The 124005-nt window shown below is 43.3% G+C and overlaps 2 protein-coding genes across 8 annotated transcripts; one reads left to right on the plus strand and one right to left on the minus strand.

The window, feature by feature from the left end:
* Positions 1-3153: 3153 nt before the first annotated feature.
* On the minus strand, positions 3154-74710 carry SUGP2 (SURP and G-patch domain containing 2). 5 transcript variants are annotated; one of them, XM_056518181.1, is made up of 11 exons: positions 74567-74710; positions 68362-68486; positions 59258-60532; positions 55542-55641; positions 53624-54096; positions 52745-52856; positions 49031-49371; positions 47851-47912; positions 43533-43669; positions 42823-42951; positions 3154-3286 (listed from the first exon to the last, which is right to left on the minus strand). In XM_056518181.1, exons 2-11 carry the CDS (start codon positions 68474-68476, stop codon positions 3169-3171), a joined length of 2862 nt encoding a protein of 953 aa, XP_056374156.1. In that variant the 5' UTR covers positions 68477-68486; positions 74567-74710; the 3' UTR covers positions 3154-3168. The 5 variants fall into 5 exon arrangements, with proteins under 5 accessions (XP_056374156.1, XP_056374157.1, XP_056374161.1 ...); XM_056518182.1 differs by lacking the exon at positions 74567-74710 and adding an exon at positions 74369-74524; XM_056518183.1 differs by lacking the exon at positions 3154-3286 and adding an exon at positions 34537-41685 and having other exon boundaries at positions 74567-74709.
* Positions 74711-74808: 98 nt separating this feature from the next.
* ARMC6 (armadillo repeat containing 6) lies at positions 74809-99618 on the plus strand. 3 transcript variants are annotated; one of them, XM_056518187.1, is made up of 8 exons: positions 74809-74951; positions 77696-77856; positions 80086-80168; positions 86475-87045; positions 88439-88584; positions 90574-90705; positions 91197-91334; positions 98927-99617. In XM_056518187.1, exons 2-8 carry the CDS (start codon positions 77736-77738, stop codon positions 99137-99139), a joined length of 1404 nt encoding a protein of 467 aa, XP_056374162.1. In that variant the 5' UTR covers positions 74809-74951; positions 77696-77735; the 3' UTR covers positions 99140-99617. The 3 variants fall into 3 exon arrangements, with proteins under 3 accessions (XP_056374162.1, XP_056374163.1, XP_056374164.1); XM_056518188.1 differs by having other exon boundaries at positions 74867-74999; positions 98927-99618; XM_056518189.1 differs by having other exon boundaries at positions 74925-74963; positions 98927-99618.
* The last annotated feature ends 24387 nt before the right edge of the window (positions 99619-124005 follow it).

Here is a 124005-nt window from a genome sequence, read left to right on the forward strand (position 1 = left end):
TTTCCGACCGCTGTGGCCCCCCAAGATCTTACAGATGGTGCCCTTGGCTTTTTACAAAATTGCGAGTTTCGACTACCGCATGATATGGTGGACGACACGCCCCCTCAATACATTTCTAGGGCAGAGGTGGACACTGCCGACTTGTGCGCTACGGCCCTAACAGAGATGTATTGAGGGGGCGTGTCTGCTCATGCAGTGGTCAGACACACCCTCTGGCCCCTGACTCCCGGGTCCCCGTATGGGTGATCGCGTGGGGCCCCACCACTCGAAACCCCCGCAAACTGAAAATTATACCCTATACTTAGAATTGGGATAAGTTTGCTTATCCTGGAGTACATCTAAGTGGGGTTTGACTAGAACGTATTGTTCTATCGTCCGCCTGTCTGTGTGCAAATGGATTAAGTGATTCTGCATTTGCGCCAATACGTCACTGTGTGTTTTGTCGCCACATCTCAACTTTGAGGATCACACAGAGATGTCGCAGATACAGTTGTGTGTGATGTCACATACTTTGCCACTTTTTTTTTTTGTTAAATTAAATTTCTTGTCCGTGTCGCCTGTAGAAACCAGTCGCTACATTTTTTTGTTAACCCACATACAAAGGTAGATTTAAATGTCTTTTGGTTTCGGGTGGATTTTGAGCATGGGCGGTGTTTAATAACGCCACAGTTGTTGTCTTCTGTGTGTTTTGGCAGTTGCTAAACCTCATCACAGACGTCATTAAGCACTGCCCATGCCAAAAGATGCCAAGAGAAGCAAAACAACGTTGCAAAATAGCATGACAAACATAGGATCAAACGTAAGGTAAGTATTATTGACAGCAATCTCACCTGCAATCCTTGCCTGAACTGTCAAGTTATTGTTGTTGACACTGAGCAAAAAATTATACAGGTTGGTTGTCATAAGCCAAAGTCAAATTTAATAAATGTCATCATGCTGTTCACACACTGGCCAAAATTCACACAGAATGAATAGCTGTCTATCAGAAGGTGCATTTCCATGTGGTCTCACCACTGCCATATGCTGGCAGCCACAGTGTCGGAAATGTCTGCCTGTAGAATCTCAAACATGATATTCAGGATGTGTTAACATAGCCTAAGGGTGGGTTTACACAGCAGAATTAAGGCAATTCATGTATCATGTAATTAGGGCTATAAATTACTTAAAGAAAATCTGTCACCAGTGTCACCTGCACTAACTTGTCGGTACTAACAGGTAGTGCAGGTGACACTGGTGACAGATTTCCTTTAAGAATTTAGACATTATTCATTTCAATGGCCTATCTGCAAGAGAAAATTTATCGGAATCTAACAATTTGGTTCAATGGGACTGTGGATTCCCATGGCAGTCAATTATCTGGCAATAATGTTATTGGCTCATAACCAAATTTTTTGGGCTAATTAAGTAATGTTAAGGCAGGCATTGTGTGCTATTTAGCCAAACCTTCCCTGAGCCAAAGTTGATGAGTTGCCCATAGCAAACAGTCAGACTGTTTTGATCATGGATTCCAAGGCCTCATAAAATGTGACTTAAAAGTATGATAGGTTGTTATGGACAACTGCTCCACTTTTCATCAGCATAGGCAATGATGAATCTCCCACAATGTGCATTCTTTGTTTATAATTTTTTTTTTTAAGTATGAGTGATCATAAATTTACCCCCATTTGGTTGGTCAATAGTAAAAATATGTATCTCTTTCCAGCTGAAGAAGAAAATGGTGAAAATGTCTTAAATTTTGCTTACCTGAAAATTTCAGAATGGGGTTAAGTTCGTCCCCCTGAACTTGCCAGAAGAGATAATCAGCTCATAATTTACTGATTAGTATAATTGATCAGCCCCTCCTACAGTGTATAAATACCCATGGACACACACACACACACACATCAGAGTAGTTTTATAGTATGCTTTATTAGGGTGGGGTCTCTGTGCTGCCTACGTACTCCAGGAATTGAAATTTTCAGGTAAGCAAAATTGAAGACATTCCTGGAAGTCCTACGGCAGCACAGAATGGGACGTAGGTAGCAGGAAAAAAAATAAAGGAAATAAAGGGAGGGCATTACTTCTTAAATGCTTCTTCTAGCACTGTTTTTCCTAGGGCTGAACTACTTGAAATGTCCAGATGGCAATGGTGAATGGAGGTAGCAGGTGTTGCCCATGTTGCTGCTCTGCATATTTCTTGCAGCAATATGTAAGAAGCTTCTGCCCATGAGGTTGAAGTTGCCCTTAGGAGGATCCAACCCCAGAAGCAAAAACTGATGGTATTTTTTATCCAGTTAGTGATGGCAGATTTTGCTGCTTTAGATCCTCTAGATTAGGCACTAAACTGAACAAATATGTGCTCCAAACACCTAAAGGATGCAGTCCTAGAAATATACTCCAACACTGATATTGTCACATCCACCTTGGAGACCTCTTCATCCTCTGCAAGTGCTGTTGCAAATTATTAATAGAATGGATCTTGGGAATTAAACCTGGCAAGGTACGGAGAACCAAGGCATCACCCAGATCTCGGAGATAAGGCTCACGACATGACAGTGCCTGGATTTCACTAACTCGGTGGGCTGAGGTGATTTCCACCAGATAACATGTTTTCCATGTGAGAAACTTCAAATCAATGGATTCTATAGGTTCAAAGGGATCGGTGGCTAGACATCTCAGCACCATAGAGAGATCCCATGATGGAAAAGGTCTGTGAACCTTAGGGCACAAGTTATTCACCCCCTTGAAGAATTTTTTCACCAGAGGATCTTTAGAAAATTTTCCTGCTAAAAAGTAATTTATGGCTGCAAACTGAACCTTTAAAGTTGATTGCTTAAGACCCTTGTCCAGACCTTGCTGAAGAAAATTCTAAATCACTGGAACTGTGATTTCCTGATTTGGAAACAAAGATTTAAACAACTTCCATACCCTTGAAGAGCACTTCTTCGTACCTGGTTTGCTAGAGCTTCCCAAGGTTACAATATCTTCTTCTGTAAGACCTTTTGCCTTCAGCCTCATTAGTTCACTTTCCACGCTGTCAGATTTAGGGATTGTAAATTCTGATAGTACATCTCTCTCTGAACCAGTAGATCCTTTCTTTTGGGAAGATGCCAGAACATGTTGTGAGACAGCTCCTTGATCATCGAGAACCAGGCTTTTCTCGGCCAGTATGGTTGAATAAGAACTGCCTTAGGATTTTCCTTCTTGATCTTCCATAGTGTTCTGTGGATCAAGGCTGGAGGAGGAAAGACATACACAAACCTCTACTTTCAGGATATCAAGAGGCCGTCTATGTAGTAAGGTTGATCTGAGTGGAACAGAGAACAAAATGTTAAAATTTTGGCATTTTGTCAATACATCCAGATCTGAGGTTCCAAACCTCCTCACCACTTGCTCGAAAATTTCCTGGTTCAGTTCCCATTCTCCAGGGTGTAGGGACCTACGGCTGAGGAGGTCCGCTTTCTTGTTGAGGGAGGTTGTCTGATCTTATTAGGACCTCTTTGTTGGATATGCAAGGGGAGAAGTGAAGAAGAGCTAGGTATACTGCCCTCAACTCCTATATATTTGAGGACAGAATCTTTTCTGATTGGGACCATTGACCCTGGACACAATGATGCCCAATGTATGCTCCCCATCGATGAGCTGATGCATCTGTTGTTATTATTGTCTGTTGGGCTGGAAGTAAAAATTTTATCCTTGAGAACCTGTTCGGTACTAGCCACCCATTGAAGATCCCGACAGAGACCTGCTGGAATCCATATGGATTTTTCCAATGTTGTCTGTGACCTGTTCCACAAGGATAGAACTTTTGTTTGAAGATTGTGTATATGAACTTTCACCCAATGGACACATCTATTGTAGATGTAAGACTGCCCAGGATCTTCATGGCTTGGCGAATAGTCACCTTTCTGTTTCCTTAACTATATTTCTCTTTCTGGAGAAATGGAGATCTTCTTGGATAAGGAATTTATCACAAAACCTAAAAACTGAATTTTTTGAGTTGGAGAAAGCTGGGATTTTTTTATGTAGAGAATGAACACATGAGCTTGGAGAAATTCTATTGTCTTGTACAAATGGAATGACAACATTTCCCTTGACACTGCCTTTATCCACCAATTGACTAAATACAGGACTATGACGATACCTTGAAGGTGAAGGGCTGCTGACAGGACCACCACCATCTTTGTGAAGACTCTTGGTGCGGAACTTATCCCAAACGGGAGACATGTGAACTGAAGGTGCCAAACTGAGTTTCCTACTTTGATGGCAAATCTTAGATACTTTCTGAAAAGATGGTGGATTGGCATGTGGAGATAGGCATCGGATAAATCTAGAGGGGCCATGAAATCTCCCTGGTCCATTACAGGAATTACTGATCTCCATCTTGAAGTGTTTCTTCTCTACAAATCTGTTCAGATAGGTCAGGTCTATCACTAATCTCCATTTCCCATTGGATTTTGGGACAGAGGAAATCCTGAAATAAATTCCTACAAAGTGCTAGAGGGAGGATATTGAGGACATTTAAATGGCAACTGATGACAACAGACAGGTAGGTAAGTGTTAACTCTAATTTGCAAGTACAGAAACCAACCCATTGATTTGTTGGCCAAGTTTTGGAGCGCCAGGTATTTCTCCTTCTTTGTGGCCGGGCTGAACATATAAAAAAAATAAAAGAAAAAACATTCCTGTGTTCCCCCGAAGCGCTGCTACAGGTGATCTGTCCTCCGGTCTCCTCTTTTGCCTTCATCCTGTGGACAGATTGTCACATGGCTCTCAGCCTATCACTGGCCACAGCGAAGTCCCGCCTCAGGTGATAGGGTGAGTGCCATGTGACGATCCATGCGCAAGAAGAAGCCCGAAGACGGGACAGGAGCACCGATCCCCTGTAGCAGTGCTCCGGGGGAATGCAGGAAGTTTACAGGCAAGTTTTTTTGCCTGTCCGGACACAACGGAGGATAAATAACCTGCACAAGAGTACTCCTTTAACATAGCCTAAGCATACTGTTATAAGCTCAGACTAAAGTAGCATGTGTGCATTTGTGTTGATTTATGCATTATTTTCAATGGAATATACTGACAAGTGCAAAGTCTTCCACAAATATGTGATCCATTTCTTCAAAAGCATGTGTGTTACCCAATCAATGGTCCTAAATGTTATTGTTATTAACTTTGTCACATGAAGTACAAAGGTAAATGGGTATTTTACTGGTCCCATCAACCACACTTGGTGTAATCTATTCAGCACTTGTAGGTCAAAAACAAATAATAATAATAATAATAATAATAATAATAAAGGGATAGTGCCTAAAACTTAGCTTTTAATATTATGGCTAAAAATATCACCAAAAACAAATGTGAGCCTTTTACCATTTACCACTACTCTCATTTTATATGGTAAAAGTCTCACTTTTGTTTTTGGTGATATTTTTAGCCATAATATTAAAAGCTAAAAAAAGTTTTAGGCACTATCCCTTTATTATTATTATTATTTGTTTTTAACTTTGTCACATCTAACTTTTTAAATATTAATTGTTTATTAAGCCATTATTCTTGTTGTAACACATGCAATTTGCAACCAACAACCATTAACACAAGTAAAAATAAATTTATATATGTTCCTAGGCCATCAATCTCAATAATATAAGGCCTCTATGAGTCACCCTAATTCTGGGGTCATCTACGGATGTGGAGTTTGCCAGTCCAACACACCCAACAAACAGTGTGGATGCCATCAACCCCACAATGGATCTTTATGCGGAACTACATTCAATTCAGTATAAACTGGATGTAATGCTAATGAAGCTAGATCTACTTATAAATAAGATCATGCCTAAGTGTATGTTTACATGAGCGGATCCGCAGCGCGTATTACGCTGCGGATCCGCAGCTGAAGGACCGCTGTATGCTGCCTTTACAGGTGCCTGCTTGGAGCGGCAATCTGCCTCTACGAGCAGACACACTGCGATGTGAGAGTCGCCACACGCATGCGCAGTATACTCGCACATCATGGCTTATCTCGGCCTAGCTCAGGGAGCAGGGGAAGCGGCCACGATGTGTGCGAGTACACCACGCATGCGCGGCAACTCGCACATCGCAGCAGTGTGTCTGCTTGTAGCGGCGTATTGTTTCTCCGAGCAGGCACAACTAAAGGCATCCTGCAGCGGCAGATCTGTAGCATAAAATATGCTGTGGATCCGCTCGTCTGAACGGATTCTTACAGTGTGTCATTATGTAAGGAAATTTCAGTGCTTTTTTGATTTAAGAAGATTTTTTCTCTAAGGTTGCAAGCCATTTACAGTGGGGATCAAAAGTTTGGGCACCCCAGGTAAAAATTTGTATTAATGTGCATAAAGAAGCCAAGGAAAGATGGAAAAATCTCCAAAAGGCATCAAATTACAGATTAGACATTCTTATAATATGTCAACAAAAGTTAGATTTTATTTCCATCATTTACACTTTCAAAATAACAGAAAACAAAAAAAATGGCGTCTGCAAAAGTTTGGGCACCCTGCCGAATTTATAGCATGCACTGCCCACTTTGCAAAGCTGAGACCTTCCAGTGTCATGGATTGTTCTCAATCATCATCTGGGAAGACCAGGTGATGTCAATCTCAATGTCCAGACTCATCTGACTTTGCCCCAACAATAAGCACCATGGGTTCTTCTAAACAGTTGTCTAGAAATCTGAAACTGAAAATAGTTGACGCTCACAAAGCTGGAGAAGGCTATAAGAAGATAGCAAAATGTTTTCAGATGTCAATATCCTCTGTTCGGAATGTAATTAAGAAATGGCAGTCATCAGGAACAGTGGAAGTTAAAGCAAGATCTGGAAGACCAAGAAAAATATCAGACAGAGCAGCTCGCAGGATTGTGAGAAAAACAATTCAAAACCCACGTTTGACTGCACAATCCTTCCAGAATGATCTGGCAGACACTGGAGTTGTGGTAGACTATTCCACTATAAAGAGATACTTGTACAAATATGGTCTTCATGAAAGAGTCATCAGAAGAAAACCTCTTCTACGTCCTCACCACAAAAATCAACATTTGAACTTTGCAAATGAACATATAGACAAGCCTGATGCATTTTGGAAACAAGTTCTGCGGACCGATGAAGTTAAAATTGAACTTTTTGGCCGGAAGGAGCAAAGGTACGTTTGGAGAAGAAGGGGAAAATAATTTTATGAAAAGAACCTCTGTCCAACTATTAAGCATGGGGTTGGAACAATCATGCTTTGGGGTTGTATTGCAGCCAGTGGTACAGGGAACATCTCACGAGTGGAAGGAAAAATTGATGAAATAAAATTTCAGCAAGTTTTGGATGCTAAATTGATGCCATCTGTGAAAAAGCTGAAGTTAAAGAAAGGATGGCTTCTACAAATGGATAATGATCCTAAAAACACCTCGAAATCCATGGGGGATTACATCAAGAGGTGTAAACTGAAAGTTTTGCCATGGCCTTTACAATCTCCTGACCTCAACATAATTGAAAATCTATGGATAGACCTTAAAAGAGCAGTGCGTGACAGACAGCCCAGAAATCTCAAAGAACTGGAAGACTTTTGTAAGGAAGAATGGGCAAAGATACCTCAGACAAGAATTGAAAGACTCTCTGCTGGCTACAAAAAGCGTTTACAAGCTGTGATACTTGCCAAAGGGGGCAGTACAAGATATTAACTCTGCAGGGTGCCCAAACTTTTGCAGACGCCATTTTTTTGTTTTCTGTTATTTTGAAAGTGTAAATGATGGAAATAAAATCTAACTTTTGTTGACATATTATAAGAATGTCTAATCTGTAATTTGATACCTTCTGGAGATTTTTCCATCTTTCCTTGGCTTCTTTATGCACATTAATACAAGTTTTTGTTCATACGTTCATGGCTTTCATACTGTTTGTACACTCATGACATCTATACTGGTTATACGCTTATGGCATTTATATTGTTTCATACGCTCACTGCATTTATACTGTTCGTACGCTCATGACATCTATACTGTTTATACATTCATGGCATTCATACTGTTCATACATTCATGGCATTTATACTGTTTATGTTGCTTGTGTCATTTATACTGGTAATACACCCTTAGTATTTATACTGTTTCTTACGCTCATGCCATCTATACTGTTCATACACTCTTGGTATTCATATGGTTCACACGCTCATGGCATTTATACTTTTCTTAAGCTCATGGCAGTTATAATATTCAAACGTTCATGGCATCCATACTGTTTATACGCTCATGGCAGTTCATATGCTGTGGCATCTATATTGTTCATACACTCATGACATCTATACTGTTTATACACTCATGGCATTTATACGGTTCATACAGTTATGGCATTTATACTAGTCATATGCTCATAGTATTTATACTTTTCTTACGCTCATGGCATCTATATTATTTATACATTCATGGCATTTATACTGCTCATACGCTCATAAGCCCTGATTTACTAACATGATCCCGACTCTTTTTATCGGGTTATGCGACACAATTCTGCAACACTTTGGCCCTGATTTACTTTGTAAACCCGACATGTTTTGTCGGGTTGTGCGCCAGAAATTCTGTCTGCACCAGAGTGCGCTAGAATTCTGTCTCATTGCGACAGAATTCTGTCTGTGCCAGAAATTAAAAACCCTACAAACTCTCATTTTAACTGAGAAAACCAGAAAAAAAGGGGCGTATTTGTCGGGAAAATGAGGCATGGTCACAGAAAAGGGGTGCGTTCCTGACATTTTCACAAAAACCCTACATATTTACTAAGGATTCCATAGGAAATGTGGTGGATTTGAGTTGAGAAAAACTCTACAGATCAGAGCATGTGTAAAAAGGGCAAAATGTAGGGAAAAATGCAAAGTATAGGGAAAGCTTAGTAAATGCTGGGGGAAAAAATTGTAGGCAATTAAAACCCACTAAGAAACCTACACTCCACTCTTACTAAATCAGGGCCTTTGTGCGACATATTTTACTGGTAAAAACCCGATGGTTTTCAAATTATTTTATTAAACCGACTAAAGGGGTATGGCTTGCATTATTTCCTGAAAACCCGACAGTTGTATTCAAAAACCCACTAGAAACATAGTGAATTACTGCCTTGAGGTGTGGGGAATGTTAAAAAGTGTGGGTTTTTTGAAAATCCTGTTACTTTGTCCCCTTATTAGCTTTTTATATTACATTTTTAATTTTTTATTTATTTTTTGGGAATGTCTCTTTTTTTAATCTTGACTTTCATTTCCTTTATTTTTTTATTTTTATATTTTTTCTTTTTTACTTTTTGCTAACCCATTAACGACCATGAACATTCACAAGCCCCAGCCCGGTCTACAGCTGTGCCTGATCGTACCTTCTCTGCAAAGTCACGCTCCATAGCAGTGCCGGCGGCCGGTCAGTGCAAGAGGATGTCGAAGACGTCGCTCATTAGGCCGCCGCAGTAGAGGGGCGCTATGCAGGTCGGGAGTGTGTCTCTGTATGTCTGTGTGTGTTAGGGGGTTGGGGGACTGTGACCTAATGTGGGGGAACTGCTACCTAATGTGGGGGTACTGCTACCTAATTTGGGGGAACTGCTACCTAATGTGGGGGAACTGTTACTGTGGGGGGAACTGCTACCTACTGTGGGGGAACTGATATTGTGGGGGAGCTGCTACCTAATGTGGAGGAACTGCTACCTGGTGTGGGTGAACTGCTAGCTAATGTGGGGGGACCGCTATTGTAGGGGAGCTGCTACCTATTGTGGGGAAACTAGCTATTGTGGGGGAGCTGCTACCTATTGTGGGGGAACTGTTATTGTAGGGGAGCTGCTACCTAATGTGGGGGAGCTGCTACCTAATGTGGGGGGAACTGCTACCTATTGTGGGGGACCTGCTACCTATTGTGGGGGAACTGCTACCTAATGTGGGGGTAACTGCTACCTATTGTGGGGGAACTGCTACCTATTGTGGGGGAACTGCTACCTATTGTGGGGGAACTGCTACCTAATGTGGGGGAACTGCTACCTAATGTGGGGGAGCTGATATTGTGGGGGGGCGGGGAACTGCTACCTACTGTGGGGGAACTGCTACCTACTGTGGGGGAACTCTGATGCCTTTAGCTACTGTGGAGGAGTTCTGATGCCTGTAGCTGCTGTGGGGGAACTCAGGTGCCTGCACATACTGTGGGGGAACTTGTGTGCCTGTAGCTACTGTGGGGGAACTCGGGTGCCTGTAGCTACTGTGGGGGATCTCCTTTGCCTGTACCTACTGTGGGGGAACTCAGGTGCCTGTAGCTACTGTGGGGGAACTCGAGTGCCTGTAGCTACTGTTGGGGAACTCCGGTGCCTGTAGCTACTGTTGGGGAACTCCGGTGCCTATAACTATTGTGGGTGAACTCCGGTGCTAGCCAGTGACAGCTATGTTGATTAGCATCCAACTTTACTAGGAAAAGATAAAACAGATAGAAAACGTATTTATAAAAATGCTGTGCTTTTTATCTATGAAACCATGGCACTAATTTTATAAAGATCTATTCTTATATTTATACATTTTATCCTGTTATGAACTCATCATTATGTCTTAGGAATACTGCAGGCAAGCTCCAAGCATCTTCCTCTGTGTAACATGTACAGCATGAAACCAAAGAGGAAAGGGTTACAGAGTAGAGTTGGCTGACTGCCCAGGCTCGCTCCCGAGAATCAGAGCAGATGAGTCATCACTGTGAGGGAGACAGACAGACACGCCCCCTCCAGCCTGCACAATGAAAAAGTAACTGAGCAACAGATAAATGCTTATATCTCTGGAAATAAAGATCCTAGAGACATAAAACATATGTACACGATCAGGATTAAGTACTGAGTAACATCATTTTTTATTTTTTTTTGGAACTATGATAGGTACGCTTTAAGGAAAATATCAATGTTATTTTCAGCTTTATTTTGTACCTCCCCCATTGAATAAGGGGGTTTCCTATTGAATGTTTTGCCCACAGATCTTAATCTGACCCTAGATGTAGAAAATTTGTTCCTTACCTGAAGTTTTCTTTTCCTGAAGTCCGTAGGCGGCACCAAATGGGTTAATGCTTTCCAGCTTGCCCGGAATGAGAGTAGTTGTTAGCAATGTAATCAAGACAAGTTAATAAAACACACCTGAGGTGCCCCCATATATATCACCAATAAGACACAACCCTCGTATCGTATGCAGCAATAACAATTTAATGGGTGGGTAAAGTTGTGCTGCCTACGGACTTCAGGAAAAGAAAATTTCAGGTAAGGAACACATTTTCTACTTCCTGTACGTCCTATGGCGGCACCAAATGGGATTTGCAAAGCAGTAAAAAATAACAAAGGGAGGGAATCAGCAACTCATGGCACCTTGGAGAACGCTCAAGCCAAAGGCTGACCCCTCGGAAGATGACACATCCAGTCTGTAGTGCTCGACAAAGGTGTTTGGTGAAGACCAGGTGGCCGCTCTGCAAATTTGATCCATGGGTACATGGTATCTTTCAGCCCATGAAGTGGCCGTTGATCTCGTTGAGTGGGTCCTCAGCAAGAGAGACGATTGTTTGCCTTCCAACTCATAACAGTATTTAATCGTATCTCTAATCCATCTTGCTAAAGATGATTTACTTGCCTTCTTCCCTCTGTTAGGCCCTTGAATGCCGACGTCCTGGAAATGTAAGTCATAAGAGCCCTCTTGACGTCCAGAAGGTGAAGTGCGTTATCTTTTTTAAGCACTGGAATAATAATTTCCTGGTTTAGATTAAGAACAGATGATACTTTGGGCAAAAACCCCGGCATGGTTCTCAGGATCACCGCATCAGGGACAATTCTCAGATATGGTTCCTTAGACGACAAGGCTTGGAGCTCACTTAGCCTTCTGGCGGAGGCGATGGCTACTAGAAATAGGCACTTAAAGGACAACCATTTCCAAGCTGCTTCATCTAATGGCTCAAATGGATGATTACACAAGCATTTTAGCACCATAGGCAGGTCCCAAGAGGGAATAGGATTGTGAAAGATAGGTCTGAGCTTATTAATGGCCCTGAAAAATCTGGAAATTAGGGCAGATCTTGAGAATGCTCCATTCAGATGTGAATTAATCGCAGTGAAATTGACTTTTAGGGTATTAGGTTTTAGTCCTTTTTTAAACCGTTCTTGGAGAAACTGAAGCATCGCTAAAATTTCTTCAAAAGAGCAATCGTTCCCTTGGCACCAGTCCAAAAATAACAACCATATCCTGGCATAAGTCTTCATGGTAGTAGGTTTTCTGGATGACAGAAGAGTGTTAATTACTTCTTGTGAAAGACCTTGATTTGTTAATGTTCTCCGTTCAAAATCCAGGCCATCAACTGGAGCCTGTGAAGGTCTGGATAAATCATTTCCCCTTGTGTGAGTAGATCCTTGCACTCCGGAAGTTTCCAATATTGTCCTTTTGATAATCTCAGAGCGATGGGGAATCAGGCCCTTCTGGGCCAGAAAGGAAGTATAGCTATCGCCTTCATCTGTTCGTCCCGGATTTTCTGAAGGACTTTTGGAATTAACGGCATTGGGGGATAAACATAAATGAAAGCCTTCCTCCAACAGATTGACAGACCGTCCACTGCCACTGGACCTCCTGTCTTCGACAGGGAACAAAACTCTTGAGTTTTCTTGTTGAGGTAAGTCGCCATCACATCCAGACTCGGAGAACCCCACATCTCTGCCAATCTGCTGAAGATTCTGGGGTTCAGCTCCCACTCCCCCGGGTTGATCACATTTCTGCTGAGCCAGTCCGCTTGAATGTTGTACACTCCTCTTATATGGACTGCCTTGATAGACAGGAGATTCACTTCTGCCCATTTCATGATGCGAGCGCATTCCATTTGCATATGCCGACTCAGTGTCCCTCCCTGCTTGTTTAGATAAAAAAACGAAGGGATGTTGTCTGACTGAATCATTACCGCCTTGTGCTGAATCAGGGTCTTGAAATGAATCAGGGCCTTCCTGATGGCAGTCAGCTCTTTCAGATTCGATGACATCATCAACTCTTGTGGCTCCCATGGACTCTGTGTCCATGCGTCTCCAACATGAGCACCCCAGCCGGAGCCTGAGGCATCCGTAGTGAGGACTATTTGATTCAGACTCAGGAGAGTGCTGCCCTGGAGAAGATGTTCCGGCTGAAGCCACCATCTGAGGTCAGACTTGAGGGATGTAGGGATGTTGATTACTGTATCCAGAGAGTTCTGAGACTTGTTCCAACGACTGAGAATGTGTTCTTGAAGTTGTCTGAAGTGCATTTTTGCCCAAGGGGCGGCTTCTATCGAAGATGTCATCGTCCCCAGCACCCTCATGGCTTCTCTCACTGAACAGGCCTTTGATAATATTAGGGCCTTGACTGCCTCTTGCAAATTCTGCACTTTCTGACGAGAGAGAAAAAGACGCATCTTCTGGGTGTCTATCGTGAAGCCTAGATATTGAATCACAGTGGATGGAACCAGAGATGATTTTTTCTGGTTGACCAGAAAGCAGCGGGATTGCAGAAAGTTGAGAGTGATGCTGAGGTGATGTGAGAGAAGGTCTTCTGATGACGCCTGAATTAACCAGTCGTCTAGGTACGGAGTGATGAAAATCCCTTGAAGACGAAGTGCTGCCGTGAGGACTACCACCACCTTTGTGAAGACCCGTGGGGCTGAAGTAATGGCAAATGGAAGGCAGGTGAACTGAAGGTGTTGGATGTGATGGTGATGAGAGATTGCTACCCTGAGGAATTTTCTGTGTGCTGGCAAAATAGGGATATACAAATACGCGTCTTGGAGATCGATGGAGGCCAAGAAATCTCCCTTCTGGATATTCAGGATAGCTGAGCGTATTGACTCCATCCTGAATTTCTTTTTCAGGAAGAACCTGTTTAGAAATGACAGATCCACCACCAGTCTCCAATCTCCTGAAGACTTTGGGACCACAAAAAGCAGAGAATAAAGGCCTGTGAATTTCTCTTCTGCAGGAACTTCCTCCAGTGCGTTTTTCTGAATGAATTGATGAATAAGATCCACCAATATTGGATTGGAACCCTTGTTCACCATGAACCTTTCTGGTGGAAAGGTCCTTAGTTCCAGAGTAAAAAATAGAGCAGGAAGTGCTCCCTAGTGTGATACCATAAGGTATACAGGTAACGCAGAATGTGAATGTGCGCTTACCAAGTAGGGTTGTACTACGTCCAAGTACAACCATGGATAAGAGTGCATAGAGTGTGAAGTTCCAGCAGCCGCTCCACCTTTCACAGATAACAGATCCAGACCAATTTCCTCCAAAATGGGCAGAGTCAGGAAGGCGTTTGAAACCGAGGTGAGGGTAAAACTTCTACTTTATTCCCATAATGCAAAGAGTTTCGCGGAGGTTCCGCTTCATTAGGCATGAGAACTAGAACATGGTGTGCAGTTTATATAGGGAAAATCCTTAACCCTTTCAACGGCGGAAAAGGATTAACCCCTTACAATCTACACTTAGACTGATATTATATCATTACAGAAATGGACACTAAAATCACATACTAAAATCAAACAAAAATATACATATTTCAATAAGACGATAGTTCATACAAAAAAGTATATATATATATATATATACACATATATATAAAAAAATATAAAAGAAATTTATATATGAAAAAGAATATATTATAGCTCTAATTTATACAAAAATATCATATGTATTTTTGTATAAGTTATATGTGTATGTATACATATATATGTATATATATTCTTTTTTGTATGAACTATCGTCTTATTGAAATATGTATATTTTTGTTTGATTTTAGTATGTGATTTTAGTGTCCATTTCTGTAATTAAATAATATCAGTCTAAGTGTAGATTGTAAGGGGTTAATCTTTTTCCGCCGTTGAAAGGGTTAAGGATTTTCCCTATATAAACTGCACACCATGTTCTAGTTCTCATGCCTGATGAAGCGGAACCTCCACGAAACGCGCTGCATTATGGGAATAAAGTAGAAGTTTTACCCTCACCTCGGTTTCAAGCGCCTTCCTGACTCTGCCCATTTTGGAGGAAATTGGTCTGGATCTGTTAGTTCCAGAGAGTAGCCCTTGGTGACTATATCCGTCACCCAAGCGTCTGATGACGTTTTTCTCCAAATTTCTGAAAAAAATCTCAATCTGCCTCCCACCGGCTCTCCCATGGTGCTCATGGCGTCATTGCTTATCTTTATTAAAGGATCTTCCCTTAGAAGCTCCGGCATCTGATTTCTTTTTGAAATCTGGCTTTTTGTTCCTCCGAAAGGAGTAGCTCCTCTTGGGGAAGGTTCTAGAATGGCCATAGAAAGGTCTCGCTGCTTTTTTCTTATTAAAAGGAAAATGGGCATCTTTTTCCTCATTAAATGATTTTAATATTTCCTTCAGCTGGGGATCGAAGATAGAGGACGTCTGAAAAGGTAAACCTACAAAGCTGACCTTTGAAGAAATATCCCCACCCCATTGCTTTATCCACATCGCACGCCTAGTGGCATTTGATAGAGCCAGGGTTCAAGATAAAAATTTTAAAACATCCAGGGGGGCATCGCAAAGAAATTCCGAAGCCAACTTCATGGTTTCTACCCCTTTCAAGAGGCGCTCTCTAGACACCCCATCTTCGATATCTTGTGACAGCTGGCTAAGCCAAATTCTTAAAGATCTGGCTACGGGAATAGATGCTTAGGCAATTTTAGCAGAAGAAGAAGCTGCTAGGTACACTTTTTTTGGCCAAACTGTCCGCTATTCGGTCCAATGGATCCGTAAGTCTGATGGACTCTTCTGATGGGAACAGCGATTTTTTTGCGAATCTGGCCGCCGTCAGGTCAAGCTTAGGAGGCTCCTGCCACTCCGCACAGATTTTAGGGTCCAATCTATAGGTGGATTTGAACCTAGCGCCTGCATCTGTCTTCTTTTCCGGCTTATTCCAATCTTTTTTGATCCATTCCGATAGTATTGGTTGGGAAGGAAACACTTTCGCTGGAACTGGAGGGAAATAATAAAGCTGATCCTTCTTCATCTTATGAGAAACATCTCCACCGACAGCAGTTTACGAAATTTTTCTTTAGGAAGAAGATATAAGTCTTCATCCAGCTCATCCATAATGACATCCAAAGAGGAGTTGTCAGAAGAAGAAGAATCTGATGAAGACAGAGGATATAGGAGAAGTGCGCTTAGCTGCCTTCTTCTTTTTGGCTGGTACTAGTGACTCCTTTAATTCCTTAAAGGTGTTGGTCATCTCACCTTTTAACCAATTAAGGAAGGCACTTGGCTGCATGTCCTTAGCATTCTGACAAGAGCCACATAAGCCCCACTCACAATCCTCTGGTAAGGGTTGCTGACATTCTGCACAGACATTGTGCTTAGTCTTTCTCTTTGCCTTGCCTCTATGAGAAGACATTCTGAGGGAAAAAAAATGTTTGTATGAAAAATAAAACACAAACATCATATCCAGATTGAAAGGAAGGAGGAAACCTCGACTTTCAATACCTTACAGGGCCGAGAGATCTGCTGCCTTGGCTGAGCGCAGCCAGACAGAGATCTGGCCCTGTTTAAATAGTCGCGCCATGCATGCCGCTTCCGGACACGCTCCCGGCGCATGCGGAATGGGCATAGAGGCGTCCGAGTCGCAGCGCCATCTTGGAGTCCCCAGAAACTAACCTGCTTTCCTAGCAGCGCTAGGAACGGAAGTCGCAGGCCCCGCTCACCGACCGGAACCACCTCCGTCTGATTCTCACCGAGTATGGCACCTGCCGGTTCCAAGATGAAGACCGGGACGCACCGGGGGAAGTTTTACCGCCGCCTTTTTCGGGGAGGCAGCGGAGGGAGCAGCTGAGGGACCGGCAGTAGCATCCGGTATACGGCTGACCCGACCTCCTAACTCAGGGAGCCCCGAGCATGAGGTACTTGTCCTGATCCTCTTACGAGCGAGAGAGAAAAAAATACGAGGGTTGTGTCTTATTGGTGATATATATGGGGGGCACCTCAGGAGTGTTTGATTAACTTGCCTTGATTACATTGCTAACAACTACTCTCATTCCAGGCAAGCTGGAAAGCATTAACCCATTTGGTGCCGCCTTAGGACGTACAGGAAGCATACATACTAATCACAGATATATCTATATATATTTTTTTAAACTTTTACCACTTTTTCCCTTCTCATTTCAGATTCATATATGTAGGACTTCTTTGGCTTCAGTGGACTACGTAGATGACCCATGTTTTTTTTGTTTTTAATATTAATAGAATGCTTAACGAGGGCTTGTGGGAGAGTTTTTTTTTAACATATTGTATTTTTTCTTTAAATTCACTTTACAGGCTTAGTAGTGGAAGCAGTCTTATACAAAGTCCACTACTAAGCCAAGGCTTAGCATTAGTCTCAAAAGCAGCTAGCGATAACCCCCAGTTATTCCCCCGGTACCCACCGCCACAGGGGTACTGGGAAGCCAGTACCAACAGTCCCAGAGCATCAAAAATGGCATTCCTGGTACCAGCCTGGCATTATTAAGGCTGGGGAGGGCCAGTAACAATGGTCCTCACCCACCCTGGTAACGTCCGGCTGTTACTGATTGGTTGGTATCTGGCTGAGAATAAAAATATGGGTAACCCCACACGTTTTTGTTGCATAAATAATAATAAAAAAAAAAACGTGTGTGGTTCCCCATTTAAATTCTCAGCCAGATACCAACCAAACAGTAAAAGCCTGACGTTACCAGGGTGGGCAACGCTGTTTCAAAACTTCAACTCCCATGATGAGAGTTGTAGTTTATCAACAGCTGGAGGCAGCTTGTTAAAATGCAACCCGGGGAAGCTGGCAGAATTGCGCCCCGCTCCCTGGCTGGCAGACTCACAGGAATATGAAACTACAGCACTGTAATTTCATATTTCCCACCTGAAGCAGTGGTTGGCCGAGACTGACTGGAATGTCAGTGCTGCGGCCGGGAAATATGTAATTACCGTGCCGTAATTTCATAGTCCAGTGAGCCACCCGCCCGCAAGCTGTCACAACACTACAACTCCCAGCATGTCCTCACTGTAAGGGCATGCTGCAAGTTATAGTCTTGTAACAGCTAGCGGGCGGGTGGTAGATGGTGGCTGAGGAGCGGAGCTTTTTACACAAAAAGTTGCAATTGAGTCTTTTTGTGCAACTTTTTAAAAAGTGCTGTCTAAGACTAGGATTTCACTGAGGTTTTTCATGCAAAAATGCTGATAAAAACACCCATTTTGCTGCACAGCATTTTTCTCTGTTTGGCGTTTTGCTTTTTTTTATCCTTTGTGCATTTTTCAGCTATTTTTGGCTCCTTGGCAGTTTTTCAAAAACGACCTCTTGTCGAGACTTTGGCTTATTTATGGGAAAATCTTGGAGTTTTCCTCCCAAAGAAGTCACTGGGAGTGAAAAAAACACCAAGAAAAATGCCATGTGGGTTTTAGTTTGGGCATTTTTATTGTTTTTTTGGGACTTTAGCGATCCAAAAAAGGGTTGGAGATACCTTTTCTTTTTATTAATATTTCATAGGATACCATTAATAAAAAATAAAAAAACGTACAGTAGTGGTTTAAAAAAATTGCATTTAATGAAATTTATATTTTTTATAACAAAATTTTTATCAATTTTTAAACAGGGATCAATTTATGTGGGCGGGCAGGGAACTAAAAATTTAGCCGACAATAATAAAAATGTAAGAAAGGGGCCATTTAAATGTAAAAATAATATATATATTTGTTTTTAATAAATTTTGTTAAACTTTTTATTAGTAATGTATTTTAATAATGTGTTTAACCCCTTAAATGGGCACTGTCATGAAAACAAAAAATTGATATGTTGTAGTACTTAAGCACTACAACATATCTCTAATATAGTTTAATTAAAAAAAGTGATTTTAAAACAGTTTAAAATCACTTTTAAATTCGGCCACTAGGGGTGGCTCTCCTAGTGGCCGAATGCATTCAGCAGAGACGTCACCACTGAATTTCGACTCGTTGAAGCCTGGCAACGAGTCGAAATTCAATCACTGCTGTGCTCGCTCCCGCCTGTCAATCAGACAGGCGGGAGCGAGCGCTTTGAAGGAAGAGGACGCGCGCAGGCTCGGGGACAAGGTAAAGTATTATGTTCACTGTATTATGTATACTGTTCACCTATACAGTATACCTCCAGTTTCCCCACTACAACTCCCAGCATGCCCTGGGAGTTGTAGTGGGGAAGCCTGGAGGGACACTGAATAGGTGAACTGAGGGAGAGTGGGTTGAGCGGAGCGGCAGGGGGGGGGGGTACTCTGGGTGAACTAAGGGGGAGGGGGAGTGATTTGAGCGGCGCGACGGGGCCGGTGGGGGGGGGGGGGTTGCGGGCTGCGCGGCGGGGAGTGGTATGTGCTCCGGTGTTCACCTATACAGGGTGCCTCCAGTTGTTTCCCCACTACAACTCCCAGCATGCCCTGACAGCCAATAGATGTCAGAGCAAGCTGGGAGTTGCAGTGGGGAAACAGCTGGAGGCACCCTGTATAGGTGAACTACGGGCGGAAGTGCCGGCCCCAGTAGGCATCAGTGACGTGGTGCCTGCTGGGGAAGTCTGCCTGGTAGTGAGCACGCTACCAGGCAGACAAAAAAGCATTTTTAATATGTAAAAAAGAAAATTAAAGGCAGGGAGGGGGTTAGGGATAGATAGTTTATAGGCAGGGACAGAAAAAAAAAGTGATGGTGGGAGCTACCCTTTAAGGACTCAGCGTTTTTCAGTTTTTGCACTTTCATTTTTTCCTCATCACCTTCTAAAAATCATAACGCTTTCAATTTCTCACCTAAAAATCCATATGATGGCTTATTTTTTGCGCCACCAATTCTACTTTGCAGTGACAGTCATTTTACCAAAAAATCCATCAAAAGGGGAAAAAAAAATCATTGTGCGACAAAATTGAAGAAAAAATTTCATTTTGTAAATTTTGGGGGCTTTTGTTTCTACGCAGTGCATTTTTTGGTCAAAATTACACCTTATCTTTATTCTGTAGGTCCATATGGTTAAAATGATACCCTACTTATATAGCTTTGATTTTGTCGCACTTCTGAAAGAAATCATAACTACATGCAGGAAAATTTGTCATCTTCTGACCGCTGTAACTTTTTTTATTTTTCCACGTACGGGCTGGTATGAGGGCTCATTTTTTGCGCCGTGTTCTGAAGTTTTTATCGGTACCATTTTTGTGTTGATCGGACTTTTTGATAGCTTTTTATTCATTTTGTTAGGATATAAAAAGTGACCAAATACCCTATTTTGGACTTTGGAATTTTTTTGCGCGTACGCCATTGACCGTGCGGTTTAATTAATGATATAATTTTATAGTTCGGACATTTACGCACGCAGCGATACCACATATGTTTATTTTTATTTAGTTTTTTTTTATGGGAAAAGGGGGGTGATTCAAACTTTCATTAGGGAAAGGGTTAAATGACCTTTGTTAACTTTTTTTTTGCAGTGCTATAGCTCCCATAGGGACCTATAGCACTGCACACACTGATCTCTTATGCTGATCCCTGCATAGCTTTGCACGGATCAGCGAGATAGGGGCTCGATTGCTCAAGCCTGTAGCTCAGGCAGCGGAGAGAGGTAAGGAGACCTCCGTCTGCGTCCCAGATGATCGCAACATCGCGATTTTATCGCCATGTCCTGATCAGCCCGACTGAGCTGTCGGGAAGCGTTTACTTTTGTTTTCAGATTTTTTTCGGGTCAACTTTGATCTGCGTCTGAAGCATTAGCAGCCGGGACCGACCCGTTGTGATGCGGGGTCACGGCGTAACCCCATTTATCCCACCGGGACCAGGCTCAGGGCGTACAGGTACGCCCTGAGTCCTTAAGAGGTTAATAAAGTGTGTTTTTTAAACTTAAAAAATAAATTTGGCCATTATTTAGGCTGGGGATGGGGAACCCTATGCGCTTTTTTTTTTTAATAAATAAATAAAAAAAACGCATAGGGTTCCCCATATTTTTTTCTCAGCCAGACACCAACCAAGCAGCCTGACGTTACCAGGGTGGGCAAGGACCATTGTTACTGGCCCTCCCCAGCCTAAATAACGCCAGCCTGTTACCGTCTAGGCCCAGGAGCGCCATTTTTGACGCTCCGGGCCTGTTAGTACCGGCTCTTCCCGGCAAACCTGTGGCGGTGTGTACTGGGGTAATAATTTGGGGTTAGCGCTAGCCCCGTCTTTGTAATGAATTCCATCAATAAGACGGCTTCCACTGCTAAGCCTGAAAATTCTATTTAAAAAAACACGACAGATTGGAAAAATGTTATTTTAAAACACTCCCACACAGCCCTCGTTAGCCATTTTATTAACAGATAAAAAAAAATCTAGTTCATCACTGTGATCCACCAAGTTCGTTGCAATCCTCTGCAGACATGGATCTGAAACGAGAAGAAAAAAGAAACACAAAAAATGGGTTAGGGCATTTTTGGCGCTGTCCACTGGGGAGAGAGCCCAAAATGCAATGTCTTCCCAAACAGAGAGCCTCCAATTGTTGCAAAACTACAACTCCCTTTTGGCCTTTGGCTGTCTGGGCATGCTGGGAGTTGTAGTTAAGCAACAGCTGGAGTCTCCCTGTCTGGTAAGACACTGGCAGAAGGGTCTGTTCACATTATCCAAAACACAATGGGAACAGAGCCTCATACTTACCACTCTGCCTCCCGTCTGTAGCTCCGCCCCTAATTATGTCATCATTAGGGGGTCTAGCTACATGGGCCAGGCAGGGACAGGGAGCGAGGGAGATAAGTGGACCTCCCCTTCTGTATACACTATATACAGCTATCTATAGATAACTGTACATCGTGTATACCGCCCTCCTGTATACTATATGGCCGGGGGGGAGGTGAGTAGTGATGTTGTACATCACTCCACATTCTCCTTACACTATGTGGACCGGGCGCTCAGCATCCGACCCATAGAGTGGTACCCTGAAGACAGTGAGAAAACTGCCAAAGGGGACAAATTTGGCTGTTTCCACACACAAGGGAAAGCGCTGGAAAAAACTGCCAAAACACAGGAAAAAGCTGTGGTAGTTGTACAGGCAGTTTTTCCTGACATTTTTGCTGGTGGGAAAAAACCTCAGTAGAATCCTAGCCTAATGGCATTATTGTAATCCAGGTCCGACTTGACTTTGGTTTGCAACTTTTTGAAGGGGGTATGCTACTTTTTTTTGCATACATGCGACATTCGCACATGATAAATACTCGACCACTGCAAAGTGAAAACTAAAAGTTGCCTAGGTAAGGGTGTTTGCTACTTTATGCGTACCCACAAGGCGCACATGCAATTTTTTGTGCATCTGGAGTAAGCAAAAAAAAATGCTCTAAACTCCTTGATAAATGTCCCCATAGACCTTATGCTATAATCCACAAAAAAAAGCACAAGGCTACCCAATAGACACTCAACCCAAAGTATTCAGGACAAAACAATCATGATCAGATCCGGGCCGCCTGCCGGTTCTCTGTCCCGACATTCATATGTATCGGTGTTTTTAAAACACTGATACAAATGAATAGCTGAGCACCACCGGAGCAAGGGAATGCTCTGCTCCATGTCTGGCCGTGCTTCTCCTGTGATGCAGGTGGTGCGATTAGCACCTGACTAGAAGAGGCCAGAGCAGTGGAGCAGCGCAGGACCTGGCACAAAGAGGCAGTGTTGGGACAGGTAAGTAAATATGTGGGGCTGGGCCATCGGTGCCATAAAAGTTAAAGTGAAAGGGAGGGGGAGATGAATGATGCAGGGGTCTTTGGGTGGGGAATATAAATGCTGCAGGGGTCTTGGGGTGGGGAAGATGAATGCTGCAGGGGTTGTGGGGTGGGGAAGATGAATGCTGCAGGGGTCTTGGTGTGGGGGGGGAAATGAATGCTGCAGGGGTCTTGGGTGGAAATGAATGCTGCAGGGGTCTTGGGTGGAAATGAATGCTGCAGGGGTCTTGGGGTGGGGGAGATGAATGCTGCAGTGGTATTGGGGTGGGGAGGAGATGAATGATGCAGGGGTCTTGGGGGGTGGGCGATGAATGATGCAGGGGTCTTGGGGGGGGGAGATGAATGATGCAGAGGTCTTGGGGGGGGAGAAGATGAATGATGCAGGGGTCTTGGGGGGGAGAAGATGAATGATGCGGATGGGGAGTGTTAAGGCAAAAGGGCACAGAGGGATCTGGGGGGGGAAGAAAATGTTTTAAAAACCTTAACATTGGTGTGCGGGCTCTGGTATATCCTTCATATAAGGATATACTGGTGAATGTCTCAATTTTAACATCAGTGTTGAGGGATAGCCAATGTCATTGTATACATCTACCACAGTAGCGCACCTAAATTCCGTTATTGTATTATTCTATATGTTACACATCCACACCATCTATATCCACACCATCTATCTGGTGTAGGATTCTATTGTGGCACTTGTAGTCAGCTGCAGGCATCCTCCATTGTATACATTTTTATGCTGGGGATCGCTCCTAGCAACGGACTACAAGGGCAGGATCTGCTCCCCCAGTATAATTGCACAACTGCATTTGGGGTTGAGCACCTCCAGCCATTTGAGACCCCGTTTTTTGTTGTTGGCGAAAAAAAATTGTAAAGATAAATGATGCAGGGGTCTTGGGGGCAGAGAAGTCTGCAGGAGGACTAAGGGGGCCCATCCACATTGAGGACATTCCTCCGGCAGAAATCTGCTTGCAGCAGTCCAATAGTTTTCAATGGTTTCCTGACGCTCTGTGCATACTGTGGAAACGCCAAAGTGGAATTCCCCCCCCAGCAGAATGGAATTACACCCAAAGAACGAACATGAGAGTCATTATACAATTGTGTATTCTCCTGACAATGCCCCATCAGAGCTGGATTCACTTGCAATTTCTGCAGGGATGATGGGTGATAATATACCCAAATCTGTGGCTCTCCAACTGGTAGAAAACTACAACTCCCATAATGCCTGAATCTTTGCATGCATGATGGAAGTTTTGCAACAGCTGGAGAGCCACCTAAACCGAGGTGATTTTAGAGTATGCAGCCCATTTTATTTTAATGGGTGTCTGACTGCTGCGACCCCCACTGAAAAATATAAAAGGGCTGCATAGTCTAATATCCCCGGGCCTATTTTTTGCTCCCAGTCTGGAAGTAAGGGTATTACAGGTATTTCACAACCTTTAACTCTACAGTGGTTTCACAACTACATCTCCCATCATACTCTTCTGCCTGCATAATGAGAGTTGTAGTTTTGCAACAGCTGGAGAGTTCACATGGGGGAGGGGTGGGGGGGGTCAGGCATAGTGGCATAGTTTATATGGGTGGGAGACATCATGGTACAGTTCATATGGGGGAGGAAGGCATTGTAGCACAGTTCATATAGGGGGCAGGCTTAAATGGCAGTACTATACTAAGAAACAGGGTGTATGGCAGTGTTATATCAGAGGCATGTGGTAGTATTATACCAGGGGCACAGTGTGTGACAGTATTATACCAGGGGCACAGTGTGTGACAATATTATACCAGGGGCAGTGTGTGGCACTTGGAGAACGATTAAGACTTAATAAATAATGGATTACAACAGGCAGCACCTATTTCTGGCATGCCACTGCGGCCACAAGCTGTGAACCAGGTTTTAGCATTTAGCTCGGACCTTCACCGAATGGCAGACCTGGATAAGCGGACCCCTACTAAAAGTAGTTGAGTACCACTGATCTAGAGCAACATGAGTATGATCAGAGTATGAGACAGTTGCAGTTGTTAGTAAGTTCCCCAAATATAGTGAAATACAAACTTTAAGGGTTTGGATAGTGGAGTGCTAAATGTTATTTTCTTTTCAGGAGTGACCTCTAATCACATTCCAATGGCCGTTTTATTCTAGCTAATGGACGTGTTTGCACACTTTAAAATGCAGATTATTTTACTGAATAAATAAAACTTCTGGCTCGGAGTGCATGCTTTTTTTTTTTTTTACACTTTGCAAGGGTTCCAATAATGGCATGTAACCTGGTAGACACGCATAGCATCACAATCTCCCGATTTGCTTCACATGAATTATTTCTTTTAGATTTTCTTCCTTTTTCTTACATCTATGCACCTGATTGAAACAGGAATTTCTTGTGCTTAACTCAATATTTTAGTGTAGCAATATGTAACCTGCCAACCACCAAGCAAATGATTCATTGTGGAACCAAAACATTGGCTGCGTATTTTTTTTAAATGTCTAATAAAGATATATCTAGGTCAGCATGGTTCAGTAGTTAGCACGGGTGCCTTGCAATACTGGGTTCCTTGATCCAAATCCAATCATAGGCAATATTTTCACCAAATTTGTATGTTCAATACACTATTCCCTCTTTAATTCCTGAAATAAATAACATGTATGCATTAATGCAAGTTCAGTAAAGTCTGGTTTGGATGGATTACCATGCTACCACACCGATGTAGAGAATTATTTCATGTGCTATGCCGGTTGAAGGGATGGTGGGTTTCAGTGTTTGGTTAATCTGTAATAGATACAATGGCCCTGATTTACAATTGTAAACCCGACATGCTTTGTCTGGTTGTGCGCCAGATGTGAAAAAAAGGGACCTGACTAACTCTCCATTTTACTGTGAAAACCCTGAAAGGGGGCATGGCTGCTGGGAAAAATGGGCATGGTTGCCAAAAAGGGGGCATGTCCCCGACATTTTCACAAAAAAACCCAACATATTTACTAAGGTTTCCACAGAAAATGTAGTGGATTTGAGCTGAGGAAAACCAGACAGATCAGAGCATGTGTAAAAAAAGCTAAATGTAGAGAAACCTTGGAAAATACAGTAGAAAAACTGAAGGGAATTAAAACCCACAAAGAAAACTACACTCCTCTCTTAGTAAATCAGAGCCAAGGTCACTGACACACAACCGGACTATCCTTATCCAATGGACTGCATAAAGCATAACTCAGATGATGCTCCGGCAGCAGGAGTTCAGTTTATCCCCTTAAGGACCAAACGTTTTTCCACTTTTGTTTTTTCCTCATCACCTTTTAAAAATCAATCCTTTCAATTTTGAACATAAAAATCCATATGATGGATTATTTTTTGTGCCACCAATTCTACTTTGTAATTAAATCAGTCATTTTACCAAAAAACAACTACAGCGAAACAAAAATTTTAAAATTAATACGTTTAAAATGGTCATCTTCTGACCCCTAGAACCTTTTTATTTTTCCGCAAACAGGGCGGTGTGAGGACGTATTTTTTGCGCCGGTATCAAGTTTTTATCTGTATTTTTTGATCTGACTTTTTGATCGCTTTTTATTCATTATTTTATGGTATAAAAAGTGACCAAAATGACACTATTTTGGACTATGGAATTTTTTTGTGTGTACGCCATTGACCGTGCGGTTTAATGAATGATATATTTTTATAGTTTGGACATTTACACATGGGGCGATACCACACACGTATTTTTATTTACACAGTTTTTTTTAAATGGGAAAAGGGGGGTGATTTAGACTTTTATTTGGGAAGGGGTTAAATCATCTTTATTAACTTTTTTTTGCAATGTTATAGCCCTCATAGGGGACTAAAACATGCAGTACATTGATTCAATACACTGATCATTGCATTGCATTGCATTGCAAGAGGTTAAGGTTAAAATAGGCTTGGTTAAGCTATGCATCTTTCCTGTTTATTCACATTGAACTAGGTACTCATCCACATGTCCTAGTTATACCAGTGGGAATACCATATATAATGACTGTATGAGACTGAGTACTAACACTTTGGCCCTCATTTACTAAGAAAATCGGGTTGTAAGTCTATCTTGCTTTCTTACCCGACTGCTTTTTTCCCCTGGTATTTATTATTATGTCGAATCCTGTTTGTCGCACGTGGGTTTTGTTGGTTTTGGTTTCCAACTCCTCTGAGCTGTCGGGAAAAAATCCACAACAATACAACAAATTCAGGTTGGAAACCTTAAACCTTTTCGGGTTTGGGAGAATCCACATCGGGTCCGTCGGGAAAAAATGTTGCATCGTGTCGCAGACTTGCGCACGATGTCTGCGACATGGCGCAGACAAAGATGCGACAAAAAAACCCGACAAAAGAGGTCGGGTTTAGAATAGTAAATGAGGGCCATTGTTTATTAAATAAGGGAAAAAGAAATATAAGTTGCTTAGTTGGTTCCAAAGGGTGAAGCACTCAGTCTGTAAAAATGTCAGATTACATTGCATATTTGCTGCAGTGTTTTACCTCTTATGAAGCATTTGCATACATACCTTGATATTTCCTTTGTGCCAGAAAACATCAGTTTTTTTTCTGGGATAGGGAAGTATTTTTAATACATTGACATAAGTGACATGTTATTTATTCTTTACATATTGAATGGGCTTATCCATGCACAAAACCACAACAGAATATATTGTCATCAAAGTAATGATATGTGAAGAAATCTACAGCTACCCTTAGAAATTCTGTCCCATGTTTCACTGCAATTTTTTTTTTTGTGTAGAAGAATACACCATGTGCTCATAACCCTAATGTAGAGAAGACAAAAAAAACCTCAATAGCACTACTTAATCGTGTGTAAAAGAAACAGAGTCCGGCACTGATTAAGTGGAGATAGGCTAGCACTCGAGCGCAGGTGTGGAGATAATACAGCCAAATGGGGGTGCTCAGTCCAAATAGCAGAGGATATTGTACAAACAGTCCATGTAGAAAATGAGACGACACTCACCCAGGTAGTTGCTGATGAATATTCTTTATTCCATATAGGAAATCAAGCGGGGATGTGCAGTGTCAGACAGGTATCACGGGAAGGACGCAGGAGTCCACAGGAGTTGCCATCACGCTGTGGACTCCTGCGTCCTTGCTGTGATACCTGCTTGACACTGCACCTCCCCGCTTGATTTCCTATATGGAATAAAGAATATTCATCAGCAACTACCTGGGTGAGTGCCGTCTCATTTTCTACATGGACTGTTAGTACTACTTAATAATAACTTAATTACTTAACTTTAATTTACTTTTCTTTAATCTGTTGCTGTTCTGCAATAAACATTATGAAAAAAACTATAGTTCAGTACTTTCTACACATTTCCCAGAAATATTTTTTTTGGACCCGTTTGTCTTATGCAACTGACAACAAAAAATGTGGTCTCAAACAGCTGGAGGTGCTCAACCCCCAAATGCAGTTGTGCATTTATACTGGGGGAGCAGATCCTGCCCTTGTAGTCTGTTGCTAGGGGCGATCCCCAGCATAAAAATGCATACAATGGAGGATGCCTGCAGCGGACAACAAGTGCCACAATAGAATCCTACACCAGATAGAGGGTGTGGATGTGTAACAATTAGAATATAATACAGGAATATGGGTGCACTACTGTGGTAGATGTATACAATGACATTGGCTATCTCTCAACACTGATGTTAAAATTGAGACATTCGCCAGTATATCCACATATGAAGGACACACCAGAGCCCGCACACCAAAGCCAAGGTTTCTCAAATGGCGCGGGACCTAACGCTAATCCTACCTGTGCGTGATAAGCAAAACAGGGGCCAGTGGGCAATTATGGCAGCATTTGGTCGACTCACAGCCTGCTCCCAGGTACCCTCCAGCGTGACTGAGCACACATAAAATGGGAGGGGGGAGGCAAGCTGCAAGCCCCACCTGAGTTGGCCAATATAGGTGCATGGCCTCACAGGTGCTACCCTAATGCTGCCTGGAAGATATTCAAGGCGCATTAACTATGGAGTTTACCCACCTCCAAGGGCAGGATCTGCTCCCCCAGTATTAATGCACAACCGCATTTGGGGTTGAGCACCTCCAGCCGTTTGAGACCACATTTTTTGTTGTTTGTTTAAATTTTATACTTGGAGGTGTGTAAACCCCATAGTTAATGCGCCTTGAATATCTTCAAGGCAGCATTAGGGTAGCACCTGTGAGGCCATGCACCTATATTAGCCAACTCAGGTGGGGCTTGCAGCTTGCCTCCCCCTCCCATTGTTTGTGTGCTCAGTCACGCTGGAGGATACCTGGGAGCAGGCTGTGAGTCGACCGAATGCTGCCGTAATTGCCCACTGGCCACTGTTTTGCTTATCACGCACAGGTAGGATGAGCATTAGGTCCCACGCCATTTTGAGAAACCTTGGCGTTGGTGTGCAGGCTCTGGTATGTCCTTCATATGAGGATATGAAGCAGCAAGAGGACCGTGAGGCAGATACCGGAGCAACGGGGGAACGTAGGAAATTTTGTTTATTTTTACAGCCCAGGCACAAGAATATGTAAAATTCATGCAATACAGATGTCCTTTAAAGGCTGCATTTTAAGCATTAATCTACTGCAGGAGGACAAGCCCATCCACATTTCCATCTTAAACCATGTATTACTTTGCCAGGTTTCATACCTAAAAAAAAAAATTTTTGAGGATTGTATGATTGATTGGCTATTTAACCGATATTTATTGAAACAGATGTGGACAAAATTGCAGGCACTCTTCCGTTTAAAAGAAAAACCCACAATACTCCCTAAAAAATAACTTAAAACTGACAAAAGTAATAAATAAAAATTTACTGAAAACTGATGAAAATCAGACATTTATTTTGAATTGTGGTTCAACAGAATTATTTTAAAAAACAAAATAATGAAACTGTCCCGGACAGAAATGATGGTATCCTTAGAACAGATAAATAATTTGACAATGGAGACATGTTTACAATAGGGACTAAGGGGGGATATTTAATCAAAACCGCTGTAATGAAAAAAAGTTGCCCATAGCAACCAATCAGATCGCTTCTTTCATTTTAGAGGCCCTGTTAAAAAGAAAGAAGCGCGCTGATTGGTTGCTATGGGCAACTTTTCCTCTAGAAAGGTTTTGACAAATCTCCCCCTAAGTTTACCAAGGTGCATCCCGCAAGTAGCAGCACAGGTGTCTTGTATTTTGTAATCAGTCAGTCGCCTATTTACAGGGTGAAAAGTAGTCGCTGTGCTGTTTGGTATCATGGTGTGTACCACATTTTACATGGACCACAGAAAGCCAAGGAGAGGGTCTCAGGAGGTTTAAAGGAAACTAGACAAGCATAGTAGGGTAAGGTAACAGCTATTACTGTAGCTGCACATATTAGAAATTTAAGGTCCACGAGAGTCTGTAGCCAACCTCCTTGGATGTGGCAACAAGTGAAATACTGATGACAAATCATGATGATGGATGATACGAAAGTAACCAAAAAGCTCAGAACAACTGAACTCTAAAAGGTCAAGGTACATCAGTGTCAGATCACACCATCCCTTGCTGTTTGAGCCAAAGTGGACTTAATGGAAGACTACCAAGGAGGACAACACTTCTATAATAAAGACTGTAATTTGCCAAAAAGCATATTGACAAACCACAAAGCTTCTGGCAGAATGTCCCTTGGACAGATAATCTAAGACTGGGGATTTTTTTGGCAAGCGACATCAGCTCTATGGTTGCAGATGAAAAAATGACACATACAAAGAAAAGAACACTGTACTTAGTCTCAAGCATGGGAGGCGGCTTTGCGCCATCCGGCACAGTATGTCTTGAACCTGAAAAGGGTACAATGATATCAAGACTATCAAGGGATTCTGGAGCAAAATGTGCTGCCCAGTGCCAGGAAGGTTATAGTTATGGGTCATCCAACAGGATAATGAACCAAAAGACAGATAAAAGCACAATAGCAGCTATTCTGAAGATGCCTTAAAATGAGGTTGGGTGTAAATACTACTAAACATCTGTGGAAGGAGCTGAAATATGCAGTTTGGAGAAGGCACCCTTCACACTCAAGACAGCAGCATAGTTTGCTTATGAGTAATAAGCCAAGATACCTAGAGACAAGTGCAGAAGTCAGAATATTCAATTTAGGTTACCATAAATTTTGTCCAGGAGAGCTTCATAATTTTCTTTATATATTTCTGTTGAACCGCAAGTCAATAGCAATGTCTGATTTTTAGCAGTTAATTTTCAGTAATTTTTTTTTTTTTTTTACTTTTGTCAGTTTTTATAACAGGAACCATTATGGATTGTTCTGTCTTTAATGGAAGGTTACCAACAACTTTGCCCATGACTGTTTCCCCTAGGGAAGAATACAGTAATGCTGAACAGTTTTATGAATGAGATATATTATATATATATATATATATATATATATATATATATATATATATATATATATATATATATATATATAAACATACATACATACATACACACACACATACATATAAACACATTTCTTAATGGTCTTAAAACAAATACTAGTAGGATTCTGTCATCCCAGAGTTAACTGCCTGCTAATTTGGATGCCTCTAAGTCACAGTTTACACTGATGTATGTTTAAGCTAATATTTAAAAATGAATAATTATTTTATAAATATATATAATTCCCCCTCCACTTTCTTGCACTGTTACCAAGGCAATACATATAGCCCTTTCCCATTAAGCTTGAAAGTTTAATTACATCCTTGCCTGGAGCATCAAACTCACCCCCAGTAAGGAGTATCCATCAACCTTTGATGTGGATGCCAAGGGGAAATAAATTTAAGAAGCCCACTGAAATAACATTGAATTTCAGATTCTGCAGTATGAAATGCTTCAGCTGGATGGAGTTGTCTTTAATTAAAGGAGTACTGTGGTGCAAAAAAAAAAAAAAAAAAAAAAAATGTATTCTCCTATCCAAAGGATAGGGGATAAGTGATCTCCACAATCTACTGCCCAGTGCCCAGCTATTCCCATGAACAGAGCGGTGATGAACCCCCACACAAAGCAGTTACAGACATGACTCCTTCATCCATCTGTAAGAAAGAGCCAGAGATACAGTGCTCCTGTATCTCTGGCTTTCCTTTAGAGATACATGGAGGGGGTAAGTTGACCACCACTTGGTGCAGGGGTTGCCAGTCTCCTTGCACAAAGCTGAGATCACTGTGCACAAGGAGAGCTGGGCACCGTGCAGGAGATCGTGGTGGGTCCCAGCTGTTGGACCCTGTGTTCAGACACTTATCTATCCTTTGGATAGGGGATACATTTTTAAACATTTAACATTCTATTGCGCACCAAGAATCACTTTACTACCTGTGCCACGTTAAGTGGCATACTTTTGGTTTCAGTAGTAGTGTCAGGCCCAAGGCCTGATTATTAAAATCCTATATGTGTATTATAAATTATAACTGCGTTTGATGGATCATTCAAGACATGGGTGAGAGATCATTCAGACTATTGGGGGTCTGGCTGTTTGTTTACATCTCCTTTGAAGTCAAAGGCTTTTTAGAAGTCATGCACTCTGATCCCATCATATAATCAAACAGATAAGGGGCCAGGAAGAGGAGACCCCCTGGTGGGATCAGAGGGGAGGGGGGAATGGAGTCTCCCTCCAAAAAGGCAGATATATAATATTTGTGATCGGGGCTCCATACGTGTACTAGTGACAGGAAAGATTGCCTACATACCTATACAAGATGTTACCCTAGCATAGCGGTCTGAGTTGTGCCATAACCGCGCAATGAGGGCACGCCTATAGAGGGCATGCACTATAGTGAAGGAATAAGATAAGGGCGGGTTGGGAGGGTTCCACAAACGACACGTGCTCCGCCCCTGTAGGAGAGGGGGAAGTTAAATACACACGCCCTCACCTGTTCCCAATAAGCCCCACCTGGAATTGCAGGGAGCGATAATTACTTCCGCCCCTCGCACAAATACAGCCCATCAGGCTTTATACTTAATGCTAGACTCCGGGTGTTCAAGGCTGTGCCACAAGCTGACAAGACCATCCTAAGAACAGCACTCTCATGGACTCTCACTGACAAGGACGGCTATATCATCATGCTGTAAGAACTTCATCTTTTGTTTTCTGAACTCACCTTGCTAAACTCATATTTTTGTACCTGTATGTCATTTGTTTCTGTGTGTGTGTATATATGTGTATATATATATATATATATATATATATATATATAGCACTGTGATACCTTTTATCAGATTAAATGTTTAATCAGCTCTGGTCTTTGAAATATATGAGCTCACCTTTCTGAAGGCAGCTCTGGTGGAAACACATTTATCTAAGGGTTAATTTGGTGACTTGCTGGGACTAGTAGTGGATACCCAAAGGTCTGGCAGCTTTAACCCTTGCACCATCACACTCTGTCTTGGCTGGACCGATAGGGAGTGATCGTGACAACTGGTGGCAGCGTCGGGATATATTTAGAGATTTTTAGTACTTGCTGGATTTTACCTGTAAGGAAATCTTAGCACTAAAAAGAAATTGCATACATATTCTTGTGTGTAAATTCCAAAGACAGAGCTCAGTGCTGGTTTAAAAGACATACAAAAAGAGTGCAAGACAGTTCTGTCCTCCCGATCTCCTGTTTTACCTCCTCTGTCTCATCTCGGAAATATGGAGGCATAGCGCAAGCAGTCCAAGCCTGCACTGGAGCTAATGTGCCAAGAAAAGGACATCCCTACTGCAGAAAAGAACAAGGAACAACTTATTGCTGATCTTGTGGAGTATGATGCCCATGCAGAAGAGCTGAGTGACATGAGAAAGTCCTACAGCTGGAACTGCCATCCAAGTACTGATATCTCCTGGGGAATACAACATTACTCCCCCATCAGGACACACTCTCTAATGTCTTGGCTGGACCGATAGGGTGTGATCGTGACAAGTAGCATATGAGAGAAATGAGTATGGTCAACCAATAGTGCTGCACCAACACAGATTTCTCCTACAGACACTAGTGTGAATATGTGTGTCAGTTAGGCCACAATTGTTACTAAGCAAGCTTGAGATTTTCCAGGTATGCAGTATATCTTGGTTGCCTTTTGATAAGACTATGATGCCCACTGCCTAGCAGTTGAGGGAACTGTTTACCTTATCTTTATAAAACTATGTAATGTGTTACTGAGTTTACAGTATTCTCAGTTTTGCTTATTCAAATTTTTATAATACTGTACTGATGCAGTGAGCAATCACTTTCTCTGTAGATTTCTTGGTTACGGTCTAAAGAACAGAGAAAAATCCAAAAAGCATGTGTTTTGCACACAGGAAAAGAACCCTTCACAAACCCAAAATACATGTTTTTCTCAATCACTGCATATACATGAACGTTCAGCACGGTGGAATGTTCATATATAAGCTGCTGCCATCATGTGACAGGGGAGAACTGGTAGCCTGCCATACATTTTAGGGTGTTGGCTGAACCTGCAGAAGTCAGGTGTTTTTGCAAACTTTTGTCTATGGGAACCTTTAGTGTACACAAAAGAAAAGGGGGGGATATTTATCAAAACCTGTCCAGAGGAAAAGTTGCCCATAGCAACCAATCAGATCGCTTCTTTCATCTTTCACAGGCCTTTTCAAAAATGAAAGAAGCAATCTGATTGGTTGCTATGGGCAACTCAGCAACTTTTCCTCTGGATAGGTTTTGATAAATCTCCCCCAAGGTCTTTGTGTAAGCCACACAGTTGGTCACTTAGAAACAAAATGTCTGACCCAAGAGCAGAGACTGGACCTTAATTTTAGTTCAGGACAATTTATAAATATACTTTAAAATGACAGGGATAACTGCCACTCAAAATTGGTATGACAATGACCAAGCTGATTAAAATCACCTGTTTTAAACTAATTTTATTAAGCTTCAACACAGGAAGGAGAGCATGTCTGATATAAAATCACATAAGTTATACATGCCACATCAATGGTCATTACCAAGAAAGTGTACAGGTTACAAAAGTAATACAGAGAAAACAAACATTGTGAGAAAAAAAAAAAATAATCAGTTTTCACAATACTAGAGAGTAAAGAGAAATTAGGTATAAGGGGTAATGCTGGGAAGTAGGACCCGATCTAGAATGCTACAGACTGTAAATGTATTGTCTTTAGCTACAAAATAAAGTTCTGTTTGTGATAAAACGATGGTCAGGTTAGAGTACAGGGGCCTCCTAAGTGTGTTTCAATCCTGCCTTTTGATGTGAAATGACACACTGCCCCAACTGCTAGGAGCCATCACATAGGATAGTCAGACACCCATAGTAGTGATAATATACTAACAGCACACTGATATGTGCAGGACATCAATATTCAAATGAAAGAAATACTTTAGGCATGTTCTCTGGCACACAGTATATTTAAGAACACAAGAGGGAATATTCTAGGACAGCCTTGGCTATATGAGCAGGAGTCAACTACTTCCTAGTAAGACAAAGAAATAGCTGGTACTACTATAGTATTGATCACTGGTGACATCCTGCAGCCACTTTCCATGGAGCTGCTGGTGGTGCTCTGCCACAAAAGCAATAGTCTTAGCAATCCAAAAATATGTAGAAAAAAAAAACAAAATGGTGGCACGAACTTCAATAATATCCAATAATGTTTATTCATGGAGTTGTGGGAAGAGAGATCACCAGGTGCGTCCCACTGGCATGAAGCAACGATGTTTCACAATGGCTTCTTCCTGCTCCCTCACTTCCTAGTGAGAACCTTCTCATTGTTTGAAGAGTCAAAGTGTATATATACAGCTTGCTCCATATTAATGTCTATGCATTTAGAATGCGATGTCTTACACACTCTTGTCAGTGTAGTGTGTGCATGTCTCTGAATACTTTCATCCATATAGCAAAAATGTGCAATTGTTCAATATATTGTATGGGTTTAAGTCAATGTTTCTTGTAGGAATGTTCTTGTACTTTGTAGAACTCTAAACATTGTACTTTATATAACTGTTGAATTACTGTGGCTCGGTACAATCTTTGATATAGGTTTGGAATTTAGCGCAGCATTGGGAGAAACTGGTCATATGAGAGCTAATTCCGCCAGCAAACATGTTTGGTCAGACACGCAAAACATAATAGGTGGATATTCTTACCAGAATCTTTATTACCTTCAGGGGGTGTGACAAAAAGGAATTAGTTGTCTAGCACAGCCGCTAGTTTAGAAGGGTGTGGAACATAATATTGTAACACTGTCCATAACTTCAGCCTCAGACTGCTCAGTACGATTATTAGATTTGCAAGTTGATACTAAACAAACATGAGACCCTGAAATCCTGATATTTCTACATGAAGTGTGGCTGATGCCCTTAAAAGAAGCAACCCCAAAAAGGTGCATGTTCTTACAACCCAACCTATTTACTATTGCATCCACAGAAAATTCTGTGAATAGATGTCTGGAAATCTCCACAAAGAAAAAGCTGGTAAAAAAACAGTGGTAAATAGAGTGAAATTCTGAAAGTCAAACATTTTACACTAATAAAACTCCAACATTGTTAGAAAATCACAGCTAATAAGTTAATATTGAACAAGGTGTCAGGTTTTTTGTGAGACCGGCAGACCAACAATTTAACTTTCCAATGTGTACAATCAGGAAAAATAAGGTATAAGACTTCTAGTAAGTCTGGTCTTTACATATTATTCCTACAGCAGCACACAGAGGGTTAAAACATTTATTTTCCCTACCAGACAGAATAGCATATTTAAGCAATAACACAAATCTAATTGGAGCCCAATGGGGGCATATTAACATCGAGACCAGAAAAAAAAAAAAAGTTTAAAAAAAAAATCATTTGTTCTACGGACTTGGATCTTGGCACCTTAGATAAGCCGGTCACTGCTTGTAAATCTTTGTGCCAAGGGTGCCCTTGTACCATTTCAGAGGTTTACAAAGCTGTGACCAATTTGGTGTTGGTATGTTGTTGAGGATGACCTGGACTGGGCTTGAGACTTCCAGGTCTTCTTTTGGCTTAGTCACTTCCATCCTGGCTGGTGTGTTAAGTTGTGTCCTGCTTATGTCACAAGGGAAAAGAACCAACCCCAAGAGTCATCCTCCTACAGCTTCTGGCAGCATAGTATTTTCAGGAACTGGGGCAGTGATGGCCTAATAAGCCCTCTCTGTCAAAACAACTTCTCTGCTGGATTTAGGTATGCAGGGAGGCTGATGCCTCTTAATGCATAGTTATGCAAGTCCTCTATGCATGGAATGGATAACAAGTCTGCATCAGGTAAAAGGAGACATAGGCAGTGCAGATGTACACAACCTATACCAGACGAGGAATTCCGAGACGAGAATGCACCACCTCTGCAGAAAAGGGTGGAGTATAAAAATAGCAATTTACCTAATGAGACCAACCTATTCACATGGCAGGATTCCAGCAATCCGAAGCCATCAGCTTGACATCACATTGCAAGCAGTTTTGATGGATTTTCTTATCCAAAGTGTGTTTTTTATTTTTATTTTTTTTTGTTTTTTTAAGTGAAATATCATGAGGCAAAAACTTTACCCATAATCACAATTGATGTATTTTATGAAGATTTGAAGTCTTTAGGATGTGGTTCCTCCGATTTTTTTTTTTTACTGCATTTTAGATGTGGAAGCTGCAATTTTCCAAAATCCTTTGGAAACATTTTTACAGCAACTTGAATATTTTCTGTAGAATAGCACCTTTGCAGCGATTTTGAGAAAATCACAGCAGAAAAGGGAAACGCACACAAAGAAATGTAATGTGTGAACAAAGACTCAATAGAGGTGTATATCTATGATCTATCCTGACCCCCATACAGATAGCAGCAGTATACAGATTGGGGATGGGTCTGAAAGCTAGCAGGAATAATTGAATAGGTGATGTAATCTTGCAGTTTACAGGAAGTCAGCTGACAGGACAGACCACTTCCTCTGACACGTTTAGCAGGGAGATATTCTGTGAATCAAACTGGTGATCAAATACCCCAGTTAGAGTAATGAAACTGAACTAAATGGAAACTAATAGCGTTGTGCTAATAGTGATGGCGAGTGCATGACATGGGCAAAACAAAAACCTGGAGCACTTTAAGTGTGTAAGAGGGAGAAGATAGAGGGTAGTGAAGACACTGCAGCCACTAGGGGCACGAGTATACCCATTAGATATACCCCAACACAGGCTTGTATTCACAAGTTTAATATCAGAGGTTGGCATGCACACAATAGATGTTCATTCTGTACACAGATTGACTACACCATAAACAAGGGGGCTCAACATGTTCATTGAACAGTGGAAAATAAGTTACTGCCAGGCACTTTTGTGAAAAAGCATAAGTTTTTTTCACCTGCTGTTCCTGCTCCTTATTACTATACTTCCATTATTCTTTCACACCAATTTCCCAACTTTGTTTCCTTTAGGTTGATCTCTCTCTATTTTTTTTTTTTTAGGGGTTTGGTCTCAAGGGGATGGCCTTTCTTATTTTTTTACTAGTCTTATAAGGCTGCTTCAAACTGCAAGACAGGACAATGGAGTTCACAGCTTAAATGGTGACAAAAAAAGAAAAAAAACACATGAAAACACAATTTGTAGGTGAAGCAGTCAGCACAGTCAAACTACAACTACCATCCACCATTGAAGTAACATCCAGCACAGGTGGAATCCACTTTGATCGCTGCAGTGCCCAAATCCCCAGGAGGATAACAAATGGTATGAGTCCGTACACAGATGATATGGAGGAACTCAGACAGATCTGTAAAGCAGTGACTTCTTTATTTTCCGTGCATAAACAGTTGCAGGGAACCCAGACGGACACAGAAAAAAAAAAAATACAGTTACAGGCGTTCAATGCCTGACTCAGCGCTTATTCAGACCACACCTACTCTGACATGTAATGGCACAGGAACTATTTACCAGTCCATCCATGTCAGAGCATGGGTGTTGACAAATAAGTGCGGGGAAGAGGGGGGGGAATAAACACTAAGACCAAACTTGTGGGACTACTTTACGCTAAATGTATACAATTTAAATCCATCATTAGATCTTCAGGCATTGTCTGCAAAAGCCACTTGTTTTCTTGGTGCAGGAAAGCCTTACATCAATCCATGCAATCGCTCCCACCCACTCATTCTATACCTAGAAAAAAATAAAACCATTTTGTAATAGAAAATGATCCCCACCATGCACCTCAAGGGTTTTTTTTTCATAAATTTTTTTTTCCTCAAAAAGGATCAATTTGCTTGCGGCAGCAGCAAGCATCATTGCACCCTCACAGGGGTTTTATAAACCCTTTTAAAACATTAATATCAATACCTACCACAAATTTCTCTTAAAACTGGTAGTGTTCCAGTTTCAAACTGTGGAATAAAATCCAGAAACTGGAGTTCATAGCAGCCTGAATTCTGTATGTAAAGTGAAAGGTGCAAGCTGTCATAAAACAGCATATCTGCTGAGGAGCTTTATTAGGAGACACCTGTCTTTTCACAATGGTAGCTTCCCTGTATATAAATAACATGTATGACCCTGGAATGCCGTATGTAAAATCAAGCAAGTTGTATGTGGATTCCATAAAAGAATGGAAAAAAAAAGGAAAAATGTAGTCTGTGGCGCTAGACTAGTAAGAAAGGATTCCAAAAAAGGCCAACGTTTTAGGGTGTCCTTAACAGTGTCAAAAGTATATAGAAAATGGTGCAATCAAGGGAAGAATGAAAGACATCCAACAAAAGGGTGTCCTGTGGAGTATGAGTCGAGGAGTCGGAGTTGGACGAAATTTTGGGTACTCTGAGCCGGCAAACAATGCACCGACTCCTACTAAATTTAGATTGGAATAAAAAAATAAAATAAAAGTAAGTTTAAATGTGCCAATTCACAAAAAGTTATAATTAATGACTTCGACTGTAAGAATAAAGACCAATGCATGCAGTGCCTCACGTAACCGCAAAACGAACACGTTAAGTGACCGTGAAGAAGCTTTTCATGTGCTTCACTATATGGCACGCAACGCACAATTAGGAGCAGCAATACTGCTGATACACGGAACCCATGGGTAACCTAGCCTCTCACTGATAAGGGATTAAGTAAATGTTTTTTGCAGCACTAGAGACATTTTTATAAGTGAAGGGAATGGAGGGTCAATAGTTCAAGACTGAAGCTGTAAACAATTGGAAAAACTGCTGCAATTCAGCTAAGGCTATAAAAACTTGTAAACTCCGATTGTTAGCTTAAACTTTAAACATGAATATGGGATTCTACTAGGGAATTCATGTTTTATAATAAATGCCCCTTCCTGGATCCTCCCACTGCCCTATCTTCAGCAGCAGATCAGCACACAAAGATAACCTATTAATACAGATGAGTCGGACTGGGGGAGACTGAGTCGGAAGTACAAAAAACTGCGGAGTCGGAACATGTATCTACCGACTCCACAGCCTTGCGAATAAAGGAATCAAAGAAGGGTTTCAAACCATTCTGAAAAACAGGCGTTGGGCACTGCAGCAGAATACAACAAATACTCAAACTAAGGCGTTCTAGAAGCTTGTCATGGGCTTTATAAGCAGATCAATTCAGAACAAAAAGGTACGATGCCAGTGAGTAAAAATGAATTGCATAAGCAGTGAAAAAACATTGCCTGTTAAGAAGAATCCAAATTTCTGTTGCACCGTGCTGATGGGAGGGTCAGAATGAGGTGCAACAGCAAAAGTCGATTAACACTTCCTGTCAGGTGTCAACAGTGTAGGCTGATGGGGTATGTTTTCTTGACACCTAAAACCTGTGACTAGATGTCTGGACAGTAGGGTTCATCTAAGCATTGTAGCCAGACTGTACCAACATGGAAGCTGTTTAACCTATGGCAGAAGGACACTTACAGCATGCAAATTGTCACAAGGCTTGTAAAGTTATGGATTGGTTCCAGGAACATACCAAATTTTTCTTGCTTCCCTGGCCTTGACAGAGTATTATTCTATAAAGAATATATCTGGGAGAAGGTAGAACAGGCTTGTTCAGAGAATATCAGTACCTTCATCAAGTTTGCATCAACTGCAAGAAGCCTCCCTGAGCCAATATTACTTCAGAATGACTAACGCCTAGTGGAATCGATAGCTAAGCATATTGCTGGGGTTCTGAAGGGCAAAGGAGGACCAATGCATAACCCAGATGGGTGTCTTATAAAGCAGCCAGTGCATAAAAGAATACAAATGATGTGCAAGAATTCTTTTAAATGCGCTAGGATGCCACACGCCACACTTTAAACGGGATAGTTAACACAGGCTGTGTTTTAAAATGATAGCTGGAAACCGCTTTAACAAACATGTTCACACTTATAAATGTATAACTAACATGCACCTTCTATAGGGGGAAATTCCAGAAATTCCCTTTAAAGACAGACTGAAAACATCATAAATTAACCATGAAGGGGTATTCCATTTGAACATAAATGTCTGAGAGATGTGGGTCAAGGCTGCAGCAACTAGAAGTAGTCAGGAAGTCCAAAAAAAAAAAAATAAAATAAAATAAAAAACTGGGTACTATGCTGGTTTTGTAACTCCTAAGTTAAGGAAACTGTGGAGCTCATTTGGCTGTTTTAACAAACCGGCTGGAGGGCCCTAGATCTTTAGAAAGTAGTGGGTCTCATAGGTGGGACCCCATCTCTCAGACATCTGTTGTATACTATTCTATAAGTGCCCCTATATTAGGAAAACCCCTTTAAAACACACTTTAAAAACAACATTAATAAAATTATAACAGCTAATGAGTAACATCCAAAACCCTTATTAATAGTTAACATACAACATTTTGTTTCTTAAAAGGTTTATTAAAAATCACAACTTGCATTAGACTGGCAGAACTTTCAGTGGGCGAAACGTATATACCTGCACATTCATTGGAAAAAAAAAAAAAACAACACAAAACAACTTGTAGGAAGATCAAGAAGATCAAGAAGATGCTCTTTCTAGTCTGAAAACTATGAGGGTCCTACTTCAGACCCTAAATATACAGGAAAGTGTGACTTCCTAGATTTCAGTAGTCTTGAGCCATCCTGTGAAATGGGGAAAAAAAGGAAAAAAAAAAAAAAAAAAAAGACAGGCTGAATATTTGAAAACTTAATGAAATTCAACGAGTACATAAAGTAGTCCAACCAGGCCTGCAAGAGCTGTCTTACCATTCAAAAGGCAAATGACAACATAATGCAAGGCATAGCGGTTAACATAGAACTATCTGGTTACAATAAAAACCTTGCCACCACACACTGGGATTTTGGCCAGGTCAATACGACAAAGCTCTTGCAACAGCAAGAAACCGATTAAACTGTAATAAACCACACAAACTGCTAGTTTGTAAATAATTTTGATGGTAAAAATAACAAATGGGAAAAAGCAGTTTCCTTAAGAATAAGGAATCTTTTTTAGGGGTTTTGCTCAGCTTGCAAATGCTTCATAATAAAGAGGCATGAACATGTGAGTCATTAAATTAAATATGTAGTTTTCTGAAACAGAATTTCAACTTATGGCAAATCACTGCCAAGGTTCAAAAAAGTTTACATTGTTGGTGACCAAAGCAAAGCCAAAAGTGCGATTTACAACCAACACCTCCAAGCTCCAAAGAGCCAGAAATCAATCACTTTCTAACACAAGATCCGCAAAATTGTCCTTTGTGTAAGAGCTTCTAGAAATGTGTAGTAACAAAAACTAAATATTAAATCTAAAAGGTAGAAGTAAGGGCTGCACGAAGGCAAACCCAACTGTGCATAGCAGTCGAGAAATTCACAGCTCACAACTTGGCACTGTACAAATGGGCCATTGCCAGTACTAGGCCAAAAAGGCAATGGAAGGATGAAAATGGCAAAAAGCAATATTTCTCAAAATGTTTTTTAAGCAAAAGTATTAAATTGTTATTTTACCATGTCATCCAGTACCACTATCACAAAGCATTCAGAATATAGGCATCTGCCTCATTATTTGGAAAAAGGGGGGGGTGGGTGGGGGGGGCACACAAAATGTGGCACCAAGTGATTGTGTTCTCAAAGGTACACTATTTAAACATGAAAGTTTTTTTTTTTTTTTTTTTTTTAAAGCACATCCCAAACAAGTGTTTTTGTTTAAAGGAAAGGACCATTAACACAGCATGGGGAAAATAAATATACTTAACTATTGGAGTGTTTTGCATGCTTACCTACTTCTTATTTGGAACTTTTTTCTTTGTATTGTACATTTGAATCATTCTTTGACGAAACGCATCAAAGTTTGCAGAATTGCCAGCCTTCTTTTCCTCAGCACCCAGGCCCTCTCCACCAGAGATTGTGCCCCTAAAAAAAGTGGCAAAAGTCGATCCTCATTTAAAAAACATAAAAATGTAACAGCCAGTGAAAGGCTATTTTAACTTTGATAGTAAATAACACAAAATAATTTCCTTTGTAAAGCTGTAGCTTAAGAAATATCAGTTAAATGCAAGTACAGCGCTAAAGATGAAATTCAAGCTAGATAACTACCTGTCAGTGAATTGTAAACAGGGCTTGGATGACTCCCACTATTGGCAAACTGTACACTGGGAGTCCTGGAAATGTCCTCAGATCATAAATCATCATTTGAAAACAATGATGTACGAGCAAGGTGTTGGAGACCCCCACAGTCTAATATGATGGGAAGCCTACATTTACACTACTTAGCAAGCTTAGTAGTATATTTTGTCCTACCATTTTTTACATATCACAGACCAAAGAAGCTGCGAGTCGCCATCCTAAAGTTTCCAAGTATGTTTATGCAGGATCCCAGCAGTATAACAGGCCTCTTGGTGAAGCCATGGCTGTGGGTAGACTACATGATGTGGAATTATCCTAAAAAAATTGTACAGTATAAAATTGTGCAGTAGAGTCGCTATGCAACATACACGTTAATGGGATTTTTGATTCCTGATCCTTGGGAGCCAAGTCCTTCACCTTCTTGCCAGCCCATCTTACTCAACATCTGGAAGCCCACATTCTGTTGGGTAAGCTTTTTATTGGCAAACTCTAAATCCACTGGTTTCTTAAGAGAAAAAAAAAAAGGAAGAAAATAATTAGAATGCATACAGATTGTACAATAGACCACTGAGCACTTTGCTACCACCAGTCAACTGTAGTTGGAGAAAAACACTATCTGGAATCCATCAGTTCAGCAGGTGGGTCTTCATAATTGTTGGCTACATCTGTTCTTATGGTACACATCTGGCTAAGTAGTGCTGTTTTAATACAGATAGTTTGCCAGATAGAGTTGGCTCACAGCCCATAAAGGTATATGTAAATATTACACAAATAAAGCACGATGTGTGGACAAGTCATTCAGTGCACAATAAACATTCATTATCACGGTTTATATTTCTTCAACATGGTTGTAAACATTTAACCCCTAAATGACATTGTGCATAAATGTACCCCCTTGCCATTTGGGACTTATAATTAGAAGTATAGACTGCATACAGTGAGGCAAAAAGTATTTAGCCAGCCACCAATTGTGCAAATTCTATCACTTAAAAAGATGAGAGGCTTGTAATTTTCATCATAGGTATACCTCAACTATGAGAGACATAATGGGGGGAAAAAAAAATCCATAAAATCACATTGTCTGATTTTTTAAAGAATTTGCAAATTATGTATTTGGTCACCTACAAACAAGCAAGATTTCGGGCTCTCACAGTTCTGTAACTTCTTTAAGAGTCTTCTGTCCTCCACTTGTTTCCTGTATTAATGGCAACTGTTTGAGGGTGTGGACAGGTATCTTTTATACTGATAAGTTCAAACAGTCACACTCCAAACTCCACTATGGCCAAGACCAAATAGCTGTCAAAGGACAACAGAAACAAAATTGTAGACCTGCCCCAGGCTGGGAAACTGAATCTGCAATAGGCAAGCAGCTTGGTGTGAAGAAATCAACTGTGGGAGCAATTAGAAAATGGAAGACATACAAGACCACTGATAATCTCCCTCGATCTGGGGCTCCACGTAAGATCGCACCCCGTGGTGTCAAAATGTTCACGGTGAGCAAAAATCCCAGAACCACACAGGGGGACCTAGTGAATGACCTGTAGGGAGCTGGGTACAAAGTAAAAAAAGGCTACCATCATAAACACACTACGCCGCCAGGGACTAAAATCATGCAGTGCCAGACGTGTCCCTTGCTTAAGCCAGTACATGTCCAGGCCCGTCTGAAGTTTGCTAGAGAGAATTTGGATGATCCAGAAGAGGATTGGGAGAATGTCATATGGACAGATGAAACCAAAGTAGAACTTTTTGGTAAAGACTCAATTCGTCATGTTTGGCGGAGAAAGAATGCAGAGTTGCATCCAAAGAACACCATACCCACTGTGAAGCATGGGTGTGGAAACATCATGCTATGAGGCTGTTTTATTACTAATGGACCAGGTCGACTGATCCGTGTAAAAGAAAGAATGAATGGGGCCAGGTATCGTGAGATTTTGAGTGAAAACCTCCTTCCATCAGCAAGAGCATTGAAGATGAAACGTGGCTGAGTCTTTCAGCATGACAATGATCCCAAACACACCACCCGGGTAACGAAGGAGTAGATTCGTAAGAAGCATTTCAAGGTCCTGGAGTGGCCTAGCCAGTCTCCAGATCTCAACTCCATAGAAATCCTTTGGAGGGAGTTGAAAGTCCGTGTTGCCCAGCGACAGCCCCAAAACATCACTGCTCTAGATGAGATCTGTATGGAGGAATAGGGATGTAAGAAAAAAAATCGATTTGCGCGATTATCGCGATTGTTTGTTCGGCGATACTGAATCGATTTTAAAATTCTGAGAATCGATTTTTTTTATAAATTATTATAATTAACATTTACTGTATTTCACTCACTGAGTCATAGTCCTATTTGTCTGTCTTATTTTTTTTATAACACTTAAACTCCTGACCACTAGTTGGCAGTGTACCTGTTATCAGCTCTGTCCCACTCGCAGGCTGCTACCGCGAGACTACAGACTCAGAACAAAACAGGAAGGAGAACGTACGCACTCATAGGACAACTCTCGCGGGACCTTGTTCTTTCTCAGCTAGAATAAGTTTTCCCAAGCTTTTAATAGGGAATATCGCGATATATCGCCAACATGACAGTATCGCGATATATTGCGATATATCGAATCGCCACCCTGGTATCGCGATTCGAATCGAATCGCCAAATTATTGGCGATTCACACCCCTATGGAGGCATGGGCCAAAATACCAGCAACAGTGTGTGAAAACCTTGTGAAGACTAATAGAAAATGTTTGAGCTCTGTCATTGCCAACAAAAAGGCATATAAGAGATGAACTTTTGTTATTGACCAAATAATTATTTTCCACCATAATTTGCAAATAAATTCTTTAAAAATCAGACTGATTTTATGGATTTTTTTTCCTCATTATGTCTCTCATAGTTGAGGTATACCTATGATCAAAATAACCGGCCTCATCGTTTTTAAGTGGGAGAACTTGACCAATTGGTGGCTGACTAAATACTTTTTTTGCTTCACTGTATGTACGCCCTGGAGCATTAAAATGACTATGAAGCAAGCGCAGGTGCTGCACTTGCTTCATAGCGGTGAGCATGAGCTACTAACTGTAGCCACACACCGCTAATGACTGTCAGCACTGATCCAGCCGCTGTCCATCATTACCCCTTTAGAGGTTGTGAGCAAAGCCGATCATGGTGTCTAAAGAAAGTTAGATACACTGTTAGCTCAGTTGGCTCATCAGTATAAAATGGTGATGGACAGCACCAATACCTGCCTCCTAGCGCTAGTTTGCTAAGCCAATAATGCAGCCTGGAGTAGTCACGCTGTGTCAGTGGAGCACTAAGTAATAAGCATAGCATTATACAGTGAATGCAATCTAAAGATTGTACGTAGAATATACTGGTGGCAGGTTACTTGTGCACCCTATCACTAACACTATCCACATTCAGGATAGCAGCTTTTTACACATATCAGTGCCCTTCCACATTAATTATAGAAGTTCCCTATGGGGACTTAAAGTGTGTAAATATATATGATGAATATATATCTCTATCTATATCTATATCTCTCTATTGGATGTAGAGTAGCACCTCCAAAAGCAATAAATGATGAGTAGGTAGGGTGCAAGCGGGTCGCTTGGGCCCCGGTCCGGGGTCCAATTAGATACAAAACAAGCCGTGTACGTCCTTGCTCTACCTTCTTTCTCCCATGCAGACCTGCGTCATCCGGGAGGGATAGATAAGATGACGTGGCTCCTTTCTCCTGTGCATACCTGCATCCTCTGCCCTGCCTCCGCTCCACCCAGCTCTAACTTCGGAAACCTTCGGAGAGCAGAGGGGAGGAGCGGTCGCAAGTCTGCACGGGTCTCAAGTTTCCACCTCACACCGGACTTCCGCTATGCTACCCGGAAGACTGAAGGAGGAATCTGTTTGTAGCACCGCTGCGCCACACAGTATTCAGCGCGGAAGAAACCATACTAACCACTGGACCGCCAGGGCTGACTGTGTCCCTCCCCCCTTAAGGTAATGAGAGGAAGGAGGGGGGGGGGGAGAAATAACTTAAAAATAAATGAGAATTTCTTAATGCATTAAAAATAAATCTGCAGCACCCCTAATCCCACACACAAAGCCACCCCCCCCCCCACACACACAGCGCAACCCCCCCCCCCCGACCAATCAAAAAGTCCCATCAAAACAAAAAATGGTACAGATAAGAACAGATCACAGTGCAAAAAACAAGCCCTAAAACAGCCCTTAAAAAAAAATAAATAAATAAAAAAAAAAGGATAAATTATAACAATCATAAAATATATCATGAGAGTATATATATATATATATATATATATATCTATATCTATCTATCTATCTATATATTTACATGATATATTTTATGATTGTTATAATTTTTTATTGTTCTAATATAATTTTTTTTAAATATAATAAAATATAATAATATAATATATTTTAATTATATAATTTTATTATTTTTATTATACAATATCCCCCCCCCCCCCCAAAATAGTTGCAGAGTTGTGTTTTTAAATTCCCCAGATGAATAATTTTTTGGTATAATCATGTCTCTGAAGATGGAAAAAAAAAAAAAGTAACACATTTATGGTTCTTATAATGGCTGAGACAGAAAAAAATAAAAAAAATTTAAAAAAAAAATTAAAAATGGGCTGCGTTCTTCACAAGTTAAAGAATAGATTTTGCTTTCAAAAGCTTACCTTTCTTTTGTTGTAACCACGTCCCCGTGGGCGTTCATAATCAATACGTACTGGATCATGAACTATTTGAAAAAAAAATTACATTTTTTTTATAAATGTTAAAATCAATTACTTCAATGTAGTTAGTACAGCATGTATTTCAATAACCCAGCATATAGAAGCATAATCTGGAATTTTTAACGTTCATGAGCAGAAAACTGTATAACACCCACAGCACTGTATGAAAAAAAAAAAAATTCCAAAAAAACTATTTTGCCTTAAATGGGTATTCCAGTTTTCCAAATTTTTGGTAGTTCATCACATAATGGCAAGGCATGTCATACTGTATATTTAAGTTATGTGAGGTGCCCTTTTAAAGAAGGAGTAGGCAATAGCCAGCAGGAGATGAAAGTCATGTGTCCTCCATCCTAAATTTGGGCTGGCCAAGTTGCAACGGCAACCCCTTGCAAGCCAGGCACCTTGGGGTTTTGGAGAGCATGTCATAAGGCTGTACCTGCTTTAGGTAAAGATGGAGGGTACTTGCCAGTCTCTGTTTGGAAGAGAGTACTGTCAGAAAATGTAGTTTTAGGCCGATGCGCAGCCAGAAAATCATAAAAAATGAGCACCAAGTCTATACTACGGACACACTGGGGACAGGATAAAAGCAAGTACTAGCTAAGCGGTGTAGTACCTTTTTTTCTTTCCTTTTTGGGTCAGATAACCCCTTTAAAATGGTACCTATTAAATGTAATATATGATAGAAAATGTTTAAATTAGTGTTAAATTAACCCCTAAGTGTTTGCCCACCACAGGTCCTCCACCTGGTCCTGCTAGCAGCAGTCTGGCAGAGACAAAATGTTCAGAGCAGCATAGCAGAGTAAAAGGAAGAAAGGTGTCCCCCAGCAGGGCTTCAGATGAAGTCAAACCTGCTAGATAATGCCCCTTCCCAGACAATGGAGCTGACAGACTGAGGAGAATATACAGCACAATATCAAGGGAGAAAACTAAAAATAAATAAAAAAGGGCGGGTTTTGGTTTATTACGATGGTGGGGGCTTGGGGGAGTGAACTGTGGTGTTCAACTGATGCTTAACTGACACTTGGTGTGTCACTTAAGCCTGAACGGGTAGGAGGAGGGTGCAGGCAGCATGACTAATCAACTCACTTAAACAAGAGTTTATAGGAAAAGAAAACATTCTTACCAGTGTGCTCCTTCACAAGACACACTCTTTTGGGTGGGAGCATGCCAACCTTGAGATTAGCTACTCTCTTTCGAGCTATCGGTGGCCTAGCTGGAGTAGGCATTTGGCTAAATGCAGCTACAGGAGTTGCCTCGATGCTTGGAGCTTCCGCAGCTTCACATTCTGCATCAACTTCCACATCAGAGTCATTTTGTAATTCATCGCCGGTCCTTATGTTTTCTAAATCAGAGTCCTCTAGCCCAATTTCCTCATCAGAAGTTGCCTCTTCTTCAGCTGCCTTAAACTCCTCGACTTTACTCTTATAGAATTTGTATGCAGGGCTTTCTTTGTCACATAAAAACCTTAAGAGTCAGAAGGGAACATAATTTTATTTTTATTTTTTTATACACAATACAAATATATACACACAAATACAATATATTTAATTCATATAACACAAACCAACTTGACCTCTGTATTTAAGTATGAAAGTGTGCACAACTAAATCCCAGAGATGGCACCCTCATTAGACACTTGTAACATATCCATGCCAAAAATATCTGAAATAGGCATATCCATTAACAAAACTATCAGTCTAAAATAAAGCCTTCAATGTATCAGTTGTTGTCAAATAAAGTCTTGGTGGTCAGTAAGGATTTTCTCCTTGGAGATAAGGCGCGAGTGTAAAAAAAAAAAAAAGGGGGGTGGTGTTCTGGAATGCAAACGTCAGGTGATGAGGCTCTTAAAGCTGACAAATCAGTTAGGCGCCAACTACACTGCTCAAAAAAATAATGGGAACACTAAGATAACACATCCTAGATCTGAATGAATGAACTAATGGTATGAAATACTTTCGCCTTTACATAGTTGAATGTGCTGACAACAAAATGATACAAAAATGATCAAGGGAAATCAAATTTATCAACCCATGGAGGTCTGGATATGGAGTCACACTCAAAATCAAAGTGGAAAACCACACTACAGGCTGATCCAACTTTAATGTACTGTCCTCAAAACAAGCCAAAATGAGGCTCAGTTGTGTGTGTGCGCGTGTGTGTGTCCTCCACGTGCCTGTATGACCTCCCTACAACGCCTGGGCATGATCCTGATGAGGTGGCATATGGTCTCCTGAGGAATGTCCTCCCAGATCTGGACTATAGCATCCACCAACTCCTGAAAAGTCTGGTGTGCAACGTGGCGTTTGTGGACGGAGCGAGACATGATGTCCCAGATGTGCTCAATCGGATTCAGGTCTGGGGAACGGGCGGACCAGTCCATAGCATCAATGCCTTCCTTTTGCAGGAACTGCTGAAACACTCCAGCCACATGAGGTCTAGCATTGTCTTGCATAAGGAGGAACCCAGGGCCAACCACATCAGCATATGGTCTCACAAGGGGTCTGAGGATGTCATCTTGGTACCTAATGGCAGTGAGGCTACCTCTGGCAAGCACATTGAGAGGTGTGCGGCCCCCCAAAGAAATACCACCCCACACCATTACTGGCCCACCGCCAAACCGGTCATGCTGGAGGATGTTGCAGGCAGCAGAACATTCTTCACAGCGTCCCCAGACTGTCACATCTGCTCAGTGTGAACCTGCTTTTATCTGTGAAGAGCACAGGGCGCCAGTGGCGAATTTGCCAATCTTGGTATTCTCTGGAAAATGCCAAATGTCCTGCACGGTGTTGGGCTGTAAGCACAACCCCCCCACCTGTGGACTTCAGGCCCTCATACCACCCCCACATGGAGTCCATTTCTGACCATTTGAGTGGACACATGCACATTTGTGGCCTGCTGGAGGTCATTTTTCAGGGCTCTGGCAGTGCTCCTCTTTGCACAAAGGCAGAGATAGCGGTCCTGATGCTGGGTTGTTGCCCTCCTACAGCCTCCTCCACATCTCCTGATGTACTGGCCTGTCTCCTGGTAGTGCTTCCATGCTCTGGACACTAAGCTGACAGAGAGCAAACCACCTTGCCACAGCTCACATTGATGTGCCATCCTGGATGAGCTGCACTACCTGAGCCACTTGTGTGGGTTGTAGACTCCGTCTCATGCTACCTCTAGAGTGAAAGCATCACCAGCACTCAAGTGACCAAAACATCAGCCAGGAAGCATAGAAACTGAGAAGTGGTTTGTGGTCACCATCTACAGAACCACTCCTTTATTGGGGGTGTCCTGCTAATTGCCTATAATTTCCACAACCCGGGCTGTGGAGTTGGTAGATAAATGTTCCGACTCCGCAGTTTTATGTACTTCTGACGCCTCTGTATTAATATGCGAATGTATTTTATAAATTCCTTGAAGGAAAGAAAGGAAACATACCTTTCATTACCACAGGACTACTGGCTGGGAAGCCAACCGTCTACTGTATTGAACAGTTTGTGTGCTGAACTGCTGCTGAAGATAGGGCAGTGGGAGGATCTAGGAAGGGGCATTATAAAACATGATTTCCCTAGTAGAATCCCATAGTCATGTTAAAAGTTTAAAGGGGTACTCCGCCCCAAGACATCTAATCCTCTATCCAAAGGATAGGGGATAAGATGTCAGATCGCCGGGGTCCCGCTGCTCTGTGCGTAATGACGGGTGATACAGGGGACGGAGCAGCGCAACGTCATGGCTCCGCCCCTCATGCCATCACTGCCCACCCCCTTTATGCAAGTCTATGGCAGGGGGAGTGACGACCACCACGCCCCCTCCCATAGACTTTTATTGAGGGGGCGGAGCCGTGACATAACGATACTCCGGCCCCCTGTATTGCCCGTCATTATGCGCAGAGCGAACTCGCTCTGTGCAGTAATTATAGCGTGGTGCCGTAGCGGCGATCCCCAGCAGTGGGACCCCGGCGATCTGACATCTTATCCCCTATCCTTTGTATAGGGGATAAGATGTCTAGGGGCGGAGCACCCCTTTAAGCTAACAATCGAGTCTACAAGTTTTTATAGCCTAAGCTGAATAGCAGCAGTTTTTCCAATGGTTTACAGCTTCAGTCTTGAACTATTGACCCTCCATTCCCTTCACTTCTACAAGTGTCTATCTAGTCCTGCAAAAAACACATTTACTTAATCCCTTATCAGTGAGAGGCTAGGTTACCCATGGGTTCCCTGTAACAGCAGAACACAACACTATGGAAAGTATAAGTATTGCCACTCCTAATTGTGTGTTGCGTGCCATATAGTTAAGCACATGAAAAGCATGCTTCTTCACGGTCACTTAACGCGTTCATTTTGCGGTTACATGAGGCACTGCATGCATTGGTCTTTATTCCTAAAAGTAGAGAAGTCATTAATTATAACATTTTGTGAACTGGGACATTTAAACTTGCTTTTTTTATTCCAATCTAAATTTAGTAGGAGTCTGAGTCGGTCAATTGTTTGCCGACTCCAGGTACCCAAAATTTTGTCCGACTCCACAGCCCTGTGGACAACAGCATGTGAAATTGACTGTCAGTCAGTGTTGCTTCCTGAGTGGACAGTGTGATTTCACAGAAGTGTGATTGACTTGGAGTTACACTGCGCAAAAAAAAATTAAAGGAAGCACTTAAACACCACAATGTATTTCCATATGGCCATTTTAAAAAGGTCATAACATTACCATTACCACCCCCACCCCCCCCGAACAAGTTCATATGGCATACTGAAGAGGTTTTTATAAAGCTCTAGTGTGATTACTTCCTAGTTAAACCATAAAAATATTACACATGACATTTAGAAAGGGTATACATTTCCGCTACTCTTACCAAAACTCTGGGTTATTGACACTGTTCTCCATGCTGAATTGCTCTATTTCTGGTCCCATCTGAGCAACAAACTGAGCCAACTTTATAGCAGTATCCTGGGTCTTTTCATCAACTATAGGGAAAAAAAAATGAAGAAAATGGTTATATCCCCACTGAACAGCAATAAAGATAGCTTAATACCTTTAAACAGCTCACAAATTTATGTGATCTGACCCTAGTCTGAAGATCCCACAGAAAAGTTGTGATAAGTCACTTTTTCAAATTTCTCAGCTCCCACTGAAGTAGATTTGAGTGGGGGTTTGACAGTAACACTGCATCCTTTTTAATGCTGAAATTGGTACAGATTGAGTCACAGACAGCATTTTTTTTTTTGCCCATGTGAACAAGGCAGGGATAACATTTGGATGCCATAGGCAGATAATAGAAATGGTGGTGGGCCCCCTACATAGGCTATCAGCTTCAGAGGCTCACTAATACATCATTAGAACATATAAAGATCTATGTTCTGTCCCTTAAACTTTCCCCTGCCCGGAAAAAGTGACTGGGGAATAAGAGAGGGGAGGGGGATAAGTGGCACAAGTCGGGAAATTAGACTGCCCCTTTAATAGCCACACAGTTACATGCAGAAGGAGACATTTGATCAGCAGGATTAGAATCAGTGTATTATTGTATTATCAGGGAAAGTAAACCGCCTGGTAAAAGCAATCGCATGGCAGATGTTTTGCTTCTGTATGCTATTCCCTATTGAATCCATAAATGTATTATTTGCTGGAGGGCCATTTTAAGACAACGCAACAAGCTAGGATAACCCTCTTAACAGGTCACCTACAATATAGCCTTAAAAGCAGACAAAAAAATGTGAAAGAATTTGCTACAAACCATCTACAGCCATTGGGTCTATTGCTTTTATCTCTGGAACTTTCTCTTTCTCATCAATTGTAGTATCAGTCTTAGAGCATTCATCTGGAGTTTTCGGAGTCTCGACATCTACTTCACAAGCAGAATTGTCTGCTATGATTTCTTTTGTTTGTTTAACTTCTAGCTCTTGTTCTTCAGTTTTGATTATCTCTTCCACCTTAACAGAAGGAGACGCCTTTGTCCTGCGGCTCTTAAGTTTGGTCTGCTTCCTTTTTTTTGAGAAGGCCAAGGTCCTGCGGAGCCTTTTCTTCAAGGCTTGTACCTTCCTTGCATATAGCATTGCCCTCACCGACTCACAGGCCAACTCTTCTGGAGTGCGTTTACATTTTTTTGTCTGTGTGCTTTGTACCTGAATATGACCTTTGGAATTCTGAAATTCTGCAAATTTTTGACGATAATATGTATACTCATTGCTATTTTCATCAAACAAGAACCTGAAAAAAGAATACAAAACAAGTTACGGAAGTCCAGCCACCTTATAGGCTATGAGCATGCTGGGCTAGATATTTCTATGATCGGTGAAAAATTGGTGGCAGTAAAAGCTCAAACAATTGATATCTAAACTCTCTTTTACCATATATACTCTAGTATAAGCCGACCCGAATATAAGCCAAGGCCCCCAATTTTCCCCCAAAAGCCCAGGAAAAGTTATTAACTCGACTATAAGCCTAGGGTGGGAAATACATCATCCCCCCCCATGTAATCATCCAGACCCCCATCGTCATCATCCCCCCATCAGTGGTCTTAAACCTGCGGACCTCCAGATGTTGCAAAACTTAGGGTGAGCTGGTCCGGGCCATCTATGCTGCAGGGACCGTCCGGTGGGGATGGTTAGTCGTTGCGGGCTGTCCATTTTCACCGGGGGGGGGGCTCCTCTCCGCGCTTCAGCCCCGGAGTAGAGACGTTGCCTTGACCACGACGCACCGGGACGTTCATGTGCAACATCCCCGTGCGTCGTTGTCAAGGCAAGGTCACACCTGGCCTGAAGCGCGGAGAAGAGGCCCCCCCCTGGTGAAAATGGACAGCCCGCAACGACTAACCATCCCCACCGGACGGTCCCTGAAGCATAGATGGCCCGGACCAGCTCACCCCAACTTCCCGCCAAGGGGAGGAGAGTACAAAAAAAAAAAAGGGGTGGTGGGGGGGCTGGATGATTAGGAAGGCCGCAGTGGTCTTCAACCTTCGGACCTCCAGAGGTTTCAAAACTACAACCCCCAGCATGCCTGGACAGCCAATGGCTGTCCGGGCTTGCTGGGAGTTGTAGTTTTGCAACCTCTGGAGGTCCGAAGGTTGAAGACGACTGATGAAGGGATTGACAGGCGGAGAGTTTACTCGTGCATTAGCCGGGGGGCGTTTTCAGCACGAAAAATCGTGCTTAGAAACACGGCTTATACTCTAGTATATAGTATATATATATATACACATATACACACACACACTTCAGAAAAAGAACCCTGTCCCCTTTCCTTACAAATCTTAAAATTGATGCATGTTACTTTGAAGCTGTTTATTGTACAATAAAAACATTTTTTATCTTTATTCTCTGGGTCAAAATGATTACAGTGGCATCAGACTTTGTTTTACTACTTCATGTTTTTTATTTTTCTAATCCCTTCAACTTTATTTTTTTAACTTTTTGGTCTATTGTAGGAGGGCTCCTTTTTTTGCAATGTGAGCCATAGTTTTTACTGGTACCACTTTGGTCTTTCTGGTTGCTTTATGTTCAGTTCTTATATATGATGTGAAAAATTAGCAATTCTGCTACTTGTTCTCTTTCCCCCCTCCTGAAATTTTGACACATTTGTCAAATTTTACATTGAGGTTAAAATGTTGTCAGCACTAACACCATTCATACTACAAATTTGTAAAAAGGTCTTACCAAAATTCAGATTTTTCTTTATCAGCCTTGTTTTCTTTTTTTGCATTTTCTAGAAGCTGATCAATAGCGGCAACAACTTTTGGATCAATGACTTTTTTCTCTGTAATGTAAAAGACACTTTGAATATTAGTCCTATACAATGGGATTTGGCCAGCAACAGTATTACATGTATGGTAAAATGGATCCTTGTTTGCTACTATTTGTTTCTGACAGAGCCGAAGTAAAGCTTACTGTAAATGGACCATAGGAAGCACTGTGGTATAGTAGGGATAATATATACACTAACTGGGGCCTAGGGTCTCAATAGTCACTTTGCAGTAAAGTGGTATCCCAGCACCTATGGCTGTCCTGTGGGCTGCGGATCTCCTCGGGCATGCCTGCTACTTCTGTGTTTGTGTTGTATTGTTTACTATTAGAGATTAGCGAATTTACAGTAAATTTGATTCGTCACGAACTTCTCGGCATTTGAGGACTTATCCTGCATAAATTAGTTCAGCTTTCAGGTGCTCCGGTGGGCTGGAAAAGGTAAAAGGTGGATACAGTCCTAGGAAAGAGTCTCCTAGGACTGTATCCACCTTTTCCAGCCCACGGGAGCAGCTGAAAGCTGAACTAATTTATGCAGGATAAGCCATCAACTGCCGAGCCGAGAAGTTCATGAGGAATCGAATTTACTGTAAATTCGCTCATCTCTATTTACTATGTTCATGCACTTTATCATATTCACTTTTGATATATTATAGATTAATGTATGCAGAATAACTTTACAATGGCATGTTATTAAAAATTATGCTTCTTTCTATTTAATTTTCCACTTTGAAGAAATGACCACTAGGGGTCTCCCTACCAGTCCTGGCAGCAAGCATTTCAGACTCATGCTGGAGTCCTAAACACTACGAGCTGCCAGTCTGCTTTGTTCACAAAAGGAGAACACTCAGAGCTGCCAGCCTGCTTTGTTCACAGCCTGTTTGGCTGTGAACAAAGCAGGCTGGCAGCTCTGAGTGTTTAGGACTCCAGCATGAGTCAGAAATGCTTGCTGACAGGACTGATCGGGAAAAATACAATAGAAAGAAGCATATTTTTCATTAACATGCTATTGGAAAGTTATTCAACATTCCTTAATCTAAAATATATCAAAAGTTTATTTGATGAGAGGTACCCTTTAAGAGAGAGATGCAGTAGTAACCAGATGACCCCTGCTACCCAATGGAAACCCTCAAATTGTCCTGTATATAGCGAGTTGCCCAAGTTAAGGTGGAGACAGTGTCCTGAGCAGAGCTCCATGGGGGAGATTTATCAAAACCTGTGCAGAGGAAAAGTTGCCCAGTTGCCCATAGCAACCAATCAGATCGCTCCTATCATTTTTAACAAGGCCTCTGCAGAATGAAAGGAGCGATCTGATTGGTTGCTATGGGCAACTCAGCAACTTTTCCTCTGGACAGGTTTTGATAAATCTCCCCCCATGTAAGCTGCGGTTTGGAAAAAGAGGTGGAAATGTGCGAGGTGGATCCAGAGGGAAGCCCATAGAAAATATCTTCTCAAGTCAGCCCCGCCATTCTCCAAGTGTTCCCCTGTACAGGAGTTTGAGAGTCATACCCTGGCGGTGATCGTAATTGGACCTTGTCAGAACTCTAGTCAGTATGGTATATCATCTCAAGTCTTAATACTTCAAGTAGGTGAAAAGCACCACAAGTCCCAGCAAGGCAATAAGGCTCCCAAGGGTTAAACTGCATCCCTTCTACTTTGCTCCGAACTGCATGTTGTACCATTTACACCTGCCTCCTTAGACCGTGCATAGGCTAAGGGTACGTTCACAGTGCGGAATTCAGCGAGTAGAATTCCGCACAGTGAACTTTACCATCAGTGTGAATGGGTCTTCCGCAAGACCCATTAACACTGCAGCATTTCAGCGATGTTGAAATTGTTCATGAGCATGTTCTTTGTGCAGAATCCTGCGAGTACTGCATAGCCGTCAATGGTGGCGGCGCAGTGCCCATCAGTCCTACCGCTGAAGTACCATTGGCGGCGGCCGTCTGACAATTTCTTCTCAGAGATTTTGCAGTGTGAACGTACCCGAATGGCGCCCTGATGTCACAAATCGACAAGTACATCTTGCACCCCTGTGTCACCACAGTAGTGTGCCAATAAGCCTAGTTCTTATTCTGCATAAGGCTTTGACCACAGGTTTATATGCCTTTTAAGAGACCTAGTATTTAACTTTTTTTTTTAAGTTATAAACGTATTTAAAAGTCAGTTAACAGGATTTTGCAGTTATGCCTTGCAGCAGTGGGGGGGGGGGGGGGGGGGGATTATTCATTTGTTGCAGATGTGCACCAGCGTTAAAAGGAAAACGGTCATCCCGTTCACCCACACTAAACTCAATACACCAGGTTACATGTGGGTGAACGGGAGACCAATGCAGGCTCTCTGACTAATCTACATACCTTCAGTCCAGCACCCGATCCCTCTGAAGATCAGCTTCTATCTGCACATTGGAAGCGGGCCCATCGCCTGGAATTGAATATTCATGGTCGCTGATCACATGAGCGCTCAGTAGGCACAAGCGCTTATGTGACCAGTGACCATGAATATTCATTTCCAGCCGGCAGGTCCACCTCCTGCACGCAATTCAGAGAAGACAGAAGGGGATATTCAGAGGGACCAGGCGCCGGACTGTAGATTTGTTCACCCGCACTATAAACGCGGTGTATTGGGTTGTGTGTGGGTGAACGTTTTCCCTGAAGCTCACCCTATGCAACCTGAGGAGCCGGGAGATACATTCCCTAGAGTCCCTCACTTAACTCCTTGCCGCTTTTCCTTTCGGTTTGGGAGTCTTGGGATCGGTTTTCGGATAGACAACCCCCCTTAGCCCTTTTACTCCCTCCTGATACCCATGTCCCTCCTCCCGCCCAGTTTCCCAAACCCCACCCTCTTCCTCATGATATCCTGCTATTCTTTCCTCCTCCACCCTCCTATTCCTTTTGTCTTCCTTGTAGTGTCTTGTTCTTGTTGGTCCTCTCTAGGTCATGTTTTGCTCTTTTCTGTTTTGGATGTCCTGTTCTTGGGCCTTCATTGGTACTTCACTGGTGCCTTGGTTATATTGTAAGAGCCGACTGACCACTGGATACTGTGTATATGGTACTTTTGGAACTATTGCTCGGTCATTTTACCTTGCTCTTAGCCATCTTTTGTAACTTTGTGTTTCCCATTGACTGGTTCTATATTGTCATTGACTGTTCTATATCTATATTGTTTGTGACATTTCTTTATGTGAAAACTTAAAAAAAAAATTAAAGTTAAAAAATAAATAAAGAATGTGGTAACCCACACAGGGGTCGGCCATTGTTTTTTTCACAGCCTCCCATGTTTGCCTTTCTTGCTATATACACACACACATTCTGATACAGTTCTAGTTTGATCTTCCCGATTAACTTTGATGCCTTCCTCCCTTATTTACATTATAATCTTAACCTTATTTAAACTCCTCCCCACAGGCTGCTACCTCTAGGGCTGGGTTGACATGTAGTAATTTGGTCAATACCTTTAACAAAACAAAGTTTTGGCTAAAAAAAAAAAAAAAAAGATTAAGAAAAAAAGACTGATCAAATACTGTGTGTCAACCCAGCCTAACATGAAGGTGAACATTAGTTACAACAGAAACAATTAAAATGACAATTTACAGTTTACTTCTAGAGTTGTAGTAATAAATAGCAACTAACCTTGACTCTCAGGAGCCGGAGCAGGCTTTACTTCTTTTTTCTTTGCAACATAAATATTTTCAGGTACTTTGAGTTTGGATTTTAAGGTAAATTTATTGCCTTTGACTTTAAGCCATTCTCTCAAGTGTGAGATGAACTCATTTCCAAACAGAAAATGGTTTTTGTAATTTGGAGACTCTGAAGGCTTCAGATTTAAGCGAGGGAGACCCAGTACATCAAGAATATTATTCTGTCTAGAATTGGAAATCAATGCAAATGTTTGACCTATTAGAACCAAAGATTTCTGGCACAATGACACCGTACCCCTCAGGGCATCAAATAGCTCTCTAGGGTCTGTAAGGAAAGAATTCATTAGCTCGAACATGTTAGAGGAACGCACCAAAGGTATTGCACATTCTAGCAAATACTGCTGGACAATCATCATCTCCTTGTCAAATGGTTTGATCAGTTTAAAAAAATCATCCTTGATGGTGACAGTTTTTGTTCTGATCAACAAATCCAACAGATCGTTGTCAATCTTGGGGCTCTTCAGTGGAATGGGAAAGGAAGCTCTTACATTTGAAAAGCACTGTGTTCTGTGCTGAGGTGTCATTAATATTTTGAAAGAATCCCATATCATGTCAAGTGTGTCAGTATCGGTGCTTACTTCGAGCAGAGCCTTCTGTTGTCTCAGAAGATCCAAATCATCCCTAGAATTGAATTTGGCCCATTTTATAAGGCGTGTTCCTAATTTAATGGCTAAATCACTGGGCTTATTTCCTGAAGCAGGTGAAGCCTTAGTAACGGCTACACCTGCTTTATTACCTCTCCGCTTTATGGGCACTTGTCCCATAGGTCCTTGAGACTTGAAAATATTCACTGGACCCAATGAGTTCTGAGGATGGAAATCCCGGAACATTTCTGAGCGGCCCACTGCAAGATCTGCTTCATGATGAGGCCGATCAAGTTCCCAGTTTCTACGATTAAGGTTCAAGTCTCTAGCAAACAATTCTTCACGTCTTAAGTCTTCAAGTTCACTGAATCGGCGATCTGCAGCATTCAGTTCCTCTCGGAACATCCTCTCCTTTACCATGGGGTCAGCAGAACCCCATCTGTCCAAAAGAGTATCCAAGTTTCTTCCACCAGGTTCTCTGTCTAATTCACGACGGTAAGGCTGGCCTCTCATTTCCATATCCCAGCTTCTGTCTAGAGAACCGCTATCACGCATTGAATACCTTTGTTTATCTCTGTAAACAGATTCATTGTCATTTATTGATCTTCTTGTTGAAGATGAACCTATTTAAAGAAAAAAAAAAAAAAAAATTTATTTTTAAATTACAATATAAAAAAAAAAACGTGTCATTCTAGGAATGAACAACAGTTACATTTATAATAAAGCAAAAAGTAATGATTAGAGATGAGCGAACTTACAGTAAACTCGATTCGTCACGAACTTCTCGGCTCGGCAGTTGATGACTTTTCCTGCATAAATTAGATCAGCTTTCAGGTGCTCCGGTGGGCTGGAAAGGGTGGATACAGTCCTAGGAAAGAGTCTCCTAGGACTGTATCCAACTTTTCCAGCCCACGGGAGCACCTGAAAGCTGAACTAATTTATGCAGGAAAAGTCATCAACTGCCGAGCCGAGAAGTTCGTGACGAATCGAGTTTACTGTAAGTTCGCTCATCTCTAGTGATGATGATGACTACATTGAGAGCACACAACATGAATACACTACAAAAGCTTACCTGACACTCATAAGCATAGTACCTATATACTAGTAGGGGTGTGAATCGCCAAGAATTTGGCGATTCGATTCGAACCGCGATACCAGTGTGGCGATTCGATATATCGCGATATATCGCGATACCGTCTAGGTGACGATACATCGCGATATATCGCCCACCTGGGAGCATTCATAGATCCCAATAGACGCCGCTGTCAGCTTTGACAGCGGCGATCTAGTACTCCGGTGCTCACTTTTCTCATGTTATCCCGTCCGGGCTGCAAAATAAAATAAAACGCACTTTCTCTTACCTGCCAACGAGCCCGCGGAGCTCCGGTACAGGTGTTCGGTCCCCGGGCTGTATTCTTCTTACTTCCTGTTAGTCCGGCACGTCACATGGAGCTTCAGCCTATCACCAGCGGAGGCGGGACATCGCTGCGGCTGGTGATAGGCTGAAGCTCCATGTGACGTGCCGGACTAACAGGAAGTAAGAAGAATACAGCCCGGGGACCGAACACCTGTACCGGAGCTCCGGGGGCTCGTTGGCAGGTAAGATAAAGTGCGTTTTATTAAAAATTCCACATCCCTAAAAGAATCGATTCAAAAATATTTTGAATCGATTCTGTATCGGCAAATGAAAAATCGCGATTATCGCGAGAATCGATTTTTTCTTACATCCCTATATACTAGGGCTGCACAATATGGGGAAAATGTGCGATTGCGATTTTGGGCCTAAATATTGCAATATAATAAAAAAAATAAAAAAATAAAAAATGAAATCCCCCCATTTCACATCTCTCCCTTGTCACATTTACCCCCCTTCTGTCACATTCCCCCCTCCCCTCCTGTCACTTTCTTTTATTCTTGTACTGCAGAAATACACTAGGTTTCCCGGGCGGATTTCAAATCTTCTGAGGGACCTGGGAAACCTAGTGGATTACTGCAGAACAAGACCTCTCCCCATAAGCCAATCACTGACTTGACAAGTGACACCACTGCGGCCAGTGATTGGCTGAAAAGGGAAAGGTCCTACTGTACTAAGAGGAAACTCCGGAGCGCATGGAGACAAATCTGCAGGGACTGGGACAAGGTGAGCAGAAGTTTTTTTTTTCCTCCCTGTGCCCTTAGCTCAGTGTTTTTCTAGCAGGGTGCCTCCAGCTGTTGTGTAACTACTAATCCCAGCATGCCCGGACAGCCTTTGCCGGTCCAGGCATGCTAAGAGTTGTAGTTTTGCAACAACTGGAGGCCCCCTGGTAGGAAAACACTGACTTAGTATTTAAATTAGTTTTTACCTGCTCTGGCCGGCCCTCGCTACGGGAGCCAGCCCGAGCAGATAATCGCATGTTTTCCCGGGGGGGGCGTATCGCCATATCGCAAAAAGCAAAAATCGCCAAAAAAGCAGCCGACTGGAGGTCGGCTCATAGACATGCATTAACTACGGTTCCCCTATACGGCTGAGTGCGGGGGCTGCGATTAAGCCCCGCCCCCCTCCTCCCAGCCGTATACGGGAACCATAGTTACAAATCATAGCGTGAACCCAGCCTAACCTGGGTTGCCAGCGAGACAACTGACAAACCATACACTACCAGGCAACAGAAGAGTTGTAGACAGACAACCACAGGACAAACATCGGACAGGCGCTGACTTGATAGGAAAAACATTTGGAGATAGAGAGGAGTATAATTAGAAGCGATCTCACGGACAGCACAATCATGGAGCACGAGGAGTAGTCACAGAAAAAGTGCATTGAGTAAGGGGAGAAGAGCACCAAGCACCCCAGACAGATAGAAATATACCAGGACATTTCCTGTTCTTATATACCATATGAGAAAAGGGGATTACAGCATTAACCATTGGGCCCTCCATTGGGATAGAGTAGGTTGGCATGGGTCCATCCACTTAAGAGCAACTGCCTTCCTGGCCAAGAACAAAGTTTCACGCAAGAAGGTGCGAGCGTAGTGCATCCACACCTCCTCATTCAGCACCCGAAGAGGCACACCAGAGGATCCGTTGGGGGAGAGGGTTGCACAAGAGCGGCCAGGGTTTGAAGGATGTCTCGCCAAAAGGCTGCAACCTGAGGGCACGCCCACATGAGATGCCAGAAATCAGCTCTAACAGCACCACATTGGTGGCATGCATCCAAGTCAGAGCGACCCATTGTACATGTGGTGGGAGCGATTTAGCTATAGTGGATAATATTCAATTGAATCAATTTATTGTTGGCAGCCGGGGATACCAGCATTTGAAGAAAAAATGCCCCAGTGAGGTTAGGAAGATACGACTGCCAATACTGTATGGCCGACTATAGCGAACATGAATGAGATGCGTTTAGAGGATGGACACCCTACCCCTAGGACCCTGCGATTTCAGAATCCCAATCAGAGGGAAGGGTGAGGTAGGTGGGCTTCCCACCAGGAATTGAACATTCAGAGCTTGGCAGAGCTGTAGATACTTGAAGAAGCAGTGTCTGGGCAATGCATAACTAGACTGCAGCTGGTCAAAGGAACGTAACACATCACGGTATACCGTATACACTCGAGTATAAGCAGAGTTTTTCAGCACGATTTTTCGTGCTGAAAACGCCCCCCTTGGCTTATACTCGAGCGAACTCTCCACCTGTCAATCCCTTCATCAGTGGTCTTCAACCTGCGGACCTCCAGATGTTGCAAAACTACAACCCCCAGCAAGCCCGGACCGCCATCGGCTGTCCGGGCATGCTGGGTGTTGTAGTTTTGAAACCTCTGGAGGTCCGCAGGTTGAAGACCACTGCAGCCTTCGTCATCATCCAGCCCCCCCCCCCCTTTTGTACTCACCTCCCCTCGGCGGGAAGTTAGGGTGAGCTGGTCCGGGCCATCTCTGCTGCAGGAAACGTCCAGTGGGGATGGTTAGTTGTTGCGGGCTGTCCATTTTCACCCGGGGGGGGGGGGGGGACCCTCTTCTCCGCGCTTCGGCCCCGGAGTAGTGACGTTGCCTTGACAACGACACACAGGGACATTCATGCGCAAGGTCCCTGTGCGTCATGGTCAAGGCAACGTCACTACTCCGGGGCCGAAGCGCGAAGAAGAGGGCCCCCCTCCCCGGTGAAAATGTACAGCCCGCAATAACTAACCATCCCCACTGGACGTTCCCTGCAGCAGAGATGGCCCGGACCAGCTCACCCTAACTTCCCACCGAGGGGAGGTGAGCACAAAACAAAAAGGGGCTGGATGATGACGAAGGCCGCAGTGGTCTTCAACCTGCGGACCTCCAGAGGTTTCAAAACTACAACCAGATGGCTCTCCGGGCATGCTGGGAGTTGTAGTTTTGCAACATCTGGAGGTCCGCAGGTTGAAGACCACTGATGAAGGGATTGACGGGGTGATGATGACGGGGGTCTGGATGATTACATGGGGGGGAGAATTATGCATTTCCCACCCTAGGCTTATAGTCGAGTCGATAACTGGTTTTATTTTTTATTTTATTTTTTTATTTATTTTATTTTTTTCCCTTCTCCTGGGTTTTTGGGGTAAAATTAGGGGCATCGGCTTATATTCGGGCGGCTTATACTAGAGTATATACGGTAATTGTTCTAGGCTACACACCCCCAGGTTCTGCCAAAATCCTGGACCGAGAGTGCCATCAATATGTGTGAAACTCTGGTTGTGCTACAGCGGAGTATCTGAGGGTATATCAGTATAGCCATGAATCACCTTAGCAGCGCGCCACACCTTAATGGACAATTTGTGGAGGGGCAACAAATCGCGGCCACCCAGGGCAGGGCTCTCCAGAAGAAGTCTTGGAGTCAGGCACGGGACAAACCTGTCGAGTGTCTGCTCCGCCTCTGGCATTACCTCATCTGCAACCCAGGAGCGGAGGTATCTCAATTGGCCTTCCAAATAATGTCCAGTTTAGGACATTGAAACGTGGTAAGTCTAATTTTAGGCCTATTAGGACTCCAGATAAAGGGGGATAAAAGGGAATGGATATTAATAAAGAAGGACTTCGGTACCGGGGCCGAGGCATACTCAAGGGAATATAAACACTTGGGAAGAATAATGAGTTTAATAAGGTTAATACGGCCAGTAACCGATAATGGTAGGGTTGCCCAGATTTTAAATTTAGACTTTACATATGGGACTAGGGAGAGAACATTCGTGTGGAGATCCTGTAGATGATCCCTATTGATATATACCCCCAGATACTTAAATTCAGTGACCACCGAAAGACCACACATAATCGAGGGCCAGTTTTTGTGTAGAAGTGGCATTACTGCCGACTTGGTCCAATTAATAGGACTGAAACATAGCCAAAACGATCCATTAAGGAAACAACATGTCGAAAGGGTTGGAAAGAAACAACACCATGTCATCCGCATACAAGCCTATGCGCTCTTCCCTGCCTCACAGACATACCACCGAAATCAGGGTCCTGACGAATACGGAGGGCAAGGGGCTCCACCGCCACCAGAAGCGGGGACAGGGTGCACCCCTGCCGCGTACCTCAGCCCAGGTTGAACGGGAGAGAACAGACCCCGTTCACAAGAAGCAATTTTCACAAAATCGGAATTTTTCAGGGACCAGTTCAGTTTTGAAGTGGATTTGAAGGGCCTTCATATTAGAAATACCCCACAAATGACCCCATTATAAAAACTGCACCCCTCAAAGTATTCAAAATGACATTCAGAAAGTTTGTTAACCATTTAGGTGTTTCACAGGCATAGCAGCAAAGTGAAGGAATTCAAAATCTTCATTTTTACACTCGCATGTTCTTGTAGACCCAGTTTTTGAATTTTTACAAGGGGTAAAAGGTGAAAAAGCCCCCCAAATTTTTTTTAATCTAATTTCTCTCGAGTAAGGAAATGTGTATGTGAAGTGTTCGGCGAGGGCTGTAGAGGGCTCAGAAGGGAAGGAACAACAACTGGATTTTGGAGAGTGAATATTGCTGAAATGGTTTTTGGGGTTTTTTAGGAAGCCCCTTCTGTGCCAGAAAAGCAGCAAAAATAAAAAAAAATGTAATAAAAAATAAAACACATTGCATACTATTTTGGAAACTACAGCCCTCAAAGCACGTAACAAGGTCCAGTGAGCCATAACACCTCACAGGTGTTTGAAGACTGTTAACCCCTTAACGACCACGGACGTAAATGTACGTCCTGGCTTGGCGGTACTTCGCACACCAGGACGAACATTTACATCCTGTGTATGACCGCGAGCATCGGAGCAATGCTCGTGTCATACAAGGCAGGTTCCGGCTGCTTTGAGCAGCCGGGGACATGCCGGTAATGGCGGACATCCGCGATCGCGTGGATGTCCGCCATTAACCCCTCAGATGCCGTGATCAGTACAGATCTTGGCAATGCACATGTTAAAATAGATGATCGGATCTCCCGCGGCGACCCGATCATCTGTAATAGCAGACGGAGGTCCCCTCACTTGCCTCCGTCTGTCTCCCAGTGTCTCCTGCTCTGGTCTGAGATCAAGCAGACCAGAGCAGGAGATAGCCGATAATACTGATCAGTGCCATGTCCTATGCATAGCACTGAACAGTATTAGCAATAAAATGATTGCTATAAATAGTCCCCTATGGGAAAAAAAAAAAAGTTATGGATTTTAGAAGGCGGAGGAGGAACGCAAAAATAAAACTGGCCTGGTCCTTAAAGGAGTAATCCAGTGGTGAGCAACTTATCCCCTATCCTAAGGATAGGGGATAAGTTGCAGATCACAGGGGGGGGGTCCGACCGCTGGGGCCCCCTGCGATCTCCTGTACGGTAGTCCAGTGGTGAAAAACGTATCCCCTATCCTAAGGATAGAAGATAAGTTTGAGATCGCGGGGGGTCCGACCGCTGGGGCCCCCTGCGATCTCTCTGTACAGGGGCCAGGCTCTCCGGCCAGATAGCGGGTGTTGACCTCCGCACGAAGCGGCGGCCGACACGCCCCCTCAATACAACTCTATGGCAGAGCCGAAGCGCTGCCTTCGGCAATCTCCGGCTCTACCATTGATATGTATTGAGGGGGCGTGCCGGCCGCCGCTTCGTGTGGGGGTCGACACCCGCTATCTGGCCGCAGAGCCTGGCCCCTGTACAGAGAGATCACAGGGGGCCCCAGCGGTCGGACCCCCCGCTATCTCAAACTTATCTTCTATCCTTAGGATAGGGGATACGTTTTTCACCACTGGACTACCCCTTCAAGGGGTTAAAGTCAGACGTGTAAATTAGAGATGAGTGAACTTACAGTAAATTCAATTCGTCACGAACTTCTCGGCTCCGCAGTTGATGACTTTTCCTGCATAAATTAGTTCAGCTTTCCGGTGGGCTGGAAAAGGTGGATACAGTCCTAGGAGACTCTTTCCTAGGAATGTATCCACCTTTTCCAGCCCACCGGAGCACCGGAAGGCTGAACTAATTTCTTCTTCATCTCTTCTGAGTATGGAAATACGCCATGTTAGGACGTAAAATGCTCTGCGGGCGAACTACAATGCTCAGAAGAGAAGGAGTCACATTTGGCTGAAATGGTTTTTGGGGGGCATGTCGCATTTAGAAAGCCCCTATGGTGCCAGAACAGCAAAAAAGAAAAAATATTGTGGAAGCTACACCCCTCACGGAACGTAACAAGGGGTAGAGTGAGCCTTAACACCTCATAGGTGTATGACAATTTTTTTGTTAAAGTCGGATGTGTGAATGAAAAAAACACTCACTAAAATGCAGATTTTTCCTCCAATTTTACATTTATACAAGGGGTAATAGGAGAAAAAGCCCCCAAAATTTGTAACCTCATTTCTTTGGAGTATGGAAATACCCCATGTGTGGACGTCAAGTGCTCTGTTGGCGCACTACCATGCTCAGAAGAGAAGGAGCGCCATTGAGCTTTTGTAAAGAGAATTTGTTTGGAATGGAAGTCGGGGGGCCATATGCGTTTACAAAGCCCAAAAAACAGAAAAACGCTTGGTCCTTAAGGTTAAGAGTGGCCAAAAAATGAACACAAGGTAACTAAAGGATTTGTCTCGCTACATTAAAATGTATTGTATTTTGTTTCCCTGGTTTAAAAAGTGGTTGTCCTGACTTGAAGGGAACCAGTCATCAGATTTTATCATCTAGAATGCACAGCAATACTTTATGTTAAAATCATCTTCCTCTCCATCCCAGGGTGACGTTCCTGCAAGCAGGGATAGTGAGGCTAAATAGTTTAAAATTGTCCCCCGTCAGCCCCGTACATAATTCCTTGGACTGGGAGCTATACTCACTTGGTCCCACTACTTGGGCTGTAATGACGTCCACTTAGAGTGATTGACAGCCCCAGCAAGCCTGTCTCATCGCTCTGCTCCGTCTGCTTAGGGAGCATAGCAAAGAGGGCAGAACAAACATGCTCTCTAGAGGGTGCCAAGCACTAAAGATGCCAGTCCATAATCTGTAGTTTAAACTACTCACCTTCCAACTCCCGTAAGGTATCTGACATGGCTTGGTCCATGCTTAGCCGATATCTTTTCATTTTCTCTTGTACTAGTGCATCAAAGGTTTCACGGGTCATCCTTTGGCCTGCCATGATTTCAAACCTGTAAAAGGAAAAAAAAAATAAAAAATAAGTTACCAGCTTTAAAATATAGCTGGATTATTCATGCAAAACAAAATTTAAAAAAGTATTTTATATTACGAAAAATTAGAGTTACTGATGTTAGAAACGACTTTTTTTTTTCCATTTAATACTATAACCCAAAACTAAGCATTTTCCTAATATATTTTTGGTCTTTTTGGTCCTAACAACAAGATATTTTGGAACGGGGAGGGGGGGGGGGGTATGGTTATTATAGAGTGAGGAGGGAAAAAATTACCGTATTTATCGGGGTATACCACGCACCGGCCTATAACATGCACCCTCATTTTACTAAGGATATTTGGGCAAAAAAAGTTTTTTACCCAAATATCCTTGGTAAAATGAGGGTGCGTGTGTGCATGCGTATACCCCTAGAAGCACTGCCGGCTTCTCTCCCCCTGCCTTTCCTGGGGTCTGGAGCCCTGCTGCCGCCGCTTCTCTCCCGCTAGCTATCGGCGCCGCTGCCCGTTCTCTCCCCCTGACTATCGGTGCCGGCGCTGATAGCCAGGGGGAGAGAAGCGGCGCCGGCAATGGGGCAGCAGCGCCGATAGACAGGGGGAGAGAAGGGGCACCCATTGCCGGCGCCGCTGCCCCCCCCCCCCCCCCATCCCCGGTTGCATAATGACCTGCTTCAGGCCTCCGGTGTGTGTCCCATGCGTCGTTGCTATGCACTGCACGGCGCAATGACGAGTGACGTCATTGCACCGCGCATAGCAACGACGAAGGGGACGCACACCGGAGGCCTGAAGCAGCGAGGACCTGACCCCGGCAACAGGTAATTATGCAACCGGGGATGGGGGATGCAACGGGGCCGGCAATGGGTGCCGCTGCCCCTTCTCTCCCCCTGTCTATCGGCGCTGCTGCCCCATTGCCGGCGCCGCTTCTCTCCCCCTGGCTATCGTCGCTGGCAATGGGGCCGGCACCGATATTCAGGGGGAGAGAACGGGCAGCGGCACCGATAGCCAGCGGGAGAGAAGGGCCGGCAGCAGGGCTCTAGACCCCAGGACAGGCAGGGGCAGAGAAGCTGGCAGCGCTTGCGGTCTCTGCACCTGCAAAGCCGCTGCAGTTCATTGATTTTAAGCGCCCGCTTTAAATCATTGAACTGCAGCGGCTTATCGGCGTATAACACGCAGGTAGACTTTAGGCTAAAAATTTCAGCCTAAAAAGTGCGTGTTATACGCCGATAAATACGGTAAGTGCAGAAACTAATAAAGACCTTATTTACAGGCTATTTTGGTTGAAATTATTTTGTGTACTTGGACAAGTGGATTTTCATGAGGGACAAGTAGATTGGGCTCTATTTTAGTCCCTTGGACAAATAGTGTTTTTTTTCCCCACACCCCTGTCATGATCCTGAAGAAACATCCCCAGCCTACAGCAGAAGTGCAAAAAGAGTGAGCACAGTAAGACACAGATCAAAAGGTATTTTAGGGCACATCACTATGTTGACTTGAGCATTAAAAAAATAAAAAATAAAAATATTCTTACTAGTGACAGTAACACTAAATGGTCACTCATTAAAAACATTTTTTGCAATTGCACTAAAAAAAAAAAAAATTTTTTTTTCTAATGTACTTTGTTTAAAAAAAGCTGCCACGAGGTGTCTCCCTACTTGCCCAGCACACAGAAGTCCAAAACCAGGAAATGCAGTCTGGAGTTCTGAGGGGTGTGCGCGCAGCCTTATCCAATCATAGCTCATCTCACACTGAACTGCCCTGGGCTGTGTGTAGCAGAGTGAGGGAGGAAGTTCTCCCCTGTATGGCTTCAGATGATGTCACACCTGCTTGGTAATGACCCTTCCCAGTCTGTGAATCTGACTAAGACTGAGCAGAAAATACAGAACAATATCAAGATAGAAAACTAACAAATTATAAAAATAAAAGGCAGGGGGTGGTTTATCATGATGGGGCAGTGAACTGGGAGGATTATAAAATTTAACATGATAGGTACTCTTTAAAGGAGAACTGCGGCGCAAACCTTTTAACTTTTCCTATGTTAATTATATAGAAGTGCTGTGGGAGCCACATAATACTATATATCTGGCCCCCACAGCACTTCTATATAATATGCCCCTGCAGGGCTATGTATGAATAGTATTCTTTCAGCAGCATCGCGGCGGCTGGTGCGATGCTTTTCGCAGATAGCGCTGCATCAATGACATATGTGCCAGCAGGGGGGGGGGGGGTCACATACATGCGCTGGTGGGGGTATATATTGATAATTGCGCTGGCGAGGGGTATATAATTATAAATGCGCCTGCGGGGGTTACATACACATATACACACACACACACAGCACTTTTAATATACATTTCCATTTAAAAAAAAACCGCAGGGAGCCCCGATTGGCTCCTCAGTACCGGCCATTCAGAGCTCCCCGCGGGGAATTAAAAAATTTAAGTTAAATACATCGGTGATCGCTTAGTTGCAGACCATGCCGCCTGCTCCCCTGCTTAATAACTTCTGATCGGGTCTCAGAAGTGAGACCCGATGCGATCAATCCCTCAGCCCCTGTACTACAACCCCCATCATGGACCAGAGTCTGATCCATGATTCGGATAGTAGTATAACAGGGGTGTGGAAATTTTATAAAAAACTACTTGTCCACGGGACTAAAATGGAGCAAAATTTACTTGTCCCTCATGACGATCCACTTGTCCGGGCCAATTTTCGCTTTTACGCTCTCATTTTTCCTCCTCGCCCTATAATAGCCATAAATACCTACTATAATGATGCCTTTTAATTTTTCAATAACATTCTCTGAACCAAAAAAAAATAATTTATATATATATATATATATATATATATATATTTGAGGAAGTGAAATTGAAATAGTAAAAGATAATTTTGCAGATTTGGTGTTTTTTCTTTTCTACGCCATTTACCTTGTGGTCAGATAACATGTTAGTTTTAAACTTTAGGCGCCTGATTACAGCGATATCAGATTTGTATCATTTACGTCATGTTTTACTAATTCTGAACGTTTTCTAATTTTTTTTTAATTGACATTTTTTAACCCCTGTAGCTTTATTTTTTTTCCGCATACCAGGCTGTATGAGGGCTCATGTTTTGCGCCATAATCTGTTTTTTGTATCGGTACCATTTTGGCATTGATCTGACTTTTTAATCGCTTTTTAACTTTTTTTTATGGGATATTATAAAAATAGCAATTTTTTTTTTTTTTTTTTTTTTTTTTTTTTTTTTTTTTTTTTTTTTTTTTTTTTTTTTTTACACATTTACCGTACGGGATACATAATGTTATATTTTAATAGGTTGTACAATTACGCACGAAGCGATACCAAATATGTTTATTTTTATTATGTTTACATATAGGAAAAGGGGTTGATTTGAACTTAACATGGAAGGGGTTAATGCAGCGGTCTTCAAACTGTGGGCCTCCAGATGTTGCAAAACTACAACTCCCAGCATGCCCGGACAGCCAACGGCTGTCCTGGCATGCTGGGAATTGTAGTTTTGTAACATCTGGAGGGGCACAGTTTGAAGACCACTAGGTTAATGTGTCTCAAACTTTTATTAAAAACTTTTTTATTTAATTTTTTACACTTTATTAGACTTATGAGGAATCATTAGATTCCTCAGACAGAGGAATAGATTCTATTGAACTCTATTAATCTGTGTGCTCTGTGATCCATTGATAGAGCCTGGTCCAGCCAGGATCTATCAATGACAGAGCGGGACAGCAGGGAACAGAGGTAAGTCCTCCGGCTACCTCTATAGTGGATCTCCCCCCGCGATCGCGCTGCAGGGGGGGGCGATCCACCCCACTAGCCCACCAGGGAGCATTCACATCTCCCTTTAGACGCCGCTGTCAGCTTTGACAGCGGCGATCTAAAGGGTTAATAAATAGCCAGCCGCATGCTGGCTATTAGCGGTGGCCCCCGGCTACTGAGAACAGCCGGGGGCTGCAGAGTATGGAGCGGGCAGGAATCCCGAGCCCGCTCCATACATGCTGCAGAGCGCCGCATGCATCTCCCCGTGCAGAGGTGCCTCCTCCCCCCAGCTCTCCGAAGCTACAGCTGGGGGGAGTGAAGGCAGAGGACGCAGATCTGCACGGGGAGCAAGAAGCCACGCCCCCTCATATCCCCCCGCACGTCTGCAGAGCAGGAGAGAGAAGACAAATACACAGCTTCTCATCTCCCCTGCTCTGCTTCCGAGGATACAGTTTTTTATTGTCGGAGGCGGCAGAGTATGGAGCGGGCAGGAGTCGGGAGCCCGCTCCATACAGACTGCAGATCGCCACCGCACTTGTCAGGTCGGGCCCTGCTTCCCCGAAGCCGGGCTAAGGGCCGGACAAATTCACCTGCCCGGCGCCCAAAACTGCTAGTCCCGGGCGTCGGGCGATAGGAATTCCACATCCCTGCGCTAGCCATGTATAATGCCCCCCGATGCACTTACATATGTCCCCCCAGCGAGCGCATACATAAATCCCTTGCAGCGCTATCTGTGAACAGTATACTATCAGCAGCACATCATGCTGCTGGCCGGCAAAGGCAGCGCAATGCTGCCCGCTTCCCGGCCAGAAGATGTGCTGCTGATAGCATGCTATTCACAGATAGTGAGGGACATGTGTATAGAAGCGCTGCAGGGGGACAGATTATAGTGATATATAACTGTCCCCCTGCAGTGCTTCTATACACATATGTCCCTCACAGCGCTGTGAATCTGTGAATAGCATGCTATCAGCAGCACATCTTCTGGCCAGGAAACTGGCGGCATTGCGCTGCCTTTGCCGGCCAGCAGCATGATGTGCTGCTGATAGTATACTGTTCACAGATAGCGCTGCAAGGGATTTATGTAAGCGCAGCGGGGGGCATTATACATAGCTAGCGCAGCGGGGGGGTTTATACATATTCCGCTATATGTCTGGCCCCCCACTGCACTAGCTATGTATATTGCCCACTGCTGTGCTACCTATAGATCTTGCCCTCCTGCAATGCATCAGGGCAGCCGGGGAACGCAGCCCAGTGCAACATTACAATCCTGTAATAATGACCTTAAAAACCCAACAGGAGCCCTGAATGGCCCCTCTGTGCTGGCCATTCAGGGCTCCAGGCAGGGTATTAAAAAATGAAAGTAACACACACACACGATCTACATCGCAGGGTTGCGGTGCGCGGACCATGCCGCCCACACCCCGGGTTAATAACTTTTGATCGCATGGGGTCTCAGACATGAGACCCAGTGCGATCAATCCCTCAGCCCCTATACTACTACCCCCAACATAGAACAGACTGTTCCCTGATGGGGGTAGTAGTACAAGCACTAATCTTGCCTCCCCAGACTCCTGCAACCTGGAAACTACTACTCCCATCAAGGAAACAAGTCTGTTCCATGATGGGAGTAGTAGTAGGCCCACAGCACAGCAAGCGTTTGCTGATTTCACTCCTGAGCATGCTCATTAGTAATAACGGTTGAAAAATGGATATTAAAAACTGGATGCAAACGGATGACATTATATGATCATCCGTTTGCCATAGACTTTAACGTTACATTTTTTAATATCCGTTTCCATGCCGTTATTTTAACAGGAGAAAAAATACAGCATGCTACTTTTTTCCCCGTCAAAAAATACGGAACAGGAAGGAAACGGGTGCAAACGGGTGAAAAAGGATTGTAAAAAAAAAATCCCATTGTCATCAATGGGATCCGTTTACAGCCCTTTACAAAATTATCAAACGGGTTGCATAACGGGCATTTTTAGACGGGAGAAGGCGGCTGTGTGAACGAGCCCTAATCCGTTTACAAGCAGCAACAACGGAACCCAAACGGGAAAAAAAAATAAAAATAAAATAAACAACAAGGACAGACGACCGTGTGAACGCACCCCTATACTGAATCTATAACACGATGCTTGGCAGATTCATTTTCCAATCCACAACGCGGTCATTTTCATATTGCAATCAACCGTCAGTGAACGCTAAATCCTGACCGTGTGAACAAGGCTCTAGTGTTCGCACAAATAAGAGCCCCACTTGTTACTGTACACAACAACAATCAGCAGCATACGCCACACAATACTTACAAGGCCCGGGCGCCAAGCTTTACCAGCTAACACCACGCCGATATCCACTCACAACGCCACTTCCGCCCAGGAGGTCGCACGTATTACACGGCGCTGACGTGATGACGTCAGCACGCTGAGGGAGAGCCATGTTGATTAAGGGCAAAATGTTCAAAACCTGAAAAAAAATAGTTCATAGTAAAATAAAAACACGTGCATTTTGGGTAGCATGTACATGGCATATTGTTTGAGGTCAAAATTAATCATTTTAAAGCTCTACTCTAGAACGGGTCCGCTTGTCACCACCACGGCGATTACGTCACTTCCGCCCAGGGTTGCTATTATGCTCAGACCCTGGAAACTGCCCAAGGAACCTCCTGTCTCGTAGAGTGCCCTCACGTTTGCGGTAATTGTATAGGTCCGGCGCAAGTCGTCATATAGGGATCAGCCATAGGTGAATGACAGAGAGGCATCAGCCTTAAGATGCTGTATGGTCATGGATGTCAGTGATGCTATTTGATATGTCTCTCAGTGTTTTATAAACAGTGTGCCTCCAGTTGTTGCAAAACTACAACTCCCAGCATGCCCGGACAGCCTTTGGCTGTCCGGGCATGCTGGGAGTTGTAGTTTTGCAACAGCTGGAGGCACACCGTTTGGGAAAACACTGCAGTAGGGATTATAGGGGTAGGAAGATCTATACAGCCTCTCCCAAGCCTGACATGGTAGATACGGGTGGGTTCACGTCAAGCTTTGTCCCCTCGGTTTTCTATAAATTTTTTTTTTTTTAGTCAAAACCGTATTCCTCAAAACCGGACCAAACTGTAACTGCGAGCTTAAAAAAGAACCCATAGACGTTTAACCGTATATGGTTTGCTAATTTTGTGTCCGGTTGCATACAGTTTTTAACAATTACATCAAATCCGGTTTTAAGATTTTTTTATTTTAAATAAAGTTTTAGTTGTCCATTGGGTGTGACTTTAGAATTGCAATGTGCATGTGCAAAGTTATAAACCGTATATGGAAAACCGTATTGAACCATAGACACATGCGGTTCACTACGGTTCTCATTGACTTCCATGGTTACAATACAGTTTTTCACCCAGACCATAAACCGTGGTAGGATACTGTTTTGAGTACGGAGAAAAAAAAAGAACAAAAAAAAAAAAAAATGTATTGCAAACAAACCGAATGCAATCCGATGGATCAGGTTGCATATGGTTTCCATTGCGTTGTCTATGGATATGGTTTACAAACCGTGATGTGAACCCACCCACAGGGATTCTATTGCACAGCAATACTTGGCTTGGCTGTCATTTTACAATGTATGTCATTGTATACATGTGGCTTGTTAGCTATTGGTTGCTCACATCACAACTTGCCAATATGTTAAAGGTATACATTAGAGATGAGCGAACCTACAGTAAATTCGATTCGTCACGAACTTCTCGGCTCGGCAGTTGATGACTTATACTGCATAAATTAGTTCAGCTTTCAGGTGCTTCCGTGGGCTGGAAAAGATGGATACAGTCCTAGGAGACTCTTTCCTAGGACTGTATCCACCTTTTCCAGCCCACCCGGAGCACCGGAAAGCTGAACTCATTTATGCAGGATAAGTCATCAACTGCCGAGCCGAGAAGTTCGTGACGAATCGAATTTACTGTAAGTTCGCTCATCTCTAGTATACATTGTCATCCTGTCAAAAATATATACTGACATATACTGTAGCGTACTGTCAGCAGGTCTATTGATCATACTAAAAGGGTAAAAAAAAACAAAAAACGCCTACCTTATTCCCGGCCAGTATATTGCTGCGCAGCACGGATGTGATGTCACACGCCCGCTCAGCCAGTCCACCCCTGTAGCCACTGATTGGCTGAGCAGGCCTGTGACATCATTTCCCTGAACGCAGAAGTGCTGGACTGGAGTTTCAGGATACAGGTGGTAGTGGGCAGCAAGGAAGGTAAGTATGTGTTTTTGTTTGTTTTGTTTTTAAATTTACCACCTTCATGGATTAATTATAAAATAAACTGGCTGGTCAACCAGGCCCTAGATTGACCAGTTTTCAACTGTACAGTGTTATCTGTAGGACTCCAAAGCGCAGTCTCCTAGGCTTTTGTACATTCAGAAATCGAAGTGTAATAGTCACAAAGAAATGACATTCAGTCCCTTGAATTGAATGGGCCAGGCACAGGTACACCATGATCTGTTGGTCGACAACCCGTTCTGCTGGTATGCCACATAATACTCTAATTGTAGAGCACTTTTCCAGTTTTGTGGGATTTTTTATTGATGGCTTATCCTGAGGATAGTCCTACACTATATCACCATGGGGGTTTGGTACTAGAGGACTGCTATGAGATTGGGGTCTCGCAGGACCCGATACAAACATGCGGGATTGGGCGGTTTTTAGTCTTGAGTGGACAGTCACAGAACATTCAGCGCGTCCTGCGCAGTCCTGCAAACCTCTGAAATGCCACAGGGGACTGATGAAATAGCACAAAGGAGAACTATCTCTAAAAGCTGTGACAAAACCTGAGGCTTCTGGTTCTGTTCACAGTGTTTACTTTCAGTGTCACAACTGTGCAGAACAGATGATTGGTGGGGTACTGGCTGTCAGCACTCTGTCAATGAGCTATTGAAAACCTATCCTGTGAATAGGCCATCAGTGGACTCTCCCTTTAAACTTACAAGCGTATCATTTCCAGGTTTGCTTTTTGATTATTAGCACCAGATTTGTGGTGTGTCAGTCCTGTGGAGCAGACCCTGTCACTTAAAAATTTGAAATTCTGGGTTGTCATTGTACTTAATTCATTGAGAACATGGGTATATGTCATCTGGACATGGTGATTTGTGGATTTAAATCCTGTGGCGCTGCACTTCTTCCTGGGTGAGATAGGTGATATTTTATGTCGATCTTTTTTGATTGGGGGGGGGGGGGTGTGTTGGTCTGGGTGCTATGTGGGATAATAATATAACTCAATCAAGAATTATGAATTATTAACCCCCAACAATCCTTAAATCGAGCAGGCAGAAGTGATTAGCTTACCACTGTGCCCATTTGTATCTGTTATCAATTGGATCTAATGTTGGAAGGAAATGAAATGAGTATCATCGATCATCATGAGTAACATAATCTTTTCCTTCTTTCAGATAAAAGAGTAAAGCATTTAGAAAAAAAAATAATCCTAAAATGGCCTGCAAATGGATAACACAGGAAACCTTTGATGCTGTTGTTCAAGAAAATATTGCCGAGTTTGATATGGAACCTGAAGAAGCTTTAAATGATGCCATTCAACAGTTTGAGTCGCAAGGTACTTATCTGACATCAGGGTTGTGGAAATAAAAAAATATATAATAATAATTGTCCAAGGGACTAAAACGGAGCATAATATACTTGTCCCTCACGACCATCCACTTGTCCTGGTACATAAAATTATTTCAACCAAAAGAGTATGTAAATAGGTCTTTATTAATAGAAACTTAATAGGCAGACCAGTATGTCACCCCATTAGGTGTATAGGGCCCCTGATAAGTAAGTCCGCCCCATTAAGTAGGTATGTCCCTTTATCAGATAGGTAGGTAGGCGGGTAGGGCTCCTCTAGTAAGTAAATACCCCAGATAGATATGTCCCCCCCCCCCCCCCATTTGGTAGGAAGGGTGGGCTCCCCCAGTAGGCAGACAGGAACCCAGAAAGATATGCCCCCCATTAGGTAGAGCTCCCTCATATGTACACAGGCCCCCAGATAGATATGACCCCTATCAGGTAGGGCTCCCCAGTAGGTTGACAGGCCCCAGATAGATATGATTCCCATCACTGATGGGGGTCATATCTATTTTGGGGCATGTCTACCTACTGGGGAGCCCTACTTGATGATTGGGTAGGGCTTCCCAGTAGGTAGAAAGGCCTCCAGATAGATATGACCCCCGGCTGGTAGAGCTCCCATTTAAACAATTATACCTGAGTTTCATCCAAGGTACCTTCAGCAGTTGCAAAACTACAACTCCCAGCCAGAAATTCCGCCATGTGAACATAGACTTTGTTTGTACTTTGTATTAAAGTAGCAATGCCACCCCAATGTGCTACCATAATATTGGCTCTGTATGTGCCAAATCTTTAAAGTGTGCCTGTCATCAGAAAATAACTTTTGACATGTCATTGAGATATGTAAAAGTTTTGATTCGTCAGGGTCTGGGTATTCAGACAGCTCTCGTTCAGACCCCCGCCCCCCCCCCCCCCCCCCCCAACACACACACAAACAAACTCTGATCATCAGAATGAGATGGGAGAATGGCTTATTGCATCTTTTCCTCTCTTGCTGCACAAGATGGGCTCTTTAGGCTTGCTTATGGAGTCTGTATTGTGCAGGGAAGAACATGACGTGTTGGCTTCTAGTATTGTGTCATATTCTTTAAAGGAGAACTGCAGCGCACAATAGTACCTTTCAGATACTTTAAAACTTTATAATATATAAATTTCCAATATACTTGCTTTACATTGCTTGCAGCGTTTGTCTGGATTACATTATGCAGGGGTTGCCGAAAGCTCAGTAGTACTCCATAATAGTGTGACTGCCGATCCCATAGAGCTGCATTAAGCAGCCATCTTTAGGCTCGGAATGTCATTATGCAACGGGATGTTTTTCTCCCTTCCGTCCTCTTTAGAGCACCCGCCCCCCCCCCCCAAAAAAAAATATATATATGAGTGGCAACCTTACCAGAAAGTCTGACATAACTAGTGGCTCTAAAGCTGTGGCAAAACTACTCCGCCCCCGTGTGACGTCACACCCCGCCCCTGCAATGCAAGTCTATGGGAGGGGGCATGACGGCAATGCAAGTCTATGGGAGGGGGCATGACGGCAATGCAAGTCTATGGGAGAGCGCATGACGGCCATCATGCCCCCTCCAATAGACTTGCATTGCGGGGCATGACGTCACACGGGGGCGGAGTTGTGACGTCACGATACTCCGGCCCCGTAGTTGTGACCTGGCAGCGCTGCGTGCAGCTCCCAGAGGTGAGTGCTGCATGCGAGATAGCGTCAGGACCCCCGCAATCAGACATCTTATCCCCTATCCTTTGGATAGGGGATAAGATGTCTTAGGGCCAGAGTACCCCTTTAATGTCAATGCATGAATAAATCTTGTGTCTTCTATGATTTAAGTAAATCATTTAATTATAAAATTCAGACCTCTTTAAAGTAGGACAAGTACTAGTTGCCCTATTAGAATTACTACACCTGCTAAAAGGACCTTGTGTTTATATATATATATATATATATATATATATAAATATATATATATATATATATATATATATATATATATATATATATATATATATATATAAATCTATGCAGCTTTTTACTTATGTGGTATGATACCACTGGATTCCTCTTCGCCAGGCAGCTAAGAAGGACATGCTGCCTACTCACTCCCCCCCCCCTTTTAATAGTTATTATTTTTCTACATGTCTAATATAATAAGAATATGAAAAGCGTTATAAAGATACTTATTTGAACTACCACTTCTCTCGGCTTTATTAGGAGTTGACTTGACAAACATAATCAAGGCTGTGGGGAAACACAGTGAAGAAGGTGAGGCTGCTCCAAGCCATGATATCCTGCGGGTATGTATTGTTATAGGAACGTGGAGAGGAGCACAGTACTGCTATTTATTTTGCAGAGTAAGAGTATAGAAAGGCTTATATCGATATGACCAATATTGGGGGTAACTTAGTTAAAGGGGCACTCCGGAGGAAATTTTTTTTTTTTTGAATCAGCTGGTGCCAGAAAGTTTATACAGATTTGTAAATTACTTCTATTTAAAAATTCTAAGCCTCCAGTGCTTATCAGCTACTGTATGTTACATAGGAAGTTGTGTAGTTCTTTGCAGTCTAACCACAGTGCTCTTTGCTGCCACCTATGCCTGTGTCAGGAACTGTCTAGAGGAGGAGAGGTTTTCTTTGGGCATCTGCTCATGCTCTGGAAAGTTCTTGACACAGACAGAGGTGGCAGCACAGCACACAACTTCCTCTGGAGCATACAGCTGATAAGTACTATTTCCTCCAGAGTCATCCAGACATGTCAAAAGTTTGGATTGAGAGTTGTAACCCAGTGAAGTGCCAGCCACTCTGTCCAACTAATTCATTGCAGACTAGTTTCCTTTAATGGGAACCAATGCTGCCTTAAAGGGTGACAAAAATTATCGGCCAGATTTTCTGCTGATAATTTCGGTGGGCGAAGTTTAATTCCTAGAGGACGCAGGGCGTACAGGTACACTTGGGACTTAGCGCACTAGGACGTACCTGTACGCCCAGAGTCACACCCTGGCTATGATGCGAGTGATTATTGCGCTGATGTCTGCCATTAACCCCTCAGAGGCTGTGATCAATTTTGATCACAGCATCTGCAAAGGTTCTGATGGCTGATCTGATCACCTGCGGCTGGGCCACGGGGATCAGATCAGCTAAGATGGCAGCCGGAGGTCTCCTTACCTGCCTCCTGCTGCCATCATATGTTTTTTTTCTCTGGTCTGCTATGAAGGAGACCAGAGAAGTAGATCACAGATAACAATGATCAGTGCAAAATAATAAAAAAGTTTAAAAAAATAAATGAAATACCCTTCCTAATTTTAACTCCTTGTGGGCAAAGCCCATTTTGACCCTAAGGACGAGAGCATTTTTTGCAAATCTGACCACTGTCACGTTACTCTCTTAAGGATGCCATACGCCCTGCACCCGGTCCCGGTCTATAACGCGGGGTCGAGGGTCGGTCCCGGCGGCAAAGAAAGACGGGACCCTGGACTAATAGCGTGAGGCACCGATCATTGTGCCGCGCGCTATTAATCCTATATCAACTTTGCGCGTCTAAAGTTGAAAAAATTGCATCCTGGAAGCTCAGTCAAGCTGATCGGGAACACTGTGGTGAAACCGCGGTGTCCCGATCACCTAAGACACCGAAGGAAGGTCCCCTAACTGCTTCCTTGGCATCCGATCGACGATTGACTTCTCTGTGCCTGAGATCCAGGCAGAAGAAGTCAAGCCCCAATAACACTGATCATCCGCATGTGTTAGGAATCAATGTAATGCATGTTATAGCCCCTAGAGGGAGCTATAACATAGCAAAAAAGTTACTAATGATGAATTAACCCCTTCCCTAATAAAAGTAAGAATCACCCCCCTTTTCCCATTTCCCCCCCCCCCCCCCCAAAAACTGTGTAGATAAAAATAAACATATGGGGTATCGCCGCGTGCGGAAATGTCCGAACTATACAAATATATAATTAATTATACCGCACGTTAAATGGCGGACATACAAAAAAAAATCCAAAGGCCAAAATAGCGTGTTTTGGTCACTTTTTATAGCATAAAAAAATTTATAAGGAGCAATCAAAAAGTCCAATCAAAATGGTACAGATAAAAACTTCAGAGCACGGCACAAAAAATGAGCCCTCATACTATCCTGTACGTGGAAAAATAAAAAATTTATAAGGGTGAGAAATTACTATTTTAAATGTATTCATTTTCGGGCATGTAGTTATGATTTTTTCCAGAAGTACGACAAAATCAAACCTATATAAGTTGGGTATCATTTTAATCGTATGGACCTACAGAATAAAGATAAGGTGTCATTTTTACCAAAAAATGCACTGCGTAGAAACCAAAGCCCCAAAAGGGGTTAAGCATTAATAACTCTGGGATGCTTTTACTTATAAATTTGATTCCAAAAATATTTTTTTTCATATTCTACCTTCCAAAATGTCAGGAAAATTTTTACAAATTTAGCATTTTTCTAACTTTGAAGCTCTCTGCTTGTAAGGAAATTCGACATGCCAAATAAATTATATATTGATTCAAATATACAGTTTGTCTACTTTATGTAAGCATCAGGTTGACCCGTTTTTACTTTTTGAAGACATTAGAGGGCTTCAAAGTATGAACACGAAAATTTCAAAATCTGAATTTTTCAGGGACCAGTTAAGTTTTGAAGTGAATTTAAGGGTCTTTATGTTAGAAATCTCCAGTAATGGACCCCATTACGAAAATTGCACTCCTCAAAGTAGCCCTTTTTTTTTTACAAGGGGTAAAAGGTTAAAAAGCCCCCCAAAGTTTGTAGCCCAATTTCTCTCGAGTAAGGAAATACCTCATATGTAGATGTAAAGTTTTCTTTGGGTGCACTAGAGGGCTCAGAAGGGAAGGAGCGACAATGGGCTTTTGGAGAGCAAATTTTGCTGAAATGGTTTTAGAAATCCCCCATAATGCCAGAACATTATGCCATAATGCCAGAAAATAATGACACATTATTTGGGAAACTACACCCTTCAAGGAATGTAACAAGGGGTACAGTGAGATGTTTACACTAAAAAGTGTTACCCCAAAATTTTCATTTTCACAAGGGGTAATAGTTGAAAAAGACCCCCAAAATTTGTATGGAAATACCTCATATGTGGATGTAAAGTGCTCTGCAGGCGCACTGCTCAGAAGGGAAGGAGCAACATTGAACTTTTGGAGAGAGAATTTGGTTGGAATAGAAGTCGGGGGCCATGCGTGATTACAAAGCCCCCATGGTGCCAGAACAGAGGATCCCCCCCCACACACACACACACACACACGACCACATTTCAGAAACTACACCCCTCATGGAATGTAATAAGGGGTGCAGTGAGCATTTACACCCCACTGGCATTCGACAGATCTTTGGAACAATGGGCTGGGCAAATAAAAAATTTTATTTTTTATTTTCACCTCCCACAGTTCAAAAAATCTGTCAGACACCTGTGGGGTGTAAATGCTCACTGCACATCTTATTACATTCCGAGTGGGGTGTAGTTTCTAAAATGGGGTCACATGTGGGGGGTCCACTGTTCTGACAGCATGGGGGCTTTGTAAACACACATGGCCTTCAATTCCAGACACATTCTCTCTCCAAAAGCCCAATGGCACTCCTCTTCTGAGCAAAAATCTAATTTTTCATTTTCATGTCCCATTTTAAACGAAGCTCACTGTACCCCTTGTTACGTTCCTTGAGGGCTGTAGTTTGCAAAATTGGGTCACATGTGGGCATTTCTTTTTTTGTGATTATTTCAAAACCGTTGCAACTATCAGTCGCCCCTGTGCAAATCACCAATTTAGGCCTCAAATGTACATGGTGCACTCTCACTCCTGAGCCCTGTTGTGCGCCCGCAGAGCACTTTACATCCACATATGGGGTATTTCCGTATTCAGGAGAAATAGCGTTACAAATTTTGGGGGTCTTTTTCTCCTTTTACCTCTTGTGAAAATGAAAAGAATGGGGCAACACCAGCATGTTAGTGTAAAATTTTTAATTTTTTTACACTAACATGCTGGGGTAGCCCCCAACTTTTTATAAGGGTTAAAAGGAGAAGAACCCCCCCCCCCCCCCCCCCAAAAAAAAATTTGTAACACAATTTTTCTCAGGTACGGAAATACCCCATACTTAAAATACGACAGGGCTCAGGAGTGAGAGAGCGCCATGCGCAATTGAGGCCTAAATAAGGGGTTTGCATAGGGGCGGACCCGGATGCAAGCATGGCACTTGCCTCCGCCACACTCCGGCAGTGTTTCCCAAACAGGGTGTCTCCAGCTGTTGCAAAACTCCCAGCATGCCTGGACAGTCAATGGCTGTCTGGCAATACCAGGAGTTATTGTTTTGCAACAGCTGGAGGCTCAGTTTTGGAAACAGTGCCGTACGAAACGTTTTTCATTTTTATTGGGTGGTGGTGGGCGGGTAACAGTGTAAGGGTGTGTGCATATGTAGTGTGTTACTCTATATTTTGTGTCAGTGTAGTGTTTTAGGGTACATTCACATGGGCGCAAACCTCCAGCTGTTGCAAAACTGCAACTCTCAGCATGCACTGACAGACCGTGCATGCTGGGAGTTGTAGTTTTGTAACAGCTGGAGGCACACAGGTTGGGAAACACAGTGTTAGGTAACAGAACCTAAATTTGTGTTTTCCAACCACTGTGCCTCCAGCTGTTCCAAAACTATAAATCCCAGCGTGTACTGACAGCCAAAGGGCATGCTGGGAATTGTAGTTATGCAACAGCCTGAGGCGCACAGATACAACTCCCAGCATGCCCAGACAGTAGTTTGCTGTCCGGGCATGCTGGGAGTTGTAGTTTTGCAAGATCTGAAGGGCCACAGTTTTGAGACCACTGCACAGTGGTCTTCAAACTGTGCTTCTCCAGGGGCAAAACCACAGACAGACATTCAAGATCGCCGCTGCCTGCCTCCAGCCACAGCTGCCGGATCACCATCGCTCTTTCCCCCTCTGTCCGTGCTTCCATGGGTGAGCATAGCGGGGAAATTAACTTTAACCCCTCCCCCACAATCTGCCATTGGTCAGTCAGTCCTGACCGACCAATGGCAGTGGATAGGAGGAGGTGGCACCCCTGCCACCTCACTCCTATCCTTCAGAGTGATCGGGGCTGTATCTGACAGCACCGATCATCCCTATTTTTCGGGCAATCGAGTCACCAGAGACCTGATTACCCTGGAAAAAACGATTTGCCGGTCTCAGGACCCCCCTAGGGATGTGCTGGCATGGCTGCAGAGAGATATCAGCAGTCATCCCGTTCCCAGCGAGTGGCGGTAATCGGAAATACGGAGGGCGTACAGGTACGTGCTCCATCCTTAAGTACCTGTACACCCTCTGTCCCCAACAGGTTAAAAAAAATTAAATAAAGCAACATATTTGGTATCACTGGCTGCGGAAATGTCCGATCTATAAAAACATTATCTTAATGATCCAGTGCGGTGAATGGTGTAAGCATAAAAAAACACCAAGGTCCAAAAATATTGATTTTTAATCACATCATATATCAGAAATTTTTTTATTAATTAAAAGAAGATAAAAAAAAACTACAGATCTTGGCACAAAAATGAGCCCTGATATAGCCCTGTATACGGAAAAATAAAATAGTTATAGGAGTCAGAAGAGGACAATTTTGAAAAAAATACTAATTTTGTTCAATAAAGTTTGACTTCCTATAAAAGTAGAGCAATATTAGAAAAATAAATTGGGTATCATTTTATTCGCATTGACCTATAAAATAAAAACAACCTAATATGTTAACCATAAAGTTCACTGCACAAAAAACCCCAAAATAGCTAAATTGCTGTTTTCTCTTCAATCTTCCTCAACAAATAATACTTTTTTTTTTTTTTTGCCATACATTTTATGGTCATTTCAAAGAACAATTGGTCACGCAAAAAGCAAGCCCTCGTATGGGCATGTAGGGAGAAAAATAAAAAAAAGTTATGGCTCTTAGAAGACGAGTCCGGCAGAAGAAGTGCAGTTGGCGCCAAGTACCAGCAGGATCACCATATCTCTTCCAGTATCGGCCCATTTTTCCCACATTGGCCCATAGTTTATAAGAGGGCCAGGGCCGATTTAGTGTACAGGGTGTGATGTTTATTTTATTATTAGCATTGAGGTTTTTCAGTTTACTTAAAATTCACAGATTTATTTAACTAAAAAATTCTGATAATACAATTTTACAAAAACTATATTAAGAAAAGTGGGTGGAGCAATGTGGTTTCTGTTTTCGGTTTTGGCCCCAAATTTCTCTTTCGGTGCTTCCCTAATATTGACAGCCGGGAGAATGGCACCTCCGTACAGGCATTCAGGTGCCAAATTTAAAATGTAACATTTAGGAAAATTGCTGTACGATCTATACACAAACACGGACAGATCTATCAGTCAGGGCTGGTGGGGCCACTGGGGACCGTTCCAATTTCCAGCTGGGGTTATAGCTATGATTCATCTGCTATGCTGCAGTGTTTCGGAGCGACTTATACACTACTGTAATAATGAAGCCTGTCCCTGTTTTATCTTTAGGTTTTGAGTACAGTTTGGAATGAATGTGCATGTAATATTATGGTTTTTCACCCAGCCTATTTCTTAATTCTAGACTTTGGAGTCCTTGAGGAAGGCCGTGGAGACGTCTTCTGTAAGCAGTGTCTCTGAGCTTCTCGTAAAGTTTGGGGATCAGTGTAAGCAGGGCATGGCACATCGGTATCTTGCCGGACAGAAGTTTGCCTACCCTGTGGTATTGGAAGCCTGGAAACTATGTGAGCGTGACAGAGAAACTCTTTTGAATGCCCTTTATGCTATGTCTTCTCTCACTGATGGGCAGCCTGACTTGCTGGAGGGTGTGGGACAAGAACTGTTAACTCATGCTTTTCAGAATTACTCAAAAGATGCTGAAGTGATTTTACTTGCCATCCGTCTTACTCGCCACGTATGCTTAAAGCATGAACAGAATCGTCAAGCCTTTGTTAAGGCAGGAATCTTGCGCTATCTTACTCAAGCCATATCTAACCATGGTACAGATCCAGATGTAGTACGGGAGGCCTGCTCTGCCTTGAGGATCATGACCTTTGATGATGACATCAGAGTTCCTTTTGGACATGCTCATGACCATGCCAAGATGATTGTAATGGAGAATGCTGGCTTAAAACTGTTGATAGAGGCTGCAAAAGGTATTCATTTATATCAAATATAAAACTTATTATTTATTTTTAATACAAAAAACAACAAACCCAATTTTCTTTACTAACAGTAATTTATGTTCCTGTTGGTAAATTTTTTCAGAGAAATTTCTTAATGCTTAAGATTAGTTAAAAGGATCACATCATAACTAACCAGATTTGAGACTCAAAAGCCTTGGAAAAGTAGGTGACAATCCATCCCCATGGGTGCTGGAACGAGAATACATTTTTGCAACTTGATAGAGGAGAAAATATCTACTGTTTTCTTTCTTGATTTTCCTCTATGGGTCAGGACTGGAGGCCTAAAGAGTACCTGTAGTTTTGTTCAGCGGGAGTCTGAGTGTTCAAGGAGAACAAGCCGGGAGAAGTCTGTGCTGCCATGCACTCCTCTCCCTGCGTTGTCACGTGATCGAACAGTATCATAGACTTATATTGCGAGTTTGTCCCGATCATGTGACACAGAGCTAGGAAAAAACTTACTGTGCACCCAGCCACCTGATAAACAGAGAAATGCAGCCTCTTCATTTTAATGATCATTGTGGGGCTACAGAGATCTGACCACACCCATTCATAAAGCAATAGTATGTGGGAGATTTAGCAAACCTTGTGCAGAGCAACACTGTTGCATTTGCCATAGTAAACAATCAGATTGTAGCTTTCATTCTTAACCCTTTAAGGACCAGGCCAATTTTTGCACTTTCGTTTTTGTTTTTTTTTCCTCCTCCCCTTCCCTACCTCTTTTCCCTCTGTCATATGAGGCAGGGAAGTTAGAAGAGCCAGCTCCTGTCTTCATTGCCCAAAGTAGCATATTAGCAACAGATGCTCTAGTCATCGACAGGACCACAGCTCGGGGTGAGTAATACATAATTTTACTTTTTTACCTGCACTATAATCCACTGCACTGTGTATGGGGTTTAGTGCTTGTGAATGGCTGTCATTTGGCAATCTGGTGTACTCATCCTTTCGTTTGATGACCTCAGGTATTAGGCTGCCCTCATACACCTTAGATTGATCTCCATATTGATCTCTCTATTTATTCTATCTAATGCATGACCAGCTTTAAATTATTACTGTAAAGCTGATGTCCCACCCGTTATTCAGATCAAGCATGGAGAAACACAGGTCTACACTGAGCAGTCGGATTGTTGAGGCATCCACATAAGGCCAAGTTCTGTACATAAGTGTTATTAATTAGAAATGGATTTATGCACGGAAGTTTCTGGGCAACGTATTGTTGCCTTGGCAACCCGACTGTCCAGCGTAGTCCTGTCTCTGTCTACATCCAGTCTGAAGAATGGGCAGGAGATCCCCTTTAAAGATAAGAACTTTAATTGAACACATGTTGATGGTGATGATCTCAAGAAAATGTGATTTTGTCTTTTAGGATTCACAGATAACAGTGTAGTCTTAAGTGAATTGTGTTCTACTATTGGTCGACTGTGTGTACGTAATGAGTTCTGCCAAGATGTTGTGGACCTGGGTGGGCTGAACTTTATGCTGGCCCTGCTAGCTGATTGCATCGATCATCAGGTAATAAACAGTCTGTTACTACTTTTATTGCCGAGATTTCTAAACTGGAGGACTAAATTGGAGTGTTTAAAGGGAAAGTGACAGCAGGATTACCCAAGCTAACCTGAATTTAGACATAGTGTGGGTGACCCTTTTTCTAACGCTTCTTACCAGGTGAAAATCTGTGCAGCTGTTCAGGAGATATTCATCTTGTTGTTAGTATAATCACTTTTTCTTATGTGCAATGGAAGTGTGCTGCTGTATGTGTAATGCTTTCTTACGCCCGCTCTGTCCGACGACCCTGTAAAAGAATTACAAACAGTCACCCGCACTATTAACCTGTTAATTCAGGTTAGTGTGGGTGATCCTGCAGTCAGTTTCCCTTTAATCCCTTAACGACCACGAGCGAATATTTACGCTCTTGGCCGGCTCCCGGTATGTGAAGCGCACTCAGGAGCTGAGCGCACTTCGTACCGTCTGGGACCCGGTTTCTATCAGCAGCCAGTATTTAGATGCTGTGATCAAAGTTGATTGTGGCGTCTAAACCGGGAGAAAATACTGCCGGTTAGCTCAGAGGAGCTGTTCGGGACCACCGTGGTGAAATCACTGTGTCCCAAACAGCTGAGAACCCAGGGGGAGGTGCCTTACCATTCTCCACGTTGTCCGATCGGTCATTTGATTGCTCCAGGCTGGAGCAATCGAGCACAAATAACACTGATTAAAGCTATGCTATGGCATAGCATTGTTCAGTGTATACAATCAAAGGATTGCATGTAATTGTCCCCTATGGTGTGTAAAAAAAAATTTTAAAAAGTGAATTAATGTGATTTAACCCTTTCCTGAATAAAAGTTTTAATCACATATGTGGTATCGCCGCGTGCATAAATGTCTGAACTATAAAAATATAATGTTAATTAAACTGCACGGTCAATGGTGTACACATAAAAAAAAAAATCCAAAGTCTAAAATTGCGTATTTTTGGTCACTTTGTATACCCTAATAAAATGTATAAAAAGCGATCAAAAAGCCCCATCAAAACAAAAATGGTACAGATAAAAACTTCAGATCACGGTGCAAAAAATAAGCTCTCATACATCCCTGTATATGGAAAAAAACAAAAGTTATAGGGTTCAGAAGGTTACAATTTTAAACAGACAAATTTAGGTGCATGTAGTTATCATTTTTTTAAAGTGGTAAGATAAAAAAAAAATTTATAAGTTGGGTATCATTGTAACCGTATGGACGTACAGAATAAATATATGGTGTCATTTTTACCGAAAAGGGCACTGCGTAGAATCGAAAGCCCCCAAAAGTTATAAAATAGCAGGGTTTTTTTTTCCAATTTTGGCCCACAAATAATTTTTTTCTGATTTCGCCATACATTTTTTAGTGAAATGATAGATGTCATTACAAAGTAAAATTGGTGGTGCAAAAATCAAGCCCTCATATGAGTCTGTAGGAGCAAAATTGAAAGCGTTCTGAAGGTGAGGTGGAAAATATCAAAGTGCAAAAATTAGAAACTCTGGTCCTTAAGGGGTTAAGGGTAGGGTTACACTGAGCGCACCCACAGCATATTTCACTCTGCGGATGTGCTGGCGGCAATCACAAGAACGAGCTCCCTGCTGGAGCTGGGTAGTACTGTGTGTCCGTTCGTAGTGGCAGATTTCTTGCTGTACATGTGCTACAAGCAGGCACTGTGTATACAGTGGGAAATCCGCCAGTACGAGCGGACACATAGAGCTACCCAACCGTAGCAGGGATTTTGTGACTGGCGTCTGCACATCTGCAGCGTGAAATTTGCTGTTGGTGTGCTCCGTGTGACCCTACCCTTAAATGGTCAATTACTTTTCTACAAAGCAGTCACGAGGTGGCTTTATTCATAAGTGCTCTTTTCTGCAGACTCCATAACTACTTTTTTTTGTTCTTCTTGGCATTCTGCTTTATATTGCCTGATCTGGTGTCAAAGGAAATAAATGTCATCTCTTTTTTTTTTTTTTTTTTTTTTTTTAGGAGCTTGTAAAACAGGTACTTAGCGCCATTAAAGCTACTGCGGGGAATGATGACGTGAAGGATGCCATTGTGAACTCAGGGGGGACGGATCTGATTATCCTTGCAATGACACGACACTTCTCCAATGCCCAGGTATCTATTTTTTACTCTAATAAAACATACATAATGCTTTCTTACGCATCCTTGGATAAATATATATCAATTTATTCTCATTTTCCAACCTAAACACTTTTCTGATACTCCATGAATGCAGCACTGAAATTAACTGAAATTATACGGGTTCATAAATGAATAAGTTAATTCATGTGTATAATATTGGTTTGAGGAATGTGGTTTAACCCTGTTTTAGATTATGGGTCACCCACCCTGCTAAGTAGCTGATTATAGATGGTGGGGCAGCGGAACCCCCACCATTCTGCTAAGTAGCACCCATGTCATGCTTTATTTACCCTGAGCATTGCCAATAGCCACACTAGAAATTACTGTCGATGGAAGGGGGTCCCAGTGGGTTAGTGATAGCATTAACTAAATGTGCCCTAATCGTGCATGAGAGAGATGTTGTCAAAAAGTGAGGAAAACAATGAATAAGTACTGAAAATATGAACTGTGTTCTCTGTCTTCAGATCTGTGATCAGGCCTGTGCTGCCCTTGCTATGTTAGCCCTGCGTAAACCAGAGAACTGTAAAGTCATTATGGAAGGAGGCGGGGCCCTGGCTGCTCTTCAAGCAATGAAAATTCATCCTAAGAATTGTATTGTAAAGGTAATAAGTAACCTATAATGCAAAAATAAATCTATGCACAGATACAATAGAGCAAAAAAAGTATTTAGTCAGCCACCAATTGTGCAAGTTCTCAAACAAGATGAGAGGCCTGTAATTTTCATAATAGGTATACCTCAACTATGAGAGACATAATGAGAAAAAAAAATCCATATAATCACTTTCTGTTTTTTAAAGAATTTATTATCAAATTGTGGTGGAAAACAAGTATTTAATCAATAACAAAAGTTCATCTTAATACTTTGTTATATACCCTTTGTTTGTCAATGACAGAGGTCAAACGTTTTCTGTAAGTGTTCACAAGGTTTTCACACACAATGTTGCTTGTACTTTGGCCCATTCCTCCATGCAGATCTCCTCTAGAGCAGTGATGTTTTGGGGCTGTCGCTGGGCAACACAGACTTTCAACTACTTCCAGAGGTTTTCTATAGGGTTGAGATCTGGAGACTGGCTAGGCCACTCCAGGACCTTGAAATTCTGCAGTGTGTTTGGGGTCATTGTCATTCTGAAAGACCCAGCCACGTTTCAACTTCAACGCTCTTGCTGATGGAAGGAGGTTTTCACTCAAAATCTCACGATACATGGCCCCATTCATTCTTTCCTTTACACGCGTCAGTCGTCCTGGTCCCTTAGTAATAAAACAGCCTCATAGCATGATGTTTCCACCCCCATATGGTGTTCTTTGGATGCAACTCAGCATTCTTTCTCCGCCAAAGACATAAATATAGATTTGAGTCCCTAGCAGCATAGTGTGTTACTAATGGTAGCCTTTGTTACTTTGGTCCCAGCTCTCTGCAGGTCATTCACTAGGTCCCCCCCTGTGTGGTTCTGGGATTTTTGCTCACTGTTCTTGTGATAATTTTGATACCACGGGGTGAGATCTTGCATGGAGCCCCAGATCGAGGGAGATTATCAGTGGTCTTGTATGTCTTCCATTTTCTAATAATTGCTCCCACAGTTGACTTCTTCACACAAAGCTGCTTGCCTATTGAAGATTCAGTCTTCCCAGCCTGGTGCAGGTCTACAATTTTGTTTCTGGTGTCCTTCTACAGCTCTTTGGTCTTGGCCCTAGTGGAGTTTGGAGTGTGACTGTTTTAGGTTGTGGACAGGTGTCTTTTATACTGATAACAAGTTCAAACAGGTGCCATTAATACAGGTAATAAGTGGAGGACAGAGGAGACTCTCAAAGAAGAAGATACAGGTCTGGGAGAGCCAGAAATCTTGCTTGTTTGTAGGTGACCAAATACTTATTTTCCACCATAATTTGCAAATAAGTTCTTTAAAAATCAGACAATGTGATTTTATGGATTTTTTTTTCTCATTATGCCTCTCATAGTTGAGGTATATCTATGAAGAAAATGACAGGCCTCTCTCATCAAGTTGGAGAACGTGCACAATTGGTGGCTGACTAAATACTTTTTTTTGCCCCACTGTATTGTCACTAAGGGCTTTTTCACATCACAATTGTGCCTGTCTGTTTAACTTATACGTAGGCACTCTGTAAAAATAGAATGCACACTTATACGTGCAGGGACCAAGGGTGTACCTGTGGGAATTTCGGGACCGAACCAGGATGCTTGCTGAAGTAATTCAGCAGGCACCACGTGCAAACCCCTGGGGCCAAAGGCTGTCTGGGCATGCTGGGAGTTCTAGTTTTGCAACATCTGGAGGGCCACAGTTTGGAGACCACTGTGCAGTGGTGTCCAAACTGTAGCCCTTCCAGATGTTGCAAAACTACAACTCCCAGCATGCTCAGACAGTCTGAGCATGCTTGGAGTTGAAGTTTTGCAACATCTGGGGGGCTAGAGTTTGGACACTACTACACAGTGGTCTCCAAACTGTTCTCCTCCAGTTGTTGCATAACTACAACTCCCAACATGTCCTTCAGTGGTCTGGGCATGCTGGGAGTTGTAGTTTTGTAAAACAATGAGTTAAGTAACTCTGTTTTTTGCAACCAGTGTGCCTCCAGCTGTTGCATAACTACAACCCCCAGCATGCACGGACAGCCAAAGAGCATGCTGGTAGTTGTAGTTCTGCAACAGCTCGAGGCTTGCCCCCTCATGTGAATGTACAGGGTACATTCACACGGGCGGGTTTACAGCAAGTTTTTCGCTGCAAGTTTGAGATGCGGAAAATTTTCCGCTGCAGCTCAAACTCCCAGCGGGAAACTTGCTGTAAACCCTCGCCCATGTGAATGTACCCAAAAAACACTACACCTACACAAAATAAAGGTTACAACACTACTTATACCCATTCTCCCCCCCCCCCCCCCCCCCCCAAATAAGAAAAAACATGTCTCGTACGACAACTCCCAGTATTGCCGGACAGGCATGCTGGGAGTTTTGCAACAGCTGGAGGCACTCTGTTTGGGAAACACTGCCGTAGGGTAATTATGGTATCGGAGGCAAGTCTAATTCTTGCATCCGGGTCCATCCCTATGCAAATCCCTTATTTAGGCCTCAAATGCGCTTGACGTTCTCTCACTTCAGAGCCCTGTCGTATTTCAAGGCAACAGTTTAGGGTCCCATATGGAGTATTTCTGTACTCGGGAGAAATTGCCTAACAAATTTTGGGGGGCTTTTTCTCCTTATACCCCTTATGAAAAGGTAAAGTTGGGGTCTACACCAGCATGTTGTTGTAAAAAAATAATTTTTTTACGCTAACATGCTGGTGTTGCCCCATACTTTTCATTTTCACAAGAGGTAAAAGCAAATAACCCATATGTGGATGTAAAATGCTCTGCGTGCGCACAACAAGGAACAAGGCTCAGGAGTGAGAGCGCCATGTACATTTGAGGTGATTTGCACAGGGATGGCTGATCGTTACAGCGGTTCTGACATAAACACAAAAAGAAAAAACACCCACATGTCCCATTTTGGAAACGAATAAACCTAACCCCGAGGCCGAAGCCCGGGGTGAAGAACCCCTTATTGCTCAACCCTTAAAAAATAACCTTTATTGGTATATATTAAAAACTCCCCAGTGTGGAATTAAAATAACCCCTGACAGGTATATGCAGGGTTAATGAGGGAAAATTCCCTTCCGGTATTCAGTGCGGTGCTGCAGACACTCCCACTGTACTGTCAGAGGGTTGTTTAAAACTCAACAGTATGCCCACCCCTACATGTTTCGCCGCATTGCGGCGTTTTCAAGAGGTATATGTGGCTACTATAGTTCTATAGTAGCCACATATACCTCTTGACAACGCCGCGATGCGGCGAAACATGTAGGGGTGGGCATACTGTTGAGTTTTAAACAACCCTCTGACAGTACAGTGGGAGTGTCTGCAGCACCGCACTGAATACCAGAAGGGAATTTTCCCTCATTAACCCTGCATATACCTGTCAGGGGTTATTTTAATTCCACACTGGGGAGTTTTTAATATATACCAATAAAGGTTATTTTTTAAGGTTTGAGCAATAAGGGGTTCTTCACCCCGGGCTTCGGCCTCGGGGTTAGGTTTATTTGTCTATTGACCCCCAACCAACCTGGGTAATTTTTTTCAGGTTTAGGTTATTTTGGAAACTAGACCCCTCACGGAATGTAACAAACGGTATAGTGAGCATGAACCCCCACAGGTGTTGGACGTTAAAGTTGGACATGAAAATGAAATCATTTTTTTTTCACTAAAATGCTGGTGTTATCCCAAATTTTTCATTTTCACAAGGGGTAATAGGAAAAGCGGTTCTGACATCAACACAAAAAGAAAAAACACCCACATGTCCCATTTTGGAAACTAGACCCCTCACGGAATGTAACAAGGGGTATAGTGAGCCTGAACACCCCACAGGTATTGGACGTTAAAGTTGGACATGAAAATGAAAAAAAAAAAATTTCACTAAAATGCTGGTGTTATCCCAAATTTTTCATTTTCACAAGGGGTAATAGGAAAAAAGCCCCCTAAAATTTGTAACCCCATTTCTTCTGAGTATATATAAATACCCCATGTGTGGACGTAAAATGCTCTGCAGGCGAACTACAATGCTCAGAAGAGAAGGAGCGCCATTGAGCTTTTGGAGAGAGAATTTGTTTGGAATGGAAGTCAGGGGGCCCCCTGGGGTGCCAGAACAGTGGACCCCCCCCACATGTGACCTCATTTTGGAAACTACACCCCTCACGGAATGTAAGGGGTGTAGGGGTACAGGGAGCATTTACACCCCTCTGATTTTTTGAGCAGTCATCCATAAAAATGAAAATTTTTATTTTTCATTTGCACTGCCCAGTGTTCCAAAGATCTGCTCACTGCACCCCTTATTACATTCCGTGAGGGGTGTAATGTCCAAAATGGGGTCACATGTGGTGTGGGGGGTCCACTGTTCTGGCACCATGGGGGCTTTGTAAACGCACATGGCCCCCCGACTTCCATTCCAAACAAATTCTCTCTCCAAAAGCCCAATGGCACTCCTTCTCTTCTGAGCATTGTAGTTCGCCCGCAGAGCACTTTACATCGACATATGGGGTATTTCCATACTGATGGGTGCAGTTTTTTATAATGGGGTCATTTATGGGGTATTTCTAATATATGAAGACCCCTCAAATCCACTTCAAAACTGAACTGGTCCCTGAAAAATTCAGATTTAGAACATTTTGTGAAAAATTGGAAAATTGCTTCTGAACTTTGAAGCCTCTGATGTCTTCCAAAAGTAAAAACCATCTTTATGATGCAAATATAAAGTAGACATATATATGCGAATCAATATATAATTTATTTGGGATGTTCATTCATTACAAGCAGAGAGCTTCAAAGTGAGAAAAATGAAAATTTTTTACATTTTTCATGAAATTTTGGAAATTGGAAAGTATTAACGAAAACTTACCATTATGTTAAAGTAGAATATGTCATGAAAAAACTATCTCGGAATCAAGTGACAGTGGTCACATGTGCAAAAAATGCTCTAGTCCTTAAGGTGAAAATGGGCTTGGTTCTTAAGGGGTTAATGGCCCAAACATAGTCAACTAATTTCCTGCAATGTATATATGTATTGGCTTGGGCTTAAAAGCCGCATCACACCATCCTTGGACTTAGCTTCTGCTCCCCCGTGCACAGTAAAAGTACATTTTACCATTTTGCTATTAATGCTACCGTATATACTAGAGTAGAAGCCGAGTTTTTCAGCACGATTTTTCGTGCTGAAAACGCCCCCCTCGGCTTATACTCGAGTGAACTCTCCGCCTGTCAATCCCTTCATCAGTGGTCTTCAACCTGCGGATCTCCAGATGTTGCAAAACTACAACTCCCAGCAAGCCCGGGCATGCTGGGTGTTGTAGTTTTGAAACCTCTGGAGGTCCGCAGGTTGAAGACCACTGCGGCCTTCGTCATCATCCAGCCCCCCCCCCCCCCCTTTGTTTTGTACTCACCTCCCCTCGGCGGGAAGTCCGGACCATCTTTTTTGCAGGGAACGTCCGGTGGGGATGGTTAGTCGTTCCGGGCTGTCCATTTTCACCGGGGGGTCCTCTTCTCCGTGCTTCGGGCCCGCCCCGGAGTTGTGACGTTGCCTTGACGACAACGCACAGGGACGTTCATGCGCAACGTTTCTGTGCGTCGTCATCAAGGCAACGTCACTAGTCCGGGCCCGAAGCACATGCTGGGAGTTGTAGTTTTGCAACATCTGGAGGTCTGCAGGTTGAAGACCACTGATGAAGGGATTGACAGGCGGTGATGATGAAGGGGGGGGGATGATGACTAAGGCCGCAGTGGTCTTCAACCTGCGGACCTCCAGAGGTTTCAAAACTACAACTCCCAGCATGCCTGGACAGCCGATGGCTGTCCGGGCATGCTGGGAGTTGTAGTTTTGCAACATCTGGAGGTCCGCAGGTTGAAGACCACTGATGAAGAGATTGACAGGCGGTGATGATGAAGGGGGGTCTGGATGAAAACATGGGGGGGATGATGTATTTCCCACCCTAGGCTTATAGTCAAGTCAATAACTTTTCCTGGGTTTTTGGGGTAAAATTAGGGGCCTCGGCTTATATTCGGGTCTGCTTATACTCGAGTATATACGGTACCTACCCTCCTTCTTGTTCTCTGCCTCTTTCACTTTAGTTTTCCTATACATATCTTCTTCTTTCTTTATTGTTAATTTTGCATGTTCATGAGTTTAGGCCCCCAGCTTCTCAACGCCAGTAAAATATAAAATGCAACAATAAAAAATAAAAAATAAATTATATACTTATTTTTTAGTATCCTTATATCTGTAATAAATCATACAATAAATACAACATGGTTTAAGAAAGCAGCTTTACAACACTCTGTGATGGGCTATAGCAAAGCATATATGTTCAAATATGCATTTTTGTGTAGTAACCCCCCCCCGACATGCGATGGCCCCGACATATGATCAAATCGACATACAATGGCCTCTCGACGATGCTTTTATATGTCGGGGCCATCGCATTAACTGCTATCCGACAGCGCAAAATGCTTAAGCTGCTGTGGGATAGCAGTTTTAGTATCCCGGACAGGTTCGCTTACCTATCCCCGCTGCTCCGGGTCCACTTTGCGATCCTCTGGCGTCTTCTGTATCTTCTCCGGGGTACGGGCCTCGCTTTCCGGCGTCATTTTTACATCGCTACGCACGCCGTGCCGGCGCAGCAGCGTAATAATGTCACCAGAAAGGGAGGCCCGGACCCTGCGGAAGAAGCCGGAGGATCCCAAAGTGGACCCGGAGCAGCGGGACAGCAGCGGGAGCCCCAGGGACAGCATCGGGAGCGGTGAGGACCCGGTCCGGAGCGTCGGGGACAGGTGAGTATAACTTCCTATACTTTACATTGCTCGAATCCCTCAACATACGATGGATTCGACAAACGATGGGTCGTTTGGAACGAATTACCATCGTATGTTGAGGGACCACTTATATTAATATTACATCTATATATAGCAGCCAGAGCTCAGATTCACTGCAAAGAAATAAAATTAAATGCTACAATTCTGGATGCCTGCAGACACCAGAGTGAAATTGCCACTTTCTATCAGCAAGAAATGTTGTACTTGTTCTCTTTAAAGGGGTACTCCGCCCCTAGACATCTTATCCCCCTATCCAAAGGATAGGGGATAAGATGTCAGATCGCTGTGGTCCCGCTGCTGGGGAGCCCTAGGATCCCTGCTGCGGCACCCCGCTATCATTACAGCACAGAGCGAGTTCGCTCTGCACATAATGACGGGAGATACAGGGGCCGGAGCATCGTTACTTCACGGATCCGCCCCTCGTGACGTCACGGCCAGCCCCTTTCAATACAAGTCTATGGGAGGGGGCGTGGTGGTCGTCACGCCCCCTCCCATAGACTTGCATTAAGGGGACGGGCCGTGATGTCACGAGGGGTGGAGCCATGACGTCACGCTGCTCCGGCCCCTGTATCTCCCATCATTACGTGCAGAGCGAACTCGCTCTGTGCTGTAATGATAGCGGGGTGCCGCAGCGGGGATCCCGGGACTCCCCAGCAGCGGGACCACAGCGATCTGACATCTTATCCCCTATCCTTTGGATAGGGGATAAGATGTCTAGGGGCGGAGTACCCCTTTAAGCATTATCATGTAAAGTTGTACTAACAATATATTCCATTAATGTTTGCTTTAGAAACAAGCCTGCATGGTGATCCGGAACCTTGTGTCACGCACTTGTGATTTCTCACAACCCATCCTGGAAATGGGAGCGGAGTCATTAATTCTTCAAGCCCGCTGCACTCACAAGGATTGTGAAGATGTTGCCAAAGCGGCTTTAAGAGACCTTGGCTGTAGAGTAGAACTACGAGAGCTATGGACTGGTCAGAAAGGCAGCTTGGTCCAATAACCTCAATATACCATACAAGTCCTTGTACAATGTCCATACAAGAAAAAAATGAGTGGCAACATCAGGAGCAAGTGTGATACTGTCTCAGTATCTCGTCTATATAGAGCAAGTGATTTACAATTCCTATTTATTTATTTTTTTATTGCATTATATATCTACATTTATTGCACTGTTTGGGTTCTTGCTTTATTCTTCTCTTGGTTCAATTAATGTTGTCACACAATTGCCCCATCTTCTTTTCTGCATTTGCTTGTTGCTGCATAAATAATGCAGGAGCCCAGGTAAATGTCGACTGAATATGAAGCCCAGAGACGTCAGCCACGGCAGTCTTCAGACAAGAGACAAGCGTATTCCCGAAATTCCTGTTAGTGCTATAGGAACGTTGATTAAAGGGAATGTGTCATCAGAAAACAACCTATTGTTTGAATCAAGTTTTTACGTTAAATATATTTTATTTTTAAAGTTTTCATTACTTTTTTTATTTTTTTCATTTTCCATTTTACTATATATATATATATATATATATATATATATATATATATATATATAATAAAGTAATGTTGAAGTCTTGCAGTTTTTGGTCTGCCCACTAGTCCTAAAACTAAGCTGAGAATTCCTGTATATGTGTGATGATGGAAAGTGATTTGTACAGCATTACAGTGAAAGGTGACATCAGTGTATAGATAAAACAGGAAGGATCTTCTCAATTGCTCAAGCTCAGATCTCTGCCCCCCCCCCCCCCTTTCCTGTGGAAACAGAGCATGCCCAGAAGGATTTCCCATTCATATTAATGGGACAGCTCCTGTCTATTGTTGCCTGTGTCCATGTGGCTTGCATTAAAGCATATCGCTAAAATGCTGTTAAAAAACAGCTCAGGTAAGATGGCAGCACCATATTATACCATATACAAAAACAATGAATAAAAGGAAATTACAATAAAAAAATAGAAACAGATTAAAGTGACACATTCTCTTTAAAATATTACGTTTATGTTTGCACTGCCATTTATAATCTGTCCATCCGTTTATGAGGCTAAACCACTGGTAAATCTTGAGGTTTAGTGGTAAATACAGTAAACACATCTTCCTGGTCCCCTGCTGCTGCTGTTTCGACAGTGCCCTTGCTGATCCATGCTTCCTGTCCATGTCTTAACATACAGGAGATGCCCAATCAGCTAGTCACTCGCTGAGGTAGGTCATCCCTATGGTGAGGGGCTGGATAAATGAGTGCTTTAAAAAAAAAAAGTCAGGTTTAGTTTAATGGTAATGTCTTTGATACTCAAAAGTTATGTGTTAAAGGGTTGTTCAGGTAAAAAAAAATGCTGCAGTAGCATATAGCATTGGTTACCTATTGTCCCCAGTTCTGAAACCATCAAAAATCTATTTTTTGGGGGGTCTCAGTCCTGTACTTCCTGGTTGGGCAGTCTGCACTAAAATTCCCACAATGCAATGCTTTTCCTTAGCTCTCTATCACAGCTCTCACCCTGCCTACTCCCCTGCCAGTTCCCTGCCCAGAGCTGCTGTAGAATATCTTATTTTACAACAGACTATTGCACAGTGAAGCGGCAGCACCTGATGCACTCTTTCCCTTTCTGCCTGTGGAACCGTTCAGCACAAGGCAACTTGCTGTAAACACAGCTCATTCTCCCTAAATGTCCCCACAAAAAATGATATACAGCTTGCATATATGCATATGACAGGAAGATGATGATGTAGGGGCTGGTCAGAAGTGGTGCATGGCAATGTTTCCACCCAAAGTTACCCACTGGAAGAACTGCCAAGATGGCAAGACTTTCCAGCCCAGTGATTCCTTCTTGAGCGCAATTACATGCACTCCCTGTTACCCAGCCACAAGCCTGACAATCTGCATCCCTTATCCAGGTCCAGGATCCTCTTCTATGATCTAAGGGGACAATGCACTTTCTTGCATGAATGCCTATATGAAGATGGGAATACACGGCCTCCCTCTTGTGCTACCAAGCGGTGTATCCTTGGGAAAGCTTGCTTATGCTGCCCTCTTTGCTTCCCTCCAATCCACAATCCAGTGCAAAGACACTCCACTATGCAGTCAACCGGTAGGACTGTGCTGTTTGCAGAAGTGCTGGTGGGAACTGTACTTTTCTGACTGAAACTGTGTTTTCCTGCTGTGCTGAACACAGGTCCCCCTCATTACCAGGTCTTCAATACCAATTCTCCCTGTTCTTCCATGCATGCTTTCACTACTATGCTCTTCCTCTGCTTTACCACTAGCAGGCACCACACTTTCATGTTACCATAACCTTGCACTTAAAGGGGGTCAAGACTTTACATCACTAGTCAGGTGTTGAAAGAAAGCCAGTCTGTGCTTCGATGGGTGGAGCGACCGCTGGGTGGAAGGGAGATCATTCTCCACAGGACTGCAGGGAATTGTAGTTCCATGCATAACTTACATGGAAGGGAGCTCAGCTATGGTGCAATGGGTGGGGTGGTTGATTTGTGGGAGAGAGAAAAGTGACCTCACAATTACAAAGAAGGGATTCTGGGACGGGAACTTCAACAGGAATAAGGCATTTCACAAAAAAACATCAGTGTTATGGTGGACTCCCAACATTTAGCCCCAAAACAAGCACGGATCCTTCCAAAGCATGTCCATTACTGTCTGGCAGGTATGTTGTAAAGTTACCTTATGTTGGATATCCTCTTTTAATATTTTATTTTGTGGTCTCAACATGGGACTCATGGGACTTATACAGAGAGTCTGTGCCCTTACCTTGAGATATGCATCCTGTTGTTATACACCTGTAGTCCCATCTCATATCTGTGGAGGACTTTTGCATCTCAAGCCCTGTCATGGAAAAAATCCTAAATTTTACCCCCTCAACTTTTGCATCTCAAGCCCTGTCATGGAAAAAATCCTAAATGTTACCCCCCTCAGCTATAAACAAAAAATTAAAAAGCTCTAAGCTTACTGATGAAAAAAGACAAGACCTAGGAGAAGGACGCTTCTCCATCCACACATTTGCTTGCTTCTTTGCTTGCTTGTGTCCCCGTCATGGATCTAAAGGCCGCTGGAGATGACTCTGTTCTGTACGTTTCAAGGGTATGTTTCCTTGTAGGTAACATCAGTGGCCCAGGAGGTCATGAGAATGATCATGCCCCTCCTGGACAAAAGACTTAATCTAAATTCCTCTATTAGTCTATGTTCACACAATGAAATTTCCATGCGGAATTTTGCAGAAGCATTTCACACAGACATTTCGCTGCAGCAGAGTCCCATTGATTTCAATGGGATTCGGCTGCACTGTGCACACAGTGGAATTTCCTTGGCAAAAGTCCAAAGACAGAGCAGACATGTGTATTCTTTCTGTGGAGTCTGCATGAAAATGTGTTGCCGTCTGTGAGTGCATTTCCGAGAGGTCCGAGAAATTTTCAGTACGGACACGGACATTCCATCATGGGAGCATAGTCTTAATGTGGTCCTTGCCCAAGTAAACAGCAACCCACAGAAGATCAGTTACCTGGAATCCAGGGTGGTTGATGTTGAGTCTTCCTTAAGACAGAACCTGAACCTAAGGGTGTCATTAACCATTAACTGGAAATGACCAAAGGCATGGAGCTCCGCCTTTTCTCACAATTGACAAAGCAGCTCACTTTGGTGCTTCCCATGCTGATAACTGATTTTAGGCCCTGGTCGTAGAGAACCCAAACAGGTGATTGCGCAGTTCTTTCACTTCCAAATAAAGGAAGACATCCTTAAAGCCTACAAACAACTAAAGTCCCTGACTCAAAGGAGAAGAGCCTTTGCACCTCCTGTCTGCAAATTTCTCCTGGATCACAACTGTAAGTTCCATGATCCTGCTCAGCTTTGGGTTTCTGTGGACAACCCTACCCTCTTCTTGATCCACACCAAGCCAGTAGACACCCTCCACTATTGATGCAGTTTGATGTTTAATCTATTTTGGATGCCCTCATAGCTCGTTATAATGCCTTACTAGGAAATCAAGGATTGTTTTGTTCTTTAACCTTTGTTGTCCCATTCTATATGTTATGTGTGCCCTTTTTTCTGGCCCAACTGTTCTTTGATTTGCTCTGTCTTCTTGTTCTCCCCCCCCCCCCCCATAGTTTTCTCTCCCTTGACCTGGTCTGTGGGCCCCCTGCAAACCTGCTAGAGGACCGCTGAATCATCGAGGCATATGGGTGTTGCTATACTCTTTAGCAAGTCCCCACTTTTTCAATAGAAAACCAATATGCTGACCCAAAGGTTAGATTTCTCTGTATATGCGTAATTATAGCACAAAAACCATACACACTTCTAAATGCAGACCACTCTCTCTTACCCTATCACCTACACTACACTACACACTCACCCTTTTGCCACATTAACTACATTCTCACCCACCCTGATTATGTCAGGCTGTTGCTGCTTGGTTGGTATCTGGCTGAGAATAAAAATACGGGGAACCCTATGCGTTTATTTTTGGGGAAAAAAACGCATAGGGTTCCCCATATTTTTATTCTCAGCCAGAAACCAACCAAGCAGCAACAGCCTTACGTTACCAGGGTGGGCAAGGACCATTGTTACTGGCCCTCCCCAGCCTAAATAACGCCAGCCTGTTACTGCCTAGGCCCAGGAGCGCCATTTTTGATGCTCCGGGCCTGTTGGTACCTGCTCTTCTTGGACACCTGTGGCGGTGGGTACCGGGATGATAATAATTGGGGGTTAGCGCAAGCTGTTTTTGGGGCTAACGCTAAGCCCTGGCTTAGTAATGGATTCCGTCTACAAGACGACTTCCACTACTAAGCTTGAAAATTCTATTTTAAAAAACACGACACATTGGAAAAATTATTTTATTGTAAAAAAAACACTCCTCCACAGCCCTTGTTAATCATTTTATTAAAAGAAAAAAATTAGTTCATCGCTGTAATCCACTGAATCCGCCGCAATCCTCTACATACACGGATCTGAAATGATAAGAAAAAGAAACAAAAAAATAGGCTAGGACTTTTTTTGCGCTCTCCACTAGGGAGAGTGCCCAAAATGCAATGTCTTCCCAAAGAGAGATCCTCCAATTGTTGCAAAACTACAACTCCTAGCATGCCCAGACAGCCTTTGGATGTCTGAGCATGCTGGGAGTCGTAGTTTAGCAACAGTTGAAGTCTCCCTGTCTGGGAAGACCACTGGCAGAAGGGTCTGTTTACATTATACAAAACGTACAATGTGAACAGAGCCTCAAACTTACCACTCTGCCTCCTGTCTGTAGCCCCGCCCACTAATGATATCATCACGAGAGGGCGGAGCTACACGGACCTGACAGAGAGCGAGGGAGGTAAGGGGATCTCCTCTTCTGTATACACTATATACAGCTATCTATAGATAGCTGTATATTCTGTATACCACCCAAAGGGTTAACCTACACTGTCCAGCAGTGTAAGTTAACTCTTTCCTTGCTGGGCTGGCGCACCACTCTGCAAGGGGTTAAGTGAGCTAGCAATGTATATACTGTATACACATTGCAGGCTCACTATAAGTTCTTGCTGAGCAGTAGATATACAACGTATATCTACTGCTCAGCATCCGCTGTTCTCCTGGCTCTGTAGCAATGAGCACAGCTGAGTCCCAAAATCCACATCAGGAGGATCACAACAGGTGTCAGGAGTGACACTTGTTGCGATCTGTCCTCTACTGCTGGTACTACTGCTCCCAACATGGAGCACACTCTGCTCCATGCTGGGAGCTGTAGTACCTGTACTAATTGACAGATCACAGCGGGTGTCATTTCTGACACCCGTTGCAATCTGTCTATTTATGCAGGTAATACCACTCCCAGCATGGAGCAGAGTGTGCTCCATGTTGGGAGCAGTAGTACCTGCAGTTAAGGAAAGATCACAGCGGGTGTCACTTCTGACACTCGCTGTGATCCTCCTGTATAATGTATAGATGCCACCCGCATCCATACATTATACAGGAGGATCACAGCGATCTTTCCTGACGTTCTTCTATGGTCCCCTGTACTGACGTATATATACGCCTATTCATATTTCCCACATATGAGTTGTGATTGGCTGGAACCATCCGGCCAATCACAGCTCTCTGTGGGAAATATGAATAGGCATATATATATATATATATATATATATATATATATATATATATATATATATGGCAGTGCAGGGGACCATAGAAGAGCGGTGGCCGCCCGTCTGCATCTATACATTATACAGGAGGATCGCAACAGGTGTCAGAAGTGACACCGGGAGTGAGCTGACAATTAGTACATGTACTACTACTCCCATCATAGAAAAGTGTGTGAGAGTAGTAGTACTACCTAAAAAAATGTAAAAAACTAAAGAAAAAAAAGTGAAAAAACACACACTTTATTCAACACATAATTAAAATATATTAATAAAAAGTTTAACAAAATGAAATATAAGAAATATATTATTTTAACATTTAAATGGCCCCTTTCTAAATTTGTATTATTGTCGGCTACATTTTTTGTTCCCTGCCCGCCCACATAAATTGATCCCTGCTTAAAAAATGTATAACAATTTCCTTATAAAAAAGATATATTTCATTACATACAATTTTTTCCATCCCATCTATATCTTTTTATAATATTTTTGAATGGTACCCTACGAAATTTTATTTAAAAAAGGTATCTATCACTTTTTTAAGTCGCTAAAGTCCAAAAAAGAATAAAAACCGCCTGCAAAAACACCAACGTTCAAACCCACATAGACTTCGTAAGAAAAAAATTATTTGGTAAGGGTGTCCAGCTAATTTTTTTTCTCCAATGGGTTCCCCAAGCCAAAATGGGGGTGGGGGGGGGGGGCACAATTTTCTGTTCTTGCCTCAGGAGCAAAAAGAGCTACAGCTCTGTCTGTAATGCACATCATGTAACAATGTTTAGCACTTATCTGATCGCTTTTATAAGAGCCTTGTAGTTTGCAGACTTTGTTTAAAGATGTTTTATAATTTGTAAATTTATAAATAATGATAATTTAATCCCTTGGGGACCGTTATTGCACTTTCGTTTTTTCCTCCTCACCTTTTAAAAATCATAACCCTTTCAATTTTGCACATACAGACCCAAATGATGGCTTATTTTTTGCGCCACTAATTCTACTTTGTAATGACATCAGTCATTATACCCAAACATCTACAAAGAAACAAAAAAAAATTATTGTGTGACAAATTGAAGAAAAAACACAATTTTGTAACTTTTGGGGCTTCCATTTCTACGCAGTACATTTTTCAGTAAAAGACACCTTATCTTTCTTCTGTAGGTCCCTACGATTAAAATGATACCCAACTTATATAGGTTTTATTTTGTATTACTTCTGAAAAAAAGTCATAACTACATGCAGGAAAATGTATACATTTAAAATTGTCATCTTCTGACCCCTATAACTTTATTATTTTACTGTGTATGGGGTGGTTTGAGGGCTCATTTTTTGCGCTGTGATCTGAAGATTTCATCAGTACCATTTTTGTTTTGATCTGACTTTTTGATCGCTTTTTATAAATTTTTTATATGGTAAAAAAAGGGACCAAAAATACACTATTACGGAATTCTTTTGCGTGTACGGTTTAATTAACAATATATTTTTATAGCTTGGACATTTACACATGCAGCCATACCACATATGCTTATATTCATTTTTATTTACATGTTTGTTTGTTTTTTTATGGGAAAAGGGGGGTGATTTGAACTTTTATTAGGTAAGGGGTTAAATCACACTTACTGTATTGATTGCCAGCACTGTTCAATGCAAAGCCATAGCATTGCATTGATCAGTGTTATCGGTGGTTGATTGCTCAAGCCTGAATCTCTGGCTTGGAGCAATCAATCGCCAATCAAACGCTCCGGAGGCAGGTAACTGACCCTCCGCTCGCGTCCTAGCTGATCGGGACATCGCAATTTCACTGCAGTAGTCCCAGCCAGACTCAGCTGCCAGGAATTATTATTTTTTTTTTTACAGTTTAGACACGGCGGTCAACATTGAATGCCGCATCTAAAGAGTTAATAGCTTGCGTCGCTGCGATCGGTGATGCGCGCTATTAGCCCCGGGTCCCGGCTACAGTTAGACACTGGGACCGACCCAATATGATGCGGGGTCGTCCTGAGTCCCCAAGAGGTTAACTTTCTAATAGGCTATAGATAAATTAACACTAATTTACATAAATAAAAAGCTACAGAGCTGTCTGGATTGGAGTGTGAATGTGGGAGATTCTTATGATAGCTTGGATATGAAAAGTGCTGTAGAAGTGACACTAATGTGAAGAAATTCTTACAAAAACATAATAGGTGTCCATAGCCATTAAATCATTTAATTAAAGTGCTGATTTGACTCTAAGTAAGGTTTGTATTTATAATGTGAAACTGTAAAAAAATTTTTATTGTGTTTCATTTAGGCTTCAGTTTTCGAGAACTTTGAAGTTTGTAGGCTTTGTTTAAAGAAGTTTTATAATTTATGAAAAGTGACTTGTACATTTTTAAATAATATTTAATATAATAAAAAAAAAATTGCTATACATAAAAGCCAGGTACTAAGAATGGAAGGTAACTTTTGTCACTACATTCTCATGGCGTGAAGGACATGTCCAAAAAGAATCTGCATGTCATACTAAATAACAGTATTATTTCACTAACCCAGCATACTCCATATGTATTACAGCAAGGCAAAGTGTTCTACACCCCTATTGAGGCTCTCTGTAGCCCGGAAATAGACATTTTTAATAGCAACTCGCCGCAAATAAATTCTGATCGAACCAAATTTTTTAGGAAAATTTGGCGAATCGGCCGAATGGAATTTTTCTAAAATTCGTTCATCTCTAATCCTCATCATCCCCCAGGGACCTTTTTGCCCCCAGGGATGGTGGGGATATGAAGTTTGTAAGTTACCCCAGTCGCCCCGTAAGTAGTCCCCTGGGCGGGAAGCTATACTTACCTAGTCCCGTTTCTCCAGCTGTAGTGATGCCCCCTTAGCGTGATTGACGACCCGTGTCACTGCTCTGCTTAGGCAGCAAAGTGATGACGCGGGCCGTCATTCATGCTAAGGGGTGTCACTACAGCTGGAGCGACAGGACCGAGTAAGTATTGCTGCCTGCCCAGGGAACTACTTATGCCTACAAAGACTTTATTTCATGTTACACTCATACATGTTGTAATATTTATAAGAGCTAGTTTGGTCCATAGTAAACTGTTAGCTGCAGGGCTGTTTACATAATTGTTCTTTCTTTGGTATTTTACCTGTAACAACATGTCCCCAGTTACATGCTCTGGGCACAACCTTGTAAGCATGAACTTATTGTACTCTTCAAAATCTTAATGCTTGTAAGTCATGACATTGTTGCCAAGAAATTAACACACTGGGTGTAACAGAATTTCTTTAAAGGGAAACTCCTAGTGGAACACATAAATATGAAAAAAGAAGCGTATGCAGATCCATCAATTCAGAAAGTATCAAATTCTATTAATACACTAGTGGAGTACGTGGCGGTGCCCGGTTTTTCCTTCCTAATCCTTGTTATGGAGGAAAATCAACAGAGGAAACTTTTGACTTCATATCCCGTAATCATATATTGTTGTCATATCCCAACCCCATATCCCATCCTCCTATCCCGACCTCCTATCCCGACCTCCTATCCCGACCTCCTATGCCGTCCTCCTATGCCGTCCTCCTATGCCGTCCTCCTATGCCGACCTCCTATGCCGACCTCCTATCTCGACCCGTAATATGTGTGCCAGGTATTGAAATATCTCCAGCCGTACGGAAGTTATGCGGGAACATACATTTCCCATTGGTTTGCATGGGACTTTAAACAAAAATCCCGATCCTCACAAATGGGGGTAGTTAAGGGTTAAATTAACTATCCTATATTTTAAGTGGACATATAAGTAACATGTGACCAAGTATTATTGAAATATCTCAAGCCGGTTGGAAGTTATGCAGTAACATATATTTCCCATAGACTAGTATGGGACCTTAAACAAAAACCCTGACCCTGGCAAATATGGGTGAGTAAGGGTTAAATCACCTATCCTATGTTTGTTGTTGACATACATATAAGTAACATGTGTGCCATGTTTCATGTTAATATCTTTAGCCGTTTGGACGTGATGCTGGAACATACATATACACATATACACATACACACAATGGGGGAGATTTATGAAAACCTGTCCGGAGGAACCAATCAGATCGCTCCTATCATTTTCAACAAGGCCTCTGCAAAATGAAAGAAGCGATGTGATTGGTTGTTATGGGTAACTGGGCAACTTTTCTTCTGGACAGGTTTTGATAAATCTCCCCCAATATTGAGTTTTATATATATAGATAAATGCACAAAGGACACACATCTAAAATCATTAAAAATGGACAGAAAGTATGTAAGCCGACATACAACTCAGCAACCACAGAGGCAAAAGAAAGAGAGGTCTGGGGTGGGCTCAAACTGCTGCAGTGGAAATGGCTATACGAGTAGGAAGGATCACCATAAATTAACACCCAAAGTAAATATAGAGGGGGAAGGTATGACACAAAAAAAAAACCTAAGACCAGTAATGATAAAATACTAAACAGTGAAGGTGTCCTGGTAGTTATTAGTGAAGTGCCATAGCAGGGAGCATCAGCAAAGGTTAGGAGGATGAAAAGTGTGCACCAGACCTCCGTCACCCAACGTTTCACCACTGAAGGCTTTTTCCGGGGCAGAATCATGGTGGGTGGGTGTCTACACTTTATGTTCAAAGTCTACCAATTATGGGTACAGAGAGCAGTCATGTGATCAGACTGGAATCTGCATCGTTTCCAGGCTCACCTGATGTTGCTAGCATACAAGGATCGCGAGAGATTAGGCAGATATGTTAATGCACTTCAGCCGGGTGGCTGGCGCAGCCGCGATACGATCCTGCCATGTTGCGCATGAAATGCGCATGCGCACCATGGCTGGGATAAGCATCTGGCATGTGACGTCAGAGTCAGCGCACCACGGCTGGAGTAAGCGTCTGACGTCAGAGTCACGCATCCCGAGGTCAGAGCTGTCAAATTCACTGAGGACGCCCACTGACAGCCCCGGGGAGGGGTCAGTGAGATCGCCGCTATGGGTGAACTGATAGTTTCACTCAAATAACCTGCCGGACCCTGTAATGACACCTGATGCATGCCATATGCATGCACGGTACAGCCATGTGCCGACCACTCCACATGCATAGACAGTAGCAATAATTAGATTGTATAAATATAAATAGAGGCCACAGCGTATATGTTAAAGATAAGTATAAACATAAGGAGAATAAAATACATAAATACTGTAGCCATGCCTACCACTATGTCTTATTTTCGGAGTATGGCTTATATTACGCTAATGCTTAGAAATTTTGCTATGGCTTATTTTATGGGTATGTCTTATTTTTGGGGAAACAGGGTACATACAATACACTGGTAGATGGGCTTTCTATGAAGGTGAGGAACAGGGGCTGACATAAATATATTCTGTGTACAGCACTGTGGAATATTATATAGTACTACATCAAGAATTGGGAATAAAGGAATCATAGTTCCAACTTCACTATAGCTAAATGGGGGACATATTTTGGGGCTACTGTTTCTTAATACAGGATAAACCATCTGTGTACATCAGCTTATTTCATACCTGACAAATACTTTACCCCGTTCCAAAAATATATTTATAGGATCATTCGTATTCTGAAATACAATCTGTTTTCAAGGGTTGAGTCTCCTTCCTCTAAGTGTAAAGTAAGCTGCACAGAGAGCATGGCACAACAGCTTTTTAAAGGGACAATAGTCTTTCTAATCATAGATGAAATGCTCATCTTTTTTTTTTCTTGTGGCAGGCATTAACCCCTTAAGGACCCAGCCATTTTACACCTTAGGAACCGGCCATTTTTTGCACATCTGACCACTGTCACTTTAAACATTAATAACTCTGGAATGTTTTTAGTTATCATTCTGATTCCGAGACTGTTTTTTCGTGACATATTCTACTTTAACTTAGTGGTAAAATTTTTTGGTAACTTGCATCCTTTCTTGGTGAAAAATCCCCAAATTTGATGAAAAATGTTAAAATTTAGCATTTTTCTAACTTTGAAGCTCTCTGCTTGTAATGAAAATGGATATTCCAAATATTATTTTATTTTATTCACATATACAATATGTCTACTTTATATTTGCATCATAAAATTGACGAGTTTTTACTTTTGGAAGACACCAGAGGGCTTCAAAGTTCAGCAGCAATTTTCCAATTTTTCACAAAATTTTGAAACTCGCTTTTTTTCAGGGACCAGTTCAGGTTTGAAGTGGATTTGAAGGGTCTTCATCTTAGAAATACCCCACAAATGACCCCATTATAAAAACTGCACCCCCCAAAGTATTCAAAATGACATTCAGTCAGCATTTTAACCCTTTAGGTGTTTCACAGGAATAGCAGCAAAGTGAAGAAGAAAATTCACAATCTTCATTTTTTACACTCGCATGTTCTTGTAGACCCAATTTTTGAATTTTTACAAGGGTAAAAGGAGAAAATGTATATTTATATTTGTAGCCCAATTTCTCTCGAGTAAGCACATACCTCATATGTCTACGTAAAGTGTTCGGCGGGCGCAGTAGAGGGCTCAGAAGGGAAGGAGCGACAAGGGGATTTTGGAGCGTACGTTTTTCTGAAATGGTTTTTGGGGGGCATGTTGCATTTAGGAAGCCCCTATGGTGCCAGAACAGGAAAAAAAAACACATGGCATACTATTTTGGAAACTATACCCCTTGAGGAACGTAACAAGGAATAAAGTGAGCCTTAATACCCTATAGGTGTTTCCCGACTTTTGCATATGTAAAAAAAATTAAAAAAAATTTCAATAAAATGTGTGTTTCCCCCCAAATTACACATTTTTGCAAGGGTTAATAGCAGAAAATACCCCCCAAAATTTGTAACCCCATCTCTTCTGAGTATGGAGGTACCCCATAAGTTGACATGAAGTGCACTATGGGCGAACTACAATGCTCAGAAGAGAAGGAGTCATATTTGGCTTTTTGAGAGCAAATTTTGCTCGGGGGCATGTCGCATTTAGGAAGCCCCTGTTACGCCGAGCGCTCCGGGTCCCCGTTCCTCCCCGGAGCGCTCGCCTCATCCTCGTTGCTGCAGCGCCCCGGTCAGATCCACTGACCGGGTGCGCTGCGGTCCCGCCTCCAGCCGGGATGCGATTCGCGATGCGGGTGGCGCCCGCTTGCGATGCGCACCCCGGTCCCCGTACCTGACTCGCTCTCCGTCGGTCCTGTCCCGGCGCGCGCGGCCCCGCTCCCTAGGGCGCGCGCGCGCCGGGTCTCTGCGATTTAAAGGGCCAGTGCACCTATGATGGTGCCTGGCCCAATCTTCCAATTAGCTTAATTAGTTTCCACCTGTGCACTTCCCTATATCACCTCACTTCCCCTGCACTCCCTGGCCGGATCTTGTTGCACTTGTGCCTAGTGAAAGCGTTCCCTTGTTTGTTCCTAGCCCGTGTTCCTGACCTCCTGCCGTTGCCCCTGACTACGATCCTTGCCGCCTGCCCCCGACCTTCTGCTACGTCCGACCTTGCTTCTGCCTACTCCCTTGTACCTCGCCTATCTTCAGCAGCCAGAGAGGTGAGCCGTTGCTAGTGGATACGACCTGGTCACTACCGCCGCAGCAAGACCATCCCGCTTTGCGGCGGGCTCTGGTGAAAACCAGTAGTGTCTTAGAACCGGTCCACTAGCACGGTCCACGCAATCCCTCTCTGGCACAGAGGATCCACCTCCTGCCAGCCGGCATCGTGACAGTAGATCCGGCCATGGATCCCGCTGAAGTTCCTCTGCCAGTTGTCGCTGACCTCCCTACACTGGTCGCCCAGCAAGCCCTAAAGATCGCCCAACGAAATCAACAGCTGGCATACTTGACCTCCGTGACACTGCATCTTCAGTCACAGATACAGCAAATTCAGTCACAGCTACAGCTGCAACAACCATCTCCTCCGCCGGTTCCTGCAACTCCTCCGCAGCAACCGGCCGCTCCTAACCCCTGCTTGTCCCTGCCGGACAAATTTGATGGGGTCCGCAATGATCCTGCCACAGCCACAGTCCAGTCCTACTTCGCTGAGGTCCGTGGTGTCTTCGAGGAGACTGCCCTGCTGAACCTGGTCCAGGGTGTTTCTTCCGTTGGCGAGTACGCCATTCAGTTCCGTGCTCTTGCTTCCGAGTTGTCCTGGAATAGTGAGATTCTCTGCGCGACCTTTAAAAAAGGCCTATCCAGCAACATTAAAGATGTTCTGGCCGCACGAGAAACTCCTGCTAACCTGCATGAACTCATTCATCTTGCCACTCGCATTGACATGCGTTCTTCCGGATGGCGTCTGGAGCTCCGCCTGGATATGGACGTTGTTCGCACGAGGCGTTTTTTCTCCCCGGCTCCTCTCTCCTCTGGTCCTCTGCAATCCGTTCCTGTGCCTCCCGCCGTGGAGGCTATGCAAGTTGACCGATCTCGCTTGACACCTCAAGAGAGGACACGACGCCGCATGGAGAATCTTTGCCTGTACTATGCCGGTACCGAACACTTCCTGAAGGATTGTCCTATCCGTCCTCCCCGCCTGGAAAGACGTACGCTGACTCCGCACAAAGGTGACACAGTTCTTGATGTCTACTCTGCTTCTCCATGCCTTACTGTGCCTGTGCGGATATCTGCCTCTACCTTCTCCTTCTCTACTATGGTCTTCTTGGATTCCGGATCTGCAGGAAAATTTTTTTTGGCCTCTCTTATCAACAGGTTCTACGTCCCTGTGACCAGTCTCGCCAGACCCCTCTACATCTATTGTATTAACAATGAAAGATTGGACTGTACCGTGCGTTTCCGCACAGAACCCCTCCTAATGTGCATCGGACCTCATCACGGAAAAATTGACTTTTTTTTCCTCAGGTTCTTTGGCCCCAAGAAGAGGGGGAGACCCAAGGGGGGGGGTACTGTTACGCCGAGCGCTCCGGGTCCCCGTTCCTCCCCGGAGCGCTCGCCTCATCCTCGTTGCTGCAGCGCCCCGGTCAGATCCACTGACCGGGTGCGCTGCGGTCCTGCCTCCAGCCGGGATGCGATTCGCGATGCGGGTGGCGCCCGCTCGCGATGCGCACCCCGGTCCCCGTACCTGACTCGCTCTCCGTCGGTCCTGTCCCGGCGCGCGCGGCCCCGCTCCCTAGGGCGCGCGCGCGCCGGGTCTCTGCGATTTAAAGGGCCAGTGCACCTATGATGGTGCCTGGCCCAATCTTCCAATTAGCTTAATTAGTTTCCACCTGTGCACTTCCCTATATCACCTCACTTCCCCTGCACTCCCTGGCCGGATCTTGTTGCACTTGTGCCTAGTGAAAGCGTTCCCTTGTTTGTTCCTAGCCCGTGTTCCTGACCTCCTGCCGTTGCCCCTGACTACGATCCTTGCCGCCTGCCCCCGACCTTCTGCTACGTCCGACCTTTCTTCTGCCGACTCCCTTGTACCTCGCCTATCTTCAGCAGCCAGAGAGGTGAGCCGTTGCTAGTGGATACGACCTGGTCACTACCGCCGCAGCAAGACCATCCCGCTTTGCGGCGGGCTCTGGTGAAAACCAGTAGTGTCTTAGAACCGGTCCACTAGCACGGTCCACGCAATCCCTCTCTGGCACAGAGGATCCACCTCCTGCCAGCCGGCATCGTGACAGCCCCTATGGTGCCAGGACAGCAAAAAATACCCACATGCCATACCATTTTGGAAACTAGACCCCTTGAGGAAGGTAACAAGGAATAAAGTGAGCCTTAATACCCCACAGGGGTTTCACGACTTTTGCATACGTAAAAAAAAAAAAAAATTCACAAAAATGTGTGTTTCCCCCACAAATTTCACATTTTTGCAAGGGTTAATAGCAGAAAATACCCCCCAAAATTTGTAACCCCATCTCTTCCGAGTATGGAGGTACCCCATAAGTTGACCTGAAGCGCACTACGGGCGAACTACAATGCTCAGAAGAGAAGGAGTCATATTTGGCTTTTTGAGAGCAAATTTTGCTCTGGGGGCTTGTCGCATTTAGGAAGCCCCAATGGTGCCAGAACAGCAAAATAACCCCCACATGGCGTACCATTTTGGAAACTAGACCCATTGAGGAACGTAACAAGGGGTACAGTGAGCATTTACCCCCCCCCCCCCCCCCACTGGTGTCTGTCAGATCTTTGGAACAGTGGGCTGTACAAAATTTTTAATTTGCGCAGCCCACTGTTCCAAAGATCTGTCAGACAGCAGTGGGGTGTAAATTCTCACTGCACCCCTCATTACATTCTGTGAGGGGTATAGTTTCCAAAATGGGGTCACATGTGTTTTTTTTTTTTTTTGCGTTTGTCAAAACCGCTGTAACAATCAGCCACCCCTGTGCAAATCACCTCAAATGTACATGGTGCACTCTCCCTTCTGGGCCTTGTGCGCCCCCAGAGCACATTGCGCCCACATATGGGGTATCTCCGTAGTCGGGAGAAGTTGCATTACAAATTTTGGGGGGCTTTTTTCCCTTTTACCTCTTGTCAAAATGAAAAGTATAGGGCAACACCAGCATGTTAGTGTAAAAAATAAAATTTTTTACACTAACATGCTGGTGTAGACCCCAACTTCACCTTTTCATAAGGCGTGAAAGGAGAAAAAGCCCCCCAAAATTTGTAAGGTAATTTCTCCCGAATACGGCAATACCCCATATGTGACCCTAAACTGTTGCCTTGAAATACGACAGGGCTCCGAAGTGAGAGCGCCATGCTCATTTGAGGCCTGAATTAGGGATTTGCATAGGGGTGGATATAGGGGTATTCTACGCCAGTGATTCCCAAACAGGGTGCCTCCAGCTGTTGCAAAACTCCCAGCATGCTTGGACAGTCAACGGCTGTCCGGCAATACTGGGAGTTGTTGTTTTGCAACAGCTGGAGGCTCCATTTTGAAAACAGTGGCGTACCAGACGTTTTTCATTTTTATTGGGGAGGGGGGCTGTGTAGGGGTATGTGTATATGTAGTGTTTTTTACTTTTTATTTTATTTTGTGGTAGTGTAGTGTAGTGTTTTTAGGGTACAGTCACACGGGTGGGGGGTTACAGCGATTTTCCCGCTACGAGTTTGAGCTGCCACGCAAAATTTGCTGCATCGCAAACTTGCAGCCGGATACTCACTGTAAGCCCCCTGCCCATGTGAATGTACCCTGTACATTCACAAGGGGGGGACCTCCAGCTGTTGCAAAACTACAACTCCCAGCATGCACAGTCTATCAGTGCATGCTGGTAGTTATAGTTTTCACAACAGCTGGAGGCATACGGGTTGGGAAACACTGAGTTAGGAAACAATGTTTCCCAACCAGTGTGCCTCCTGTTGTTGCAAAACCACAACTCCCAAACATTCTCAGGCATGCTGGGAGTAGTAGTTCGGCAACATCTTTAGAGCCAGATGTTGCCGAACTACAACTCCCAGCATGCTTGGAGTTGTAGTTTGCAACATCTGGAGGACTACAGTTTGCAGACCACTAATACAGTGGTTCCCAATCTGTGCCCTTCCAGATGTTGCAAAACTACAACTCCCAGTATGCCCTTACTGTCCAGGCATGCTGGGAGTTGTAGTTCTGAAACATCTGAAGGGCCAGATGTTACAGAACTACAACTCCCAGCATGCCTGGACAGTAAGGGCATGCTGAGAATGTGTAGTTTTGCAACATCTGGAAGGGCACAGTGGTCTCCAAACTGTGGACCTCCAGATGTTGCAAAACTGCAACTCCCAGCATGCCCAGATGCCAAGGGCTGTCTGGGCATGCTGGGATTTGTAGTATATAGGGTCCCAATACAGCAATGCATGTCGCTTTACGGCGACGTGCATTGCTGTAAAGGGCCCGACCGCGGCTGAAGATCAACTCACCTGTCGCCGCCGCCGCCATCTTCCTCGCCGGGATCCGGGTCTTCAGGGACGAGGTAAGTACCGAGGTCGGTCCCCAGCACTCCCCCGTCCCCCGCCGCGTCCTCCGGTCTTCCTCTCGTCCTCTCCGGACTTTCAGGGGCCGGGCAGGACGGGAGGAAGTAACCGCCCCCCCCCCCCCCCTCCTGCGATTGGTCGATTAACTAACCGACAGATCGCAGGGTATAGGAGGAGGTGGCAGGCTTGCCACCTCGCTCCTATACGTTAGCATGGTCCTGGCTGTCTGTGACAGCCGGGTTCATGCGAAATTACCGGGCGGTCGGGTCCCAGAGACCCGATCAGCCCGGTATCGCCGCAGATCACAAGGGCGATTTCCCTTGCGATTTGCGGCGATCGCCGACATGGGGGGCCTACATGGCCCCCCTCGGCGTTTGCCCTGGATCCCTGCTGAAGAATTTCAGCAGGGATCCGCTTCCGATCTCCGCCGGGTGAGCGGCGGAGACCAGGAAAAGACATGACGTATGCATACGTCATGGGTCCTTAAGACCCAGGGTGCTATGACGTATGCATACGTCATGGGTCCTGAAGAGGTTAAAGGGGTACTCCATTGGAAAACTATTTTTTTTAGCCCCTTAACCACTTAAGGACCTAGGGCGTATGGATATGCCTTGACGTCCTGGTACTTAAAACGCCCGTGGGGCGACGACCAATAGCAACGACTAATACGCCCGTGGGGCGACGACCAATAGCAGACCGGGGGCGGGGGGGGGGGGGGTTAACTTTCGTTTTCCCCATCCTGCCCACCCACAATAGGCGGGGCAGAACGGGGAACTGAAGGGGACCAGGCGCCGACGTCCACTTACCGATCCGGAGGCTGCGGCGACGGTGATCGGCGGGCGGCATGACGTGCGTAAGATGAGGACGGCTCCCTGGATCCTACGGAAGCCGGTAAGTTGATCTGGAGGGCTACAGTCTGAGACTGTGGTCTCTAAACTGTAGCCCTCCAGATGTTGCAAAACTACAACTCCCAGCATGCCCAGACAGCTGTTTGGGCATGCTGGAATATGTAGTTTTGCAACAGATGGAGGGCTGCAGTTTGAGACCACTATACAGTGGTCTCTAAACTATATCCCTCCAGATCTTGCAAAACTACAACTCCTAGCATGCCCACATAGCTGTTTGTTGTCTGGGCATGCTGGGAGTTGTAGTTTTGCAACATCTGGAGGTCCACAGTTTGGAGATCACTGTGCACTGGTCTAAAAACTGTAGCCCTCCAGATGTTGCAAAACTGCAAATCCCAGCATGCCCAGACAGCAAACAGCTGTCTCGGCATGCTGGGAGTTGTAGTTGGGTACCTCCAGCTGTTGCATAACTACATCTTCCAGCATACCCTTCGGTGATCAGTACATGCTGGAAGTTGTAGTTTTGCAACAGCTGGAGGCACACTGGTTGGAAAATACTGAGTTAGGTAACAGAACCTAACTGAAGTTGTTGCAAAAGTACAACTCCCAGCATGCAAGGTCTGTCAGTACATGCTGGGAGTTGTAGTTTTAGCTTTAGTTTGTAGCTGGAGGTTTGCCCCCCATGTGAATGTACAGGGTACATTCACACGGACAGGTTTACTGTAAATTTCCTCCTTCAAGTTTGGGCTGCGGCAAATTTTTTGCCGCAGCGCAAACTCCTAGCGGAAAACTCACTGTAACCAGACAGTGCGAAAGTACCCTAAAAACACTACACTACACTACACTAACACATAATAAAGGGTAAAACAATACATATACACCCCCTTACACTGTCCCCCCCAATAAAAATTAAAAACGTCTTGTACGGCAGTGTTTCCAAAACGGAGCCTCCAGCTGTTGCAAAGCAACAACTCCCAGCATTTCCGGACAGCCAATGACTGTCCAGGCATGCTGGGAGTTTAGCAACAGCTGGAGGCACCCTGTTTGGGAATCACTGGTGTAGAATACCCCTATGTCCACCCCTATGCAATCCCTAATTTAGTCCTCAAATGCGCATGGCGCTTTCTCACTTCAGAGCCCTGTCGTATTTCAAGGAAACAGTTTAGGGCCACATATGGGGTATTTCCGTAATCGGGAGAAATTGCACTACAAATTTTGGGGGTCTTTTTTTCCTTTTACCGCTTGTGAAAAGGAAAAGTTGGGGGCTACACCAGCTTGTTAGTGTAAAAAAATAAAAAAATTTACACTTACATGCTGGTGTTACCCCATACTTTTTATTTTCACAAGCGGTAAAAGAAAAAAAAAAAAGACCCCCAAAATTTGTAACGCAATTTCTCCTGAGTACGGAAATACCCCAAATGTAAGAGTAAAATGCTCTGTGGACGCATAACAAGGCTCAGGAATGAGAGCGCACCATGTACATTTGAGGCCTAAATTGGTGATTTGCACAGGGGTGGCTGATTTTACAGCGGTTCTGACAAACGCAAAAAAATATAAATAATGTGATCCCATTTTGGAAACTACACCCCTCACGGAACGTGACAAGGGGTATAGTGAGCCTTAACACCCCACAGGTGTTTGACGAATTTTCATTAAAGTTGGATGGGAAAATGAAAAAAAAAAATTTCCACTAAAATGCCGGTGTTACCTTAAATTTTTCATTTTCACATGGGAAAATAGGAAAAAAAGCCCCCCCCAAATTTGTAACCCCATCTCTTCTGAGTAAGAACATACCCCATATGTGAATTTAAAGTGCTCTGCGGGCGAACTACAATGCTCAGAAGAGAAGGAGCGCCATTGGGATTTTGAAGAGAAAATTTGTCCTGAATTGAAGGCCACATGTGTTTGCAAAGCCCCCATAGTGCCAGAACAATGGTCCCCCTACACATGTGACCCCATTTTGGAAACTACACCCCTCATGTAATGTAATAAGGGGTACAGTGAGCATTTACGCCCCACAGGTGTCTGACACATTTTTGGAACAGTGGTCCGTAAAAATGAAAAATTAAATTTTTCATTTGCACAGCCCACTGTTCCAAAGATCTGTCAAACGCCAGTGGGGTGTAAATACTCACTGCACCCCTTGTTAAATTCTGTGAGGGGTGTAGTTTCCAAAATGGGGTCACATGTGGGGTCCACTGTTCTGGCACCACGGGGGGCTTTCTAAACGCACATGGGCCCTGACTACTATTCCAAACTAATTCTCTTTCCAAAAGCTCAATGGCGCTCCTTCTCCTCTGAGCATTGTAGTTTGCCAGCAGAGCTTTTTACGTCCTAACATGGGGTATTTCTATACTCAGAAGAAATGGGGTTACAAATTTTTGGGGGCATTTTCTCCTATTACCCCTTGTAAAAATGTCAAATTTTGGGGAAAAACTGCATTTTAGTAAAAAAATAATTTTTTTTCATTTACACATCCGACTTTAACGAAAAGTCGTCAAACACCTGTGGGGTGTTAAGGCTCAGCAGACCCCTTGTTACGTTTATGGAGGGGTGTAGTTTCCAAAATAGTATGCCATGTGGGTATTTTTTGCTGTTCTGGCATAACAGGGGCTTCCTAAATGCAACATGCCCCCAAAAAAACATTTCAGCAAAAGTTGCTTTCAAAAAGCCAAATGTGACTCCTTCTCTTCTGAGCATTGTAGTTCGCCCGCAAAGCATTTTACGTCCTAACATGGGGTATTTCCATACTCAGAAGAGATGGGGTTACAAATTTTGGGGGGCATTTTCTCCCATTACCCTTTGTAAAAATGGTAAATTTGGGGGGAAAACTGTACTTTAGTGTGAATTGTTTTTTTTCCATTTACACATCCGATTTTAACGAAAAGTTGTCAAACACCTGTGAGGTGTTAAGGGTAACTGGACCCCTTGTTACATGCCTTGAGGGGTGTAGTTTCCAAAATGGTATGCCATGTGGGGTTTTCTGCTGTTCTGGCACCACAGGGGCTTCCTAAATGTGACATGCCCCCCAAAAACCATTTCACAAAAATTCACTCTCCAAAATCCCATTGTCGCTCCTTCCCTTCTGAGCCCTCTACTGCGCCCACCGAACACTTGACATACACATATGAGGTATTTCCTTACTCGAGAGAAACATCTAAAGGGTTAACACACTTACTGAATGTCATTTTGAATACTTTGAGGGGTGCAGTTTTTATAATGGGGTCATTTGTGGGGGTTTTCTAAGATGAAGGCCCTTCAAATCCACTTCAAAACTGAACTGGTCCCTGAAAAATTCCGATTTTGAAAATTTTGTGAAAAATTAGAAAATTGCTGCTGAACTTTGAAGCCCTCTGATGTCTTCCAAAATAAAAACATGTAAACTTTATGATGCAGTCATAAAGCAGACATATTGTATATGTGAATCAATGTATAATTTATTTGGAATATCCATTTTCCTTATAAGCAGAGAGCTTCAAAGTAAAAAAAATGCAAAATTTACAATTTTTTCAGCAAATTTTGGAATTTTTCACCAAGAAATGTATCGACAAAATTTTACCACTAACATAAAGTAGAATATGTCACGAAAAAACTATCTCGGAATCAGAATGAAAGGTAAAAGCATCCCAGAGTTATTAATGCTTAAAGTGAAAGTGGTCAGATGTGCAAAAAATGTCCGGGTCCTTAAATGGGCACTGTCATGAAAAATAATTTTTGATATGTTGTAGTACTTAGTACTACAACATATCTCTAATATACTTTTATAAAAAAAAATGCTTTTAAAACATTTTAAAAGCAATTTGAAATTCGGCCACTAGGGGGCGCCCTCCTAGTGGCCGAATGCAGTGCGGAGTGACGTCACTGCAAAATTCCGACTGATTCCGGCAGGGCATCAGTCGAAATTTTGCGCAGGCGCAGTAACAGCCAGGGCTGCGCATCGGCTTCCCGCACTCGCCGACGGCCTTGCTGCAAGGTGCGGGCGGCGCGGGGGGTTGGCTGCTCCAGCATGGTGCGTGGAGTGCTGCTCCAAGGTACGGGGGGGATGGGGAGAGCTGCTTCAAGGTAAGGGGAGGATGGGGGGAGCTGCTGCAAGGTGCGGGGGGATGGGGGGCACTGCTGCAAGGTACGGGGGGGGGGTTGTTGTTTGGGTTTACTTACCGAGCGGCAGGAAGAGTCACCCCCGCACCCGTCCCTCCCGCATCGGCTCCTGGCTCACTCCTTCCCCCATGAAACTCCTGTCCTGGGTGCCTCCAGTTGTTTTACCACTACAACTCCCAGCATGCCCTGACAGCCAATAGATGTCAGGGCATGCTGGGAGTTGTAGTGGTGAAACAGCTGGAGGCACCCTGTTAGGAGAACTAAGGGCGGAAGTGCCGGCCCCAGCAGGCATCAGTGACGTGGTGCCTGCTGGGGAAGTCTGCCTGGTAGTGAGCACACTGCCAGGCAGACTAAATGCCATTTTAAAAATAGTAAAAATAAATAAAATAAAGGCAGGGAGGGTGTTAGGGATAGAAGTGCAATAGGCAGGGACAGAAAAAAAAATCATGATGGTGGGAGCTACCCTTTAAGGTATATTTGGGCTGGGTCCTTAAGGGGTTATCCCCGTCTTTGGACTTTCGTTTTTTTTCCTCATCACCTTGTAAAAATCATAACGCTTTCAATTTGGCACCTACAGACCCATCTGAGGGCTTATTTTTTGCACCACCAAATGTACTTTGTAATGACATCAATCATTTCACCACAAAATTTAGGGCGAAACAAAAAAATATATATTTGTGGGGCAAAATTGAAAAAACAAACGCCATTTTGTAATTTTTGGGGACTTCCAATACTACGCTATGCACTTTTCAGTAAAAATGACACCATATCTTTATTCTGTAGGTCCATACGGTTACAGGGATACCTAATTTTATATAGGTTTTTTTTTTGCTACTTAAAAAAATATAACTACATGCACCAAAATTAGTACGTGTAAAGTTGTCATATTCTGACCCATATAACTTTTTTATTTTTCCATATACAGGGATGTGTGAGGGCTAATTTTCTGCTATCAGCAGCCGGGGACCCACCGGTAATGGCTGACATCCGCGATTGCGTGGATGTCCGCCATTAACCCCTCAGATGCGGTGATCAGTACAGATCACGGCATCTGCGGCAATGCGCACGTTAAAATAGATGATCGTATCACCCGAAGCGCTGCCGCGGCGATCCGATCAGTTGTAATGGCGGACGGAGGTTCCCTCACCTTTTTTTTCAGTTTCGCTGTGGATTTTTTTGGTAAAATTAATGTCACTGCAAAGTAGAATTGGTGGCGCAAAAAATAAGCCATAATATGGAATTTTAGGTGCAAAACTGAAAGCGTTATGATTTTTAGAAGGTGATGAGTAAAAAATGAAAATGCAAAAACGGAAAAACGCTGAGTCCTTAAGGGGTTAAGATCATGTAGTATGGTAGTAAGGAGAAGTAAAGGAGGTGCAGCACTGTGAAGAGCTTTGTGGGTGACAGTGAGGATTCTGTACTATATTCTGGACTGAATAAGTAACCAGTGTAGTCAGATGCTAAACTTGCAGTTTCTGGGCCCCCATGCAAAATTTACAACAGGGCCCCATGTGCCAATCATAATACTGGTCTGTAATGGGGCACATGTTCCCACCAGGGCCCCAATGGGACTGCTACTTTTGCACCTCCTATAGTTACGCCCGAGTGTAGTGACTGACACCAGGAGGAGGCGTAATTGTAACGGCTAGAGAGGAAAAGGAGTCTGGACGCTGCATTTAGGAGGTTTGTTTTAAATGTGTATTTATTTTTATTTCATTTCTTGCAGTTTTTACAGTTAAATATTACAAACAAATACCATTCAAATCATATGAATATATATGCAATCGTATACCACAAACAAAAACGTATACAATAAAAACATGTGCAACATTGGTTCTGTTTCGGTGCATACATTTGGGGTATACAACACTGTGTGTCATACAGATGTGAACTTACCCTAGGTCAGGGTTTCTAAACCAGATTGCCTTCAGCTGTTGCAAGACTACAACTCCCAGCATGCACGGGCAGCCTTTG

This window comes from Hyla sarda, chromosome 1, assembly GCF_029499605.1.
Source record: "Hyla sarda isolate aHylSar1 chromosome 1, aHylSar1.hap1, whole genome shotgun sequence".
NCBI lineage: Eukaryota > Metazoa > Chordata > Amphibia > Anura > Hylidae > Hyla > Hyla sarda.

Bases quoted from the DNA above. Each gene is read 5' to 3' on its own strand.
- SUGP2 (XM_056518181.1), bottom strand. From the start codon at position 68,476: ATGGCAGGCCAAAGGATGACCCGTGAAACCTTTGATGCACTAGTACAA. The intron at 42,952-43,532 runs GTATGTTGCATA...CACTTTTTTTAG, and splicing joins ATCAAAAATCCCATTAACGT to GGGCACAATCTCTGGTGGAG. The intron at 3,287-42,822 runs GTAGGTAAGCAT...TGTTCCACTCAG, and splicing joins AAAAAAGTTCCAAATAAGAA to ATCAACCTTACTACATAGAC.
- ARMC6 (XM_056518187.1), top strand. From the start codon at position 77,736: ATGGCCTGCAAATGGATAACACAGGAAACCTTTGATGCTGTTGTTCAA. The intron at 88,585-90,573 runs GTAATAAACAGT...TTTTTTTTTTAG, and splicing joins CTGATTGCATCGATCATCAG to GAGCTTGTAAAACAGGTACT. The intron at 91,335-98,926 runs GTAATAAGTAAC...TGTTTGCTTTAG, and splicing joins CTAAGAATTGTATTGTAAAG to AAACAAGCCTGCATGGTGAT.